Source organism: Pleurodeles waltl, chromosome 1_2 (assembly GCF_031143425.1).
Source record: "Pleurodeles waltl isolate 20211129_DDA chromosome 1_2, aPleWal1.hap1.20221129, whole genome shotgun sequence".
NCBI lineage: Eukaryota > Metazoa > Chordata > Amphibia > Caudata > Salamandridae > Pleurodeles > Pleurodeles waltl.
In genome coordinates, this window is record NC_090437.1 from 1,215,621,028 (window position 1) to 1,215,765,206 (window position 144,179).

Consider the following 144,179-nt stretch of genomic DNA (forward strand, 5'->3'; position numbering starts at 1 on the left):
TGCATGGTATTGCCCGAGGGAAAAAATACTACAGACCAGGTCTAAACCCTCACTTGACAAAGTAGTATGTGTCACAACATACTGCCCAGATTCTAACAAAATACTAAAGATCATAAAGAGACACTGGCACACCCTAAATACCATGGAAATCTTTAAGGAACTCCTTCTCGTCTCATATAAGAAAGGGAAAAGCATCAGGGACCATTTAAACATCATTATTTCCAAACCCATAGAATGCATTTCAGCCTTATGGGGCCTCACCCCTGTTAAAGGCCATTATAAATGTGGTAACTGTGTCTCATGTCAATATACACAGAATACCAAAGTTTTTGTTCATGGTAACAGTCAAATGTCATTGAAGTACAACATGAACTGTGCCTCAACGAATGTTATTTACTACACATGATGCCCAGATGAGAAGATCTGCATCGGACAGACATCACAACAGGCCAGAGCCTGAATCAGCCAAGTTAGGAGCCATATACACTGTAAGGTTGAAACAGCCCCCTCGTCCAACACTACAAGGAGGCACGTCATACGGCAGACGATCTGAGGTGGTATGCCATAGAAAAGGCTCTGCCATCCCCGAGAGGAGGGGATATAACATAAGTTCTCCAAAGACTTGAATGCAAATAGATCGATAAATGTAATTCCATTAAACAAGGACAAAACACAATGTAAGAGGGGCATGCATTCATTACTCTCATGGACTAATCACCTCTCCAGCCAAGATGTTTCTTGCTTTTTACCTACCTCTTTTTCCTTTCATTGTTGCCTGTTTACAGATGTATAATAAATATACTTTATATAAGCTTTACAGTGTGTGCCTTTTTCTACCTTCACCTACATTGCGTGTGATCCATTGTCATACCTTTCTCTTCAGTGACTGTTCAAAGACTACAGTTGTCTGACCTTTGTTTATATTACTTTGTTGTCGCATTTTCAGTATTCAAACAATGCCCCTGGTTATTGTTTTACCTACTACACTAAATAATTATTGTCCCCTTTGAGACTCCCATGTAGAAATGAGGTGAAAATACTGTGCTAATGACCACTTTCTGTTTCTGCAGATGAGGCATATTCTCACCACAATTGGTTTATTGCCTATCCTTCTCAAGGGTTCCTATTGTAACCCCAGATAGGAACTTTATCCTTCATGATCTCTTCATTTTTTATATCAGACATCTTTTTTGAAAATATATTTTTTCATTTTTTTTTGGTCATTTTGGTCAAATTTGGTCTTTGATTAATTGAAGTGCTCTGCTAGCGGCACTCCCATTTTCGTGATCACGCCTCCCCACACAAGGTCGCTACACGGGAATGCGCTGCCTTTATCTGGCACCCCTGACAATGAAGCCATGTTTATCTCAGGTCCAGAGGAGGAATCCCTGATTGAGTGTCTCTTTCACAAGCACCACCCAACTGTCCTAGCTCTCCGGTAAATGCTGCCAATTTCTCAGTCATGCCTTGCTTTTACTCTGGCTGGGTAAAAGATGGCATAGCAACTGTTTTTGTCACTTTACTCATGTCCACGGCCATCACTATTTCCGGTACTCCATTAGAGCACAGGGGAATAAAAGCACTAATTCTGTTTACAATTTTCTCTATATGCTGTTGTTTTTATTGCGATTGAGCATGGCAGAGTGGGGCACTGACGGTCCTCATCCATGAAGTGAATATCTTAAGCTATACGTATGAGGTATCCTTATTTATTCCTTTTCTTTTTACTTTTTTATGCATACTGCCATTGGCCTTAAGACTAGTGGTAAATTAATTTCCCTGATCCAGTCATCTGTCCCTCAGTGGCGGCCGGCAGCTTTAGGAGGGAGGGGGGCGGGTGGGAAGCACACACACACACACACTCAATCTTTCACACACAGACACGCACGCACATCCATTAACAACACTCATGCCATTCAAACATGCACGCACGCACCAAACATTCATTTTAAAAGTTCGCACACACTCATTCTTTCACACACACACATGCATGCATGCACATCCATTTACAACACTCATACCATTCAGACATGCACGCACGCACCAAACATTCATTTTAAAACATCACACACACACACACACATTCTTTCACACACGCACACACATCCATTAAAACTCATAACATTCAAACATGTACGCACACACCAAACATTCATTTTAAAAGATCACACACACTCATTCTTTCACACACACATGCACGCACGCACATCCATTAACAACACTCATAACATTCAAACATGCACACATGCACCAAACATTCATTTTAAAACATCACACACACACACACACTTACCTTCAGCCTCGGGGTCCCAGGAGGGTTGGGACTGCTGCCTTTTCTCCAGCCAATGAGGGAAGGCAGCAGTCCCAGCCTCGTCACAGAGTGGGATGGGGTCAGTGAGACTGCTGACCCCACCCCACTCTGTGACGAAGTGTCGCTGATTGACACTCGCCCTGGGCGCTTCAGGGCTTAAACCTGAAGCACCCAGTTCGAAGTCAATGGGTGACGCTTTCCTCGTCACCCAGGGGAGGGCCTTGAGGCACCTTTGCTGAGCCGAGGAGGTCACGCCCATAGGCGCTCTGACCTCCTCAGCCCAGCAAAGTTCAGCTCAGGCAGCCAGGAGTCTGCGCAAATCGCGCATGTTTCACTCCTGGCTGTATGAGCTGAAAATGAAGAGTGTCTGTCAGGCTGACCTTTGTTCAGCCTGACAGACACTCTTCATGAGGGGCAAAAGGTGGGGGGGCGTGGCCCCTCCGTCCTAAAGGACGGGCCGCGCCTGCTGTCCCTATGCTCTGCTGATGTTGGCATCCACGCTGTTATCCAGAGCGTTTTTCACAATTCCTGGTAGCCAGCATGATTTATAAAGGTTTCCCTTTTGAACGATTTTCCGTGGCTGCCACAGGTTATTTTTTCTTGCACTAGTGACTTTATTTTCATGTGCGCACAAGCATGTTTTAATGCGCGGAGACCCATCTACACTATCACTGGAAGATTGCTCAGCACTGTTTACTATCGCTAATATCCTCTTCCTCAGGAATTGAGAGAAGATGTCACTGGTGATCTTGTTTTTTTCGCAGGATGATTGCTCCACTGTGAGCACCTTTTCGCCTTTCTTTAGCTGTGCCCCAGTGATGGTACCAAGAAACGGAGCTTTCTACTTAAGTTTCTCTTGCATGGACCCAAACCTACGGGTAATCATCTGTGGGGTATATTCTTATAGTAACGCTTGTGTGATAGTGTTTTTAACATACAAGCGGTCCTGACATCTCCCTTAGGTTACAGTTTAAATTTGGATGGTACACCGTGGCACGCAGGAGGGAGACCTAAGTACATTGATTGTGAGAGTTTTGCTGTATTATTCTAAGAAGTACCGCCAACCAATCCAGTCTGCTTGGCCCTCTAGCAATGCTGACGAGCACGTATATGCAGACTCTACTTTTTAGGCTTTGCTTTGTTTCCAATGAATATGAATTGAGCTGTAATGGCTCCCTCATTCTTCAGTTCCCCAGGTCATCTTCAAGTCCTTATATACCAGATAGGATCAAAACATTTTTGATAATATTCAAAGACAGACCTTTAATTGTACAGACATTTCAGATAAAGTTGCTGGTGTTTTTTGGAAATTAACATATTCAAATTTGCTGTTCTTCGATTTGTACCAATATACCTTTTGTTTCACAATTTCTTACTTTTTGGTCCTTCTCACTTTGGGTTCTGTCACACAACTCTTTCACTATTCACTAGGAAGTGGATACCTACTATTTTTGAAGTTGTATAACAAATTACATTTATGAATGATTATACATATTGGTGGATTATTTGAAATATTCACGCCTAGATTTGTTCACAACATAATGATTTTGCTTTGAGCTCAAGCCCAGGGACTGGTTCGTCCTCTATTTGCACAAATTAGTTTCATGTAAACAATTGTGACAAATTTACACTGTACCCAGAGGCCATCCCTTTGAGGACCATAACTGCACCTCCAATAGCTTGGGCATTAGTGGGGATTTTCACCCGAGTGGATTTCCCCAAGAAAGCAGTGTTAGACAGGGGCACCAACTTCAAGTCTGCATACATGAAAGCCATGTGGAAGGAATATGGGGTAACAAACAAGTTCTCCACAGCCTATCACCCCCAGACTAATAAACTTACTGAGAGCTTCAACAAGAACCTCAAGGGCATGATTATGGGCCTACTGGAGCCCATGAGGCAGAGGCGGGACGACCTCTTGCTCTGTCGACTCCTTGCCTACAAAGATGTACCACAGAAATGGGTATGATTCAGCCCTTTTGGACATCAGATGCATATAGCTGCAAGACATGAGCTGGAAATCCACTATATCCAGTGGTTTTCAGCTTGCCTTGCTCGCCACCATGTGATTTAAGCTACTCACTCAGTGCTCATGTGAATGGAGCCGTAATTGTGTGACACACAGTGGCACTATGTGAGTTGGCAGGACTGGGTAAGGTGCAGCCCCTTCAGGTCCTTATAGAAAACATCAAGGCCTGGGGGCCCCCCAAAATGCACACAGAATTGAAGGCTTTCCTGGGCCTCACTGGCTACTACAGGAAGCTTGTCAAGGAAGTTCTTGCCCCTTGACTGAGCATATTTAGAAGAAGCAACCAAGGAAGTTGATTTGGTCAGAGGCCTGCCAGAAAGCCTTTGGCTCCCACAATCAGGCCATGAGTACAGCCCCTGTACCCAATGCCCAACACGTTTCCAAAGAAGTAATTATGCAAACTGATGTTTCAGAGCATGGTGCAGGGGCAGTAATGTCACAGCTAAATGAGGAGGGCCTACACAAGCCTACAGACTTAATCAGTAGGACTCCCACTGGAACAGAGCTGGAGTGCTACAGAGAGAGAAGCCTTTGCTGTGGTCTGAGCACTGAATAAGCTTAGACCATACCTGTTTGGGACTCACTTCTGAGTTCATACAAACTACAGGAGCCTCAGATGGTTGATGTATATGAGGGCTAAGAATCCCAAACTGTTGAGGTGGTCCATCACCTACAGGGAATTGACTTTGTGGTGGAACACTGTCCTGGGTCAGACCACATCAATGCTGATGGTCTCTCCAGATCTTTCTGCAACTCCCAGGAGGTTGGGTAGTTCTCCCCTCTTTCAGCTGGGTGAAACATGTTAGACCGGTTAACTTTTGGGTAGTCTTTCCCCAAACCTTTTACCTTCACTCAAATTTTTACTGAGCTTGTTTTTGCTGGCCTTAGGATTCTGTGCACTTTATCACTGTTAACCAGTACTAATGTGCATGTGCCTATTCCTTAAAGCATGGTAACATTGACTTACCCCTAAGTAGCATATTCAACTTACTTACAAGTCTGTAGTAAAGTGATACTACATGCTACTAGTCTTCAGCACTTATTGTGCCACCCATTTAAGTAGCCCTTAAACATGTCTCCCATTGCAGCCTGTGTGTGCAGTCTTAAACTTTCATTTTGACCCAGCAAAATAGACCTTTTGCCAGGCCCAAATATTTTTTTTAATATATAAGTTACCCCTAGAGGAGGCCCTGGATAGCCCAGAAGGAAGGGTACAGTGTCTTTAAAATGTTCGACATGTCCCTTTTAGTCTTACGTGTCCTGGTAGTGAAAAACACTTAAATTCATGCCTCACTAGTGCAAGACCTGCCTCTCCCATAGAATAACACTGGAGTTACCTTATTACATTTCATAAGCTGTAACTTCAAAATGGGAACACGTAACCAGTTCATTTCTGGTGTTTTGGGAATTGTAATGAAAAATCCTCTTCTGTGGTAAAGTCAGATTTTAGATTACAATTTTAAAAATGCTACTTTTAGAAAGTTGGCATTTTCCAGCCTGAACCATTTAGTACCTTTAGCATGTCTATTGGTTACAAGACTGTATTTAGCCGACAGTTGGGCTTTGTATATTCCTCCTAGACAGCCACACACAATAGAGAGCTTAGGTGTGCCAGGTTGAATGGGAGGGTGGAGCCGGGAACAGGCCTACTCACACTTGACTAGGCTGTGTCTTTCCTCCACACAAAGGGCTGCATATCCCTTGTAGTTAGTCTGGAGCCAGGGTAGGGAAGTCAGGAATCCTGTGGAATTCAAAGGGAAGCATCTAGAAAATGTTCTCCCACTTTAACCCCTTCGCTGCCAGGGCTTTTCCCCTCCCGTGGCGAGCTTTTTTTGGCTATTTAGGGCAGTTCGCGCTTAGGCCCTCATAACTTTTTCTCCACAGAAGCTACCCATACCAAATTTGCATCCTTTTTTTCCAACATCATAGGGATTCTAGAGGTACCCAGACTTTATGGGTTCCCCTGAAGGAGACCAATAAATTAGCCAAAATACAGCAAACATTTCTTTTTTTTCAAAGAAATTGGAAAAAAGGGCTGCAGAAGAAGGCTCGTGGTTTCTTCTGTGAAAATGACATCAACAAAGGGTTTACTATTTTTTGTGCTTTCAGCCTCCTTCCAGCTAGTGACAGAAATGGGTGAGAAACCAATGCTGGATCCTAGAAAACTAAACATTTCTGAAAGGTAGACAAAATTCTGAATTTAGCAAGGGGTCATTTGTGTGGATCTTACAAGTGTTTCCTACAGAAAATAACATCTGAAATAAAAGAATATTGAAATTGAGGTGAACAAAACCAGCCGTTTTACTCTGTAACATTTTCCTGTGATGTCAGATTTTTGAAAGCAATACACCAATACGTCAGCTGGACTCTTCTGGTTGTGGGGATATATAGGGCTTGCAGGTTCATCAAGAACCGGGTATACAGTAATTCATTTGCTGAAATATAAAAAGTGAAAAATAGGTATCAAGAAAACCTTTGCATTTCCTAAATGGCCACAAAATAAGGTGTTGAGAAGCAGTGGTTATTTGCACATCTCTGAATTCCGGGGTGCCCATACTAGCATGTGAATTACGGGGCATTTCTCAAATAGACGTCTTTTTACACACTGTCTTACATTTGGAAGGGAAAAATTTAGAGAAAGACAAGGGGCAATAACACTTGTTTTGCTATGCTGTGTTTCCCCAAGTCTCCTGGTACAAAATGGTACCTCACTTGCGTGGGTAGGCCTAGCGCCTGCGACAGGAAATGTCCCAAAACACAACGTGGACACATCACATTTTCCCAAAGAAAACAGAGCTGTTTTTTGCAAAGTGCCTAGCTGTGGATTTTGGCCGCTAGCTCAGCCGGCACCTAGGGAAACCTAGCAAACTGGGCAGTTTTGAAAACTAGACACCTAGGAGAATCCAAGATGGGGTGACTTGTGGGGCTCTGACCAGGTTCTGTTACACAGAATCCTTTGCAAACCTCAAAATTTGGCCAAAAAAACACTTGTTCCTCTCATTTCGGTGACATAAAGTTCCGGAATCAGAGAGGAGCCACAAATGTCCTTTCACCCAGCGTTGCCCCAAGTCTCCTGATAAAAATGGTACCTCACTTGTGGGTGTAGGCCTAGCGCCCGCAACAGAAAATGCCCCAAAACACAACGTGGACACATCAGATTTTCGCAAAGAAAACAGAGCTGTTTTTTGCAAAGTGCCTAGCTGTGGATTTTGGCCTCTAGCTCAGCTGGCACCGAGGGAAACCTAGCAAACCTGTGCATTTTTGAAAACTAGACACCTAGGGGAATCCAAGATGGGGTGACTTGTGGGGCTCTGACCAGGTTCTGTTACCCAGAATCATTTGCAAACCTCAAAATTTGGCCAAAAAAACACTTTTTCCTCTAATTTCTGTGACAGAAAGTTCTGGAATCAGAGAGGAGCCACAAATTTCCTTCCACCCAGCACCTCATTTTTGTGGGTAGGCCTACTGCCTGCGAAAGGAAATGCCCTAAAACACTATCAGAACACATTAAAATTATCAAATACAAAACTACCTGTTTTTGTGCGGTGGCACCTACGTTTTTGGTCCTGGGCTCAGCAACCATCTAGGAAAACCTACCAAACCAGACATTTCTGAAAACTAGACACCCGAGGGAGTCCAGGGAGGTATGAATTGCGTGGATCCCCCAATGTTTTCTTACCCAGAATCCTCAGCAAACCTCAAATTTAGCTAAAAAAATCACATTTTTCCCACATTTCTGTGTGGGATCAACCCACCGGGACGAATTTCATACCATCCAATGTTCCCCTCTGTCTCCTGGTAAAAATGATACCTCATTTGTGTAGGTGGGCCAAGTGCTAGTGACAGGGAAGAGCCAAAAGCATGTCAAAATTGAGGGGAACTAAAGCGGGTCCAAAAGGGCAGTTTGAAAAAAAAAACATTTAGGTTGACAAACATGGGAAAATGTGTGATTTCCAACAAAGTTGGAGGTTTGCAGGTCATTGTGGGTAAGAAAATGGTGCGGGGTGCATGTGAAACACACCACCCTGGAATCACCCAGATGTTTAGTTTTCAGATGTGTCTAGGTCTTGTGGATTTTTCTACATGGCAGCATCCCAAAGTCCATAAAGTGCAGCCCTCACCATTCCAAGTGGGACGATTTTGAGAGTTATCCAAGCTCCCATGGCCCAAATGCAAAACCAAAACCCAAAATAATCAAATGTCTTCTTGCTTGCTGTGGGATAAGATGTTTTAGAGTGCGGGGGAGAGCTGAAAGACTGTTAGCCCCTTCAGTTGGGGTGGGGGCATAACCAGGTCCATACTTGTTGGTAGCCACCACCCCACTATTTATTTTTTAATTCCCTGGCATATAGTAGACTTTCTGCCCCCCCTGGGGTGTGGATCAGGGGTAATTGCCCCCCTTTGGACCCATTTATTTGGGGTGGGGGTATGGCCATACCCCCACCCTCTTATTTTGGAAAACAAAACTTCCCTGGTCTCTGGTGGGCTTTCTGCACCCCTTGGGGGCAGATGGGCCTTCCAAAAATAGACCAATCTGCCCCCAAGGGGGTCAGATATGGCCAACAGTAATTTGCCCCCATTGGGAGCGACCCTTACCCAAGGGGCTGCCCCCCTAAAGAAAACACACACATACACACACACCAATCCCTGGTGCCTAAGTGGTTTCTGTCCCCCCTGGGGGCAGATCGGCCTAATAACAATAGGCCGATCTGCCCCCGGGGGGGCAGAAATGGCCTAAAATAAATTTGCACCCCCCCCCGGAGCGACCCTTGCCTAAGGGGTCGCTCCCCTTGCTTGAAACTGGTGCAAAGAAAAGTCCCCGGTGCCTAGTGGTTTCTGCCCCCATCGGCCTAATAACAATAGGCCAATCTGCCCCCCGGGGGGGCAGAAATGACCTAAAATAAATTTGCCCCCCGGGGAGTGACCCTTGCCTAAGGGATCGCTCCCCTTCCGTGAATTCCCCATAAAAAAAAACTCCCTGGTGTCTAGTGGTTTCTGCCCCCCTTGGGGGCAGATTGCCTCATAAAAATAGGCCGATCGGTCCCCAACTGAGGCAGAAATGGCCTAAATATAATTTGCCCCTTAGGGGAGCAACCCTTGCCTAAGGGGTTGCTCCCCTTATGCCAATTTCATTTTTAGAATAAATTCCTGGTGTCTAGTGGGCATTTCAGAAGCCTTCTGAAATGCTATGAGAGACTTCAAAGGGAAGGAAATTCCTTTCCTTCCCTTTGAAGTCTCTCAGGCCCCCATCACATGATCAGAAGAGAAATGCAAAGCATTTATCTTCCGATCGCACTGGAAGCTGAGCTTCCAGCGCGATGGGGAAGTGGCCTCTGATGAGGTCGCATGCTGACATCATCAGACGTCACTGGGGGGGGTCGCGGTAGGCATCCCTGCCTTGAGGGGGTGGGAGGAAAACCGTGCCGTGGACGTAATGGTTATGTCCTCGGCACAGGAGCACTGTGCCGGTGGACGTAACCATTACATCCCCAGCACAGAAGGGTTTAAGGGAAGACCCAGGTATAAATACTGGACCTAATACACCAACTTTTCAGTACACTTCTGGACCTGTGGAGACTGTGTCAGGAAGAAAGAGTGCTCTGTTGCTGAAAGGACTGACAGTCTTCTGGACTGCTGCTCTGAAGGACCGCTGCCCTCTTGCCTGGATGAGAAGGACTGGGCATTCTCATCCAGGCCTTCACATCTGTTGAACCCAGGACCCCAGAGTGACTCCAAGGGCTAGTTGTGGGCCTCCTGACTGGAGCCTCAACGACAGAAGGTTCCAACAACCTTGTATCCAACACCTGGACTCGTCCAACTGTGAGTCCTGCCAGGTAGTCCTGCCAGGTAGTACCACCCCAGCCTTGGCCCTTAAAAGTGGGCCCGAAGGTGCTCTGCCAGCTCATTCTGGGGACCCAGCAGAACTGACGCATCTCCTCTGCTTCACGGCGTAATTTTGAGCAGAACCTATGCATCGCTTCTGTTGCGATGATTCTCTCAGCTCAAGGACTCCCTATCAACCTTGCAGCCCCTATTGGAACCACCCCTGTGAGAAGCTTTCCCGACGCAGGTCATAGCATCACAAATCTCTTGTCAATGTCAGCTTCAATGGCGACACAATGCAGCTTCGTAGTTCCTCGGAACTAACGCATTACCTCAATTGCGTGACACATCCTCAATGCCAGGCTTCGTATAGCAAGCCCTCATCAATGGGATCCTCAACAACAATGCTAGACCTCATATTGCAGCTCCTCGGCTTTGAGATGCATCCTCGGTTCAGGGCCGTGCAATGCTCCACAATCCAGCATTTAAGGTACTCTTGTTCAGGGCCTAACTGGGTCCCTGTAGGTGGCCTATGCTCCATCATAGTCAGCCTGAACTTGCCACTTTATCCTGGTCCGGCGCGAACAGATGTCCACTGTTGGCACTTTGAGCTTTTTGGCACTATTTTTACCAAAATCTTTAAAATTACGTATCTCCGGCTCTACTGATTGGATTTTTGTCCTTTTCATCTTGTTTTTCTTTGTGTGTTGTTTTGATTACTCTATTTTTCTAATCTGGTGTGGAATTCAGTTTGTGGTGTGTTTTAATTGTATTACTGTTTGAAAGTATTATACAAACACTTTACACATTGCCTTTATGTTAAGCTTGACTGCTTTGTACCAGGCTACTGGGGGGTTGAGCACTGACTGATTTAGGGTTTGCTAGTGCCTTCACCCTGACAAGGATTATGGTTTCTTCTTGAGCAGGAGTTTACCCCACCCCCCACCCCCTTAACTAGTAACCCAATTTCTCGCAAAACTCATTAAAGATAGCTGGCCACACATTAACACGCGCACATGCATTGAAATACACTGATGTCCATTTTGGCATGTTAGTGCCAGTGAAAAACATTAGCAAAGTTAGTTGATTGGCTTTTACAGCTGAGATCTATTGGCTTTGCCAGTGCTTGTTTGCTTATACTCCTGTTGTAGTGGACACAACAAATTCAGTTTTAGGTTAAGAAGCACAGTCGACTTTTGGAACTGAACTCTACTTTCATTTCATAATTAGGAATTCATTTGACCTGCTGACAGCGCTAGCCCAGTGATAAACCTTCAAAATATCTGGAAAAAGATGATGCTAACAATATGATAGATTCGCATTTCAGTTTCACTTATGAAGCTTGAGTACAGATCTTTCATTTCAGAAAAGAGAAACGAAAACTGCAGATAAAAGTCAACATCAACTCAGTTTAGTGTATCAGACGATGCAATTTGACGTGTAAGTGTTGGAAAACAGACTACTTCAAATGCACGTTATAAAACATGTTTGGCAAAAATCCACTTACTTTTGGGCATAGAGTAAAGTTGCATCCAAAAACATTGAACTCGGTGTATGTCTTTCTATAGTAATTGAACTGTAGACCTCTTTTATTCAAGGGCAGTGTATCTGATAGGACATAGCATCTTTGTTCACCCTATCGTATGTTCCATTTAAGTCACCAACCGATGAGCACCCTACAATTCAACACCGAGGAGTTATGTCACTTACAAACTGAGTAAACGGTGAGTTAATAGTAACATTCTCCCAAGAGAATGAAAATGCCATGAGTGAACGGAACTTCATGGTACACCTCTTCAATATTTTAATAATAAGCATACACATTAAAACAATGGCCAGTGCTGATAGAAAGTATAAGGATCGAATTACTTTTCCACATTGAAGTTCTAATCTCCTTGGAGCCAGTGGGCGGGAACAATAGCAGTTATAACAAGGCAGGTGACTGCATGTAGAAGACAAGATACTTAACCTAGCATCGCCATTCTACCCAAAGGAAGTCATTTAATCCCCCGTGTTTGAAAGCACGAACATCTGCAGGAACTTTGCAGCTACAGGTGAGTGGATTGGAAAGCCACGGGGCTGAAAAGCATCGACGTAGCAGCTGCCAAATATACAGCAACTGAAAACAGATGGGAGGCCCTGAAAGAAAGTCTTAATTCATGAGATTGCAAAGGAGTAAATAATTGACGCAGATTGCCACAATATAGCCAGCAATGAACATCTTTAAAAAATGTGACTGCCAGTTAGCAAAAAGTTATTTCAGTTTAAAATGAAAACTATTTTACATCTACACAAAGTTTCTGATTTACAAATTATAAACTGTGAAAACAGACATCCTGAACGCCATAGATACTGAAGTCCTGCAAGGTAAAACTTTACTGTAATCCTAGGTCAGGCACTGGTATCAAATCAACCAACAGTGGTACAGCTAGGAGCTTGCTGAGCTGCAGTACTCCAGATGCAACCAGTGCTGTGAGTTGGTAGAGGAAGACCGGACCAGCTGGAAGACATGTTGAAGAGAGTGGCATAAAGCGAGCAAGAAAGTTTAGGGCCTGATTTAGAGTTTAGTGGGTGGGGCTACTCCATCATAAATGTGACGGATAATACTGTGGACAGGATAGCCATCAAGTTTGTGACAGAGTAATCCGTTCCCCAAACTCTAAATCAGGCCCTTAATGTGCTAAATGAATCTGTGAGGTCCCTAACTTAAAAAAGAGATCACCAGAATTTACTAGAGGCTAGTTACTGCAGATGCACTGAGTTATGTCTGTGTATCTCAAAAACACCCTCCGGGGTTCCGACTCACCTAACTACCCACCCATCACCGTGCCTCATTTACAGTATACCTTTGTCTCCTTCAGGCGCTTAAAAAAATCATACCTGCAAACTCCTCATGAATCTTGCCCAGTAACGTCCATGGAGCAATTCCTTTCACCGTCCATGATCAACACCGTCCTACTCAGTGTAACCAATCATTGTAACCTACTTCAATAGAAACATTCTGCACAACACATCCCTTTGTAACTAGAAGTCAGTCTGTAATCTATGAAGTAGACATCTCACAATGCCTGCTAAAAAAAATCAACTTTTCAATTAATATCAAGTATGCTTAAAGCCCTAGTGAGGCAGCAAATCTAATCTGGCCAGCATCAGAGAAGGGCTGTCTGGTACGCCTAAACCTTACATCACTGTTTCCCAACCTTTCAGCTGCATTGAATGATTTAATGAATGAAGTTATATTTATAAAGCGCAGCTGCTGCTTCATGGGAAGCGTCCTGGCACTGAAATACAAGAAAGAAAAGAGGAGCTAATGTTCATAGAATAGGAAAGTATTCACCTCTGCTCTAAATACACTTTCACTAGAGATATAGCGGGGATGCAATGGAAGAGAATTCCAAATAGTAGGAGTAAGAAAGGAAAATGTTCTGTCATCAGATTATCTTTATGCACTTTTGAGACAAAAAGCAGGTTTTGATTTGCAAAGCGAAGCGCCCTCGAGGGAACATATTTTTTAACTTGTTTTGAATATAGCACAGACCGTTCTGAAAGAAAGGGCCATATGCACAAACACATTTTCCCATAAGGACAGAATGGGTAAAATCCTTTGATACATCTTGTTGGGTATATGTTGGAATGTTGGGTATGTAATGTTGCTGGGCAACAAAGTGGGGAGGGAATGTTGAGGGCTTGAATCCTGGCAGTTGTCCTTTGTGTCTGCCAGGGTTGGTAGCATTTTTCTTGACTGAAATAAAGCTTTGGAAAAAGAAGAGCTGGATGGCGTCTTTTTAGTGGCGACGAGGGTGGGATATCACAGATGACCAACCCTGGTGGAGCGACACCCCTAAGTTATGAAGAGGAGGGTGTGTACGAGTTTCATGACTCCAGCATATGAGTTCCTGCGTCGGTCAAAGTTTCCTGGCCATTGAGAAGCTGCATCTTGCGTTAACCGGCGTGACTTTTATGGATATTCGGCATGAGGAAGGATAGCTACTTAAAACCAGGATATGCGTGTCGGAGTCAAGGTATGCTGTGAAATTTGGGTACTGAAGAGCTGTAAGGCGTCTTTCGCCGCAGTGTTTATTTTGTTTTTGTTTGACTATCGGGTGCTGCATGACTCTCAAGCATTAAATTGCGACATTTACTTACTTATGAAGCACTGGGCCCCGTGCAGGAACGAATCGGGGCGGATGCTTTCCCTTTGAAACCCGACCGTTGAGTACTGGTGCGCGTGCAGTGATTTGCTCGCGCCTGTCCTACCGGCGTGCTGCAACCGTGCGCCGAGACCAGTGATTATCGGAAGCCGGCTGGGACCTGCACATGCACATTGGATTCGTTTGGGAAGTCATGCGCTAGTGACTTCACGCACTGTTATTGACGCAGGAACCTGCACGCGCGCATTGAATTTAATTGGACAATCGCAATCTAAAGACTTCGCGCGTGCGCTGTCTATGGCAACCACGTAGGTGTCATGCTGTTTCTCGCTAACAAGGGCAACTGACTGGCGAAAACGGTACAAATCTTCTTTTAAGGTTAATGTTGCCGCTGTTGAAGAGTTGGATTTGTGAAGGCACATGTAAACAAGTAAAGAAAAGAAGCATTCATACGAATAACAAGGAATTGTAAAGGTACTTTTTAAACAAGTAAAGAAAGAGTATATTTGGACAACTATAAAAATAAAAAAAGGGGATACCATGCAGTCCATAGCACCGCCACCTGCATTTTTACCGCTTCCAGGTGATCCTATGCCATGGGAAGATTGGCAAGAAACTTTCGAAACGTGAAGGAGCTATATTCACTGCAAAAAGGAAATTGGCCTTATTGAAGCACAATCTAGGTGTTGAAGGCAGGAAAGTATTGAAAACCTTGCCATGTAATACTGTTGTTGAGAATGATGACGGTTCTGAGGAAGAGGGCGAGGGTGATGATGTGTATGTGAGAACCATACATGCGTTAGAAAGTCATTTTAGCAGAAAAGTGAGCATTGTAGTCGAACGCCACAAATTATTTTCTAGGGTGCAAGCGCAGAATGAATCGATAGACCAATTTGTGAGTACATTAAGAACATTGGCCAATACTTGCAAATTTAGGGACTTACATGAGGAAATTATTAGAGACCAATTAATTAATCGCACAAGGAATTTGAAAATCCAAGAAAAACTTTTGAGTCTAAAGGACCCATCGTTGGATGAAGCTATACTTATTGCACGACGTATCGAAGACACATCACGTTACATAAAAGAATTGAACAAAAACACAACAGAGAGTGTGGCTGTCCAAGAAGTAGACAGAATTAAAAATACTAGTAACGATGGTAAATTGGATGAAAAAAAGAAAAAAAATTATAGGTGTGGTAGCATGAAACATCTAGCATTTTCTGGGAATTGTCCAGCTACGAATGTAAAATTTTTAATTGTAACAAAGTGGGTCATTTTGCTAAAGTGTGTAAGCAGAAGAAAGGGGGAATGGGAGTTAAGAAGAAAAGTGTAAATTGTCTGCAGGGGGACAGCAAAGAGATAGGAAGAACATCATCGGATGATGATGAAGATCACATACAAATATTAATGTTAAATGATGCCCCTACGGAAGAAGTCATACTTCGGGACAGTGTAATGCACTTAAAGAATGAATGTTATAGACCTCCAAAATGCAGTGTAAGCTTAAATGGTGTGATAGTTGACATGTGGGCAGATTCGTGTTCTCCACATACAACTTATTGATAGGGACACATGGCTCAAGTTAGGAAAGTTGGAGTTATCCAAACCTATGATTGAACTAGTGGGATATGGTGGTACTAGAATACCGGTTGTTGGATTTTTTCAAGGGAAAATTATTTTTAAACAAAGGGAGATTATGGTTTGTGTGTATGTTGTGGAAAAGGGGAGATGCTTATTGGGATGGAGTGAGCAAAGGGCATTAGGCATAGTGTTGAACCCTAACTCAGAAGAACAGGTATTAACTGTGTTGCATGATGATCCTATGGTGGAGAAATGGAGATCGAAGTTTCCATTGTTGTTCGGGGATAAGTTGGGTTGCCTTAAGAAATTCCAACATAGGATTGTCTTAAGGGACGGTGCAGTACCCAGAGTGCACAAAGTGAGAGCTGTACCGCTGGCATTAAATGATGCTTTAAAGGATGAGCTAGCAAGGTTGTTGCAGTTGGGCGTGGTAGAAGAAGGGGAGTCTTCGGAGTGGTTGAGCCCAGTGGTTTTAGCTCGGAAATCGAATGGCAAAATCAGGATGTGCATAGACCTGAGAGATTTAAATGAGAACATATGGATAGACAGACATCCTATACCAAACATAAATGAATTGCTAGCCAGATTCACGGGGGTAAGGTGTTTTCCACTCTTGATTTATCAAATGCATATCACCAGATCTTATTACATCCTGATTCGAAACATCTCACGTCATTTATCACACCCGAGGGAGCATTTAGATTTGTGCGGATGCCATTTGGCTTAGCATCTGCTTCTGCAGTTTTTCAAAGGGTAATGCAGCATTTATTGGGAGAGGTTAAGAATGTAACGTTTTTTCAAGATGACTTGTTAGTGTGGGCAGGTGATGGTGTGGAACATGATAAGGTGTTGAGTAAGGTGTGTTAAATTTTGGAAAAAGCGGGTTTGAGTGGTAAGATGAGAAAATGTAAGTTTGAATGCCAAAGTGTGGAGTATTTGGGTCATACAGTGTCTGGAGAGGGAATAAAACCCAGGATAGGATTGTTGGATGCGATTGAGAAAGCGTCGAATCCAAAGGATAAGGATCAACTAAGATCGTTCTTGCATTTAGCGGAGTATTATGCAAAATTTGTGAAGAATTTTGCGGACATGGCTCATCCACTACGGGCATTAATGAAGAAAAACCAGAAGTTTGAGTGGTCGGAAGTATGTCAACAGGCATTTATTGAGCTTAAGAAGAACATTATGAACGCTGTGGAACTAAAACCTTTTGTGACAAGTGATCATACTATCATTTATACTGACGCTAGCATGTATGGTTTGGGGGCGGTTTTGGTACAGGTGAGAAGGGGCAAAGAAAATGTAATCGCGTTTGCCTCGAGAACACTTAGGGGGCGGAATCGACTTACTCAGCGATCGAGAAAGAGGCTCTTGCTTGTTGGTGGGGGGTGCAACATTTCAGGAACTATGTATGGGGAAGAAAATTTTACTTACGGACAGACCACAAACCATTAGTGGATATTTTTATAACCAAAGGTGCCAGCCGTGCATCACCTCGGATAGCAAAGTGGTTATATAGACTTCAGGAATATGATTTTGCTGTTGAGTATGTTCCGGGCGTGGCAAACGTCAATGCCGATTGTTTATCTCGACTACCAATGGAGGGTGTAAAATACGATGAGGATGAAGACTGGGTTGTGGCGGACATACATCCTATTGTGACAAAAGCGATAAACAAGGAAGTTTGGAAGACAGCAGTGTTGGAGGATGGAGTGATGCAAATGATATTAACTAACTTGGACAAACATTGGGGGGAATTGGATGAGAATGTTGTGGAGAGGTTATCTAATTTCAAGTTTGTGTTGTCGGAGTTGTCTGAGCAGGGGGGAGTGTTAAGAAGGGGCGACAAGATGGTTGTGCCGCTCAGGTTGAGAGAAGATATTTTGGGAATCCTGCATGAGGGTCACGGGGGTATGTCAGGAATGAAGAGGAAGGCGAGGGAGGATTTTTGGTGGCCAGGCATGGATCGAGATGTGGAGAAATTTGTCAGGAATTGTTTGAGTTGTGCGTGCAGTGACAAGACGCATATTAGCAAGGGTACTTCTGTGGTTCCCATATAATTTCCACATAAACCATGGGAAAGGGTAGGAATGGATGTGTGTGGTCCATTCAATTTGGGAGGGGAAGGAAAAACTTTTGCCATCGTGATGATGGATTATCACTCCAAATGGCCTGAGGTCAGCCTAGTCCGTGACGTCAGATCCAGTGTGATGATTGAGGTGTGTGAGGAAATTTGGAGGCGAGAGGGGTTTCCTGAGGTTCTGGTAACTGATAATGGGCCACAATTCACATCTGGAGAGTTTGAAAATTATTTGGAGTGTAGTGGGGTTAAACATATCAAGACAGCTATAGCGCATCCTAGGGAAAATGGATCGGTAGAAAGATTCAACAGAGTGTTGGGAGAAAACATCCAGTTAGCGTTGCAAAGTGGGTTGAATTGGAAAAAGGAGGTCAAGGATATGTTATGGAGCTACTGCACCACCCCACATTCTCTTACAATGGAGACCCCATTCATGTTGTTGAAGGGTAGGAAACCTTGTACCAGAGCAGTGCCGGGGTGGATGGGCAAGGCAGGTAGGGAGAGTGTGGACGAGGGAAATCTAATGAATCGCGTGACGGTTGTGGAACGTGAGTTGGCTGTTGGCGATTGGGTGCGAACAAAAGTTTGTGACAAATCTAAGAAGGGAGGATCTAAATGGTCTATTCCTAAACGAATTGTGAAGATGAGGAGATTCAGTGTGGAGCTGGAGGATGGTAAGAGGTGGGATGTGGAAAGTGTAGTGAAGTGCAATGAATTGGAGTTGAGGAGGTGGAGAAATGAAATGGTCGAAAATGGTTGGGATGAAGGTCATGCAGATTTTAGGGGAAGGGAAAAGAGAGTTGTGAGGAGCCCGGAGTATCTTAAAGATTACGTAGTTTAAATTATAATGTGGTAGTTTAGATGTAGCTAGATTTTAGTAAACTGATTTTTTTTATTCTGTTCTCCTTTGTACAATGTTTGCCAGAAACATTTTGTTAGTTTGGGAGGGAGATATGTTGGGTATATGTTGGAATGTTGGGTATGTAATGTTGCTGGGCAACAAAGTGGGGAGGGAATGTTGAGGGCTTGAATCCTGGCAGTTGTCCTTTGTGTCTGCCAGGGTTGGTAGCATTTTTCTTGACTGAAATAAAGCTTTGGAAAAAGAAGGGCTGGATGGCGTCTTTTTACATCTGGCCCAAAGTTCTGTGAGTGATGAAGAGCACTTTAAATTTAATTCTGGATTTAATTGGTAACCAATGAAAGGATTTTAGATCAGAACTGATGGAATGTCTTTTAGGAATATTTAGTCTGAGAGGAGCAGCAGCTTTCTGAATATGTTGAAGCCTTTTGAGCAGATCTTGAGAGATGCCCAGATAACAGACATTTGCATAATCCAGACTGTAGGTAATCAGGGCTTGAATAATCCCCTTCTGAGTAATTGAAGGAAGATATTTTCAGAACTTTTTCAAAGATTTCAAACAAGCCGAAACTAGTAGCAACTATAGCCCTTGCTTGAGGTTTGAAGGATAAAGTTGAATCCAGCAGAACCCCAGATTTCTGCCCACTGAGGATGGAAAGGGAACTTGGCCCAGATTGAGAGGCCAAAGTAAAGAAGAATCTTTAGGAGATGATTTCCCAAATGAAAGCATCTCAGTTTTTCCAGCATTAAACAGATGTTATACATGCAGTTGGCAACCCCTGTGAGGCAGTCCTGGAAATGAGTAGCCCTCGAATCATCAAGTTATTAAAAGGCCAGCAACAGTTGGGTGTCATCTGCATATAATACACTGTTCACAACCCAGTTTTTGCACCCCAAGGGCAAGAGGGGCCATATAGATGTCAAATAGAGTGGAACCTAAGACTGAGCCTTTTGGGACACCACATCTGGTGCTGTCTGAACTGGAACCTAAAAGGAGAAAGGAATACAGCTTGTTGTCTTTCAGAAAGGAAGGAATGCAGAATGCCAAAAGCCTTGACGGCTATTCCAATCTTCTCAAATCTTTGAAGGAGAATTTTGTGTGATACTGTGTCAAAACCAGAGGACAGATGTTAGAAATGGGGTTTCTGGTTAGCTAGGGTATGCACCTAAGCCAGGCAGAATCCACCCACTCTAGTCAGGGTAAGGGAGTTACACGTCCAAGATAACCCCTGCTCATCCCTTTGGTAGCTTGGAAGGAGCAGTCAGGCCTAACCTGGAGGCAATGTGTAAAGCGTTTGCACAATACACACTACACATATGACGCAATAAATACACCACAAAGGAGCACAGCACCAAGTTATGTAAAAATAAACTGTATTGGACAAGACATAGTTAGACCAAACATTACATGTCAGAAATACCCTGCTACCTTAGCAGCTGTCAGAATATTACACAGGTTACTAATACTCTGCAAGAATAAGCAGTAGTCACACTAGAACACATAAGTACTCAGAATTCTGCAACATAAGCAGTAGTCAAGAATCACATTAAATAAGTAAATGCGCTTGTCATAAGAGTATCACCAATGCCTAGATCACGAACATTATAGAACCTTTGGCAAGTCATATAATAAACATATCAGCAGGTCATACGAACATGTTTAGCAAAATGCCCATACCAGGAACATTAATGAACACATCACAGTAGACCTATTTTTGCCTGGAACCCCACCACCCAAAGGAAAAAGCAATACATCTGTCCGTATAATCACACTGTGACAGGAGCACTACTTAGGGCATGAAAGGAGATCTTTCCTACTGGGGGGTTATGGAGCGTCTTCACTCCTTATGGGTTTCGTGGTGGGGGGAGCAACTCCCAGAGCGACTGCCCGCGTCCTCGCAGCAGCGCTCTGACTCAGGGTGCTCACCTTTAAGCCCGTTGCAGCGGATCCGGAGTCCTTCCAGACTGGTGGCTAGAGGGACCGCCCCGCCTTCCCTCTAGGCAGGCGTCCGGCCACTTTGAGCAAAGGCTCCTCTTTTGTGGAGGCCCCTGCACTCAGGGCCCGTGGGGAGAATAGGGAGGGTTGCCTCCTTGTGGCGAGCTCCGGCGTCCGCCACACCTGACAAGGGGGCTCGTGCCGCCGCGATGATGTCTTCCAGGAGCCGACCCTGCAGGTGCCCTGGGGGTACTACTGTAAGCGCTTCAGTACCCCAGGGGTGCTGATTACAGCACACGCTTTGGGTGTGCTGAGATTCCGCCTCTGGCAAGGGAAATTAGCAAAATGGAAAGCACTCCTCCCGCGCTGCAAAGAAAAGGTGGTCCCTCATGCTCTGAGGAGTTTGGAGGCAAAGAAAACCCCTCCTTCCTGCACTTTAGGGAGAACACAGCTCATCCTTGCCCTTGCAGGGAAGCAATGGCAAGAACGCTCCGTTGTTCAGGAACCACGAGGTGCAGGGTACAGGGGCCACAGCACCCAGTCCCTGGAGACAGAAAGGGGAGCACAGGGCTGCAAGGCCCAACAATAGGCCAGCACAAGAGATGCAGATGGTGGCAGATCCTCCTAGTGACCTAGCTGGCCACAGGTCAGCACAGCAACAGGAGTCCAAGGTGGGTCCTGGTGAGTCCATTCAGCAGCGTTCTGTGTCCAGTTCCAAGGCTGGTTTCTTGTCCCAAAAATGTCTCTTCGTCTTTCAATTGTGGGTAAAAAAAATCCCCTGTACTTATACTCAGTTTTGTCAAGCATTTCCAATGTAGTGGAGCGGGGTTTCAACCAGCTACAACTGGTTCTGGGAGTGTCCCCACTCTCCTCCAGCACAGGCTCCAAACATCAATTGGGGGTAAATGACCCTTTTGTGTGAGGCCAGGGCACAGCCTTCACAAATGCATGTGTGCCCGGCCTCTCCCTTCTCTAAGCCCAGGAAGACTATTCAGTATGCAGGTGCACCTGTGACACCTCCACCCTCCCTGTGTACAGGCTGTCTGAAAAGTATGCACAAAGCCCAACTGTCACTCTGCCCATACGTTGATTGGAGTCAAGCTGCAAAGCACTAGAGTCATAAGCTCAGAGAAATTCTCACTCTCTAGAAGTGGCATTTCTGTAATAGTAATAAAAAATCCACTTACACCAGTAAGCAGCATTTCTCACCACCATTACTACCATACTAAACATGCCTACGCTACCCCTCATAAATCAGACAACACCCCCTAAACATAAGGCAGGGCATTTCCAATGCAAACCTATGAGAAGGCAGCACTAACAGCAGAGAGAAACCAAATAGGCTGTTTGTCACTGCCAGGACAGGCCACATTAGTAGGCACATGTTCTGCCTTCTACATACATAGCACCCTGCCCATAGGGCTAGCTAGGGCCTACCTTAGGGGTGTCTTACATGTAGTAAAAGGGGAGTTCTGGGCCTGGCAAGTAAATTTAGATGCCGGGTCCCTGTGGCAAAAAACTGTGCATGCTGGCCCTGCGCTAGCAGGCCTGAGACAGGTTTGAAGGGCTTTACAAGGGACTTACAGGTAAATTAAATATGCCAATTAGGTATAAGCCAATCATACCAAGTTTACAAGGGAGAGCACATGCACTTTAGCACTGATTAGCAGTGGTAAAGTGCCCACAGCCATAACGTCAACCAAAAAGGGTCAGAAAAATTAGGAGGAGAAGGCAAAATGTTTGGGGAATGACCCTGTAAAAAGGGCCAGGTCCAACAACAGATCTAATAAAACAACCACAGCCTTCTGAACCAGATTGAGATTGATTCTGATGTATTGGGAGACCTCCAAAAGAGCTGTTCCTATGCTGAACACACATGCTGGCACAGAACCCAGACTGGGAAGAGTGAAGGATATTATTGTAATTCTGTTTTTCCACATAGAGATGCGGTGAAAACCATCTGGCAGAGGGAGAAGATCTTTTCCCTGTGCCAGGTTTCAGCAGTGCCAATTTAACAAAACCTGACACTAAAGAATCGTCAAAGGCAGTATTAGAAAGTAGGTCTCTAGCTTTCAAATATGTTCTAATGACACCAAAATTAATTTCTGATTAGAAAACGAACCATGGAACCAAATAAACATCAACTCATACCTAGATCACACACTCCAAAGGATAAGACAGATTCTTCTCTGCCTGAACGGAACAAAAGTCTCTGCTGCTGCAGAGGGAAGAGGCCCACTCACTGCCGTTGTCTGTCCTCTGTGCCTGACAGTGCACTCATCTACCTCATTTGGGTTGTGTTTGTTCTCTTACGTTAATGGTTTTTGACTCCGCTCACACTCAGGAGGCATTTTGTCACTGAACCCACAGCAATGACTCTTTCCCTTGTAAATGATTCTTCTCAACAACTCTTTTACAAACACAACCATTCAGCTTCTCCTCTAGCCATCAACCTGGGGCAGCAATATTGTAACTTGTGCAAGCTCAAGCTTGCACTTGACAGCATTGGCATAGATTAAATGTAGTCAAAAACTCTTAGATTGAAGGATCTCCCATTAAATGGCACATCTTTTGTGTAAAACGCGTCTCCTTTAATTCCATCTGTATAATTATTATTAAAAATGTAGTCACAAGCGTCACTATTGCTGTACTTTGACAAATACACCTGCCTAATTTGGGTCAAACTCACCATCAGTAGTGTGAAAATGTGGAGAGGGGTGATTTTGTGTACATTTTTACTGCTCGCTCCCTATCACATGCTGAAAAATATGAATCCCAGGGAGGCTGTGTGATTCAGTCCCCTGGTATTATGCCGGCATATTGTTGCCCACATTTAAAGGCCAATTGGGTCTGGGACATTCATAGTAGCAAAAGGTTCCTCTGAGTCCATATGATAAACTCTATTAGTCCGGTATAGACTTAAGACTTCTGTGTCAGTCATGCAGGGAAAAATGACCATTCCTGCATGACTAGGTGTAGCCCAGTATAGACCTAAGACTTCTGTGTCAGTCATGCAGGGAAAAATGACCATTCCTGCATGACTTGGTGTAGCCCGGCTCAGTCCTTTGCATCCGTAATGATACAGAAACAGAGTAATAACCTAAGTCTTATTATGAAGTATACAAAAAGCGATAGATGGAATTCTTGAATTAATCTTAGCCACTAGCATTTACTTGGGCCACTTCCCAGTCCATCATTATTTTGCACAGCATGCCACTTCAGTTTGGACCCAGCCATATACAAATCATTTTTGATCCTGCCCCGATGGGAACACTACGGCCTGAACTGCCAAGACAGGTCCTCTCTGAACTGGAACACAAGCAACCAAGGATGGGTTTCACCCTTATTAGGACTCATCAGAAGGTATGGCTTGGTTCCAGTGGCAGTTCGAGCTGAACAGTTCCCACTGGAACAGGGTCAAGACATGGTCAGCTTGAAACTACACCTACATCCTGGTCAACTGTGAACAGTGACTAATGATTGGCACTTACTATTTTCTTGTGGCTTTTTGCTTTACATCTGTAATGTTATTTGTATTTGACCACCGACTCCATCTTGACCACTGACTCCATTTTATGCTCAGCTTCTGTCGCGGTTTTCAGTGGTCTTACCCCCGCAGCTGAGAGGCGTAGGGGAACGGTCCTTGTTCCGACGGGTTCTGCTCTGGCCGAGGTAGGGGCGACCCCTTCCGGTAGCCACGGTGCTGTTTGGTATGAGTGAACCACTACAGTCCGTGCCCTCCAGAAGGAGTCCCAGAGGAAAAACCCCAGTAGGGTAAAAAACCTCCACAGGAACTCCCTGAAACGAAAAGGAGGACACCAGGGTATTAGGACCGTAGATCAGGAGGGCAGGAAAACAAGGCAGATCAGGAACAGACAGGATTCGCAGAAGGATATCAAATAGGAGCGTGACTATCACCAAGGAGTGTTGCAACGCAATGAACAGGCAGTTGGAATCCCCTTATATACCCCTGGACAGGAAACAGGAAACAGGAAGTAGGAATGCCACCATCTTGGATTGGGGAAAAGAAAACCATAGTGAATCAGAAACGTGCGTCTAACAATGCATGCTGGGCAGAGACGAAGAGGTCAGCATGCTGGGAAGAAAAAAGGGAAAGTATAAAGTGCTCCTTGTGTAATGGTTCGGGTTTGTTCCCAGGATCTCGGTAGGTGGTAAGTGAACATGCAAGTAAATAAATGGTTAAGCGCATAATGCGCTGTATGTTGCCAAGTAGCGTCTGCCTTTATGGCAGAGCTTAAAATAAGGTAAGCGGCGAGTGCCGCAACCCGTAAACCGGCTTCTAGGAGCCTCCACGGTTCCTGCCTGAGCCGCGGTATTCCCCGCGACCCAGGCGTCAGCCGCGGTGTGCTCTGTGAACCGAGCGCCGGCCGCGGCGCTCCTCGCGACCGGGGCGTCGGCCGCGGCGAGATTGGCGTGCCGCGGCAAACTGAGCCCGCGGCCGCGGCGAGCGCCGCGGTGAGCGCCGCGGCATGACAGTATGCCCCCCCCGAGGCCCCGGGTTTGTGAGGGAAGAGCCGAAAAAAGCGGCGGATCAAGAGAGGAGCATGAACTGAAGAGGCATCCTCCCAGGAACACTCGCTCATAGGGTATCCCTTCCAATGAATAAGATATTGGAGGCGCCCATGGAAAAACCGAGAGTCACAGATCTCCTGAACCTCGTACTCAGGCACATTATCAACCAACAGGGGAGGGGGACAGGATAACTGCCTATGAAAAGGATCAGGACGATAAGGCTTCAGTTGTGATACATGGAATACCGGGTGGATTTTCCATGTCCGAGGTAGGCGAAGACGCACAGACACTGGGTTGATTTTCTTGAGAATCAAAAAGGGACCATAAAAGCGGGGTTTGAATTTGTTTTGAGTTAATCGGAGAGGTAGGAATCTAGAGGAGAGCCAGACCTTATCATGGACCTGATATGGAGGAGCCGCACAGCGCCTCCTATCTGCTATCTTCTTCATGCGGAACTTGGTGGCCACAAGGTTAAAATGGATAATTCGTTGGATGCCTCGGAGTTGTCGGACGTAGGAGGAGATGGCAGGTAGATTGGAGGTCTCTCTCAGGGGAGTTGGGAAAGCCCTGGGATGGAGACCGTAGGAGCCATAGAAAGGAGAGACCTTTGAGGCACTGTGTAAGGCATTATTATAGGAAAATTCTGCAAGCGGTAAGTAGGGGGCCCAATTGCTTTGTGTAGCATTGCAGAAGCTACGTAAGTACTGTTCGAGACCCTGATTGAGTCGTTCTGTTTGTCCATTAGTTTGAGGGTGGAACCCAGATGATAAGGCCACCTTAATCCCCAAAGTCTTACAGAATTGTTTCCAGAATCGGGAGATGTATTGAGGACCCCTGTCAGATATAATGACTTGGGGTAGCCCATGTAGTCTGAAGATTTCTTGAGTAAAGATCTGACCTAATTCCTTTGCCGTTGGTAACTTGCTTAAAGCTGTAAAGTGGGCCATCTTGGTGAAGGAGTCCACAGTTACCATTATGACATGATTTCCCATTGAGGAGGGCAAAGCGCACATAAAATCGGTGGATATGGTATGCCATGGGCCTGGGTGAACAGGTAATGGGCAAAGTAATCCCGCAGGTCTAGTTCGGGGTGTCTTGGCTTGAGCACATATAGGACAGGATAACACATATGCCTCAGTGTCAGCCTTGAGAGTTGGCCACCAGAAGGAGCGAAGCAAAAGATCTTGAGTGGCTTTCATTCCTCGATGACCTGCGATAGGGGAATCGTGACACATGTGTAGAGCTTCGGTTTGTACTGCTTTAGTGGGTAAAAACAGGGCCTTGTCATGATAATAATAATCATTATCTGTGTGCAGTTGTGGACGTAACCTCTTTAGTTCTGTTTCGTGAAGACGGGCATATTCGGACTTGACGTGATCAAAAAAAGTCTGTGCTACCCCTATAATCTTATTGTTGTCAAATAACTTTTGAACAGCGGAATCACTGCACTCAGGATAACGTCGGGACAAGGCATCCGCCAGTATGTTCTGAGAACCAGGGATGTAGGTAATATAGAAGTCATATTGGCTGAAGAAGAAGGCCCATCGAGCCTGCCGGCTATTTTGACACTGGAAGTTCCTTAAGCACTGGAGATTTCTGTGATCGGTCCGGGCTTCAAAGGGTTCCTTCGATCCCATCAAAAAGTGTCTCCATTCGGTGCACGCGACCTTTAAGGCGAGTAATTCGCGTTCTAACACAGAATAGTTTCGCTCACAATCAGATAGAATGTGTGATAGATAAAATACAGGGTGTTCTAGGTCATCATTGTCTTGTCTTTGTAACAAGGCAGCCCCAATGGCTCTTTCTGAGGCGTCTGTGACAACTATGAATTGTTTGCTGGTGTCTGGGTGTCGAAGAATAGGGGCTTGAATAAAGGCTTTCTTTAAGTCTTGAAAGGCTGACTCTGCGCCTGGTGTCCAACAAAAACCTTTCTTTAGATTTTCCTTTTTGAGGGTTTGAGTGATGAAGCTGGTTCTCTGGGCAAAGTCTGCTATGAACTGTCGGTAGAAGTTGGCTAGACCCAGAAAGCACTGGGTCTCCTTGATGGAAGAAGGAGATGGCCAATTCAATATAGCCTGTACCTTGTCTGAGTCCATGGCGACTCCAGTTTGGTTTATACAGTACCCCAAGTATTTTACTTCTACCTGATCAAACTCGCATTTTTCAGGCTTACAGAACAAATGATGTTGTCGGAGTCTCTGTAAGACTTGACGAACGTGCTTGGAGTGTTCCTCTGGATGAACCGAATAAATTAGGATATCGTCAAGATACACCACCACTGTTTGTTGCAAAAGATCAGAGAAGATAGAATCCATGAATCTTTGAAAGATGGATGGGGCATTAGTGAGTCCGAATGGCATTACTCTATATTCGTAGTGACCAAAAGGTGTTCTAAAGGCGGTCTTCCACTCATCACCTTCTCTGATTCTTAGTAGATGATAGGCTCCTCGGAGATCCAGCTTGGTGAATCTCTTGGCTCCTCTGACTGCTTCTAAGATGTCTTTGATGAGGGGTAACGGATACCGGTCTTTGATAGTGATCCTGTTTAACCCTCTGAAATCGATACAGGGACGCAGATCTTTGGTTTTCTTTGGTACAAAGAAAAGAGGAGCCCCGGCGGGTGAAGAGGAGGGAGTTATTAACCCACTTTGTAGATTCTCATCTAGGTACTCCTTCAAAATTCGTTTCTCTGGTTCAGTGAGGGAGTACATCCGCCCAAAAGGAACTACAGTGTCTGGCTCTAAAGAAATGGCACAGTCGTATTCTCTGTGGGGTGGCAATTCAGGTCTTTCTGGCTTCTGGAATACATCGATATAGTCCTGATACTGTCTGGGAACTCCCTGTAGGACATTAATGGATCCTCCCACCTGAGAAGGTGCTGTTGAAAGACTTTTTGGGGACCAATAATCCCCGGCCGGATAGCGGTGGTGTTGACAAAAATGGGAGGATAACGAAATGGTTTTTGTTTCCCAGTTGATGGAAGGATTGTGCCGTGTAAGCCATGGAATTCCCAGGATCATGACATGGTGAGGTGATGAGATTAAGTTAAACGAGAGAATTTCCTGATGTTTACCGAACTGTAAACAGAAGGTAGGGGTGGTGTATTGTACAGGTCCAGAGGCCAAGAGCGACCCATCAACAGTATGTACCTGTTCTGGTATTTCTTTGGGTATTTGTGTTATCTGTTGTTCTTTGGCCCAGGTTTCATCTAAATATAGGCCACTGGCTCCGCAATCCAATAAAGCCAAAGTTCTTACTTCGCGGCCATCAGTTAAATGGAGGGTAACTGGTAAGAGAAAAAGAGCAGTTCCTTCCTCCCTGGAAGAGCAAATAGAAGGTATATCACGATATCCCGTCCTCACCCTTCTTACTGGGGACGGGAGTTGGCGTTTCCCAAGGGCTTGGTTGGACGAATGGGGCAGGCGCGAATTAGGTGACCAGCTGCACCACAGTATAGGCAAAGCCCCTTCCTTCGTCTATGTTCCCTTTCACTGGCGGATAGAGGTCCGCGAGCTGTGTCAATCTGCATGGGCTCTTCCTCGGTATTACCTTTGGATTCAGGGCTGACTTCCTCGGAACGATGGGCGAAGGGACGAGATGGTACTGAGTGAGAAGGCAACCGACTCTTCCTTTTCTCCATTCTTCGTTCATTCAACCGATACTCTATTGTCAGTGCCTGGTCCATCAACCCTTTGAGGTTTTCTGTCCTGGCAGAATGTACTAGTTCATCTTTGATGTCCTCTCTTAGACCTCTACGGAAGAGTGTCACCAGGGTACGTTCCACCCAGGTTGTTTCTGCAGCTAATTGTCTGAAACGGGTGATGTATTGTAATACATCTTGACTCCCTTGTTGGACTTCGCAAAGAGCCTCTTCTGCTGACGCCTCGAGTCCAGGGCGTTCAAACATCTGTTTAAAAGTAGTGATAAAGGTGGAATAATTAGATAGACAGGGATCGTTTCTGGTTACTAGAGGTGTGGCCCAGGCCAAGGCTGGTCCTGATAAGGCACTAATCAAATATCCCACCTTGGTCTTATCTTGTACAAATTGCGAGGGGCGAAAGGCAAAGTACACCATTAAGGCATCCAGGAATTCTTTGAATGTGGAGGGATCCCCGGAAAATCGAGGTGTAGAGGCGGCTACTGCAGGGACATCTGTGGTCCTGGAGGCAAAGGCTTGTCGATAAACAGTATTCTCAGTACGTAGTTGCTGGAGTTCTTGTGCCTGTTGTTGTATCGTCGCCAGTAGGTCCTGATTAGTAGGTTCCGTGTTTGCCACTGGGTTATCCATAGTTCCGGACTGCAACTGGAATTTTTGGCGTTGCAATCTGTCGCGGTTTTCAGTGGTCTTACCCCCGCAGCTGAGAGGCGTAGGGGAACGGTCCTTTTTCCGACGGGTTCTGCTCTGGCCGAGGTAGGGGCGACCCCTTCCGGTAGCCACGGTGCTGTTTGGTATGAGTGAACCACTACAGTCCGTGCCCTCCAGAAGGAGTCCCAGAGGAAAAACCCCAGTAGGGTAAAAAACCTCCACAGGAACTCCCTGAAACGAAAAGGAGGACACCAGGGTATTAGGACCGTAGATCAGGAGGGCAGGAAAACAAGGCAGATCAGGAACAGACAGGATTCGCAGAAGGATATCAAATAGGAGCGTGACTATCACCAAGGAGTGTTGCAACGCAATGAACAGGCAGTTGGAATCCCCTTATATACCCCTGGACAGGACACAGGAAACAGGAAGTAGGAATGCCACCATCTTGGATTGGGGAAAAGAAAACCATAGTGAATAAGAAACGTGCGTCTAACAATGCATGCTGTGCAGAGAGGAAGAGGTCAGCATGCTGGGAAGAAAAAACGGAAAGTATAAAGTGCTCCTTGTGTAATGGTTCGGGTTTGTTCCCAGGATCTCGGTAGGTGGTAAGTGAACATGCAAGTAAATAAATGGTTAAGCGCATAATGCGCTGTATGTTGCCAAGTAGCGTCTGCCTTTATGGCAGAGCTTAAAATAAGGTAAGCGGCGAATGCCGCAACCCGTAAACCGGCTTCTAGGAGCCTCCACGGTTCTTGCCTGAGCCACGGTATTCCCCGCGACCCAGGCGTCAGCCGCGGTGTGCTCTGTGAACCGAGCGCCGGCCGCGGCGCTCCTCGCGACCGGGGCGTCGGCCGCAGCGAGATTGGCGTGCCGCGCCGCGGCAAACTGAGCCCGCGGCCGCGGCGAGCGCCGCGGTGAGTGCCGCGGCATGACAGCTTCAGGTACTGTCACAGTGGCGGCACAGGTATTTTTCCACAAAGCTTGTTTTCTACACTGAACATGTTTTCACTCTTCTCACCAGATCAGGTAACATAGGATAGGGGATGCTGAGGTGAGAAGAGTGTACCAGGGTGAGAATGTTTTCAGCAGAGAAAGGTACCGCTCTGTCTCAGGAATGCGCATTGGGGCCTGGTCAGTTCTTTTGAGTGTTTTTGACACAGAACAAGTTCAGCCAGCATTCGAAGTCAATAACCGAAGGGAGGGGTCGATTACTAGAATCTTCCTCTTAAGTTAATTTAAGGCATATAAAGCGGGGAAAACTTAGCACTGAGATAGTGGAGCTCGTTTTGGGAGTGAACGCACTGTCTAATAAAATCCCATTGGGGAAGTTCTCCTATCTCAGCCATTCAGGGTTCCTCGGCTTGATGTTGGCAAGGACGATGATGGATTCGACCCCCATGGTGATGCATTCTAACTTTTAATTATTTAGCTTATAAACATGTTTATGCTTTGTTGATGCACTGCACAGATCTTTCTCTGCAATTATTCTTTTATATAGACGTGTTCTATTCCATTTGAGTTGAATTCTTATTTTCATGTATTCGTTTGCTTTTATTTGTTATCTGAGAAGTGCCTTAATAACTTCATTACTCCAACTACGAGTGCTGCATTCAGTGGCATTGTTTTCTCTTAGTTTAAAGCAAAGCAGAACAACATCTTCACAAAATCATATTTGCTTCCTTTTAGTGGCTTTTCATAGTTTTGGTGTGATTTTACTCATTATATTTTCTCTATTTTTATAAATTGGGGTGGCGTTGTTACTGTGTTTTGACTTTTCAACTGATTTGGCATGTCTAAATGCTTAATCCATTTTCTCCAAGTTGAGCCTGTCTGCTCTGTTCCACAGCTACCAAGGGTATGGACATCATTTAGGGGTACACAGGGTTCGCAGCTGCGACCCCTGGCACTGTATTTGCGACTCCTGGCCTCAGAGGTGGCAAATTCAGTACCAGAAACACAGAAGTAGCTTGTCCTAATGGACATTGGTTGGGCTGCAGTCTCCTTTTTGACAATTTTGATTACACTGAGTTAATAATAACATATTGTTCACTATTAGTAAAATAAAAATGGAGTACAATCAGCTGGAATATGACAGTCCCTAGAAGCTGAGGTAAGCAGAAAATGTTTTTATATATTTTTGTGTGGATGCATGCAAGTGAGAGTGTTTATGTGAGAGTGTGTGTGTGTGTATGTGTGACTGTGTGTGTATGTGTAAGCAAATGTAAAGGTAAAATGTGAGTGATGTCACTTCCACTACCTCTGGCCTTTTGGTAAATTGACAATCATGACCAAGGGTTGATCTTGGGTTCAAAATTACTAAAATCTTTTCCGGGACCTAACAGATTAGTGGCTTTATTGCTAGTGGTGGACTACCACCCACTCCAATTAATGAATCACTTTCTTACTATACAGAAATATGGGCTTTGGTCCACAAGCACTTTGGTGTAAAGGATTTAGGGGGTGATTCTGACCCCGGCGGTCCTTGACCGCCGGGGCCAGGGTCGGCGGGAGCACCGCCAACAGGCTGGCAGTGCCCCGCAGGGCATTCTGACCGCGGCGGTTTGGCCGCGGTCAGATGCGGAAAACCGGCGGTCTCCCGCCGGTTTTCCGCTGCCCTGGGAATCCCCCATGGCGGCGCAGCTTGCTGCGCCGCCATGGGGGATTCTGACAGCCCATACCGCCATCCTGTTCCTGGCGGTTCTCCCGCCAGGAACAGGATGGCGGTATGGGTTGTCGTGGGGCCCCTGGGGGCCCCTGCAGTGCCCATGCCAATGGCATGGGCACTGCAGGGGCCCCCGTAAGAGGGCCCCACTTTGTATTTCAGTGTCTGCATTGCAGACACTGAAATACGCGACGGGTGCAACTGCACCCGTCGCACCTTCCCACTCCGCCGGCTCAATTCTGAGCCGGCGTCCTCGTGGGAAGGGTTTTTGCACTGGGCTGGCGGGCAGCCTTTTGGCGGTCGCCCGCCAGCCCAGTGCAAAAGCCAAAATACCCTCAGCGGTCTTGCGACCGCGGAGCGGTATTTTGGAGGGGGGAAGTCTGGCGGGCGGCCTCCGCCGCCCGCCAGACTTAGAATGACCCCCTTAATATGTAGAATTGTGTATATCAAGGGTTGCACATTTTTGTCTTCAGGGGTGTTTTTGCCTGATTATGGGATCAGTTGTCATAGGTCATTATTGCATCTACACTCTAAAGGCCTTATCTAGAGTTTGTTAGAACATGCACAAGCACCAGTGTGACTTAGTGGTGCTCCCATTTCGCCAAATTCACGGTCCCCACTCTACTCAGTGTCAGAGAAATCCCACCCTGGCTCCTTTCATAGCTCAGAGATCCCCTCCAGACAGGCAGCATTCTCTAGAAAAGGTGCAAGGTCCTCTGCCAAGGTGGGCCTGAGGACCAGCAGACCATATGCACGCCATGGTCTAAATGGCCCCCTAAATCCGAGCGTAAAAAGGAAACAGTTGTTTGGCTCATATTGAAGGTAAAAATTTGGTGAAGTCATATTTGAAACAATGTGTGTCTTACGAAAAAAAAACTGCTGCTATGAGCTCTGCTTGGAAAACATTAAATAAAGTTAATATCAGAGTTTTATAATTAAAAATGCTCTAGATTATTACTTTCTCTTGGACATTTTATCACAGTCTCTAAAAAAATGCTAGCACTAATGCTTTCATATGTTCCAGAAAAATATGTGTACTACTATATTACTCAAACATTATTTCTACTTACTCTCGTGAAAGTCGAGCATTAAAGAGTCCAGGTACATATCTATATGGGGTGTGCTGTGCCCAGTCTTTCCTTTCTTTCCACTCACACAATACCAGCGGATGACTCATGTCTTCAGCCTAGAATACCCTTAGTTCCTACAGCTGCTTATGTTCTCCATTCTATGTTTCATGTATAAGGCTCTGTGCATTTTCTTCATTCGTGTATGTGTTTCCGTAGTCGCCTCTCAAAATATGGAGTTCATGTTGCGTCCATACTCTTTTCCATACTCTTTTCTATTCATCCGAGAATATTGCTTCCTAAACTCTAGTGCTAGGAACTGCATGTTGACTGCTAGGTTCTATTAAGTGTCGCATCATTAACTGTTTCCACAGAAAGTTCAAGAACTTGATATTACACAGTAACTTCCACTGCCTTTTAATGTTACATTAAATTTTAAAAAATAGCAGATATTTCCAGTTTTACAGTGACCTCTTATATTGTTTTATCTCAGTATATTAGCTGACTAGAGAACAAGTGTGAGGCTCCACACCATCCCTGCCTGACAGAGTATCAGTACACAACGGACAATGCCATAGACAATGTTGGTAGAATAAATGTATATAAAGGTAGGGGATGCAAAAAAAATATTCAAATGAATTCCTATTGCAAAATTAAATAACTCATCAACAGGAAGGAAAGATAGGTCTGAGATTAAACATAACATACACTATATGGATAAGAATCATCTGAGCAAGGAGTAGTGGTAATACATGCATATGAGAAGAGGTTAAAGGATTTCAAGCAAGATACCATGAGAACTGGCCTAGAATGATATGCAAAGAACAGAGCTATCTTCATTCAAGCAATAAAGATGTCCATCACAGACAACAGAACACCGCACAGCTCCAGCAGCTTTGAAAGTACCTACCTTCATATCACCACTGCCAAAAATGCAAAGAGAAAATCCATGCATTCACTCCTGGGAGACAACACTTCTTTGTAGATTACTCATTCTGCAGCGGATTGGGATTACAATAAAAAACGTCAGACACAGGGCCTTGGACATCACACTCGCTGAGGAACAGACTTTGAATAGCCTGACAGGTCTGCTGATTCATACAGTAGATAATCTCCTAAACCCAGGAGGGACCATCATGTATAGCACTGAGAACAGAACAATCATGATGAAAACTAAAAAGAAGTGCTTGGGTGCACGGAAATACAGGCCCATGTGTGACATTCACACTCAAATGCACAGCATTATAGAACACCAACACTTCCCAACACGGTCAGCACAGCATACCTCACAACTCTTGCCAAATTATTGAAGAAACTTTGCTAAATTATCTGGATTATAGATGCATCAAACCAAATAGGAAGCTATTTATGGTTTTTAGTATCAAATTACGTGACAAGCTATCTATAGTCTTTAAATCAAACCGCATGAGAAGCTAGCTAAAGTCTTCCACAATATTTCTGAGACAGACCTTTTTAAGACTGAACACTGTACCTTAATTAGCCTTCCACGTCTCTTTTAACTTTCATCACTGCAAACATATCTAACAATACAGTGGCCAATATTGACAATCCTAAATTCTCCCCATCATTCCTTCACATCCTCCCTTAACATGGACACCCCCAAGTTTTGAGGTCTACAAGTCGAAGTAAATCTTCTCAGTATTCCCGAAGAAACACCAACACCTTTTCACCAAGTGTTGCTCACAAGCTCAGATGTTCCTTCCAATTAGGTTTAAATAATTCTTAAACCAAGATGATGCAGACTTCTTAGCTCAATCCAACCACAACCCCATTTCTAACCTGCCATATCTCACAATGCCAGTGGAAGGAGAGGTCACAGACTACTTATCTCCAGCAGTAAGCGGAGTGAGTGGAATCTAAAAGTCACTTTCATGATCACTAGTGGCCATATTATGGACAGTGCCCTTGCGAGCATGGGGTAGGGATGCAAGCATGGGGCAGGGATGGGATTTGCATCCACCTGTTTTGTACTTGTTGAGGAACTTTGGTATAAAGGTGGGTGCTGCTGATACTTGTGCAGTCCCCTCTGTAATATGGATCAGTCTGGTAAACATTCTGCACATCGCCTCATGTGATTGCTTCATCTCCATGACCACACTCTATTACAGAAGCAAATGCAGAGGCAAACAGGCTTTTGTGAAGCACACTGTGTGTGAGCCACATTAGAAGTAGTGTACAGTCAATGTGGATCTTGAGGCACACCCCGTGGCATGGAGGAAAGGGGTCCCAGGAATCCCACAGACATCCCCTCAAAAAGGTGCAATCACACACTTCACTCACCTGTGGGTGAATCCCTTTCCCTTCTTCAAAATAATACAAGCTCAAGATATCGGTTTCAAATAATCGCCTAAAATGCTGCTTTGCCCCCAGACTACGCGCAGTTTTTTGCACTGGAAACAGTTGATTCTGAATGTAACATGGTGCGCTATCCCTGTTTGTGTCAATTAAGCACGAGTCCAGTACAAACAGGAATAGTGCCATTTTACATAGTTCTGCCCCAGTTATGCCTTAGGTCTATGAAAGGAAGGAAATCACTTTTGGCTGATTTCCAAGAAGACTTATTTAGCTGTCTGGACAAGGGACTTCTTGCACAGCTCCCTTTGAACCTTTCTCTACAAAATGGAACATAGTCAATATCTACAGATGTAGATGGGGTTGTCTTGCACTGCCCTAGATCAAGTGACATCATGGCCCATATTTATACTTTTTGACGCAGTTTTGCGTCAAAAAAATTAGCGCCGGCTAACGCCATTCTGAAGCGCCATGCGGGCGCCGTATTTATAGAATGACGTTAGCCGGCGTTAGCCGACCGGCGCTGCCTGGTGTGCGTGGAAAAAAACCACGTACACCAGGCAGTGCCGGCGTAGGGGAAAATTGCGTATGGGCGTCCACAAATGGGGCAAGTCAGGTTGAGTCAAAAAAATCGCCTTAACCTGATTTGCGCCATTTTTTTTACGACGCCCATCCCCCATTAACATGACTCCTGTCTTAGCAAAGACAGGAGTCATGCCCCCTTGCCCAATGGCCATGCCCAGGGGACTTCTGTCCCCTGGGCATGGTCATTGGGCATAGTGGCATGTAGGGGGGCACAAATCAGGCCCCCCTATGCCACAAAAAAAAAAAAAAAAACTTACCTGAACTTACCTTAATGTCCCTGGGGTGGGTCCCTCCATCCTTGGGTGTCCTCCTGGGGTGGGCAAGGGTGGCAGGGGGTGTCCCTGGGGGCAGGGGAGGGCACCTCTGGGCTCATTCTGAGCCCACAGGTCCCTTAACGCCTGCCCTGACCCAGGCGTTAAATTCAGGCGCAAATGCTTGGTTTTTTGCCCTGCCCACTCCCGGGCGTGATTTTTGCCCGGGAGTATAAATACCACGCACATGCCTCGGAGTCAATTTTTTAGACGGGAACACCTCCCTTGCATATCATTAACGCAAGGAAGGTGTTCACGCCAAAAAATGACGCTAACTCCATGAACTTTGGCGCTAGACGCATCTAACGCCAAAGTATAAATATGGCGTTAGTTTTGCGTTGAATTTGCGTCGAAAAAAACGACGCAATTTCGGCGCAAACGGAGTATAAATATGCCCCCATATGTCTCTTGTGAAAGGCAGTCGATTGCAGTAGGATACTAGGTATCATTAGTGCATCAGACTCACATCATTGGAAAACGTTTAGAAAAACCCTGAGAGCTTTGAAGTGTGTGACGCAAAGACAGTTTCAGTAGCCGATCCTAACAAGGGAAACCACCCACTATTGCATGATTCCACCCCACAGCAATGAGCAGAGTACCTCCCACTCTTCGGTGCTCATCCCTGAAGCTCCAACCCTTGATCATGTGGGTGCCAAGCTTACCACAGCCAGCCAGGCCCTTCTATCCTGCTCCCAACTCCCCTTTTGAGTTTCCTCCTCCCTGCACATCTTATCTGTTTGGAGACTGGCTGCAGCAGATGTCTTCTGGATTTTCTGAAGTGGGATGTTAAACCACATGAAATTCAATGTGCAGCAGGCTGAAATGGGTTGCAGCCCCACTAAGGGTAAATTGGCACACTTTCGAAAGTTCTGTTTGCTAAAGCAAAGCAAAACATCCGGAATATGCCAATCTCATGGGCCTATCTGCAAACCTTGCCCACCACTAGCGGACCTGCCCACCATGGTTGTCCTCTGTTCCACTCCTACTCAACATCAACATGTATCCATGTAGTGAGCCTAGGGTATGTTTGTTCTGAGGAAAAGGGTGGCTTCAGACATCTACTCTGTTCTTATCATCATACCACACACTCACACCATTCCTGGCCCTCCCTGAAGAAGGGCTTTATTTTAAGAGCAATAGACATACTGTTGTGGCTGCTTAAGAATGTTGGGCACAGTCTAGAACCTCTGCCATGCAGATTCTAGGTGAGATGACTCGAGCTCGGAATCTGGAGCAGAGATACTGGACGGTTGAAGGGATGGGAGCATACGCTGCTGTCGGGTTGGTGGTTTCCGAATAAAGCTCTTCATTACAACCCTTCCGTTTTTGAGCCTAACACTGGCGACGAGGTCACCACCAACCCAGAACCCACGGATTTTCTTACTCGTGCTCTCCCTCTATTTCACCACCTGTTGCGGATGCACAGCTGCGCTTTTCCTACCTGTTTCGAGTGAAGGTACCGGCTATCCTGGTTGCGGGTGAAGACTTCTATGCATCAATGGCAGCGTGGGCAACATCAGCGGCCTCCACTGGAGTGGAAGTGAGGTGTTTGATGTCCCCAGGTGACGCGGTTTCTGAATGCGGTTTCAGGAACCATTTCTTTCCTTCAGGAACTGTTTTATTCCCTGTTTAGTTTTTTTTTATACCAGCGCGAGGTGCTAGGCCCTCAACTGCTCCTGCGCGCTGAAGGCTGCACGCGCGTTTGAGCGTAACGTCGCTACAGGAGCGCAGCAACGAGGCCCCGGCAACGAGGAAGCTGCACACGCACACTAGAGCGTGCAGGAGGCCTAGTAACGCGTCCCCAACAACGCGAGCCTGCGGTTGCATGCACAGTCATAGCAACGCTGCCTAGCAACGCGCTCACGTTTCTTCAACCGTGCCAAGCCAGACGAATCAGCAACCCGACGAGCAATAAACACGCATTTCATAGGAACATTGTTTGGCATCAATTTAATTGGTTAGTCATTTGTGGACTCTTTACATTACACAGTGTTAACTATTTCTTACGAGACTTCCTTCTACATTCTACAAATTTAACAAGACTTACAATTACAAGTTTTACAATTCCAGTTCTCCAACAAATTTGCATTACTTTATTGTATACATGTTATGGCTACCCCTACAATGTCTCAACCACCTCCCTTTCTATCAGATAAAGGTGACCCGATTCTTCCGTGGAAACGCTGGAATAATCTTTTTGACTCCTACCTAATAGCGATAGGGGGAGAAAAGTTCTCTCCAGTCAGAAAACAAGCAGTCTTATTGCACAATTTAGGAATTGAAGGCAGAAATATCTACGATAGTCTTGAGACCTTATCTATTGGAGGGGCGGAAGGTGAACCCAGGGACTGCTACGAAATGTCTGTAGCCATTTTAGGAGCGCACTTCGAATCCAAACTCAATGTTGTTCTTGAAAGACACAAGTTTTTTGCACGATCACAGGGGAAGTCTGAAAGTGTAGGTAATTACGTCGCTGTCTTGCGCACGTTAGCACGCACTTGTGATTTTGGTGATATCACAGACTCCCTGATCCGTGACCAACCCGTCCGTTGTACAAACAACAAGAGGGTTCAGGAAAAATTGTTGACGAAAAACCCCGACTTGATAGAGGCCATTGCAATTGTTGAAGGAATGGAGCGCACCAACAGTTGGATTAAGGAGATGAATGACCATGGAGAGAACAATTTATGCATGGTTCAAGCACCACATCTTTGAGAGGAAGTCTTGAGGGTTAGCGGTGACAGTGACAATAAGACCCCAGGAATTACCCAAGAGAAGAAGAAGGAACCTAGACTTCAACGTTGTTTTCGCTGTGGCAATTCGGGGCACGCGGTGAACAGTCCTAATTGTTACGCACGCAATTCTCAGTGCAGGAAGTGTGGGAAAAAGGGGCACTATGCCAGGGTCTGCAATAGTGACAAATGCAACATAGATGCTGTCACCGAGAATGTTAACAAAATGATCTTATATATTGAATCAGATACTAATAACATTGAAAACGATGCTGGAATGGTAGATGTTGGGCCTGTAGCCATGCCTGAGTGTGCTATTAAGTTTGATCGAAAAACTGTGACAGTGTTGGCTGACTCAGGTTCTCCTTATACCATGGTGGGGGACAAGAATTGGTGGGCAATTTTTGGGGAGGATTTCCATTTTTTAACAGAACCTGATATCAACCCTGTCAGTTATGGGGGATCCAAAATAGAAGTGATTGGGTATAAGATCATCCGCATTCAATTCCAGAATAAGGCCACTGTGGGTCAAGTTTATGTAGCAAAATGAGGGAACAATCTACTAGGTTGGCGTCACCAACGAGATATGGGAATTAAGTTGGACCCTAATGCCAAGTGCCAGGTTATGGTAGTGAATGATAGTAACATGGATCTCGAAGTTCTGAAGGTGTTCCCTACTGTGTTCAGAGAGGAATTAGGGTGTCTGTCCAATTTTGAGCACAGGATTATCCTGAAGAAAAAAAATGCTGTTCCTTCGGTACATAAAGTGAGGAGAGTTCCAAAATGAATGTTAGAACCCATCAAGGCGGAGCTGAACAAGCTTTTGGATGCTGGTGTGATTGAGGAGAGAGAGTCCTCTGAATGGTTGGCTCCCATTGTTCTAGCGCCAAAAGACAATGGGAGACAAATTTGCATGTGTGTGGACCTCAGAGACCTTAATAAGCATATTTGGGTTGATCGTCAACCCCTGCCCAATATTTCTGAGGAATTGTCAGGTCTGGGTGGTTCAAAAGTATTTAGTGTACTAGATTTGTCTTCAGCATCCCATCAAATTGTTTTACACCCAGATTCCAGACACCTCACGTCATTTGTGACACCGCTAGGGGCCTATCAATTTCTTAGAATATCCTTTGGATTGGCCTCCGCTGCCGCCTGTTTCCAACGCATTATGAGGAAAGTTTTGGAAGGGGTTCTGGGAGTCCTATTTTTTCAAGATGATATTTTGGTTCATGGCAGAACTTTAGAGGAGCATGACAGAATCCTTAGAGAAGTGTTGTGTAGGTTGGCTCGTTCAGGCCTTACTGTAAAGAAAGAAAAGTGCAAGTTTAGAGTTTCTTCTGTAACTTATCTAGGTCATATTATTTCGAGTGAAGGGATTAAACCCAAGTTTGAGTTGGTTGATTCCATTGTCCATGCGCCTGAACCCAAAGACAAAGAGGGTGTGAGATCCTTTTAGGGCTGGCAGAATATTATTCTAAATTTGTTGCCAACTTTTCGAGCGTGACCCAACCCCTATGATCCCTCTTAAAGAAGGGAAGTGAATTTGCCTAGACTAGTGACTGTGCAGCTGCTTTCGCCTTTGTGAAGGACTGCATTGGGAGGATGCCCACTTTAGGCCATTTTGACACTCACGCTAAAACCTTTTTGTACACTGATGCCAGTTTCAAAGGGCTGGGGGCGGTGCTAATCCAAAGGGTGGATCAAGAAGAGAATGTAATTGCCTTTGCTTCCCAATCCCTGAAGGGGCCTGAACAACAGTATTCTGTTATTGAGAGGGAGGCTCTTGCGAGCTCGTGGGCAGTCAAGCATTTCAGGTTCTATCTGTGGGGATTACCCTTTGTTGTGAGAACTGACCACAGACCCCTCATCCAAATTTTCTCTTCCAAGAAAAGTGAAGGATTGACCCCCAGGATAAGGAGATGGGTAGAAGGATTAATGGAGTATAATTTTTCTGTTGAGTATGTACCGGGACCGAAGAATACGGTAGCAGATTTCTTGTAATGATGAGAGTGAGGATTAGAGTGCCATTAACTGGGTGAGAGAGGTGGCTATAAATGAGGACGAGTGGAAGTCTGCTGCTGATCAAGATTTTGACAGGCATGAGCTTGCTGGGTTCATTGTGAAAGGGTGTCCGGAGTATAGGGACATTTCTGAATCTTTAAAGAGTTACTTGGAACATTAGGGATGAACTGTTGTTAAGTGGGTGTGAAGTGTTAAGGGGTGCCAAATGCATACCTCCCGTTGGTTTGAGAAGTAAGATCATCAATTTGGCTCATGAGGGTCATTTGGGCAGAATCTGACCGAATCAAGGTTGAGAACGACATATTGGTGGCCAGGGTTGGATCGCGAAGTCGAAGCAGTGGTTAAAGATTGTGTGACATGTGCATGTAATGATAAAAGTAAAGTAGTATCGAAACCTCCTCTTTCTCCAGTTGCGGTACCTGAGAGACCCTGGGTGAAGTTAGGACTAGATTTTATGGACCCTTTCCATCTTCTCTCTGCTAATGAACGGTACGTCATACTCATGGTAGACTATGGTTCGAAGTGGGTTGTGAACAAGGGCCAGATGTAGCAAAGGTTTTTACCCATCTGTGTCTATGGGAAAAAGTGTTCGTACATATGGCCCCAAGTGTGTTAACTCTATAGATACCAGGACTGTGATTGAGTTTTTGATGGAAGAATTCTCTCGAGAGGGTGTACCCAGCCATCTGGTTACTGATAACGGAGTGCAGTTGACATCCGTGGAGATGAAGTCTTTCCTAGACTCTCTGGCTATTGTACATTTGAGAACTGCCTTGTACTTACCCCAGGCCAATGGTCTTGCGGAGCGTATGAACAGGATGGTGAAGTATTGTGTCCAGGAGGCAACTGAGACTTGGGTTTCTCTTGGAAATATCCTGAGAGACCAATGGTGGGCATATCGTAGTACTCCCAATAGTGTTACAGGGATCGCCCCTTTTGAGTACATGGGGGGAAGGTTGGGCTGCACCAAGATGTTTCCAGCATGGTTCAGAGATAAGTTGGCATCATGTGTTCTGGTACGGGAGAAACTTGACCAGGAGAAACTTGGTAAGGCATCTATGCGTAGGAACAGTTATCAACAAAAGTACAAAATGCAGTATGATTCCAAATCTAGAGTGTCCGATGTTGCATGGAAGGTTGATGACTTGGTGTTGCTGAAAGACCCTAGTTACAAAACTAAAGGGAAGTCAAGTTTCAAGGGTCCTTTCCATATCAGAGAGGTGAAGAGGAATGTGGTTTTACTGGACAATGGTGATGTGTGGAGTATGTCTAGAATTGTGAAATGGAACAACCCCAGGAGTGATCCCTTTAATCTGGATAACCCCAGGAGTGATCCCGATAATCTGGATAACCCCAGGAGTGATCCCGATAATCTGGATAACCGTGGAGCAAATCACCCCACAAGGGGTGAGTCCAAGTTAACGCCATACAAGAAAAATCCTTCCAGGCTCCGTTCTAGACCTTTGTGGTGGAAGGACTATGTTTCTTGAAGTTTGATGCTTCCTAATTCTACATAGTTCTGTGCATTATGACTTTGTTAATTTCTGTCATGTCGCTTATTGTCACATTATTGCTTATTCGTCTCCTAAACCCCTTTATTTTTTTTTCTGTTTCCCCTGTTTCCCTTTGTATTCCTTCTTTAATGTAATAAGGGGGATGTGTTGTTGCTGCTTAAGAATGTTGGGCACAGTCTAGAACCTCTGCCATGCAGATTCTAGGTGAGATGACTCGAGCTCGGAATCTGGAGCAGAGATACTGGACGGTTGAAGGGATGGGAGCATACGCTGCTGTCGGGTTGGTGGTTTCCGAATAAAGCTCTTCATTACAACCCTTCCGTGTTTGAGCCTAACACATACCCTTAAAGATCTCTCTTGGCCTCACATTCCTTATCCATTACTGCTATAATGTTCAACTTTCCATCCATCGTGCCCTTGTGGAGCAGTTGATATCAGGTGCTTAATAGGAGGCATTGGTTACAGGTTCTCACATTCAGCCCCCTTCATTTTTCTTGACCAACAGGTATTTGTTCCTCAACAAACTTTGGTCCTGAGCAAGAGAGAGACAAACACAAAAGAAGAAGAGAGAAGGAAGAGAAAGACATAAAAATAGCGACAAAGGGAGAAAGCAGGGATGAAACAGAACCTGTAAGCGCAAGATAAAGAGGCAGGGAGTGCCGGCTGGGGCAGTGCTTAATTTGAAAATAAAAACGTGCAGGTGCCCAAAGCCCTCCTCTGAAACTCAGGGCTGCTTCCATTAAATGTGTGATCACGGAATACTGAGGCAGCTTAATCCTGAAGTCATCTCGGGGCTCTTTAATTCATTTGCTGCCAGTCCCTGCCCCGTCAGCTCACTCTTGCAGCTTTCTGTTTTCTCCCTTTGTGACGTTTTCAATTTCCCCTTTCTCCGTGTTTCCCATGTGTCTTTTGTTCGCAGGAAATGCTTGAGGCAGAAGAATAAGTGCCGGCCCTCAAAAATAAGTGCCGGTGCCCCCCACCTGAAACCACCGGCTCAAATTAAGGACTAGGCCTGTGAATAAACAAGACATGACGTGGCATAGCCGCTACCAGGCTTTGATGTTGGCACCCGGCCCCAAGCAGCGCCGTTCGGGGGCTTCTGAACAAATCTTTGGGCCCCGGGACTAATTCTTTTACAAGTTAAGCAGGGTTGATACACCTGTGCAGCTAAATGCCATATTCCTCATGTCATCAAACATATATGCATTATCCAGGCAAAAGGGGGAAAAAAACTCTGCCACATGGCGAGCAGACCCATCAGTAATCTCTGTAATACTTTAAACCTCTCTTAATTATTCCGTCAATCACATACGTTTTAGCAGGATCTGATGTCTACGAAACATACAGTTGTGCATTTAAAATCATACATCGAGCTCCGTTTGCCTTTCGGCGAAGTGCAGATTGATTTGAAGAAGTTTCTGGGCCCTTGTGCCCCAACAGGCCTGAATGCGGAGGACCGTTGTCGAACAATGCTTTATCCAGCTCCATTAAATAAATTAGCGTCCAGGGTCTTCATAATTCCTAAAATGGTTTTAGCGAGGTTTAATTGCAAAATGCAAGCTGATTAGAGCCTTAAATCGGGATTTGCTCGGCGCCGGTAAATAATGAAGCGCAGCAGCGAACTGGTTAATGAGCAGGCGCGTCAGCAGCACATTGTTACAGACAAAGGCAGCCGCAGCCTGGGCCCCTATAGCGGTTGCGTCTGGTCTCCCGTTCCGATCTGCCCCAAACATCATTCATAAAAGCAGCCATTGTGTCGTCTCTGCTTTCAGTTACAGAAGAAAGGCCTCGCTGGGGACAACAAAGAGTCGAGGGGGTGGACGCAAGAGATATGAAATGCGTGGCATCAAATTGTTCTCAGCTCACTCACAATTAACAGCTGTGGAACGGAACAGTCAGTGTCAGCCTCTGTTTGTAGCCTGCCCATGTGCAACGCACACCTGTCCTCTGTGGGAGCGCGCAGCGAGCAGCTAGTATTTTTTTTACTTCCTTTATTTCTGCAGCGTTAGGCTGATTACAATTAGTTTTCCTTTATGTATTGTTTTAGGCAAGGTAATATCAGGAATGTCTTAAAACTCATCATGAAACTCTTCAAAGTTCCTCTTCTGATTAATCGGGCCGAAGTCGCGTCAACTTAACGGCAGTTCAGGTGACTGAATGGAAAAATGCAGGGTTGCGTGAATGAATGAATTACTTGTACAGTGGAGCTTTTTTGTAAACGAAACGAACTCAAAGTGCTTGTGGTTAGCAAAGGTGTGATGACAGCCACGTGGAGGGTCAGCGTGTGTGTGCTGCGGCCCTTGGAGTGGACAGTGTTTGACTTTACAACTCCGGCCCAACCTTTGGACTTCCCGTACCATATACAGCATCACAAGAAAAATGCTCTGACTTTTGCGCAAATGGAGGAACTCCTGTACTTCGGAGAAGCATGCAGGCTATAAAGGGACCCTCACTGGCATCACATCTACACTTCACTTTGCTAAAACAATACCTCAGCAATTCACAATACGCACACCATCAGCTTATGTTGCACAGTATTAGCTTTCATCTCAGATAAACCATTACTCAAAGAAGTCTCACACCTACGTGTCCTCCAGAATCTCAACAATTTACTCCACATGGACCATTTTGGTCTCCGCCGTCCCTTTCTTCTACCCCTCGCCTCTTTACACTCTCTCATTCCACCTACTGCTCGTCTTTCCCACACACTCTTCAAGATTATTTCCATACCTAAGTAATGTATACTATTTTTACTCCTTCACACTCCTCCTGATCCCACAACATCTCTCTCATTCAGGGCTCTCATTTCTCACCTCTCTGTTCCTGAACTTCCACCTGGCATAAACCCTCAAATTCCAAAACTGCCATTGACATTTATAATCCATGGCAGACATCCTTGGCTCCCTCACCCTCCAAAGACATTTCCGCCTCTCCACAGTCTCTTTTCTCTTTCTAATGTTCAGCTGTTTTATGATTATCACTTGGGTCACAATCCTATTAATCTGATCTATTCTGAATTCCAAACCCTCTACTCAAATAAGGATGCCCTTTCTCAAGTGTCAAATTCTTCATCTCAGCACACAATGACTCCTGATCTTTGCCCCTCATTCTGCCCATCCTTTCCCTGGCATTGAAGGTTGTTGAAAGCATTGCAATACAGTTTAAATAAGTCACACTTAGTTTGTCTGGCCTAGTGCTCAGCTCCTCATATGTCTCAGACGAAGCCTTCTGAGCATTTTAGAGCCTCTTGTTACCCTCTAATAATTACCTTTCCAGTGGATACACTCAAGGACTTTTACTTAGCCCAACCCACTTTTTCTATATTTCCACTCTAAGGGGCATAATTTTCTCATTCAACTTCTATAACCTTTTTACAGTGACACTACAACTTTTCCATCCTTCTCCTCCAGTCACCATCACCACGGTGGAATATCAGCTTGACGAGGTTAACTCCACCGTTTGATGGTCTCATACAGAGCACCACATCATCTTACTCCACACTCTCACACCAACCTCCGTGCACTGGATATGGAGTATCAAAGGGCTCGATAATCTCTGCACTTCCTCAAGTGCTACCTGCCGGCTACCAGATCTCAGCGAGCCTTCAACCTTACTTGCTGCAATTATGCCTGTGAAGCAAAAAACTTCCTGAAAGCTGAACCCAACCAACTTAGACAGTTCACCACCGAGCAATGGTTCCTGAGAAAATTTGGAAACTGCTTCCGGGGACTTGGGGAAGTATTCCTGCGCACCGAGGTGCAGATTTACCAAGAGTTTGTGCCGCTGCAATCATTCCACAAAACAGTGTAATTTCTTGAAGGGTATTTACTTTGAGGCCATTGGTTCTACACTGTATTAGTGTCATTTTTTGTTGTTGAGCACTAATAGCGTTTTGCACTGCTTTGTGCTATTTGTACCAATGAGACTTCCATGGGTGCTACTTGGGGATTCCATCATAACCACCCTTGGTTTTTGATGCAAAGCCTTATCTGCTAAAGTTGTTAGTTTCGGCTTTACATCAAAAATAGGTATAAAGTTGGAGAAATCGTTTTATTTCTCCTAGGAATTCCCACGTTGTTTGTGTGCTGCACTGTACAGCACACATCCAATGGGTGAAATTGGCAATGGATAGAATATTGTAATGGATGGTACCATCCAAGAACAAACCAATGTTCGGCATCAGGCACACACCTTTGCACTATGTTGCAAAGGTGTGTGCGTGGTGCTAAGCCGGGTGTTTGTGCACCAGTGCATGGAAAGATAGCACATCACTTATATAGTGATATGGTTCTTCGCTGCTCTCTTCCACAGGTGCAACAGCATTGCACTATAATTTAGTAACTATGCCCCCAACTCTTTTGATTAAGACTTAGACCTTTGATGTTCAGGACCTGATCTACAAATGGAGCTAAAACTGAGCACCAAGTACACCACCGCAGCACTTGATCCTCAGGGGAGTGATGCAGATGGATACATCTGAATTTCACTCAGGGAGGTGGGGTGGGATTATAAACGCAGGATTCAACCTACGAAATTAGTGCAAAATAAAGAAATGTACAACTAGTGCTTTATGTTACAGAAAGAAAGCATGTTATTCTAGGCACAATGAAATACTGCACATCTAATAACCAGATTGAGGTAAATACACGAGGTTTTTGGAGCAATCTAAATATGTGGCTAACAATAGCAGTTATTTTCCACGAGAATTCTGGAATCCTTTTCCTCTGTTTTATAGGTTTCTTCTCCCCCAATCTTTTTATGCCTGTTCCATAAACTGCTGTGGTGCAACTGTGGACTCTTAGGGCCACATGTACAAAGCTTTTTTCTTGTCGCAAATGGCCCGATTCGCAGAATTGAGCCGTTTGTGCCAAGAAAAAAGCATTTGGTGATGCACAAACCCAATTTTGCGATTCGGTAATCTCTTTACCAAAACGCAAAAAGGGTTTGTGAGTCGCATTTAGAAAGGGGCGTTCTCTTCCTAATTGTGAGTCTCAGTGCGATGTATGATTGTTTTGGGACAGTGAATGCGGTCACAAATTAATCGCAGTTAGCACCGATTTCAAATTGGTGTTAACCCATTCGCAAACGGGAAGGGTTCCCCATGGGACCCCTTCTCCTTTGTGAATGCATGCAAAAATATTTTTTCAGAGCAGGCAGTGAACCCACGGACCACTGCCTGCTCTGAAAAAATTAAAAGAAAACTTTTCATTTTTGTTTTTGAAATGCATTCCATTTGAGTCGCAAATTGTGAATTGCAAAACTCGGTCGTACATCTGGCCCTTAGTCCCTGGACCGTACTCTACGCATCAGAACACCTCCCGATCTCTTTGGTAATCCTTCCTTTTGAAAGTATCCATTTGCCTTCTTGCTGTAAAGCTTCATACTCCTAGTCAGGTATTTGGATCTTAATTCAATGTCTCACTCTTCAGTACCAGGGTGAATCATGCAGTGTGAACCTGCACACTTTCAGCTGGATCCAGCAGTCAGAAGTGCATGCACACAGGCTGCTCTGCGTTTTTTGTCACAGTCCATGCTGGGAGTAGAATGGGAGCACAGCTCTCGGGGGCTCTGGACAAATGCTAGCCATGAAATTCCCACTCTTTATGACTTTGGATGGGGAATATTCATCATCTTCTACAAGGGGGATTGTGCAGGCCCAATTACCTACCACCCAAAGGATTAAAGAGTTCCACCACAAGTCTGATTCAAGTAGAACGTTATTTGAGAGACTGCGTTGGGACTATTGTTCTCACTACATGCCCACACACCAGGATCTCAGGCAGATAGGAAGAGGGTGTTCAGACCTGGCTCAGAGTCAAGATGGGAGTTCTGACACACGTACTTAGGTTTTTACTGTTGTTAGCGCGCCTGGTCCTTAGTAAGTAAACTTACAAGGGGACGCGTATAGGTTGATGAACCTTTTGAATCGCATGGGGTATCCTAATCATGGAGAGATTACTAATCTATTAACCTACATATAATGAACCAATGTCAATATTTGCATAACCAAGAACGAGTACCCTAATTGACAAAAATAACCATCACTCACTGGAAAAGGTTAATAGTTTTTATTCCATATTGATTACAATTCTAATCAAAATCTTTATTTGCCTTTTATCAATCAAAGCTTTATTAATCATCACAAAATCATTATTCACCAAAAGAATCACAAGCCATCAAAGCAAATCATAGGTCAGCAATTCTCAACATTAATGGAGTAATTCAGCAATGCAAATTAGTCAGTCAAATTGTTACAGTCAACATCTCACCCCTGTCAGCCTACCTAACCAAGATTAGCATCAGCATGTGGGCGTTCGTGCAAAAACAACTTAGACAAAACATTAATTTGGAAAAATCTATCTAAGAGAGAGTTCTCTGTACAACAGGTGAGTTGGCACCTAGAAGAAAAGGCACAATTTAATCAGTCGCATTATTATAGCTACCTATCCAGGATGGATCAGCAACAAGTCAGTCTTCGTCCCCAGGTCATCAGAAGTCAGCAAAGTATCAGGCTCACAGAGAGCAAGCCCAATTATCAGCACTTTGGACAGCGTCTCCTGACATCATCGACTTTTCCCTCTCCGCTCTGTTTTTGCTCCCCTTGTCATGACTTTTTATTAGGGTCTCTCAGTCCGTCCCACTAATTGCTAATTGGTCATCCTTATCAGAAGTTATGACTCTAACATATAGTTTTTGTTTACCGCATCTACATGTCTATTAAGGCTTCAAGTTCCATTAATTTGATTGGTCCTCCTGGTGATGAGAACATCATCCGGCTCTTCAGGTAACAAAATTGTTGCATACGAGTCTTTGGTCAGTGCTTCCATTGTTCAAGTCCTGGGAAAGTACATTGAGCCTACACTACACATAATTGTATCAAATTGTCTTCATCATCTCCTGCCCGCTGTTACATTTACAGAATGTTCTAGCAGAGCCATCTGAACTCTGCACAGTTCAAGGTCCTTTGCTCCTGTTACCAGTCCTTCGCAGGCCTCGTCGAGTCTTTGCGTTACAAGCATGCAAGGCCCAGCGAAACCAGGCCTTTGGTTCGGCTAAGTTAAGAATGCGATTTAACACAAAACATAGGTTATACATCCAACTATGATATATTAATACAGTTTACATATATTTTTCTCATATTGTAGCATCTTGTTAGTATGCATGGTGACCAGTCCCCGTGGGCACATTTTGCTTACACAAGTTATTTTCTAATATTAGTTTCTCTATGAGATTTTCTTCATTAATAAACACACACTAGTCATTAGAAATTTCTCAAATTAGCATATCTGCTCCATCATTCCCTCCTCTGATGACTAAATATGTCATCACATCTTTCCTTGTCAACATTTCATAAATTGGTCTCATTTGTATTTTGTCTATTTCTTACATTTTCCCTATAAATTCTTCTCCTAGGTAGTTCTTCCCTCCTCTGATTATTTCTACTCTTATTTAATTTTACTTTTTGCCACAATTTACATGTACCCCATAATCCTAATATAGAAACAATCACAAATAGTATCCGTTGGACAATTTTCCATAATACCCCATTCCAAATTTGAGTAAACCAATTCCCCACAGAGACAAATCCATTTCCAACCTTCTCCCAAACTCCTGGTTCCTTTAATTCCTTCAAATCTTTGCTCGCATTAGTTAAATTAGTAAGTAAGCCTTTTATCTCCTTATCATTCTCAGGCATATAGGAGCAGCAGTGCCGAGCATTAATTATTTTACAGACTCCGCCGTCTTTCGCTAAAATTATGTCTAAAACAAGCCTATTTTGAAGCATCATAGCTCTATCCGCAGCCAGTTCAGTATTTAACAGAAGTATTGCTCCTGTAAAGTTTGTCAACATATTATCCACAATAGTAGACAATATTTGTATCTTGTTTGCATTTAAAATAACTCCCACAGAAGGAATTATTGTCCCAAAAATATCCCCAACAATTGCAGAGGCGGTTTCTCTCTTTTGTCGTGTTTGATGTAATGCAGTCACTTTCGGTATTTTCTTTAAATCATCTATCTAATAAATCTTAGGGAAAACTATCCCTAAATAGCACGTTCCTTACCACCCTCTAGGAAGACGGTAATATGCATTAAGTCCACAAATATAATAAATTCCAGGAATCACAGGGTCCGCACCATTCAGCATAAAAGTCCACTTACTCTGAAACAAAAACACATGTCTACATTCACTTGTTCCCACAAACAAAGTGTCAGTACGTGATTTTGGCCTATATATACAAAGCTTCCCTACATGTAATGCATCTAGAGCTAATCTCCCTTGTGCTTTAATAGCAGTGTAAGCATAGTTGTTTTCATAAGTTCTTTTCTCCAGCCCTTTTTCTAATTTCCCCTTTAATGCTTTTCTTCTATCATCAGTATGCCCTATAAAGGTCTTCTCCAAGGGTGTTTATAAGCATGTTAAATTATTACGATGAGCATAGGCTGTTCCAAAGGTTGGGGTTGGCTCAAAGAATCCTCTAACTAATACTATATCATGCTCCTTAGCTATTCTACTCAAATATCTAATAATAGGAACAAAGGAAAACACAACATCATAATTTGAGTGGAAATACTGAATATATTCCTGGTTATAGAATCTGGTTAGTAGCAGGCTACATGTCATGCCATAGGTTAAGGGCAGACTATGGTACGTAACCCCTTCTTCCACAGATGAAGGAATTTGTGTGCATACAAGACAATTCTTCGCATCCATCGTCTCTACATACTCACTCAGCAACCGCTAGAAAACGTTAGAAGAAAGCTCTCCTCGTGAATTAGTATAATCATGCAAATATTTTTCATCGAACTTAAACCTCTCTAAAGCTGTTAGTGTAGTAGTCTCATGAATAGAAGTAATAGCAGCTTCTTTCATTTCGTGAATAGACATACCCACAATCATTATTATAAACATTATTCCACACATAATTGCCACTCAAATATCTACAATACCTAATATTTCTAATGTTATTATTTAATTCATCCATGATCTATAAAGAATCAGAAAGCGGAAAAAACTCTTAATAAGGTGCAACAGAAAAATCAAAAATATAGAAAAATCAAAAATATGCTTCTTTCTTGCAATTCTGTTTCACACATGGGACCCCTTTTTCTCCTTTGTCAAAATCGGTTAGCAGCTTGTTACATTCGGGGTTTCAATGTCATATCAGTTTATCAGTGTCTTTTCCAGGTTTTTTCAACAGCCTTTTAGATTTTTTTTCAGATTAACTCAACAACTCAGTCTATTGATCCCCTTCAGGTTGCATCAAAATACTGATTTGGAACTTCTCTGTCAAAGCAAAAGGACATAAACTCGTTTTGCCATTCACTTGTTGCTGCATATGCCCACTCAGGACCTGCGTATCTTCGACTTGCTACTCTCTTTCTTTTCAACCTTTGTTCTCCTGCTAAATCTCCTTCACTTAGTTTGTCTTTTCTTGTAGTATCTATTTCTTCCTCTATTGTCTCATTTATAACCAAGTCTTTATTTTTGCCTATTTGAGATTCAGGCCAGTTATCCCCTTTCCTTGTTCCTTCTGTCAGTAATATTTTTTAAGATTGGACTTTTCTCTTTTTTTCTTTATCTGTATTGTTTTCTCTTGATGGATCTGCCACAGGTTCAAGAGGAGTCGGATCACTTTGGCTTTGATCTGCCTCAACTCTATCCCCTCCTTGGTCTGGCACTTGGTCTGCTTGTGCTTCACCACCGCCTGCTTCTGGGAGAACCTCCCCTGTGCTCGGTTCTCCAGTCACAGTTGTTGGATTAAGCGCTTGCTCCATTTGTTGTGCTCCTCCACCTTCGTCTCTTACTAGTGTGATTGATCCATCTTCCACCAGCTCTGGATCAACTTCAGGCTCAGCCTGCTCCGGATCAGGTTCAGGAAGGGCCACTTGCTTTACTGCTGTTGGTGCTCTCAACAACACTTCTTCATGGTCTTGTGGACTCACCACTCTCTTGGTATGGCTCGCATGTATCCAGTTAGGTAAACCGGCACATTTCACAGCTGTCGTAGTTGTCAGCACCACCTGGTATGGACCCTTCCGACGTGGCTCTAGGCAAGTCTTTCGTACATGCTTTTTGATCACAACCCAATCTCCAGCTCTTAAGTTGTGACCTGGGTCATGGATGGGTGGCAAGGTAACAGCCTGTACCTGCTGAGAGAAAGATCGAACCACATCAGCCAGCCCCTTGCAGTAGTCGAACACCATATCATCTGTAATATTGACAAGAGCATTTGCTGGTAACCTCATTGCTCTACCCATGAGAATCTCATGTGGAGACAGTCCTGTCTTTCTGTCAGGTATATTTTGCATTGACATCAACATCAAAGGTAATGCATCTGGCCATTTCAGGTTTGTTGGAGCACATATTTTGGCAATCCTTGATTTCAATGTACCATTCATTTGCTCTACAAGTCCTGATGCTTCTGGACGGTAACTGCAATGAAGCTTCTATTCAATGCTGCACATAAGAGTTTGACCACTTCGTTATTGAAGTGCGTTCCCCTATCTGATTCTAAGGAGATCGGAAATCCGAACCGTGGTATTAATTCCCTAAGCAACAGCTTTGCAACTGTAAGACTATCATTCCTACGTGTGGGGTATGCTTCAATCCAATGACTAAATATGCACAAAATCACCAGCACGTACTTCAGTCCACCACATGCATGCATCTCAATGAAATCCAACTGCATTCTGCTGAATGGTCCTCCTGCTCTTCAAATGTGGCTCAAATTCACCACTGTCCCTTTTCCCACATTTAATTGCTGACAGATTACACATATGTGACATACTGCCTCTGCTGCTTGTCTAAATTTTGGATTAAACCAGTCAACTTTGAACAATCTGACCATGGCATCTCTTCCAATGTCTGCCTGACCATGGTAGTATCGGGCCATCTGAGTCACTAAACTATTTGGCAGCACCATCTGGCCCTCCTCAGAAACCCAAATTTCATCTAGTCTGGACACATTTTAACCTTAACCAGAGCTTTGTCTCTTCCTTGTCAGCATTTTCCTGCAATGTTTTTAAGTCTTCTAAAGTGTCGATTATTTTCAAGACAAAATTTGCACAATTTATTTCTTCTTCTGGCATTAGTTCCCACTTATCCTTGAACGATATACAGTTTAATGCGCAAAATCTTGTGACTTGAATCTGCATATCCATTTCCCAAAGAAATGTATTCTTTTACTACAGCAATTTCTTCAGGCAACTGAATTGTGCACAACAGCTCTTTTATCCGGTCGCCATTTCTCACTGATGTTCCAGTTGAGGTCATAAAACCTTGCTGCGACCACAATTGGCCAAAATCATGAACAATTCCAAATCCGTATTGACTATCGGTGTAGATTGTGACTCTTAACCTTGCAGAGACATAGCAAGCCCTGGTAAGAACTACTAGTTCTGCTACTTGTGCACAATACACACCTAGAAGCCATGAAGCTTCTAAGGTGCCTGTAATGGTGCACACAGCATATCCTGCTCTCAGTGCGCCGGTTCCATCTCTGAGACATGAACCCTCAACAAAGACAATTTGATCATTTTCTTCTAAACGGGTGTCTCTAATGTCAGGCCTTGGTTTTGTGCACAATTCAGTTACCTTAAGATAATCATGCTCAATATCTTCCTCTTTTTCGATTCCAACAGTATCACTTGGAAGTAATGTTGCTGGATTCAGCACTGTACATCTTTTCAATGTTACATTTGGAGCACCCAAGATGCTTGTCTCATACTTTGTCAGTCTGGCTGCCATCAAATATTGTGTTTTCGTCCTTGTCATTAAAATCTCAATAGAATGTGGTACCATTACCGTCACAGGGTATCCCATGACTACCCCTTCACATTGGGAAAGACTTTGACCAACTGCGGCTACTGCTCACAGACAACCTGGTAAAGCTGCTGCCACCGGGTCCAGGGTAGCTGAAAAATAAGCTACTGGGCGATAAGCATCTCCATGGACCTGTGTCAAAACAGACAAAGAACAAGCATCACTACTACTGCCGACCGGGACGGACATGGCTGATCCCTTATGTTATGGGTAATAATAGGTTGGACATTTAATTCCAATAATATGGAATGACAATCATTTTAAAGACCATGCAAATATAAGCCCTGAAGAAGTCCTTTTGTGTAGGACGAAACGCGTTGGCTGATTGCTTGTTTGTTCAAGAAAAAGCAATAATAAAAAATGAAGATTTTTAAAAGACAACGTTGTGTTACCAGACTTTACTGACTTTGCGCAGTGGTGCACTATCCATATCTTTTTGAAAGAACAAGCATCACGTTCATGACAGAACAGTGTGAAAGGCTTTGTATAATCAGGCATTCCCAACGCTGGAGCTCTACACAGACTCTCTCTCAACTCAGTGAATGCTTTCATCTGGTCCTCATCTAGGATAATAGGGTCTGTAACTCCTTTGTGTGTCAACTGTTGTAGTGGTTTGGCTATCTCAGCAAAATTCGGAATCCACTGTCCACAGTACCCTACCATCCCCAGAAACATTCGAACATCTCTCTGGGAAGTCGGGGGACCTCTCTGCAGAATCATAATGATCCTTTCTCTGGAGATTCTTCTCAACCCTTTCTCGATCTGATGTCCCAGATATTTGACTGACTTTTGACAATACTGTAACTTCACAGGTGAAACTTTATGTCCAAATTCTCCCAAATGGTTCAATAGGGCAATCGAGTCATGCTTACACTTGTCTCTTGTTTTGGACGCAATCAACAAATCATCAATATACTGTATAAGAGTCGATTGGCATGGTAAATCCAATGACTCCAGATTATTTTTCAAGATCTGATTGAACAGGGATGGTGACTCCGTATACCCTTGTGGAAGCCTGCACCAGCTGTAGACTCTATCTAAGAATTTGAAACTGAAAAGAAACTGACTATCCTCGTGAAGTGGCACAGAAAAGAAAGCTTGTGACAGATCAACTACTGTGAACCGCTCTGCATCGCAAGGAATCTGAAACAGTATCACTGCCGGATTGGGCACAATTGGACAGCATTTAATCACCATGTCATTCACTCTCCGCAAGTCCTGTACAACTCGTACTTTCCCACATGGCTTTTTCAAACCCATTATCGGTGAATTACATGGGCTGCTCAACACTTCCTTTAAGACTCCTTGTTTTAGAAAATCTCCGATTATTTGTGCCACTTTCATCAAAACACCCTGTTGCATGCTATACTGGGGAAGCTGCGGGAATTCAACATTCGGTTTCAAAGTGATTTTGATCGGTTCCACTCCCTTAATCAGACCCACTTCTTTCCCTGACAAGTCCCAGACTTCCTCCCTCACAGTTCCCTGTAAATCTGCATGCAACTCTTTCAGAGTGAACATTGGGAAAAATTCAATCAATGGGTATTCTTCATAAGCATTACTGAGTACCATTGCAGACGCCTGTTCTTCTTCATCATCACTGTCTGTTTGGACTTCTATCCCTGCATCTGTACAATTTATTTAACATTTGGTTTTGCACAACAAGTCTCTACCCAATAAGGATACGGGACTTGAGTCACACACCACAAATCTATGCATACCCAAGTAATTTCCAATTTCAACCTGCACTGGTTCCGTGATTGGGTTTGTCAACTGTCTATTCTCCAATCCCACAACTTGAACTGCCCTGCCTGAAAGAGGTAAGTTTGGTACTTCTATGCTCCTCACTATAGAGCGCGTAGCTCCTGTATCAACCAAGAATGATACCTTATGACCCATTACCTTTCCTTTAACAAAAGGTCCTCTCTGGTCTACTTCTAGGGAAGCGGCAAGCATACAGGCTCCTTCATCTGAACTGTCACTCATCCATTCATCGTTTATTTCATCCTCACTGTGAAACGGGAACTGGTGTACTGTGTTATTACTATTGTCTTGTCTTTGACCCGTGACCTGTTGAGTAAGTATCACCTGTTGCTGTTCCATCGGTGCTTGAGGTATTTGCATTTGCTGTCTAGGTACCATAGGAACCTGTTGCTGTACTGGTGATAATGGAGCAAATTGTGCACGAGGCACCTGCATTTGCTGCACTGGTAAAAAATTCTGTCCTCGATTCTGAGCATTAGGAACTAGGCCCTTCATTCCCAGGACTTTCACAGTTTGGAATGTACTGACATCACCTTGCTGAACCACGCCATCCTGCACCATCAATGGACACTTCCGCTTCCAGTGTCCCACGTTTCCGCACAAATGCCACAGTAACATCCTTTTCCTACCTTGCACATCATTCTGAACAACCACAGTTCCCAAGTCCGGACCACGCATCATATCCATTCCGCGCCCTCTACCCCTCACTTGAGGATGGAACATGACGGCTTTCTGTTGCGGCAGCATCGGCAGCACTAAAGCTCCTTGCGCTCCTGTTTGAGCTGCCTTGATTTGCATCACCATTGCCTTCTCTTTCAATTTCTTTTGTTTTAACTCAATCTCATCACTACAATATTTAGCATATTGCAACACCTCATCAATCGGCTTTGCCTGCCAGCAAATTAAATGATTCCTAATCATCTGTCCCACTTCTGGTCTCAAACCTTCAACAAATCTGAATGCAAAATGCAACATGTCTTTCGGTTCAATTGCTTCCTTACCACTGTACTCCTTGAAAGCATTCAACAGTCTCTCATAATAAGTGTGTATTGACTTTTTAGACTCTTGGGGCCATATTTATACTTTTTGACGCAAAACTGCGCCGGAGCAGTTTTGAATAAAAAATATTACCGCTGGCTAATGCTATTTTGGTGCGCCGTGCGGGCGTCAAATTTATACTTTGACGCACAGCAGCGCAAACCACTGGTGGGGTCATTATTTTTGACGCACACCGCAGCGTCAAGTCGTAAAGCAAAACAACGTTAATGTGGCGGAAATGCCTGTGGGTCGATTTATGACCCCGCAAACCGGATATGCACCGTTTTTTGACGCAATAGCATAAAAAAAACCCGCGAACACTGCCATTTCACCAGAGGAGAGCCAAAATGGATCCAAGATGCCACTACAGACCCCAGGAAGATGACAACAGACCAGGAACCAGCCAGGAGGACCCACACAAGAACCAGGACACTTATAAGAAGAAAATAAAGTGTCGCTTCAGTGCAGAGGAGCAGGAAATTCTGATTAAAGAGGTGACGGAACACTAGCACCAACTGTTTGTCACCTCAAAGTTGCCAATCAGTAGGAGAGAGGCTATATGGCAACAAATTGTCGACAAGATCAACAGTGTGGCAGAAGTACGCAGAACTGTCATCGAATGCAAGAAACGCTGGCATGACTGCAAGCGCAGGACCAAGGAAAAGATGGCCCGGAACAGGAAGGCAGCACTGCAGACTGGAGGGGGGAGTCCAGCACATCAGGAGGCCCTGGACCACATGGAGGAGATGGTCGCAGCCGTCATCCCTGAGGAGATCGTCACAGGGATTCAAGGACAGGACAGCGCAGACTACCAGGAGACAACGCACATGCAGGGTAAGTCGCATGGGGAATTAAAATGCAATAATGTCATCTACAACCGGGGGGGATACCGACTACAAAATGCATGGAAGTCATCATATACATGGAGTGGCATGGGTAAAGGGGGATGGCATGGGGGCATGGCCTGCACAAACAGAAGCTGGAGCACACCATTACACTACACCAAAAACAGTCCCATGGGGGCATGCTGCCATGCTAACGATGGAGCAAATAGAAAGCCACGCCAGGAGGGAAGGCGACAACATCAAACTGACATCCCGGCACACGCCAGCCACCCTACCCCATACAGTAACTAGGGCCCTATTAACAACCTCTAGCCATACTGACAACTGGAATGTAACTGTGACAACAGTTGCCACTACCACTTCCGCTCTGTGTGCAGCTCAAGTAGCCAATGGCAGTAACCTCCCCATGGATCATACACACCTAAATTAGGGGGTTGAGGATGACAACTTCAACAATCCCCAGAAACAAGACAAAGGCCCCAGTACTGTCATATGTCAATGCCCATAGTTGTTGCAAACATCAGCCAATGTGAACAACAATAGGAGCTACACAGCACAAAATCACATACCCATGCTGCATATGTCAGGGTCCATCCTGTGCCTGGGTCACAATGTCACATCCCAAATGTCATACTGCTCAGACAACAGCATTGAGGGGGGGGGGCACATGTAACTGGTCACTGAAATACACCTGCACAGTCAGAGGAGGAAATAGGACACTGATACGACAATCAGGGCAATCCAATGTACCACACATTCCCCAACATCAGCAGTACACATTACCAATGCCAACATCCATATTGTGTCATAACATTGCTATGCATAGGATATGCCACACGTCAAATACATTTAAGTGGATGTGAAAGATCAGAGATTGGGGCAGGTCCAGATTGTTAAGTGTACTGCCAGTGCCATCAGAGCACCCACAGCCAGTGAAAGGTCTCACCATGAGAATGGATGTAGACTGAGGCTTGAGTAGGACAAGAAGGTGGCAATTCTCTATTTGGCCAAAACCAACACCTAGAAGAGATGATGCCGACAAGTCTAATAACTCAATAACATACATGTGACATGCAGATGGGCCATAGGCCTGGGAGAATGCCCATCTGAAGGACTGTAGCAATGAATATGAAACAAGATCACAATGTGAATTCATCACAAGGCAGGCATGTCACATCACTCATACCACAACACAGACACACTAATTGTACCCTGTTTCATTGCAGAGGAAGATGGATCTCCTGCGGATATGCCTGTCCCAGATTACCCTGATGACATGGATGACGAGCCGATAAACATTCCCCAGGAGACTATCCAAAAGGTCCTTGAAACCCTCCAGACCCCACCTTCAGTCACAAGGAGGAGCACAGAACAAGCAGCCATCGCAGAGGATCCACCCACCACCCCAATTGTAAGACCTGCCAGCTCCAATACAGCTGAGGACTCAGACGACACAGGCACCAGCTTTGAGAGAACTGTAGTTGGAGTACAGCGGGAGCTGGCCAAGGAGGTGCAGGTGGGGATGCAAACTATGGCAGCCAGCCTTGAGGGGGTGCGTTCGTGCATGATGTCATCTGCAGATCAGGCAGCAGCTATGCAAGCCCTAACATCTATCTTGCAGGAACAGCAAAAAAAACAGAAGGAAATCAGCACAGCTGTAATACAGTTGACCCAACACCTACAACAGCAATCCTGTCAACACGTGCACGAATGCAACATTGAACCCCTCAGGGCCGACCTGGCTGCCTACCATCGTGATGTGGCTGCCATTCTCAAAAACCAGCAGATCCTCCTTGCAGCAGTACTGCCCTTAAGACCTTCACAGGTAGCAGCGACCGGGATGTCTGACTCCACGTCTTCTAACACTGAGGTGTGTGTTGCCCCTTCACAACCACCACCACCAAGAACAGAGGAGTCAACACACACATCAGAAGAAGAAGACATGGAACAGATCACATTCACAAGGAAAAGTACCCGGAAGCACTAGTCCCTGCCACATGGTCAACTATTACCAAGGTCCTGCGCTTTGTAACATGCCAGTCTTGCAACAACTCTACTTAATGACTGTTCTGCTTACCACTGTATATCTTGTCAGCCTGCCCAGTGATTGTCTCTCTCCTACTCATTGGCAAATCCTGTCCCTCTGCACTGTCTGAAACATCAACCCCAGCATGTCAAAAACATTTCCGTAACCCCTTGTGTACGATCACAATGTAAGATGTCACTATAATGGACTCACAATCATGGACAATGTACAGATAGCACTACAGCACTTTTCAATAAATAGCACTTACACAACAAATCTGTCTCTGGGTAATGTGACATATCAACTGTGCACTAGATAACTGAAATGTGCCTACTGTCAAATTACGTAGCTTATCAATACAACTGTCCTGATATAATGTAGTCAGATAAATCTGCACAGTGCCCATGATTGCATCATACTCTGCCCATCCTGAGGGACATATCTGATGAAGTGAGAAACCATACACCATCATGCTGTGTTGGACAGAAGAATGCTTCCTCAGGGATATCAAAGTCATCAAATAGTGGCCGCAAAATGTTGTCACCATGCAATACTAACACATATAACAGTGCACACTAATCTAAGCAAACAGTACAAAAACTGCATAACTGAAGGTGTCTGAGTTTACATCCAAATAGGTAATCATGCTGAACTGTGTCACAAATGACGTATGAGAGTCATGAAGACAAGAATGCAAGAGTGCCTACGAGAACTCAACTTATAAGGGTGTCCTTGATCATCACACTGCAGTCAGACCTAAAACTGTTCCCCCAATACCAAGTCTGGAAGCACTGTTTGTGACGTAGAAAACACACTTATCAACAGAAACACATTGTCATCCATATTAACTGTGATTGGTGGTTGCAACGAAGGGTGGACACTTTGCAAGGAAGCTCTGGGCTAGCTGCCAATCGTACAGCTCAGTTGGGATTTGTTTGTAGCATAGGACACAAATGTAATAGTACAAAATTCATGCACTCTGATTCCAAACCCAGGATCAAGTACCATTTAACACATACTGTTAAGGGTTAACCAAATATTTATTAAATGCTAATCACAGAAGAGGAAACTGAGGGAAAAATCTTACCTGACTACTCATTACCCACAACTGTCCCTAACTAACCTAAGCTACACTTACTTATCAGATGTAACGAAACGTCTTAAACATCCGCCCCCCCACCCCCCTTATGAGACGGGACACATGGAGGACAACACATACTAACCTAAACACATACTATACTATCACAAACAAATATATATTTTTTTGTATTTTTTAAAAAATATATTTTATTTTTTGTATTAAACACACAAGAACCCCAACATAGCCCCACACCCACCCACCCACACACTTAATAAGTAAAAATAGAAAGACTGAGGACCCCCATCCCCCACCCACTAACACTAACTAAACTAACAGCCTATACTAACCTAACACTAAGCCCCCTAAGCCCACTAACTATAAGAAAGAGGAAAGAGGAGAGAGGAGAGAGGGGAGGGAATCATGTCCATATAAAAAACAGTCTAGAGGTTGGCCCTGCGGAGGGTCCTCTTGATTGACTTCACACGCCGGTTAATGTGGCGCACATCCCGGCTCAGGTGGCTTAACTTGCGCAGTACACAGTCCATCTTCCGTTCCATGTTGTGGAAGGCTGCAGGGTCAACAGAGGGAGCTGGGGCAGTCTGGGTACCGGTGGAGGAGGTCTGTGTGTGTGTGGAGCCAAGGCCAGTGGGCTGTCCTTCACGTGTACCAATGCTGGGGCCTGGAAGTCCAGCAGATGTAGGGATAACAGTCCCAGCTGTGGGTGGGGCCACCTGGCTGGAAGTGGTGGTTGTGCTGGTGGTGGCTGTGGTGGGCAAAGTAGGGCCACCCTGTGGGAAGGCCCTCCATGCCCCGGAGGCCCGTTCATGGCGATATCGACGGGCCATCCTCCTGAACCCCGACTCCACCAGCAGGATGTGCTGGTATCTCATGGCCCGGCGCTGGAATTCACTGACCTGGTCTGGAGTCATGTTCGCAGCTGTGAAGACAAATGCAAATATTCTAAATTAGTAACTGCATTGTGTGAAATGGCACAAGAAGTAAATCAGACAATACATCTACTGTACTTGTAACAGCTCATATCACAATACAGATCATTGAATGTCCCTGAGGAAGTACATGGCAGGCCAGCCTACAAAGGTCACATCACACATAGCACATCCATAACCTACAAGATGGGTAACAACTGGCTTTGACTTGCCATCTGAGTGCTGCCAGTTATCAGCTAACAATCATGCTGCATATCCTCCGCCAAGACCTGGGCTACAAATGTCAGTGTACGGAATGCAAAACTAAAGCCACATGGTCTGCAAGTTGTAACTGGACTTGCCAGTATAGTACCAAGTGCCAAACCTGAGTGTGTATACTAGGTTCCTACCAAACAGTCACTTATTCGCATGTATGTGTAACATACTGGTAGCATCAGTACTATGTACCCCATTCACAAACCCATGCCTGTGTTTGAGGGTGGGGGGGTGGATAAACAACTATCAATTTCCAACAACATGTACACCGAGGAGTGTATAGAAAACTCCACACATGTTTGGCTCTACACACACTCCACAGGTAAGGTCTATCAACAATGAGGAGTCAGCAAACCCTAGACCAATCATAGGGCCACACATGTCAGGAAATGCAGAACTTGGTACACAACATATACTTCCAGTAAGGCCTGCCTTACATCAGACACAGAGTTGCAAGAACACCCATGATCATGATTAGCATGCACACCTAGGCCATTGCACTCAAGTTCCACATACTTGTAGCACTACATGTGGAAGTGCATGCTGCTAGGAGGTTCTACCTACAGTTTCATAAGTACCTTGGTAAATAGCGAAGCAGAAGTCTATTGGAAAGCAATTTGCTGTACCAATCTTGGAGAATGTCGGTCTGACAGGCTGACTAAATCGGAGCTGACTTCCAGTGCGACTCTTGTTGATACAAGTGTCATCCACATGACTCACCCCAGTACTCACTGTGCGGCCTACAGGAATGGCCTACAATCCCTAGATAATACCATTGGATACGTATTGGCCAACTCAAAACAGAAACTGAAATCCCACTCATGGAACAAGAGAAATGATTGCCCAACGTATCACACCTTGCTATGCGTTCAACACACACAAGTCCATAACCAGCAAACACAACACATAACAGACATACAACACTTACTGGAGTGGTCGGGGTCCTCAAATGTCACCACCTCTCCCACATTGTAGGGTGGCGGTCCACCTGTAAGGCATGGAAGGAAGAAATGTGCTCAAAATCTGTGCACAGAACAACAATTTCATAAACATATACAATGTGTAGGCTGAATAAGGAAATGGCAGCCATTCAGACATGATGATACTGCATCTGATATATCACGGCCAACTTGTACATAGCATGGGTCTCCTGTGACAGTTACACACATATCTGCACACATACATTGGCCCTAACTATCATGTGGTGGCAAACATGCCCCGTCATTGGTGACCAGAAAAAAATATGGAGTGTAATCATCTCATCATGTGCATCCAAGAGAGACATCCAAAGCCTGGTTACTTGAGGAATGCATTACCAGTCAAACATGCTATGTGGCCATGACACATTTATGACACATAGGTACAATGTACAGAGGGAGAGGCAGGGACTTTTGTAAGCCCTCCTGTTGTTACATTTTATTCAATTGATGTGGCCCAGCTATGGTGATTTGCACCAACCATGGAGATGTGAACCCATGTGCATACCTTTGGACTGCCATCCATATTTGGAATGTGGCACAACTAACTCCAACAAACATTCTAAGATGTTAGCTGAGGGCACCTTACACCTTTTCACGATGTTTTCAAATCCAGATCTGACATGTATCCAAAAAGATAAAGGACCACAATAATCCCAAACATTCATAGTACTTCCGTGAATGCTTTCCTTCCACACTCACCAGACTCACATGAGACATATGTCTGAGCAACTTTGCTATAATCAATTGACGTGAATCCAGCACTCATTTTCTGCATCATGTAGTGATTCTAAAGTCAGTCTAGCTATAGCGTCAACAAAGTTAGCCAATATGTTGGTACATCTTTACGTCTCTGGCAAAAGTGCCCTATATAGACATGATTGCCTCCTATTTTGTTTGGTTGTCTGACACAAAGGCCGCACCAATTTACTTCATGGTAAAGTATCCTGTACGTTTGCTGAGCACGTGCTACCTGACAGCTAGCAATTGTGATCCTTACCATAGTGCATCAATTATCCCTGTATGTTTCCCCAGCATTACACACAGTCAGCAAGTTAGCTGGCAGACATAGTACAAATCATCTGATGTCACTACAGAGCATTTAATCGTGCACATTTACATGATTAGTACTCACCAACAGGGCCACCAATGACGATTCCCAGGTGGTCCAAGAAATCCTGCTCCCTGGTGATGAGGTCAGCCCACCGGTGCTTCAGCTGGTGGTCACTCCCCTGGCTGGCATACACACGCTGCAGGTGATGCAGCACCTTTCCCCACCGGATTCTGCGTGCCTCTGTGTGATACCCCTGTATCACTGTGCCCCCTGCCTCGATCATCAGTGGCAAGAAATGGCACACAAGCCAGATGAAGCCCCCCAACTCCTCTTCACCCATCCTGCCAAGACGTGGCCTACCAGACATATTAGAAATGTGAAAGGGAATAGGGGTAAAGAAATAGAAAAGGGAGAAGGGGGAAAGTAGGGGTACAAATACAGAAGAAAAGTAAACTTAACCACTAAAAGAGCCCAACTATCCCCAAACTACCACTACCCACAATAGACTCCCACAAACAACAAAAACACTAGGTAAATGGACAAATGTACACAAAACACAGTAGGATAGTATACACCAACAATATTCATTTCACAAATTGACAATAGAGACAGCACACAGGACAAAAAAACACAAAATCTTAGGACACCACTCTCTACACAGCCACACAGTCTAGAAGAATCATAGACTGCAAAGTGAAAGTGAAAGTACACCCACTGTACATGATCTGTAAACAAGATATCCTATTACATCACTTCCTGTATGAAATGTCCGCCCTTTTTCGCGTTATGTGTCATTTTTTGTCCACCAATACTGTATTTGCGTCCTTTTTTTTTACGCACAGGAGTGAAAATTAGCCCGCATCCAAATAATAGTACATGGCCTGTACAAATATCTGGATGCGGCCTAATGTTCACTCCTGTGCGTCAAAAAAAATGACGCAAATACAGTATTGGTGGGCAAAAAATGACGCATAACGCTAGGAACGTCAAAATTTCAGTGCATGAACTGGTTTTGGGCATTTTTTCTGTTTTAATGTTATGTTACATTTGGGACACATCAGAGATAGGCTGATTGCACCCACTATGGTGTTGATGGTGTATGTTCACATGTGTGACATCATATTGCAGCGGACCATGATCAACTACTCCCTTCAAAGTATTTTTACGGTTGGCTGACGCAATAGATGGTCATAAGTGTGGCCTACATATATGTGTTGCACAAATTGAGCATGTTTGGCATAAGGAGAGGATAGCAATGTGACGCACATATGTACAATACCTAAATGCCTTTGGCTCAAAGTGTGTGCTTTGGCAACTAATGTATTTGTTGACCAAGTGTGTGTGTATCATGATGAAGCAGAAAATGAAGGTTTTTGATTTATTAACGCTTAAACGTAGTGCTGAAATAATCATGTGTGATATTAACCGAATTAATAAAGATTGTACGGGGACAAAATGTGCCCTCAGAGTAGTTTGCCATCATTTATATGCGTGCTTTATATAACGTGGTGTATTAGAATTGCACTAATCCGACATAATCATAAACGTGTGCTACGATTTGCTTGTTTGAAACGTTTTAGCTTAGCATTACTTTAGCAGAGGCTTTGGCCTAGTTGCCTGGTCTCACGGTTTAGATGCTCGTATTTTTCCACTGTGCTATTAAACGTGTATTCTTGCTTGAAGCTGTACTTTTCCACAGAAACTGTTCACATGCTTATCTTAAAGTTAGTGCCAGCCTGGCATGTTTTCTCTTTAATTCAAGGTCGACTTGCAGGTGCGGACAATGGAGGCTCTGAGAGTAAGCTAATTAGGAGACAATGTTGCGATTTGCGTACCCATCTCCAAGGATAATGTATGCTTAAGTAAAAGCTTGAGAACTGTCGTTTTGATTGGTCAATTTGAAGCTAACCTATGAACCCTCCAATGGAGACCCTACTGGATTCGAACTGTTGTCTATAAAAACCAGGTGCACAAGAGGAATCGCTCTCTCTGTCATCGGACATCCTGCCGTTTTGACTTCGTAGCTATTATGGCCCATTTTGCTGCGACGCCATTTTGAGAGACTTTGATGCTTTCTCTAATCGAGAGAAAGAGACTTTAAATGATTCTGGCCCTAGAGACTGTAACTTTGATTTGATCCCTTTGCATGAAGTAATAGTTTTACCTTGCCACCGTGAGGCCTTTGCCCCTTCCACCCCTGCCCCTTTGTCCCGTCCCATGCTGATCGAGAAATGGTACCCATGCTGACCGAAGAACGGTACCTGTGAGACGAAGACTTCCTTGATTGCTGATCGTAATTGGTAAATATGAAAGGAAATTGTAAAATTGCATTGTGTTTCTTTTAGGTGACCAACTGCTGATTTTGGTAAGAGCCCTAGTTAGGAGTTTTCTAAATGAATGTTGCTAAATTGTTTTTGCATGAAGTCCCACATGCCGATGCTAATTTGAGGTTAGATGAGGATTCCATCTGTCGCACGATGCAATTTGAGATCTTGTTATGCTGACTAAATGTATGCCATTAGTTCATTACAGATTATCGTATTAGTGATTTGCATTGCCATTATCGAATGCCTCGTGATTCAAATGCTTCATAGATTACACTTGTTTCGACGTTATGGACAGCTATTAATCTTCATATATGTTTATCATTTGGTGCTGAGACACATTTATATTGTGCTAGCTTTGTTAATATAGGGAAATAAATTCACTAACTTTGCAATAAACTGGTGTGGTTCTTCCTGACTGAAAGGTCAGGGGTCGCCGAAATGTGTTCTGGATTAATTGTTAAGTGTTATGTTGTTCAAGGTGTTGCTTATGTTCGTTATTGATTATTGATTTGATGCGACTGATCGATATAAGAGTACAGAGGGTTCCCACTAAGTCAAAAGATTCATCGGCCTAAAGAGCGTCCGAACGTAGGTAAAATTATTACTACGGACCGCTCTACCAGTAGATGGTAGCAGAGGACGGTTTCGTCTTTTGGGACCCTGTACTCCTAAAGTACATGGTGTTGAATTAACGGTTACGCATTTTGAGACCCCATTCGAGAGGTTGAATTAGATTTTCTTGGATAAAACTGATTGACAAGATGATGATGGGCTAGGTCCACCGCGACTTTCCCGGGATCTCGGAGCTTGCGAATGGAGAGAACGGAGGTGTGGAATCAGCGCTGGCGGTACTAGTGATGGTATGAGTGAAGTTAGGGTTTTGCGCTTGCACAGCTTATTGCCGCAGGGTGTGTGAAAAGGTTGCGAGGATTTTCTTTTAAGGATAGCGGAGGTGCGACTCCGAGTGTAGAAGTAGAGAAGTCGTCGAACTTCATAGAAATAACGGAGGTGCGGCTCCGAGTGTGAGAGTAGGGAAGTCGTCGAACTTCATGTGCGTGTGGCGCTTTGTGCATAAAAAGGTCCACGTGGTTGTTGTTGTTGAGACGGGCCCTGCGAGGTCAAGAGACTCCGGAGTATGTTGATCCATGTTGTGGTCTGGGCGGTTTAGTAGGTTGATCGGGCGTGGTCAACAAGTCGGGTACGTGTGTTAGGGAGTGAAAGAAACTTCGACTTCAGGCTTTGACGAAGATTCTAAAGTGCACTAGAACAGATCATTGACAAGTTGAGAGTAGGTCTGCGGGTCAGATTTGCTTGCGAATGTGGGGACTGAGAAAGACCGAATAGCGGCCGAGGCTGGTGAAAGAGATCGAATAGTGGTCGAGGCTGGTGAAAAGTCCCTAAGGTCCTGAAGCGACTGTGTTACCCTTCCTGTAGTAAACCGACAGATCTGTTTTATTTTTGGTAGCTCGCAATATATGCAAGAAGTTGTTACGAAAAGAGGTGAGTGAAGGAGGACTAGCCGCGAGGCTTTGTCAGCCGCAGAGTGTGTGAGTGTGACGTCACTAAGAGCCGCGCTGAGATAGGTTGGTGGGTGAGACGGGTCGCGCACGGATTGGACGCAGTCCGTGGGACTCGATTGGAAAGGGAAAGGCAGGTGAAGAGTATTCCGGGAATTAAAGTCACCTATTGATTACAGTTTTTTGTGAAATTAAAGTCACCTATTGATTATAAGCTTGGTTAAATAAAAGACGAGAAAATGAAATTCTTTAAAGCATTCAGGAGTGCGATGAAGGGGGAGTCTTACATTAAAGCGAGCGTAGGAGAGGAGACGCCGCCCGAGGGTACACCAGCTTACATTGTAATGGAAGAGAAGGGGGTAGCTCCGTGCCTTTGGCTAAAGCAATGGCATAAGTTGACAGAAAAACATGGGAGCGTAGCGTTCCCGATATATGGGACATTCAATATAAAGATTTTAGAGAATTTGAGATTCACGATGTACGACATGAAGGTGCCTCCAAGGCCAGCACAGTTTGAGGCTCTAGCAATTTGGGAACTGATGGCCAGACAGCAACAGCAAAAGAAGTTCGAGACCAGAATGAGGAAGGTAGAAAAGACACTAGCGGACGCTAGGTGGGATAATGCACAGAAGGTGTGGAGGTCAGATGTATTACAGGGGATAAAATTGTTCCCCGCAATTACTAAGGAAGGAGAAGAGACAGGGAAGAAAGCCACCTGTAAGACAGACAGAAAGTGTTCCAAGGATAGAGAGGACGAGGAAAAGTTGAGAAGAGAAGAGGAGTTAGAGGATGAGGAGTTGATAATGCAATTGCTGAACGACCGTCCACCGCCTTATGCAGAGAATGGACAAGGTCCAAGTACCAGTTCTGCCCCTCCAGCACCGGTACAGAACAGTGAAACACAGAGTCCAGGAGCGTCATCAGGATAAAAGGACCCGAGTCTATTGCTCACCCCGCAGATACCGCAGGTTAGGAGAATATATCCAGATGTTCCCGTGTTGAAACCAGCAGAAAATTATCAGCCGCAGATGCCAGGGTACTACAGTAGTGATAACGGTGCAGGAATGATTCTAGATCCAACCGTGAGGGGAGTACAGAATGGTTACAACCAAGCAACGACACAAGCTGAATCAACTCAGTTTATGAGGCCTCAAAAGCAGATGCAGGGAGGAAACGCACATGTTCAAATGACGGGGAGCCAGATGGGCATGCCGGCAATGATGACCCATGGTGTGGGAATGAACATGCCTCAGAACATGGGGAATGGACAGAACCCAGACGCGATATCCTTACCCATTACCGTAGGTCCAGCGGTACCTCTGTATAGTCAGCCTAATTCGGGTCTGAACAGTCAGGGATCAATGCTGCAGAGTGGGACAGAAAGAAGGTGCATAGAAAACACTCCAGGGATAACTCCGATAGCGGCTCAGCCAACTGGGTCTGGGTCCTTGATGGAGTTTAGTCCCATATGTGCTCAGTCAACACTGGTGAGGTCGAGCCCCCCACTGATAATACCTCTCACATCGAACACTGAAAAGCTGCCACAGCCATCGATGGCAGTCGATGTAAACGCTACCCTGATGGGGGTGAATGCGCAACAGTTGACACAGTGGTTCAACAGTCTGAATTCCACACAAAGTCCAGCTAGTGGGAAAGGAGAAGACTATATGAATAGGGTCAGGTTGAACATGGAAGCACAAGAATTGGTGGAAGGGACTATGGGTGTGAACAGGTTAGAGTCCTACACGGAAGAAGAGCTGAGGTATCTATGTCCCAGGATTATGAAGGAAGTGAACAAGATACATAAGAGCTTGCAGGAAGCAGCTGACAGGAACGGGGTTGACATAGACAAGACGAAACATTTGAGCAGGAGCTACAGGCTAGATTTTGGGACCACAGATTTTGAGCACATGAGGTCAGCAGGCATGAAGACACACCTCAGAGAATTGCTGCAGAGTGCACAAGTGTGGAGGTGCTTAGATAAGTGGGAAAGCAGATGGGTAAAGAGGAAGGACAAGAGGAGGGACAGTGCTACAGAACAGAATGAGAAAAGACCGCAGAGTAGTGATACAGTAACAATGTTACCAATGAGGGAGACAGCAGGGGGAAAATTAGTACATGTACCATGGCATAGAAGCGACATTCAGTCCTTTACGGACGATTTTCCCAAACTACGAGAGAAACCAATTGAATGGTACCAGCAGACTGATAGGTTTGTGAAGCTTGCAAAATGTCTCTGGGAAGACCTGAACACTCTGTTTGAGATTGTGGTTCCGGCAGATTTGTGGGAGGATTGCAAAAGAGCTGTAGGTTGGCCGACAAGTGAACCGGAGAGACACAGGGAAACGGGCGCACCATCACCTATGGTGATGAGCTTGTACTATAAGGTGATTGAACATTTGAAAACGAAGGTACCCGCGAAGAACGTGGATTGGCAGAAGATTGATCGAACTGCCCAAGAGACTAAAGAATCGATTCATAGTTACTATGAGAGGTTGTTGAAGGCGTTCAAGAATTACAGTGGCACGGAAACAATAGAGGCGAAGGACATGCTCCATTTTGTCTTCAGATTTGTGGAAGGGCTGAGGCCAGAGATAAGTCAGATGATAAAGTCACATTTGATTTGTTGGCAGTCTAAACCGATTGATGAGGTCTTGACTTATGCGAAATACTGTAGCGACGAAATTGAGGTAAAACAGAAAAAGCTGAAAGAGAAGGTGATGATGATGCAGCTTAAGGCAGCTCAAACAGGTTTGCAAGGTCTGCAAGGTCTGCAAGGCTTGCAAGGGATACAAGGGTTCCAACAGCAGGTACCGCAACCGCAGTTGCAGTTGCAGGGAAACATGGCGTTTCAGCCACAGGCCAGAGGCAGAGGCAGAGGAGGTTTTGTGAATAATGGTCCGGATTTGAACACTGTTGTGACGGGTGTGCAGGCAATGAAGAAGGTGATGCCGTGTCACGTGTGCGGAATAGTAGGTCATTGGAAACGCGAGTGCCCGATGGTGGTGCAGGAAGGTGCAGGTGCAGGTGCAGGTGCAGGTGTTGGTCAGCAAAACAATGATGTCAATGCATTTCAGACAATGAGGGGACCGAAACTGAGAGGTCCAAGCCCAAATTTTCAGACCGTAAATCAATTGCAGGGATTACAACCTATGCAGCCGCAGCAGATGCAGATGCCTCGTATGCAGATGACGCAAATGCAGCCGATGCAACAGCAGTTACCTATGGTACCTAATCAGCAAATGCAAATACCATTGGCACCAATGAGTCAGCAGCAAGTGATGGTTCCTCCGCAGGTAACGGGTCAGGTAATGAGTACAAATGGCACCGTACAACAGTTCCCATTACACAGTGAGAGTGGAATAAACAACATATGGGAGAGTGAAAGTTCAGGAGAAGAAGGAGATTGTGTGCTTGCGGCATCCTTGGAAGTTGATCAAAGGGGTCCGTACGTAGAGGGAAGAGTAATGGGTCATCGTGTCTCATTCTTGGTTGACACGGGAGCCACACGTTCAACAGTTAAGAGCAGTGAAGTACCCAATTTGCCACTCTCAGGGAGGACAGTTCAAGTGGTGGGAGTAGCAAACAGACACCTGACGAACCCAATTACAGATCCGGTTCCAGTCAGCATCGGTAACTATCAAGGGGTACATCAGTTTGTGGTGTGTGACTCAAGCCCGATAGCACTGTTAGGAAGGGACCTATTGTGTAAATTGGGTTGTTCGATCATGTGTTCGAACGAAGGAATAACAATCCAGACGAGCAGTGATGGGGAAGAAGAGGACAGTGTAGAGGGGGATGAGATGGAAACTGTAGATGAAGAGTATCCTCTGATTTGTCTTTTCCCGATGATAACTGAAGAAGATATCCCAGCAGAATTACGGGAAACAGTCGGAAAGGAAGTGTGGGACATGACAGGGAAAGAGGTGGGATTGATGAAAGGAGTGGAACCAGTAAAAGTAATGGTAAAGCCCAATGCGATCTTTCCCCAGACCCCACAATACCACATGCCACAAGACACCCTCATGAAAGTTGCCCAACTCATTGACGAATTTGTAAAGCAGGGGGTACTGAAAGAAGTGCTAAGCAGTCCATGTAATTCACCAATAATGGGACTAATAAAGCCAAGTGGAAAGGTCCGACTCGTGCAGGATTTGAGGAAAATAAATGACATCATAATAAAGTGCTGCCCTGTCGTACCGAATCCAGCTGTGATAATGTTTCAAGTTCCTTGCGATGCTGAATGGTTCTCAGTCATCGATTTGTCACAGGCATTCTTTTCTGTGCCTCTTCATGAGGACAGCCAATTCCTCTTTTGTTTCAAATTCCTAGACAGAGTGTATAGTTGGTGTCGATTTCCTCAAGGGTTTTCTGAGTCACCGTCAATATTCAATCAGGTTCTAAAGAAAGATTTGGAAGAGTTAGAGTTGCCCTTCGAGTCAATTCTAGTACAGTATATTGATGATCTACTGGTTGCATCAAAGACAGAAAATGGCTGCACAGCCGATACCATTGCTCTGTTGAACCATTTGGGAAGGAATGGTCATAAGGTGTCTCCTTCCAAATTACAGTTCTGTCAGAAGAAAGTGAAATACTTGGGTCACCAAATAGAAAAAGGGTCACGGAGAATAATGAAGGAAAGAGTCACAAGTATACTCCAAATGAGTCCACCAAAGACAAGGAAGGAGGTGAGGAAGTTTTTGGGAATGGTGGGATATTGTCGCCAGTGGATCCCCAACTTTTCGTCTCTAGCGAAGCCCCTACTGAAATTGACCCAGAAGGATGCCTTGGATGAAATTGAGCTGAAAGGAGACGAGATGGATGCTTTTGTTGAACTGAAGGAATGCATGTGCAGGGCTCCAGCTTTAGGTATGCCTGACTACACGAAGCCTTTCACATTGTTTTGCCATGAACGTGATGCATGTTCTTTGTCTGTCTTGACCCAAGCCCATGGTGGCGTGAACAGACCAGTAGCGTATTTTTCAGCTACTTTGGATCCGGTTGCAGCAGCACTCCCAGGGTGTTTGCGCGCCGTAGCAGCAGTTGGTATCAGCCTCGCTCAGAGTGAAGGAATAGTGATGGGACACCCAGTAACAGTCATGGTCCCTCACTCAGTTGAAATACTTTTGACCCGCTCCCGAACACAGCACATGACTGGAGCTAGACTCACAAGGTATGAAACGATAATTCTGGGCTCACCGAATGTGCAGCTGAAAAGGTGCACTACGTTGAATCCAGCTACCTTGCTTCCTGGAGAAAATGCTGAAATTGAGAACGCTGAAGACGTCGAGCATGACTGCCTTCAGGTGACTGAATTTTGCACAAAACCTCGACCGGACATCAAGGATACCAAGCTTGATGTAAATGATCAGATTCTTTTTGTTGATGGTTCATGTCTAAGAGATGGGATGGGGATTTTGAAAGCAGGATATGCTGTATGTACTGTAACAGGTGTCTTGGAAGCGGGATGGCTTCAGGGAGTCTATTCTGCACAAGTAGCAGAACTTGTTGCCCTTACCAGAGCATGTCAACCGTCTGCATTGATGAAAGTTACCATTTACACTGATAGTCAATACGGGTTTGGGATTGTGCATGACTTTGGACAACTATGGTCACAGAGAGGTTTCCTGACTTCTTCAGGATCCCCAGTGAAGAACGGGGAGAGAATAAGGGAATTGTTACACACCATTCAAGTACCAGCTGAAGTTGCAGTGGTAAAGTGCAGTGCTCACACGAAAGGACAGGACTATGTGTCTCTAGGAAATGCATATGCGGATCAAGTCGCAAGATTTTGTGCCTTGAACTGTATATTACTGAGAGATGATTGGAATACGATAAATGAGCCAGAACTCGAACCAGCTGAAGCATTTGCCTTGAAGGTCGTAGATACAATAGATGAATTAAAAGCATTACAAAACAATGTCAGGGATGATGAAAGAGATTCCTGGATTAAATCACAATGTATAAAGAGACAGGACGAGTTATGGGTTTCACATGAGGGAAAATTTGTTTTGCCAAATAGTCTCTTATCACAGCTTGCGCGGTTCTATCATGGGCAAGCTCACCTAGGGAGAGATGCCATGATAAGATTGTTCAAAACTGATTGGTTTAACCCCAGATTTCGCCAAGCTGCAGAAGCAGTTTGCCATCGATGTGTCACTTGCCAGCAGATGAACCCAGGAAAGGGAACAGTTGTGAGTGCGAGCCACATTGGTAGGGCAAGCGGTCCTTTTAGCCGCATGCAGATGGACTTCATTGAGATGCCTGTGCATGGGGGTCTGAAATATGTGTTGGTGATTGTGTGCATTTTTAGTCACTGGATTGAGGCATACCCCACACGTAGAAATGACAGTCTTACAGTTGCCAAACTATTGTTGAGGGAGTTGATACCACGTTTCGGATTCCCGATCTCTTTAGAATCAGATAGGGGAAGTCACTTCAATAATGAGGTGATAAAGTTACTTTGCGAAGCGCTGAACATTGAGCAAAAGCTGCACTGTAGCTATCGCCCTGAAGCCTCAGGACTGGTGGAGCAGATGAATGGTACGCTGAAATCGAGAATGGCAAAAATATGTGCATCGACAAATTTGAAATGGCCTGACGCATTGCCCTTAGTGCTAATGTCAATGAGAAACACTCCTGATAGAAAGACTGGATTGTCTCCGCATGAAATTCTCATGGGCAGGGCTATGAGACTTCCTGCAGTTCCCGCAAACATGCTTTTGAATATTACAGATGATATGGTGTTAGACTACTGCAAAGGACTGGCTGACGTGGTTCTCTCTTTCTCTCACCAGGTGGAAGCGACCACCTTGCCACCGATCCAAGGTCCAGGACACGCACTGAAAGCAGGTGATTGGGTCGTGGTAAAGAAGCACATGAGAAAATCGTGTCTGGAACCCCGTTGGAAAGGCCCTTTCCAAGTGATCCTGACGACAACTACCGCTGTGAAGTGTGCGGGGGTTCCCAACTGGATTCACGCCAGTCACACAAAGAAGGTGTTGTGTCCCACAGATGAGGAAGTTGAAGCGCTGAAAGTACCAGTGCCTGATAAAGCAGTGCCGAGTGCTGAGACAGAACAAAAGCGAACTGAAAGCGAACAGGCAGAAGCAGGAGAAAAGGAGATATTCTCCGACAACGAAGACACCAACTCACTTGGGGGAGACCAAGGAGAAAGTTCAGACAGCGACGAAGAAGCTGCAGGTGACAAAGAGCCTGAAGCAGCTGAGGGTAGCAAAAAGCCTGAAGCAGCTGAAGGTGACAAGGAGCCTGAAGCAGCTGAAAGTGATAGAGAGCCTGACGAAAGTAACGGTGACGAAGGGCTCGAGAAAGTTGAAAAGGCAGGAGAGCCTGATCAGAGAAGGGCTTTCCCAGAAGCAGACGATACAGAAAAAGGAAAAGAGAACGTGATTGATTCCCCAGAAGGAGAGAACGAGGCAGAACAGAACGAAAGAGTTCAAGCCTCTATAGAAAAGATCGCAGGTCCATCAAATGGACATGGTGCAAAGAGAAGACTAAGTATCTCACCAATAAAAGAAAAGGGTAAAGAAAGTTTGAACGAAGGAGGAAGGCCGAAAGTGAAAGAGAAAAGAAAAGAAGTGACTGTTGTGGATCAATCGTCAAGTGAAGAAAAAGACTTGACAAAAGAGGAAAGTACCAGCGAAGCAGAATCGAAAAGGGAAGCTAAATTGAAAAGGAAAAGGATACCGAACAGGAGGTATTCCGGTCCTGAATGGGCATATGCAGTCAATGATGATTGGACTGATGAGTTTGTATCTCTAAGCATCGAGAACGAAGAAGAAGAAGAGATACCAATAGAAAAGAAAAGTTTCATAGACTCTGTCGATTGAAAGAGTAAATAATATTGCTTGCTACAATATAACGTGAAAGAAACAACCAGCTGAGACATTGTTAAACCGGATGAGACATTTGCTAAACTGATAAAGACTGAGTTATTGCCGAATTGAGACAAATGCTGCTAACCGATAAGTGACTGGCCTTTTGAAGAAGACGGTGTGAACATTGTGCTCGTTCAGCTTTGCAACTGAATTGCTAAATAGTTTCATTTATAAGTGCTTCTAGCTCTCTGATTCTATACAGATCATGACGCAAAACAATAGAAAGAAATTTTGTAAATATGTGTGTATAGGCTTGGTAATTACATGTGTAATAATAATAATGGCAATTGTGTTTGGAATGCATGGAAAGGGTGAGAATGAGACTATTACTGCTTCTACTATCGCTCCTGTTACTGTCACTGAACTAACACCATTGAAAAGACTGGCATTGGATGAGAGACTCTTGCATGATAAGAAAGAGCTTTCGTATAACGTTTTCTATCGCTTGCTAACAGAGTATGTTGAGACTATGGATGCGAAGGATTGTTATGTGTGTACCCAGATACCGACATCGGTCAAAGAAGGGGTAACTTATCACCACATGCCTCTTACATATGGGATTACGTGTAGTATAGTAATGTCTAGGTTTTATGGTCAAACTAACATACAGTATTTTTACTCGAATTATGATGTTACCTTTGCTTATGTTCCTATAATAGCGCAGCTAAGCGAAACTGCAAGATATTGGGATTACAAAATTATGAGGGACTTTTTCGAGCCAATGCAACCTTTTGAAACGGCTCATGCTCATAGGGAAAACCTTACCTGCTCAGTCTCTGCTGTAGAAATAAGCTTTTTAGATCGCACAGATGATAGAAGGGCTCAAATGAAAGCGAAATTAGAAAAAGAGTTACATAAGAGGACTTCAGTAGATAATTACGATTTTGCTGCTATAAAGACACAAGGGAAAATAGCTTTAGATGCTTGGCATGTAGGGAAATTTTGTATATATCGAGGAGAATCTTATTACGACAATATTTTTGTAGGAGCGAGTGAGTGCAAGCATACGTTTATTTTTAAGGCTAAATGGACATTCATGATGGACGGACTTGACCCTGTCATTCCAGGGGTGTATTACATTTGTGGGCATAATGCTTATTATCGTCTTCCCAAGGGATGGTGGGGGAGATGTTATTTGGGTATAGTGTTCCCAAAGGTTTATCAACTGGATGACGTATCGATGATTCAAAAGACATCTGGATCTCATAGTATCCAGAAAAGAGAGACCGCAGCTGCTGTGGTAGGTGATATATTTGGAGCCATGATTCCTTCATTGGGAGTTGTGCTGAATTCCATCAAGATACGAAAATTGTCTACTATAGTGGATAACATGTTGACAAAGTTTTCAGGTGCTATAATCCTGATAGATGCTGAGCTTGCAGCGGAAAGAGCTATGACTCTTCAAAATAGGCTTGCTTTAGACATTCTTTTAGCAAAGGATGGAGGCGTTTGCAAAATGATTGGTGCACGTCACTGCTGTACCTATATACCGGATAATAGTGTGAAGATTAAAACTATGCTTGCTAATCTAACAAAAGAGAGTGCAGATTTGAAAGAACTGAAAGAACCAGGAGTGTGGGAGAAGGTTGGAAAGGGAATAGCTTCAGTGGGACATTGGATTGGGGGAATTTGGAATGGAATATTATTGAAAATAATAGAAGGAATATTAATAGTAATAATTTGTGTATTTGGAATTTGGGGAATAAAAAGGGGAATAATAATGATAATGGAAAGAATTAAAAGAAGAAAAGAAGAGAAAACTATGAAAAGAATGGCAGAAGAATACAAAGCGCAAACTAGGGGAATTAAAAGGAAAAGGGAACTGACAGAATTTTAATGGAATAAAATTTGTGGGCGTGGTTTGGTGTGATGACTAGTAGTCATCAGAGGAGGGATTGATGAAGCAGAAAATGAAGGTTTTTGATTTATTAACGCTTAAACGTAGTGCTGAAATAATCATGTGTGATATTAACCGAATTAATAAAGATTGTACGGGGACAAAATGTGCCCTCAGAGTAGTTTGCCATCATTTATATGCGTGCTTTATATAACGTGGTGTATTAGAATTGCACTAATCCGACATAATCATAAACGTGTGCTACGATTTGCTTGTTTGAAACGTTTTAGCTTAGCATTACTTTAGCAGAGGCTTTGGCCTAGTTGTCTGGTCTCACGGTTTAGATGCTCGTACTTTTCCACTGTGCTATTAAACGTGTATTCTTGCTTGAAGCTGTACTTTTCCACAGAAACTGTTCACATGCTTATCTTAAAGTTAGTGCCAGCCTGGCATGTTTTCTCTTTAATTCAAGGTCGACTTGCAGGTGCGGACAATGGAGGCTCTGAGAGTAAGCTAATTAGGAGACAATGTTGCGATTTGCGTACCCATCTCCAAGGATAATGTATGCTTAAGTAAAAGCTTGAGAACTGTCGTTTTGATTGGTCAATTTGAAGCTAACCTATGAACCCTCCAATGGAGACCCTACTGGATTCGAACTGTTGTCTATAAAAACCAGGTGCACGAGAGGAATCGCTCTCTCTGTCATCGGACATCCTGCCGTTTTGACTTCGTAGCTATTATGGCCCATTTTTCTGCGACGCCATTTTGAGAGACTTTGATGCTTTCTCTAATCGAGAGAAAGAGACTTTAAATGATTCTTGCCCTAGAGACTGTAACTTTGATTTGATCCCTTTGCATGAAGTAATAGTTTTACCTTGCCACCGTGAGGCATTTGCCCCGTCCACCCCTGCCCCTTTGTCCCGTCCCATGCTGATCGAGAAATGGTACCCATGCTGACCGAAGAACGGTACCTGTGAGACGAAGACTTCCTTGATTGCTGATCGTAATTGGTAAATATGAAAGGAAATTGTAAAATTGCATTGTGTTTCTTTTAGGTGACCAACTGCTGATTTTGGTAAGAGCCCTAGTTAGGAGTTTTCTAAATTAATGTTGCTAAATTGTTTTTGCATGAAGTCCCACATGCCGATGCTAATTTGAGGTTAGATGAGGATTCCATCTGTCGCACGATGCAATTTGAGATCTTGTTATGCTGACTAAATGTATGCCATTAGTTCATTACAGATTATCGTATTAGTGATTTGCATTGCCATTATCGAATGCCTCGTGATTCAAATGCTTCATAGATTACACTTGTTTCGACGTTATGGACAGCTATTAATCTTCATATATGTTTATCATTTGGTGCTGAGACACATTTATATTGTGCTAGCTTTGTTAATATAGGGAAATAAATTCACTAACTTTGCAATAAACTGGTGTGGTTCTTCCTGACTGAAAGGTCAGGGGTCGCCGAAATGTGTTCTGGATTAATTGTTAAGTGTTATGTTGTTCAAGGTGTTGCTTATGTTCGTTATTGATTATTGATTTGATGCGACTGATCGATATAAGAGTACAGAGGGTTCCCACTAAGTCAAAAGATTCATCGGCCTAAAGAGCGTCCGAACGTAGGTAAAATTATTACTACGGACCGCTCTATCAATCACATGAAGCATTATTGCACATATGCTTGTATGAATGTGACGTCCATGTGTCCAATCCTTAGATGCAAGTCATTGAGGAACTGAGAGAGGGCATGTGTTAGTCATACATGTAGCAACATCCGTAATGTGGACTTCCAAGATTTAGAGTAACGTAGACACCACATGTGACAAAGCATGCACCAGATAGATGGCAGACGCTTGTTCATGTCAATGGTCCACATTTTCAAAATCCTATGTCCTAGATTTTTGGTAACAGCTTCCTAGGCACTAGTTGGTGAATCCCACAGTAAGTCATACACATGCATTGAGGAAGTGGGTACCGTGTTGTTTGCCCAGACAGACAAAGGTGAATAACAAATGTATGATGATACTACAGTTGAGGTCATAGAAGTGGGCCACAACTCTCAAGTGGCTGTGGTGGACCAGCAGACGAGGCAGCACGTGTCCACATATTTCCAGTGATCAATTGCACATAGGTGTCTTGTTCATGTGTGTGGTCCAATGATGATACTGTATATTGTTTGGGGTGTAATTTGTCACAGTTCGGTCCAGGACTCATCATGAGTCAGTGGCAGCTATTCCTGTATCTACTGAGTATCCTTGGTTGATCAATGTGAGTAAAGTGGATGAGGACATGAGAAACTACATGGGGATGGTCCCACCCTGTCACTAAAGATGTGTAATGAGACAGTCAACAGGGCAACCTTGGTGTGCTGAGTGAGATAATGTCTCAGGTGTTATGTTCCGGCAGGTGTCATTACAACATTTGTACACAGGTTAGCCTCTGCAATTCCCACTGCATCTGGGATCATCATAGCCTCTGTGCTGATTATTCTCACAGCTATTAATCACACACGGCCCATCAATATGTTGTGAACACTGTGAATCTGTGTGTGAACTGTCAGGGTCCTGACATGTGTGGATTTTTCATGGACATTATCAGAGGTTGCTGGTTCTGCTGAAGGCCCCGTACCCAATCCCTGCATACGGCCCTGGGACACTGTTACACTTTGTCATTCATGCATAAATGAGACCCAGACAAGGGATAGGCCATGAATTCTGCTTTTCACAGAGGATTTAACTCAAATGGTACAGTTAAAAGGCAGATGATGCCATACAATGTATTTGGGTATGCATTGAAGAAGCCCATGCCCAATACCCCCTGATGAATGAGAGGTTTGCTAATGCAAGTGTGATACATATGTAGACACAGGGATACTTTAGTGTGACGCACAGACAGATGCCAGTCAGGCTGACAGAATGCAGGGTGATTCAGGATCCAGCAATTTGACAAGTTACATAATCAGTGGTCTGACTCAGACTGTTTGGAGGACGAACTAGACAGTTGACATGTCAAACTGTGTATGTCATGTGTTTTTGAAGGTGACAAATGAACCCAAGGGCTGTGTTACACGGCTTATTTAGTATCAATGCTTAACGGTGTATTTGACATAATGGCAACTCCTATGCTGTTCCAGGCATCAGTAGGGGCAGTGCTTGTTGAAATGGGTGGTGTGCTTGGAGGTGATCACAGGTGTGGGCTGCATCTGTTTCTCACAAGTCCTGTAGGTGAGATTTTCATTCTAAGGGCCAACATACTTTTTCACACGAGAAGCAATCCACAGGTGCTAACAGGGCTTAGAAACTAGAAGACAGTGTATAAATTGACCTGACGTCCATGCAGTCAGATGTTCTATGACAATGGCATACCATAGGAAAGGGTGTAGCACACTGGATTGCTATTGTTAGTCTGTGTGTGTAGAGGAGGGAATATCAGGGTACACATCTTAGTATTCCAGGGACCTCTTCAGACAGGTGAGTTGTGATCAGGTGCATCGGTGTGTCAGGAGTTAGGAAATGGGCTGACATGTACATGGAATGTCATGTGCGCAATGCTGCTCATATGAGTGGCACTTGTGCTGTCTATGTTCTGCTTCTATGGAACTCTAGTCACAGATAGTCCTTGCAAATATTGGATGCAGTTGGACTTACTGCTGTCAAGGGTCTGGTCAGACATTCCTGTTACTGATGCAAAAGCACATTGACTGCCTCATGTATGAGGCTTGTTTTCCCCTTATTGAGTGATGGTGTCTTAGTTGTGTGCCATATGCTGCGTTGGACCTTGATTTCAACATGTATGTGTGAAATAGGTGTGGTCCTCTGCTATTGGCCTTCAAAGGAGAAATATACATGATATATGTCATTTACAGTGTGTGTGTATGTGACCATTGTATGTTACGCATCACATTAGCTCTGGGATTTTCAGTGTCCTAATCAGTATATCAGCAATGCTCTATGAGGCAACACTCTTATTCTGATAAGTAGAGATGAAGGTGTGCAAAAATGATTAGCCAGACCATGATCTGGTGATTATTATAGGTGTTTATTTAAATTAGTTCATTAAAGTGGTGATGGTGATTATATTTAAAATAAATTGTTGACGATATGTTGCCGCCTGCGTATATCAGTGGCCGTGTTCTGTAGTTCCCCCTCATGTTGCAGGCCAGCATCCTCCTCTTCCTCCTCTTCAGGCATGTGTGGCTCTGGTTCCAGGAGGGGAATGTTCCCTTTGATGCAAATGTTGTGCAATATTGCACATGTTAGGATGATCTTACAGACCATCTCCGTGGAATATAGGAGGCTACCACCAGTGATGTCGAGGCACCGGAACCTTGACTTGAGGATGCGTCATTGTAGGCACGCTCTGCTGCAGTACTCGGGTTGGCAATTGGTGTCATTATCCATGGCTGGATGCCATACCCCTGATCAGCTGCAAGAGAAAATTAATGGGATCATGTTGATGTAGCTAGCCCCATTGAAATCACCTTTCATGGCAGTAGTTGTCTTTTGTTGTCTGTGACTCTTTTGTGTTATTATGTCGCATCGTAGGCTTGTAGGATGTACCATCTGCATTGTGTTGTTTCCTTGGCTGGACGAGTGTTTGTCTGCTGACCGTTTGTCAGCAGTATGTTTTGGGATTTGCAGTACAGTGTGCCCTCCCTAGCATTGTGACTTGTGATGCAGGTGTCCCTGTGTCTTCACTGGGGGTGAGATGATAGTTCCATACACAGGTTAAAATTGACAGTGTTGTTCACACGTTCATATAAATGTACCCTGGACATCCCATACCTTTAGACTAATGCAATGGATTAATGTAAACGTCATTGGGACACTTACATTGTGCAAGGTGACATTTAGGCAACCCACTCCACACGTAGTGATCATTGACCTCTTAACATTAGATACACAGGTTAGCCTCTGCAATTCCCACTGCATCTGGGATCATCATAGCCTCTGTGCTGATTATTCTCACAGCTATTAATCACACACGGCCCATCAATATGTTGTGAACACTGTGAATCTGTGTGTGAACTGTCAGGGTCCTGACATGTGTGGATTTTTCATGGACATTATCAGAGGTTGCTGGTTCTGCTGAAGGCCCCGTACCCAATCCCTGCATACGGCCCTGGGACACTGTTACACTTTGTCATTCATGCATAAATGAGACCCAGACAAGGGATAGGCCATGAATTCTGCTTTTCACAGAGGATTTAACTCAAATGGTACAGTTAAAAGGCCTGGACATCCCATACCTTTAGACTAATGCAATGGATTAATGTAAACGTCATTGGGACACTTACATTGTGCAAGGTGACATTTAGGCAACCCACTCCACACGTAGTGATCATTGACCTCTTAACATTAGACTGTACACTCATTTCAGATGTGTGACAGGTTCACTGCAGACCTAAGAAACATGGCTAGCGATGCCACGACCTCAGTGTGTTCCTGTTCACATGTTGCTGTTGTGGTGTGGTGTATGTGTTGTGTGTCCTAGAGGGTTGCTGTGCAGTGTGTATATAAGTTGGTTTTTGTACTTACCAACAAGTAGTCCATTGCCATACCGTCCATCCTGGAAGTGTTGATTGATGGTGCAGTGACGGAAGACGAATGAGTCATGGACACTCCCAGGATATTTAGCCACGATGTCGGTGATCAATCCCTGGTGATCGACAATGGCCTGCACATTGATGGAATGTGTGTGCTTCCTGTTGCGGTAGAGGTGTTCAGTTGCAGCATGTGGCACAAGGCGTACATGTGTGCAGTCGATTGCACCAAGGACATGTGGGAAGCCACTAATGAGGTACAACCCCTGTTTTATTTCCTGCTGCTTCTGCAGTGTGTTAGGGAAGCAGATGTGGCGGGGTGTAAGTCCAATGATGGCATCCAGTACTTTGGGCAAAAAGGCAGAGAATGATGGTTGTGAAATTCCGGCAACCAAAAGAGCCACTTGCCAGCATGTGAATGTAGGAGGCTGGACTGGCTTGTAGTGAGTACCAAGGGGTACTTGCACCTTGCACCAGGCCCAGTTATCCCTTATTAGTGTATAGGGTGTCTAGCAGCTTAGGCTGATAGATAATGGTAGCTTAGTAGAGCAGCTTAGGCTGAACTAGGAGACGTGTGAAGCTACTACAGTACCACTTAGTGTCATATACACAATATCATAAGAAAACACAATACACGGTTATACTAAAAATAAAGGTACTTTATTTTTATGACAATATGCCAAAGTATCTTAGAGTGTACCCTCAGTGAGAGGATAGGAAATATACACAAGATATATGTACACAATACCAAAAATATGCAGTATAGTCTTAGAAAACAGTGCAAACAATGTATAGTTACAATAGGATGCAATGGGGAAACATAGGGATAGGGGCAACACAAACGATATACTCCAAAAGTGGAATGTGAACCACGAATGGACCCCAAACCTATGTGACCTTGTAGAGGGTCGCTGGGACTATTAGAAAATAGTGAGAGTTAGAAAAATAACCCTCCCCAAGACCCTGAAAAGTGAGTGCAAAGTGCACTAAAGTTCCCCCAAAGACAAAGAAGTCGTGATAGAGGAATAATGCAGGAAAGACACAAACCAACAATGCAACAACGGTGGATTTCCAATCTAGGGTACCTGTGGAACAAGGGGACCAAGTCCAAAAGTCACAAGCAAGTCGGAGATGGGCATATGCCCAGGAAATGCCAGCTGTGGATGCAAAGAAGCTTCTACTGGACAGAAGAAGCTGAGGTTTCTGCAGGAACAAAAAGGGCTAGAGACTTCCCCTTTGGTGGACGGATCCCTCTCGCCGTGGAGAGTCGTGCAGAAGTATTTTCCCGCCGAAAGAACGCCAACAAGCCTTGCTAGCTGCAAATCGTGTGGTTAGCGTTTTTGGATGCTACTGTGGCCCAGGAGGGACCAGGAGGTCGCAAATTGGACCAGGAGGTAGAGGGGACGTCGAGCAAGACAAGGAGCCCTCTCAGCAGCAGGTAGCACCCAGAGAAGTGCCAGAAACAGGCACTACGAGGATGCGTGAAACAGTGCTCACCTGAAGTCGCACAAAGAAGTCCCACGTCGCCGGAGAACAACTTAGGAGGTCGTGCAATGCAGGTTGGAGTGCCGTGGACCCAGGCTGGACTGTGCACAAAGGATTTCCGCCGGAAGTGCACGGAGGCCGGAGTAGCTGCAAAAGTCGCGGTTCCCAGCAATGCAGTCTAGCGAGGTGAGGCAAGGACTTACCTCCACCAAACTTGGACTGAAGAGTCATTGGACTGTGGGGGTCACTTGGACAGAGTTGCTGGATTCGAGGGACCTCGCTCATTGTGCTGAGAGGAGACCCAAGGGACCGGTAATGCAGCTTTTTGGTGCCTGCGGTTGCAGGGGGAAGATTCCGTCGACCCACGGGAGATTTCTTTGGAGCTTCTGGTGCAGAGAGAAGGCAGACTACCCCCACAGCATGCACCACCAGGAAAACAGTCGAGAAGGCGGCAGGATCAGCGTTACAGTGTTGCAGTAGTCGTCTTAGCTACTTTGTTGCAGTTTTGCAGGCTTCCAGCGCGGTCAGCAGTCGATTCCTTGGCAGAAGGTGAAGAGAGAGATGCAGAGGAACTCGAATGAGCTCTTGCATTCGTTATCTAAAGTTTCCCCAGAGACAGAGACCCTAAATAGCCAGAAAAGAGGGTTTGGCTACCTAGGAGAGAGGATAGGCTACTAACACCTGAAGGAGCCTATCAGAAGGAGTCTCCGACGTCACCTGGTGGCACTGGCCACTCAGAGCAGTCCAGTGTGCCAGCAGCACCTCTGTTTCCAAGATGGCAGAGGTCTGGAGCACACTGGAGGAGCTCTGGACACCTCCCAGGGGAGGTGCAGGTCAGGGGAGTGGTCACTCCCTTTTCCTTTGTCCAGTTTCGCGCCAGAGCAGGGCTAAGGGGTCCCCTGAACCGGTGTAGACTGGCTTATGCAGAATTGGGCACATCTGTGCCCAAGAAAGCATTTCCAGAGGCTGGGGAGGCTACTCCTCCCCTGCCTTCACACCATTTTCCAAAGGGAGAGGGTGTAACACCCTCTCTCAGAGGAAGTCCTTTGTTCTGCCATCCTGGGCCAGGCCTGGCTGGACCCCAGGAGGGCAGATGCCTGTCTGAGGGGTTGGCAGCAGCTGCAGTGAAACCCCAGGAAGGGCAGTTTGGCAGTACCAGGGTCTGTGCTATATATATGTAGTGACCTATATGTAGTGCACGCGTGTAATGATGTCCCCGCACTCACAAAGTCCGGGGAATTGGCCCTGAACAATGTGGGGGCACCTTGGCTAGTGCCAGGGTGCCCTCACACTAAGTAACTTTGCACCTAACCTTTACCAGGTAAAGGTTAGACATATAGGTGACTTATAAGTTACTTAAGTGCAGTGTAAAATGGCTGTGAAATAACGTGGACGTTATTTCACTCAGGCTGCAGTGGCAGGCCTGTGTAAGAATTGTCAGAGCTCCCTATGGGTGGCAAAAGAAATGCTGCAGCCCATAGGGATCTCCTGGAACCCCAATACCCTGGGTACCTCAGTACCATATACTAGGGAATTATAAGGGTGTTCCAGTAAGCCAATGTAAATTGGTAAAATTGGTCCCTAGCCTGTTAGTGACAATTTGAAAGAAATGAGAGAGCATAACCACTGAGGTTCTGGTTAGCAGAGCCTCAGTGAGACAGTTAGGCACCACACAGGGAACACATACATATAGGCCACAAACTTATGAGCACTGGGGTCCTGACTAGCAGGGTCCCAGTGACACATAACAAACATACTGAAAACATAGGGTTTTCACTATGAGCACTGGGCCCTGGCTAGCAGGATACCAGTGAGACAGTGAAAACACCCTGACATACACTCACAAACTGGCCAAAAGTGGGGGTAACAAGGCTAGAAAGAGGCTACTTTCTCACAGTGAAGTACGGCAAGCAGCTTGGTTTCTGTTGGGATGGTGCGGGGTGTCAGCAAAGTGGGTGCCAACTGCGGTTCAATGTTTCACAGCAGCTGCTGAATGGCCTGCCAGTTCAACCTGTACCTCTGGATGATGTTGTGTTCCCTGAGCCCATGAAGGGTTGTTCTGGGGCGGAATATTCTCTCCTGCCTTCTGCGCAGCCTTTGGGGTCCCTGCTGGTGTTGTTGTTTCTGCTGTTGTTGCTGCTGGGCTCTGCGTCTGCGTGCACGGTGGATAAGAATCACCTCCATGTCTCCCTTTTGCTGCTCTGCTGCTCTGCTGTTGCTTCTGTGTGTTCTGATTAAATACAGGTGTGTTTGCCCCATTTTAACGCCTGCCCTGACCCAGGCGTTAATTTTTGATGCAAATCGGGCTGTGCGTCATTTTCTGGCTCCGCCTCCCGGCCATGCGTCATTTTTGCCCGAAAGCATAAATACGACGCACGGCCGTTTCAGTCATTTTTGGGACGGGAACGCCTACCTTGCATATCATTAACACAAGGCGGGGGTGCCGCATCCAATAAATGACTCACACGGCGGAATTTTGTCATCCGCGGGCTCGCAACGTTTGCACTGAATGTGCGTCAACATTTTTGACGCACATTCGGCGCAGACGGAGTATAAATATGCCCCCTTGACTGTTCTATCAATCTGTTGCCAATCAATGTTTTTGGGAGAGATTCTAGTCTTCAGGAACTCAATCACCTTATAATAATTTTTCATTACTTCAGGTGAAGGTGCACCTGTGATCTTATCCCTTTCTGGTTCACTTGTCGGCCAGTCTACTGCCCCCTTACTCTCGACCCACAAGTCAGCTGGAACGACTATCTCCAAAAATGTGTTCAAGTCATCCCACAAACATTTGGAAAGCTTCACAAATCTCTCAGTCTGTTGATACCATTCAACTGGCTTCTCCCTCAACTTGGGATAATCATTTGCGAAAGATAGTATGTCACTCCTGTGCCACGGGACATGAACAAATTGGCCCCCTGGGATTTCCCTCAGTGGAAGCATTTTAACTGATTCCCCTTTGTCAACACTTTCCACCCCTTCTTGAGAATCTCGTTTCCATTTCTCTTTTTTCTTCGTCCATCTACCTTCCCACTTTTCTAATGCTCCCCAAATCTGTGCACTCTGCATGCAGTTCTCTCAAGTGTGCTTTCATCCCAGCTGATCTCATGTGTTCAAAATCTTTTGCCTCAAAATCTAGTCTTTAGCTTTGTCTCAGATGCTTTGTCATCTTAAGGTCAATGTCATGTTTCTCTGGTAATTTCGCTAGCTTCTGATGTATTTTTCCCACCTCTTTTGTGATTCTTGGGCATAAATATCTCAGCTCTTCCTCTGTATAAGACTCTAATCGGTTCAGCCCCATTGTTCCTTCAACTAATTCATTTGCTTCTATATTCAACCCTACTCGATTAATCTGCTCTTCACCCTTGGATACGTTCTGAGGAGTGTTTAGATTTTCTAGCCAATTATTCAATTGTTGAGCCGTTAACCCTTGCAATGAGATATTACTTGCATTCGGGACTGGTAACTGTTGCACTACTCTACCTGAAGCTTGCGGTGTCAGAAGTCTCAGACTCTGACTTGCATTCGAGACATTTACAGCATCTGGAAATGCTACAAGTGGACTAAGATCCATTGAAGGTCTAAGGGGCATATTTATACTCCGTTTGCGCCGAAATTGCGTCGTTTTTTTCGACGCAAATTCGACGCAAAACTAACTCCATATTTATACTTTGGCGTTAGACGCGTCTAGCGCCAAAGTTCATGGAGTTAGCGTCATTTTTTGGCGTGAACACCTTCCTTGCGTTAATGAGATGCAAGGTAGGCGTTCCCGTCTAAAAAAATGACTCCCAGGCATGTGCGTGGTATTTATACTCCCGGGCAAAAATGACGCCCGGGAGTGGGCGGGGCAAAAAACCCCGCATTTGCGCCTGAATTTAACGCCTGGGTCAGGGCAGGCGTTAAGGGACCTGTGGGCTCAGAATGAGCCCAGAGGTGCCCTCCCCTGCCCCCAGGGACACCCCCTGCCACTCTTGCCCACCCCAGGAGGACACCCAAGGATGGAGGGACCCACCCCAGGGACATTAAGGTAAGTTCAGGTAAGTATTTTTTTTATTTTTTTTTGTGGCATAGGGGGGCCTGATTTGTGCCCCCCTACATGCCACTATGCCCAATGACCATGCCCAGGGGACAGAAGTCCCCTGGGCATGGCCATTGGGCAAGGGGGCATGACTCCTGTCTTTGCTAAGACAGGAGTCATGTTAATGGGGGATGGGCGTCGTAAAAAAATGGCGCAAATCAGGTTAAGGCGATTTTTTGGACTCAACCTGACTTGCCCCATTTTGAGACGCCCATACACCATTTTCCCCTATGCCGGCGCTGCCTGGTGTACGTGTTTTTTTTTCACGCACACCAGGCAGCGCCGGTTGGCTAACGCCGGCTTCTATAAATACGGCGCCCGCATGGCGCTTCAGAATGGCGTTAGACGGCGCTAATTTTTTTGACGCTAAACTGCGTTAGCGCAGTTTAGCGTCAAAAAGTATAAATATGGCCCTAAGTTCATTGAAAACCTGTCCTGCAGACGATATCAACTGTGCAGAATCTCCCACTCCCCTTCTCACAAGACTCTGTGACATGTCATTCTGTTCTCCTGTTTCTGATTTCTTCTGTGCATATAAGGGTACCGCTGGACCAACAGTAATCTGTAGTGATATTGCATCCTGAGCTGCTCTAGCACCTGCACCTTGCGAGAGTGCTAACCCCATTGCCTGGTTCATAGCTGGTGTAAGATCTGTCTGCGTTCCTGTTATTGGTGTGCGTGTTGGTAAACCCTGTGCTTGGGCTGAAGGTAACAACATTGGTGTTGGGTCTGTCTGAATCAACATTGGCTTCGGAAGCACCTGCTCCCTTGGCACCATGATATTTGAAACTGTCTCAAGAACTCGTACATCTGGATAAATTCTCTGTACTGGAGGTGGATGTATCTGCGCCTGAACAACAGTATTAGTTCCTGCATTATGTGTACTCTGTATTACCCCTGGCAAATGCCCACCTTCTATCTGTACCCCTCCGTCAGCTCCTTGCGCTTGTGCCGAAGCAACGGTAGGGGCGGTAGCATTGGTACCTGGACCCCCTACATAAGTTGTTGAAGGTGGGGGTCTTTCTCATAACAACTGCGTAATGAGATCCTCAACATCGGAATCGTCATCATCTACATAGGACTTTCTCCTTTTCTTCTTTCCTCCACTCTCGCCTTCCTTAGCACTATCTTCCTTCTCTGCCTCATCTCCCTCTGTAATGGCAGGGAACATTTTAATCTCCTGCATTGTTGCCATCCTCCATCTCTTTTGCTCCCAATCCCATCTAGCTTCCGCTAATGATTTTTCCACTTTACTCACTCTTCTATTAAACTTCAACTCTTGTTGCCGTCTGGCCACTAGCTCCTAGATTGCTAAAGCCTCAAACTGTGCTGGTCTCGGTAATGCCATCATATCATATAATGACCTTCGCAATTGATCTAAAATTCTCAAATTAAATGTTCTGTGTTCCAGAAACGCTAAAGACTCTTGATTTTTTGTCAATTTGCTCCATTGTTTTATCCAAAGACACGGTGCTACACCTCGCTCTGCCATCACAAAATAAGCCGGAGAATCCTCTGGTGAGGTTGGCTCCCCCACTGATGCCTTATCGCCCCTCATTGCACTGTTAAATGCCTTGAAAAACTTCATTTTGCTTGTTCTCGTTTACGTTTGATTCAATAATGAAATTACTTTTACTCCCAAGATTCCCTTCACCCGCTTACTAAACCAATTGCTTCCTATGGACGGCTGCCAATCCGCTTGAGGCTCTGTTTACTAACCAACCTATCTCAGCGTGCACACTCTGACGTCACACTCTCACACAGCAGCTGACAAAGTCTTCCGGCTCGTCCTCCTTAACTCGATTCACTCAACTAATGCAATTTATTGCGAGCACCTTAACCAAAGAATAACGAAAACAATTCTACTGGTTTTCTACAGGAAGGGACACAATCGCTTCAGAGACCTTACAGAGTTTCACTAATGGCCCTTTCGCTCATGTAGCTATTCCTCTTTCTCAGTCTCCCACGTTCGCAAGCAAAATTCGACCGCAAATTTTACTCTCAACTGATCAATGGGTCTGTCCTGGTGCACATAGGACTTACCAAATCTCAGTCTAAATTTATTTTGCTCAATTATCACACACACTGACTTGTTGACCATGGCCCATCAACCTACTAAACCAGACATATTACAACATATAACCAAGTGTCTCCTACACTTGTCAATATACTCCGGAGTCTTAGACCACGGAGGGTCCGTACATCACCAACAACCATGTGGATCATTTTTTAGCACAAAGCGCCACACACATATGAAGTTCGATGTCTTCCCTACTCTCTCACTGCGGAGTATGCAAACACCTACTAACCTGAGCTGGAGTACGCAGACTCCCTACTTTCCCTCATATACATCACAATTTACCTGCAATTTGCTTAAGCCTGTGCAAGTGCAATCCTACCACTTTCACACTACCTCAAAATACGCCGAGAAAATACCCAACCTTACTAACAGGATCCAGGATCTGGGAAAGTCATTTCTGGGTTTAAGGGGACATCATCTTTGCTACAATTGCCATTTCCAAAAAATAAAACTCAAACCTCATAAAATACAACAACCAATCCTAACTCAAACTAATACCATAACCTAAATCTCTACCACGTAACAAGTTCCCCAAGGAAACTAACCATCAAACTGCTACCAAAAACTGTTAGCGCGCCTGGTCCTTAGTAAGTAAACATATAGGTCGACGAACCTTTTGAATCGCATGGGGTATCCTAGTCATGGAGAGATTACTAATCTATTAACCAACATATAATGAATCAATGTCAATATTCGCATAACCAAAAATGAGTACCCTAATTGACAAAAATAACCATCACTCACTGGAAAAGGTTAATAGTTTTTATTCCCTATTAATTACAATTCTAATCAAAATCTTTATTTGCCTTTTATTAATCAAAGCTTTATTAATCATCACGAAAACATTATTCACCAAAAGAATCACAAGCGATCAAAGCAAATCATAGGTCAGCAATTCTTAACATTAATGGAGTAATTCAGCAATGCAAATTAGTCAGTCAAATTGTCACAGTCAACGTCTCCCCCGTCAGCCTACCTAACAAAGATTAGCATCAGCATGTGGGCCTTTATGCAAAAACTATTTAGACAAAACATTAATTTGGAAAAATCTATCTAAGAGAGAGTTCTCTGTATAACAGCGCAGTTGGCACCTAGAAGAAAAGGCACAATTTAATCAGTCGCATTATTATAGCTACCTATACAGGATGGATCAGCAACGATTCAGTCTTCGTCCCCAGGTCATCAGAAGTCAGCAAAGTATCAGGCTCGCAGAGAGCAAGCCCAATTATCAGCACTTTGGACAGCGTCTCCTGACATCATCGACTTTTCCCTCTCTGCTCTGATTTTGCTCCCCTTGTCATGAATTTTTATTAGGGTTTCTCAGTCCGTCCCACTAATTGCTAATTGGTCAACCTTATCAGAAGTTATGACTCTAACCTATAGTTTTTGTTTACCGCATCTACATGTCTATTTAGGCTTCAAGTTCCATTAATTTGATTGGTCCTCCTGGTGATGAGAACATCATCCGGCTCTTCAGGTAACAAAATTGTTGCATGCGAGTCTTTGGTCAGTGCTTCCATTGTTCAAGTCCTGGGAAAGTACATTTAGCCTACACTACACATAATTGTATCAAATTGTCTTCATCATCTCCTGTCCGCTGGTACTTTTACAGAATGTTCTAGCAGAGCCATCTGAACTCTGCACAGTTCAAGGTCCTTTGCTTCGGTTACCAGTCCTTCGCAGGCCTCGTCGAGTCTTCGCGTTACAAGCAGGCAAGGCCCAGCGAAACCAGGCCTTTGGTTCGGCTAAGTTAAGAATGCGATTTAACACAACACATAGGTTATACGTCCAATTATGATATATTAATACAGTTAACATATATTTTTCTCATATTTTAGCATCTTGTTAATACGCATGGTGATCACTCCCCATGGGCACATTTTGCTTACACAAGTTATTTTCTAATATTAGTTTCTCTATGAGATTTTCTTCATTAATAAACACACATTAGTCATTAGAAATTTCTCAAATTAGCATATCTGCTCCATCACTGTTCTGCAGCAGCTGGGATAATGTAGTCACAGGATTTACAATCCATTCTTTGTTGACCTGTTGTAATGATTTTTCTACACTCACAACTGAGGCAGGTTTTGTGTCTACAGGAGATTCGGGTAATGGCAAACAACTGGAACAGGAGAGCAGTCAGCTCAGCACTGCTCTCAGCAGGCCACTAAGTCCCTGATGTCCTGCTCAGTGCTTGTTTGGTGTTTTTCAGTCCTTCCTGCTTCGCTCTTTGTCTTCTGTAGGGGCTTTTCTAGGCAGCTCCCTGCTGTAGGTATACCTCCAAATGCCACTTTATCTTAGTGATAGCTCCTTTCATCAAGATTCTTCTCAAGTACTTCTAGCAGAATTGTTGCAGGACATGTTGGACTGTTCCAGGATCTGTGAAGGGTTGTATGTCGGAACAACGCATTCTGTTGCAACGCAAGCCGTTACAACATGTGAGTTACAACGAGAATGCCATTACCACGCATAACCTTTACCATGCATGCCTTGACAGTGAATTGTGTTGTAAAATGATGTATGTTAAAGGAATATGCATGGTAATGCTTGCCTGCAACCCCTGCTCTGACTCCTAAACGAGGTTCCAAATGCAAACCACCCCAGCCCCAACCCTTCTAGAAACTACCCTACCCCAGACCCAACACCCTAAAATCAGAACCCAGCATGACCCCCCCGGCTCCCACCTTTCTACAACTACCCAACCCCTGCCCTAAAACTAGACCCCAGCATGACCGCCCGGCACCCGCCCTTCTAGAAACTACCCTACCCCTGCCTTAAAACCGGACTCCAGTGCGATCTCCCCCTTCTAAAAACTACCCAACCCCTGCCCTAAAACTGAACACTAGCGCAACCCTCACTCTTCTAAACACTACCTGCCCCTTGGCCTAAACCCAGACCCCACTGTGACCCCCCCACTGGTCCCCAGCCCTTCTAAAAAATACCCACCCATGCCCTGAACCCTAAACCAGTACCCCTCACCCCTTGCCCTGAGCCCTAAAAGCATCCCCAGCACCAAGCCCGAAAACCGCCACACCCCAAAACAGTATTTCCCCCACTCCAAGCCCAAGACCTGTCCCCACCCAGATCCCTAAACCATTACCCCCTAACCCTAGCTTTGAGCCCTAAAATCATCCCCTCGCCCCCTGCACCAAACCCAAGACCCACCCCATTGTCCCAAAACAGTATTCCTCACCCCACAAACCTTAAAAAATCCCAGCCGGCCCAATCCCCTTTACCTCACTCATGAAACGAAGAGTCAGCTCCTCTGAGGTGTGGTGCAGATCGTTTTGAGGAAACAGAAGGATATCTTCTTTTCCTCTAACGACGCCAATAGCTTTTACCATCATTACCAGGCAAGCTCTTACCATACATACCATTACAAGATAATTTGTTATAATGGTATTCATGGTAAAGGCTATTTGTGGTAGTGACGCATGTGTTGTAACGCATGCGTGGTAAAGGCTAGTCAGGGAAACAGCCTCATTGTAATGGCTGTTTCCCTCTGAGAAGGGGGTTATCTGACAAAGAAACCAGAACCAGAGCTGCTAAAGACCATCTGCTACCAGGCTATGAGAAATGCCTGGAATACTGATCTGAGGATGCTATTCAGTAATGGGTGGACTAAATTTGTGGGTTATGTCTAGTTTCAGGGAAGTGGGTTTCACTTCACATTAGCTTCTCAAACACTTGCCTTTGTTTGTTAGGCCAGCAGACAGAGCCAGGTGCTCGTCAACAGGGGCTCATGAGACAATAGCAGTAAAAGAACACAGCTTTACTCACCTCTCTAATAAGGTTGTATGTGTTTCTGAAAAAAACCGATTCAATGGAATACTATTACCGAGGGACAATTTCATCTAAACAGTTTAAAAGACATTTTCAAAATAAAAGGCATTTACCATGTCCCAGAAACCAATTCATCGAATGTTTTTTTTTTTTAATTGGCTGCTGAATACTTATTTTTTAAAGGTGTATATGAAATGGCTTTATGTCAGGGGACATTGTTTTGGATTTATGTCTTTTGCATTGTCAAACAATTCCTTTAGATGTTTTTAACTCGTGAAACCCTTGCCACCCGTAAACACTATCCATCTCTGCACCCTAAAAATGCCTCACCATGAAGAAACGACATTTATCCCTGACCCCTAAACTGCACAGATCCTGAAACCCTAAAAACCCCTCACCTCGCCTAAACTGCACCCATCTCTGACCCTGAAACTCCACCCATCCACAAACCCTTAAAGCTTTTCTGCTCCTAAACTCTACCTATCTCTTAACCTAAAATCCCTCACTACTCCTGAAGAGCACCACATTCCCGAACCCCAAAAACATAAACCCCTCTCATCCATGATCACTTAAAATCCTGCACCACCTTGAAACTCCATTCATCCCTAAAACCTAAAAAAAAACTAAAAACCACCCAGTCATGACCCCTAACACCCCCACACTTCTAACTCCCCCATCCCTGAACCCTAAAACCCTTTCTATCGATAAACTCTTATCACTGAACACTTAAAACCCCACAACACCATAAATGTCTCCCGTTTCCAAACACTAAAGCCCCTTCACTACCCCAACACTACCCATGACTGAACCTTAAAAATACTGACCGGCCCTAAACTCCACCCATCTGTAAAACCTAAAAAACTCAACACCCAAACACACCACCCATCCCTGAACCCTAAAAATTCCTCACCACCCTCAGCTCAACTCATCCTCAAACCCTCCCCTTATTGCTCATAAACATTACACCCAAAAACCCCACAGTATCTCTAATCTTCACCTGTGTGTGATGTTGGATGTGTTTTTTAAATGATCAACTTTAAAATATTTCCTTTCATTTCCGATTTATATGTATTTCCTTAAAATTGTCTTTCATTAAAATTGTTTCCCCATGATTTGATTTCCTCCCATGTGGTTTCTCCATTTTCACTTTTCCATTATTTACCATACATCACTCTAATACACACAGATTAGCTGTGAACACGTCTGCGAAAAAAGTGGAGCAGGAAGTGTATATACACTTTTGTTAAATATCAGTGGGGCTTCTGTCCCCCTTCTTCCTTTCACAAGAGGTGGATACACGTTTAAGTGGTCTTCTTTTTGTACGTCACTCATACAGACGCTTCTCAAAATGGATTAATGTATTCTCACTCAGGCCATGCTCACTCTGCTACACAGTCACAGATCCACACAATCACATATCCAACATACTCGAGAAGCACAGCTGGAGCTCTTTGCTGCAGGACTGCAGGCCCTGTGCATTTTATACACACATGCTCATGCATTAAAAAAGCAGAACATGAGGCCTGACTGGTTCTTTGATGATGCAGCAAACATGACCACACCATTAGATGGCACCAAATACTATAATTTCCATCCCCATCAAATGTTTGTACTAATTACTAGGGGGAATTACAAACCAGAGCAGGCCCTGCAACAACTTCTGACTAAGCCTGGGTGATTTTTTTTTTAAACCGGCATAATTCCTAGCATAACTCATTATGGATGCCATAATGTCATGCATTATTGATGTCATGCATAATGCCAAAGATTACAACATTGTGCCAAGTCGCTTAAACAAGATCTCGTTTAGGTAAAAGTACAATCTTGGGAGCACGGGAGCATCGCAAATTAGCTGCATGTCAGTGGCTGTATTAACACCAGACTCTCATAACTCAATTAAAAAAATTGATTTTATGTTGAATTTTTTTACCCATGAGGACCATTCAAATAAAATCTCTAGTGCAAAGTTCATCTTTTTTTTTTAAACAAATACATATCTTTTTTATTGGGGAAATGCTGTACCACTGTACATACAGGATCAACTTTCTTTTCCTGTCCTGTAGACTTCTCCCTGTTCTCCATTGAGCTCTTGGTCATTTTGGATTTGGAAAGGCTTCACTCATCTGCTGTCTGCAATCTTTGCTGCAGAAACCATCGTTGTAATGCTTGCATTTTGGTATAAAAAAAATCAAGGTCCAGGTTTACTAAAAGATAATTCAGTGCAGCATTGCATGGAAGACAGAACAGTTCATATCTACTAAGATGTGGTGCCGTATTCCTCAGTCAGTGTGCTGGGTTATTTTTGACTGCCATGTGCCAAGCACACACTCTTGCTCAGTATTGCAAGGGTGTGTGAATTTTTTAATGAATAGTTTTTATACGTGAAAGAGAGCCTTCCAGTACAAAAAAACTATCCTTTAACAATTTTCCTGCTTCAAATGTGTGTGGTAAAATGGCGCACACATGAAAAGTAGGAAAACGAGGAGAAATTAAAACATTTCTACTCATTCCTGCCTCAAGGAGGTGTAGGATTTTGGTGCCAATCCTTGTCTACGATCGTTATTCAATATGGATTTACATCAAAACCCTTGGGCATTTTCATGGGAACGCCCATGCACCACCCATGGGATGCCCTCTTGACAGAATGTAAGGCAAAGCAGTGCATTTCACAACTTTGAATTACTTTGGGAAACTGATTTACGTTGGTTAGTAAATCCCAACATAACACTTTGAGTAGGGAGTGACACAAACTGGGCACAAGGTATTAATAAATCTGGGCCTAAGTATGTTCAATGTAGTATTTTTCTAAATGTTTTATGTTTGAGGGATGGCAAATGTAAGACAGTATTTGAGGGACAATGGAGCAAGCAGGGGCTACTGGATCTCAACCATGGAGATCAAGGTTGCTTGCCTTTGATGTTTTAGCGTCCGTCCCACTAATGCTCTGCAAACTGGGCCCTTCAGCACTTGATTCTCTATAGCAGTGATGGAGGACTGTCACAGGCTTCTCAGACAGTGGGGGTGAGGGTGCTCGAGCTTAGAGTTGCACAGTCACACATAAATTACCATCCAACCCAATGCTTGACTCTCAAGAAATAAAAATACTTTAATATACACTACAGTTGAATATGACACACAAATATAGTCTCTGCACAATGTAGTGCCTTGGGAGCAGTTAGATAGTGTTGTGCCTTCATAGGCTACCTCCTCTTCGACCCTCCTTCTGTCGTAGGCAGTTCTGCCACACTTCAGGACAGGGTAATAGTATAATTATGGCTCTAGTTCAGATCTCCCTACTAACATGCATATGCTCAGTCTCTCACTGTTCAGTTTTTACAGTTTGTTTCCAAGTGCAGTGAATCAGTCCTTCAGGCAACTATCAGCCTTCCTTCTCAGTGCACTCACACATCACCCGCTTCTAGGAAGTGGTATGCTACCAGCAACTCTGTCTGGGATCTCTGCTCTGGCTGTTAATGTGTCTGTCCATCAACCCCTAGAAGTCTTGTTGGTTGCCGAGAAGAAAGGAGCAATGGTCTAGGTGAAAGCTTGACCGCATTCTGAACAGCGGAACCCTGTATGAGCTAATTCTCAAGTCTTCAAGCAGCCACACCCGGGTTCCTTGGTTTCAGTGCGGCCACACATAGGCTTATCTTCTGCTTGAGTGCCATCATGCACAGGCTGATCTGTTAGTCATATGACTATGCACAGGGCGATCTTCTCTATGGCAAGGTGACTATACACAGACTGATCTTCTGCTGGGGATGCAGCCATGCACAGACTGATTTTCTGTTGGCCGCCCAGAACATACTCCTACCCCCCAATTCTTTTTTATTACAACAAATATTGGAAAGAGTGTGTATTACTTATGGTTGACTTTAGGACAAGGCTTGTGATAGGTTTGGGTTTATAAAAATGTACAGACAAATCTACTTCTTCTGTAACCAATACTGTTCCCTTTTTAAGGTTTGTTGTAATAAGGGTTGCCTGTCCCACAAAATAAGTTATAACTGAAAATCGTATTGCTCTTGTATGTAACATCAACACAGTATGCATCAACTATGGTCAGAGTAGACAAGGCTTCGTCACAGGGGTCACTCAGGTAGATGCACATAGGCATTAGGTACACATAGTTTCTCATATTGTAGCTGTTCAGCACATTATGGGGGTCATTACAACCCTGGCGGACGGTGTTAAAGGTGCGGTAATACCGCAAACAGGCCGGCGGACAAATAAAGGGAATCATGACCATGGCGGAAACCGCCAACATAGACAGCCACTTTAACACTCCGACCGCCACGGCTGTACAGACAAGCAGCGCGGCGGTCACCGCCAACAGAAAGACGGGAGACAATGTACCGCCCACAGTATCACAACCCGCCAATCCGCCACCTTTTCCGGGGCGGATTCACCGTGGATAAAAACACGGCGGAAACAGCTTTTGCAATGGGAAAACGCTCACCTTCTACACATCCCATGAGGAAGGAGGACACCATGGAGCCGGAATTACAAATCCTACCTGCCCTTGTCTTCCTGCTCATTTACGAACACCAGCAACGGCGGCGCCGAAGACAACGGTGAGTACTGCACCTACGACATGGGGGGGGGAGGCAAAAGTCACGGACACACACGCAACACCCCCACCCTCACCCTCGCACATTACAACACACACACCAATGCATTTCCAAAATCACAGGAACAACCCACAACCCCCCCGGAAGAATGCAAAGACCAAAGGAAATCAGTTCAAAAATGTTAATGTATCAAAATACAGTTACCAAATATATACAGATATATATACACATTCCAGCTCTTATACATTACGAGAAGTAGTGCAGGTATGCACATATCAATGTCCGTGCACCACTGGGCCAAAAATGCATGGGTGAGGCCCACATTAGATATCTGTCCACAAACGGAGAGAACACTGCTGGGGCATCAGATAGAAATACAACAGGCACCTCAGGGGGAAGGGAAGGGGGGGCACCTCAGCCGAATGACAGTACCACGCCAGATCCACGACAGGGCACCATGCCCACTGTTCCATCCTGGGGAGTGCAAAGTCACAGTCTCTCAAGTCTCTACAGTGGGTGGGTTGCCCACTGTTCCATCCTGGGGAGTGCAAAGCCACAGTCTCTCAAGTCTCTACAGTGGGTGGGTTGCCCACTGTTCCATCCTGGGGAGTGCAAAGCCACAGTCTCTCAAGTCTCACAAGTGGGTGGTTTGCCCACTGTTACATCCTGGGGAGTGCAAACCCACAGTCTCTCAAGTCTCTACAGTGGGTGGGTTGCCCACTGTTCCATCCTGGGGAGTGCAAAGCCACAGTCTCTCAAGTCTCTACAGTGGGTGGTTTGCCCACTGTTACATCATGGGGAGTGCAAAGCCACAGTCTCTCAAGTCTCTACAGTGGGTGGCTTGCCCACTGCCATATCCTGGGGAGTGCAAAGCCACAGTCTTTCAAGTGGATAACAGTCTCCACTGGTTCTGGAGGTGGACTGGTGCCCAGAGTGCTTCATCCTGTTAAGGACAGACGGAGTGGATGCATGTCTCCACTGATTCTGGAGGGGGAATGGTGACCACACTGCATCAGGCTCCCCGTGACGCTTCCTGTTCCATCACTGTCCCAGCTGTACATGGGATAACGATGCTTGATGTGGCGGTGTTTTCATTCTTCAGCGGTGCTCTGCCCTGTTCAGCGGTCTTCACCATGGCAGTGAGTTCCTTGTTCAGCGGTGCTTTGCCATGGCGGTCTCGGACCTGTTCAGCTGTTCTCTGCCCTGTTCAGCGGTGCTTTGCCATGTTCAGCGGTCTTCACCATGGCGGTGAGTTCCTTGTTCAGCTGTGCTTTGCCATGGCGGTTCTCTGCCCTGTTCAGCGGTCTTCACAATGGCGGTGAGTTCCTTGTTCAGCGGTGCTTTGCCATGGCGGTCTCTGACCTGTTCAGCGGTTCTCTGCCCTGTTGAGCGGTGCTTTGCCATGTTCAGCGGTCTTCACCATGGTGGTGAGTTCCTTGTTCAGCGGTGCTTTGCCATGGCGGTGCTCTGCCCTGTTCAGCGGTCTTCACCATGGCGGTGAGTTCCTTGTTCAGCGGTGCTTTGCCATGGCGGTCTCTGACCTGTGCATTGGTGTGTGCCATGACGGTCCCTCATTGCCCAGCGCGGCTGTGGCTGCCGGGGCCCTCCTGGGCACTGACTCCGGCGGTGGTCTCCTGACCAGTGACAATACTCCTGCCCTCCTGGGCAATGACTCCGGCGGTGGTCTCCTGACCAGTGACGACACTTCTGCCCTCCTGGGCACTGACTCTGGCGGTGGTCTCCTGAACAGTGACGATACTCCTGCACTCCTGGGCAATGACTCCGGCGGTGGTCTCCTGACCAGTGACGATACTCCTGCCCTCCTGGGCACTGACTCCGGCGGTGGTCTCCTGACCAATGACGACGGTGCTGGTGGTGGCGTCCCGGCCGCCGGGGAGGATGGCGCCCTTCTCCGCCGTGCTGCTCTTACCAGACTGCGCAGACTTCTGGCACTTCACCACCTTTGGAGGAGTCACAGCTGACTCTGCAATCCCCCTGGGACCCTTGTGAGCAGTTTACCGCCAGGAGTCTTCACCCTGTCCCGTCGGCCACCTTCCAACTTGAGATGCTGTACAGGGGGTGGACTGGCAGTGCTTTGGCTCCGTGTCACACTGCCTGCCCTGGTGGCCGGTGCACTCCACACACCTTAAACACGCACCACTGGTACTGGAGTCTTTTTGGCTGAGGCACTACTACGTGACTTATGAATTGGAGGGGTGGGGGTGGGGGCAAAGAGGTCAAGGTTGCTGAGGGAGAGTTTCTGACGAACACTGGGATGGGTAGCTGGAGGGGGTCTGGGAGTGGAGGAAGAGGAGGTGGTTGTAGGAGGTGTCACTTTAGGTGTTTTGGCTGCAGGTGCAGGTACTGGAGGCTGTCATGAGGTGGATGGATGTTGGGTGTGTGGGTGCCCGCGTTTGTGTACTTTGGGAGGGGGCGGCACAGACACACTGGGAGAAGACACAGGGGACGTGTAAATGGTAGTGGGGGTGGTGAGTGCAGGTGAGCGGGGTGTGGTGCTGGGTGTTCTGGTGCGAGTCCTAGTGCCTGTAGATGTACTGCATGCAGGTGAGAGTGTAGACGAGAATAGGAGGGAGGAGGGAGAGAACGAGGAGGGGGATACAGTGGAGGCAGTGGATGTTGCTGTGTCTGTATGTATGTGATGCTTGTGTGAGTGCCTGTGGGATGTGGTGCCTATGTTTGCCTGAGCTACTTTTGTGTGTTGAGTTGTATGCATGCTTGTCTGATGGTGTGCTTGGGATAGGCTGCGGTACAGGGGATTGGGTCTGGGTGGAGGAAGTTGGAGGGGGGAAGCTAGACACAGAGACAATGGCTGCCATCAGTGCTGAGGCCAGAGATTGCAGGGTTCGATGAAGGCAGTTCATCGTCCTGGCTAGTGTCAGGGGCCCCTTGGAGTGCCACGGTGTTCCTCATGGTCTTTTGTATGTCCTTCAGCACCCGTACGATGGTGCCCAGGGCGGAGCTGATGGTTCTGAGCTCCTCTCTGAACCCCAAATACTGCTACTCCTGCAGGCGCTGGGTCTCCTGAAACTTCTCCAGGACCGTCGCCATCGTCTCCTGGGAGTGGTGGTATGCTCCCATGATGGAGGAGAGGGCCTCGTGGAGAGTGGGTTCCCTTGGCCTGTCCGCCCCCTGTCGCACAGCAGCCATCCCAGTTCCCCTGTGTTCCTGTGCCTCCGTCCCATGGACCGCGTGCCCACTACCACTGCCCCCAGGTCCCTGTTGTTGTTGGGGTGGTGGGTTATCCTGGGTTCCCTGTAGTGGTGGACACACCGCTGATTGACGTGTCCTGGGTACGGAGGTATGGTCCCGCTGGGTGGGTGCTGTGCTAGTGTTACCAGAGGGTGGAAAGTCAGTGTTGGGCTGTGCCTGTGCAAGGGGAACCGACTGTCCCGAGGCCCACGATGGTCCGGGCTGGTCATCAGGATCCAATAGGGCAGAGCTGCTGTCGTCACTGTGTGCCTCTTCTGTGGGTGGAGTGGAGTTGTCTGGACCCTCCGGTGTGGTGACGTTCCTTAGTGGTCCTACAGGGATATAAGAGCATGATTATTGCATGTGTGTGTGTAATGGTGTGCAATGGGTGGGTGTTTGTGTACCCCAGTGCAAGCAATCCTGTGTGTTGGTTTGTGTGATGATGGTTAGGGGATTGTTCTGGGTATGTGCAGTGAGCATGCTTTGGTGAGGGGTGACCATGCTTAGTTGTGTCATGCAGGGCTTGGTGTTGGGATGAGTGGATTGTGTTATTAGGACATTAGTGAGGAGTGTGAGTGTTAGGGGAGGGGGTGAGGGTGGGGGGTGTGATAGCATGCAGGTAGGGTGGGGGATACGATAGTTGAGATTTGACTTACCAGTGTCCATTCCTCCACCGACTCCTCCGAGGCCCTCTGGATGCATGATGGTCAAGACTTGCTCCTCCCATGTTGTTAGTTGTGGGGGAGGAGGTGGGGGTCCGCCGCCTGTCCGCTGTACCGCGATGTTGTACCTGAAGACCACTGAACGCACCTTCCCCCGTAGGTTGTTCCATCTCTTCCTGATGTCCTCCCGATTTCTTGGATGCTGTCCCACAGCGTTGACCCTGTCCACAATTCTTTGCCATAGCTCCATCTTCCTGGCTATGGATGTGTGCTGCACCTGTGAGCCAAAGAGCTGTGGCTCTACCCGTAGGATTTCCTCCACCATGACCCGGAGCTCCTCCTCGGTAAACCGGGGATGTCTTTGGCGTGACATGGGGTGGTGTGGGTGATGTGTGGGGTGGTGTAAGTGTTGATGTGTGTGTTGATGTGTAGTGGTGTGTGATGTTTTGTGCGTGTAATGTTGTATGGGTGATGGTGTTGTGTGCCTCTGTGTGGTGGGGTTCTCAGTTGCTGTGCTCTCTGTCTATCTGGTCTTCGTCCGTGAATTGTGGTCGTAGGGGTTTGTGGGTGATGTGGGTGTGTGTTATATATAGTGCTGGGTGTGTGGGAGTGGTGTTTGTATGTGTATCAGGTGTGTGTATTTCGAATTGTCCAATGTGGCGGGGTTTTGGAGATGTATGTGTATTTTGAGCGCGGCGGTGTGTACCGCCAATGGAATACCGCGGTTGAAAGACCGCTGCGTGGATTCGTGTGTTGTGATAGTGTGGGCGTATTTCTGTTGGCGTGATGGTGGAGGTTTTGTTTTCGCCAGTTTAACACTGACCTTTGGTGTGGCGGAATTGTGTGGGTGTCCGAATTTCGGCAGATTCCGAGATGTGGGTCATAATAGCTGTAGCGGAATTCTGCTGCCGCGGCGGTGTTTTGGCGGTCTTCTGCACGGCGGTAACCGCCTTTTACCGCCAGGGTTGTAATGAGGGACTATGGGGGTCATGGAACCGCCAGAAGACCGTACCGCGGTCAAAAGACCGCAGCGGTCATTCTGAGTTTCCCGCTGGGCTGGCGGGCGACCGCCAGAAGGCCGCCCGCCCGCGGGAAACCCCCTTCCACGAGGATGCCGGCTCCGAATGGAGCCGGCGGAGTGGAAGGGGTGCGACGGGTGCAGTTGCACCCGTCGCGATTTTCAGTGTCTGCCACGCAGACACTGAAAATCTATGTGGGGCCCCCAGGGGCCCCACGACACCCGTTCCCGCCAGCCAGGTTCTGGCGGTGAAAACTGCCAGAACCAGGCTGGCGGGAAGGGGGTCGGAATCCCCATGGCGGCGCTGCTTGCAGCGCCGCTGTGGAGGATTCCCTGGGGCAGCGGGAAGTCGGCGGGAAACCGCCGGCTTCCCTTTTCTGACCGCGGCTTTTCCGCCGCGGTCAGAATGCCCCCGGAAGCACCGCCAGCCTGTTGGCGGTGCTTCCGCGGTCGTTGGCCCTGGCGGTCCATGACCGCCAGGGTCAGAATGACCCCCTATATCTTGAATTATGATTTTATGCAGTAAATATTGAATGCAGATTAAAGTCACCTTCAATGCCTTAAGATGGAAGATGAGATGGTGTCTGATCTATTTTCTCAAACCAAGATGGTACTCAAATATTACCTCATGCAGAATGAGAACAAACAAGATACAAAATGCGGTGGACATCTTTGAGCTCTGGTATATCAGAGCGTTTACCTGGAAGAACATCACTTTTGAATAGCAGCTTCATTGTCTCCTTGCATCTCACTCAGTTCGAAGACTGATTTATGTTTTGCCTATCCTGTGGTATTGTCTTATTGTTGGAGTACCTCCATCAAATTTAGTATGGACTTGAAATAGTAGCGTAATGTGATACCCCTGAAATTACGTGAATCACATTGGCGTAACTTAAATTTCACCTAGTCATAGTAGAAATGTTGTTTGTCTACTCTCTTCAGACAAATCCATGACAGGTTCAAGTAAGGGTGCTATGCAGTGACAAGTATATTTCCCGTTTCTCCTTTCTCCCTGCCTACTCAGAATTGGGTTTTAGCCTCTTTGGAGTATAGGGTGGTTGAGACAAAACAGCATTGAAGTCCAGACATCCCCACAGTGGAACCATGAGTCTGACAGGTCCTCCCTCACCTTTGTACATTTTTGCTACTGTCATGCCAAGCTATCTGCAAAATCACAAAGCTTGAACCTCACAGAGACGGAGACTGTTGAGGAGTAATGGAGGAGTCCCTGCACACTGAGATCTTTTCTCTTCCTTCCTCACTTTCTGCCCATCATCCTAAGCCTACGCATACTTGCCTCCCATGCTGTTTGCTGCCAAACTCACCATGGAAAGATTTTACTTGAAACTATAACCAGGTACATCCACTCCTATACCGTCCCTGACATAACCCACTAGTCTGTGTAGACCAGAAGCTCTGTCCACTCCCCATTGACACAGTCTATTGAGTCCTTATTTCATTCTTAAATAAATGTAAAAAAGAATTTTGTTTTTATGTTGAACAACTTACAAAACAGCTGTGATCTCTCCCAATTCTGCACACCCTAAGTTCTCTGAATGAAAAGAAGGGAGCTCCTCCTGTGCTCAACTGCACAGAGCACCTCTAGTAACCACATAATAGTATACGTCATATAATGGGAATGCACTCTTTAATGTTCTAATTCAAAGAAGTGTCTACATCAAACTAGACTTCATAGTCAATGATGGTCAGTTTAAGAAGTCATATTGAGTCTTTATTAATGTTCAACATTCAAAAAAGAACAACCCCATGACATTTAATTATATTTCTGGGAACTTCTTCTGGCCTTGAAATAATACATATATGTTGAACTTGGCCCTCTCTGCAGGGTCACCTCTAAACATTTTGCCTTCACCCCTCCTGTTTTCTGAATTTTGTTTTTGTTGGCATTAGTGACCTGTACACTTTACCACTGCTAGCTAGTGCTAAAGTGTATGTGCTCTTTCCCTAAAAGAAGATACAGTTGGGTTATGCATGATTGGCATATCTAATTTACTTATAAGTCCCTATTATATGAGGGCGTGGCAGGTGTTGGATAGGGTGGGAGACTGGGTCAAATTTTGCAGAGAGGTCCAGTAGGATGAGGGTTGCTGTGTCTCCTCTGTCAAGAGGCATGCAGGTGTTATCCATGGCAGTGATGAGGGCAGTTTCCAAGCTGTATTTGGGTCTGAAACTAGACTGAGAGGTGTCAAGAAGGTGGCGGTTGTTGAAGTGTTCAGTGATGTGTCTATTGATGATCTACTCTAAGGTCTTGGCCAGGAATGGTAGTAGGGAAATCGATAAGTAATTGGCTAGGTTGGAGGGTCTGCAGATGGTTTCTTCAGCAATGGGAGGACGGCTGCATATTTCTGAGCATCTGAGGAGGTTGCAGAGAAGGTGAAGGCTTTCACAATGGATGTGAGCATAACAGTGATGGTTGCAGTACCCTGTAGTAGGCGTGGTGGGGACAAGGGTCGGATGTGGGCCAGAGTGAATGGATTTCATGGTGGTGGAGATTTCTTGTGGGGTGATGATGGGCCATGTGGTTAGCATTGGTTCTTTGGATAAGATTGGGCGGTGTTTGAAGAGATCTGTTCGGTTTGGTAGTGGGTTGAAGTTGAGGTAAATGGTAGTGATTTTGTTGCTGAATAATGAAGATAACAATTTCCGGCAGTCCTTTTTTTATGTAAATGCATATTTTTATTAATCATGCATGTTTACCTTGAACTTACTTACAAATTCAAGAGTACATTTCAATATGTTAATCATGGCAGCAACAACAATTTAAAACTATAATATTTGATCCTGTTTATCGATCTACATAGATGGGAAAATCTCTGAGACTGAAAATTATCATTTACTGGGACTAGGAGATCATAAATTTATCAACATAAGAAATCAATTGACCATAGAATGGATATCCAGGATATGGGGATATGTATCTTGAAAAATAATAAATATTAGTGTGTCCTGAAGAGTATACCTTTACAATAAATGCAAATTCAAACAATATGTGTATTGCTTGTAATGAAATTGGCTAGGCATGTTTTTCAAACGCTTTTACCATTTTGATATGAATTTTCTAATGTATCTCCATGAAATTATTTAACAAACAATGTAGAAATCAGTATGATTTTTCATAAATAATTTGGGTATATTGTAAGAAATTGGGTTATTGGTTGAGGAAGTAGAAACCCTTCTCAAGCAACAACCCCAATCACAAAAGTCACTGAAGCAGGCTTTGCTTAACTCTCTGGTAGCTTGACGCAAAAGTAATCAGGCTTACCTTAGGGGCTATGTTTAAAGTATTTATGCAGCACACAAACATTAATAAAGTGTGTGAGAAATTGGGTTGTTAGTTGACTGGGGTTTGAGCTCGGGTCAAGCAGCAACCACAATCCTCATCAGGGTGAGACACAAGTCAAGCCTAAATTAGCCTGTGCTCAACCCTCTGGTAGTTTGGCACAGCTCAGTCAGGTGTAACTTAGCAGCAATGCGTAAAGTGTTTGAGCAACACTCCAGGCAGCAATAAAGTGAGAACATCACACAAAAAGGATCCAAAATCAGGTTAGAAACACAGAGCAGAATTGAATAAATAAAACAAAAAAGCTACAAAACTCCTGTCAGTGGAATGGAAGTTATACATTTTCAAAGATTTTAGTGAAAATACTGCCAAAAAGCACAAAGAACCAACTAAGGGCATCTGGTCCGCTGGACCAGGTCAAAGTCACACCTTCAAGCTAACCACGATGGAGCACAGGTAGGCTACTCAGGAGGCTCCAGCGCCCTTACCCAGGTAAGAGGGCAGCAGGTCAGCACAGCAGGGCAGCAGTTCCATCGGAGCAGCAGTCCAGCAGAGAGTCAGTCCTTCCAGTAGCGCAGAAGTCCTTCTTCCTGGGAGCGTATCTACAGGTCCAGAAGTGTACTGAAGTGTGGGTGTCTGATATCCAGTATTTATACCCATTTGTGCCTCTGAAGTAGGGAAAGGTTTCTAGAAGCATTCCACTGAGGTTGACAGGTGCCCTGCTTTCGTGGCCCTTGCTTCAAACAAAGTACAAGGAGTATGCATCCCTTTGTGTGGTAACAGGACACACCCTATTCAGGAGTAAATAGGGCTGGACCCAGCTCTACCCTCCCATCCTGCCAGTGATGGGGCAGCCTGTCACTCCTAAGCACCCTATTGTGTGTGGCTGCCTAGGAGGAATACACAAAGCCCAACTGGCAACTACACCCAGTCATGTGACCCAGAGACAGGCTGCAGGAACCAAAAAGGTAAGGAAAGAAAATGCCAACTTTCTTAAAGTTTAAAATCTGAGTTCACCATAAGATAACTGCAGTTCTAGAGGTACTAAACATGAACTGGATTCCTGTTTCCATTTGAAAATTACACTTATAAAATGTAATAAGGTCAATCCGATGTTATCCTTTATATTTGTATATTAGGCCCTGCGGTAGCGTAAAACAAATTTCAAATTTCAAAGATTCCCTTTAACGTCCCCCATAGGACATGGTTGCCCAGCACCACTAGCCCTGGAGAAACACATACTAGTCCTTGGCTGCTAGCCATGGAATTTATCTCTGCAGGAGTCTCTTCAGCAGTAAGGAGTCTACTCCCTTCCAACTAGACATTTCCCTGCTGTTGCACCCCAAATTGCAGACTTTTCTCAAAAGTCTATCCTTGGTGTAGGGGTTTTTAAGTGAAGGTGAAACATTCCGGTAGATAGACACCTCTTTCCAATCCTAGTGTGACACATTACCACTCCACCCCTGCTTCAACCTTTTTGCACAGCATTTTGGGATTTCTCTGAGAACCTAAGCCCTCCCCCTAACTGCTACATCTGCTTGGTCCCTTCCTTCCAAACCCTCAAAGGGCAGACTGTGACTGGCTCCAGAGGTCTGCCTACCACTTGTGATTGTGTGGGGTTGAGCTTTCCCAGGCCAGGTGCAGTGTGAAAAGTAATTAGCACATGCAAATCCTATCCTCACCCTCTCCTCTCCTAGTAGAAGTCCTCATTTCTGGCTAACGGCTAGCAAAGTAATTATTTGGCCCAACAGGGTGATTCAGAACCTTGACCTCATTAGAAGTTAAGTCAGAGAAAAATCATAAATCGTGTAGTGCCACAAGGAGTACAGATATATAGAAATTAATGTCAGATCTGCATTTAATATCCTAATTTACCATAATATTGGTGTGTCAATCAAAACTCCAGGTCTAACTGCACAGATTTAGGCCACAGTGTATAATACAGTGAAACACACACTTTCAGTACTCACCACAGCTGAACATATTTACATTGTTAATGCTGTCCTTTAAGGCCTGCCAAGGTCATCATTAATCTCTGACGGGTTCCTTCTCCAAAAGCCTACCTGTGTACAGCTCCCGGGCTGAGTTAGATGGTAGTTTTACATGCTTAGCCTATGTATATGTGTACACGGGTGTGTGTGCATGTGCAACCTTGGCATGGCCTCTTGCCCTAGCTGCACAACAGTGAACTGTGTCTTAAAAAGAGGACACTGGTGAATATCACTCTCATTGCATTATAACAGAGCTTACAATGAGCGATACTCAGGTAGGCATAATGAAATATATCTAATTTAGACATAAGATCAACCACAGATTCAGCAATGAGTAACAACCTTTGCAATTTATATTGCCATTGGTGCAGAACTATGTGCCATATACTATATAACTAGTTGCCACCCATGCCTACCTTTAATTGCTCGGTTGTCTTTGTATATTGAGAGGACTGTTCTGCTTGTGCATGTGGCATAGATAGAAAGAGATACCAAACTGGAAACAGGTGTGGTGGAAAAACTAAAGAATGCTAACTTATTAATGTGAGAAGAGGCTTAGCTAAACTTGGTCCTCATAATGTTTGGGTAATGATTCTGGGAACACACTTCTACAAGTCTCTGTGAATGGTAATTGACTGTCATTTAGTTAACTGAATAACCGCAGACATCCCTCAGTCTGCCATCTTGGGCTGCTTCTGAGGTGTATGAGTTTACTTTGACACTAAGGCCCTCATTATGACATTGACGGTAAATTCCGCCTACTGCCGCCAACATACCGCCGCGGTGGGGAATATCCGTTCGCCATATTATGATACACACACACCAATCCGACAGAATACAGCCACATACACAAATCCGTCAGTGCTAAAGTGGCAGACCCAAAACCCATACCATTATGCCAACAAAACAACGCCTGCCACACTATGACCCATGAATCACTACGGCGGACATTCAATGGCGGTAAACCATTGGCGGTACATACCGCCGTTCTCAGAATGGACACCCACATACAAAACAACACCACATTAGACAATATCAAAAACACACACCTGACACTCATACACACACCACACCCACACCACTATAAAACACACACCCACATTACCCACAACCCTTTAAGATTACAAATCATAGCCACCAGACTGACACCAAGACCACTTAGACAACTACACACACACCACTTACACCCATACATCCCTCATGCACCCCACATTACACACCCCACCACATTACTTAACATACACTCACCAACACACACCACACAACACCCAGGGCACCACAAAAGCACCCCCGTTTCACTGATAAGGAGTTAAAGGTCATGGTGGAGGAAATTGTCAGGGTAGAGCCACAGCTGTTTGGAGCACAGGCACAGGAGATATCCATTGCAAGGAAGATGGAGCTATGGAGGAGGATCGTGGACAGGGTGAATGCCATGGGACAGCATCCAAGACCAAGGGACGACATCAGGAAGAGGTCGAACGACCTACGGGGGAAGGTATGTTGCAGCAAGGCACCAGCTCGCCATACAGAGGAATGATGGTGGACCCCCACCTCCTCCCCCACAACTCACAGCTTGGGAGAAGCAAGTACTGGCAATACTGCATCCTGAGGGACTGACTGGAGCAGCTGGAGGACTGGACACTGGTAAGTCAATATTTACTACTTATCACCCCCCATACCTGCATGCCGTCTCACACCCTTACCCTCACCCCATCATTCCACTACATCCCACACACTGCACCTACACATATGACTAACCCCAATGCCAAGCCCTGCATGCTATACCAATGCATGAACACCCCTCCCAGCCCTGTATGGACACACATCACTAAAGCATACACACAAGCAATAGGTGGCAGGGCAACACCAACGATAGAGGGGAAGCTAGGGATGGATGTGCAAATGTCATACACACAAAGCATAATACATCACTTACGTCCCCACAGGTACCCCAGACAATTTCAGTGGAGAGGAGGTGCCACGACTATCCAGTCCCCCAACAGAAGATGGCCCCAGTGATGACAGTAACTCTGGACTTCTGGATCTGGATGACCTACTTGGCCCATCAGGGACCACTGGACAGCCCGTCACTCAAACCCACTCACAGACTACCACAGAGTCTCCCCCATCAGGATCCAACACCACAGCACCCACCCAGCGTACCCAGGACATGTCAATCAAAAGTGTGCCCACCTGTACATGGACCTCATACCCAAGACAATCAGGGACCTGGGGTCAGTGGCAGTGGGCACACCGTTCAGGGGACAGAGGCACAGGCCAACAGGGACACTGGGAGGACTGCTGTGCGCCAGGGGGAGGACAGGACCAGGGAACCGACTCTCCAGGGGGCACTCACCGAGATCCTGGGAGCCTACCAACATTCCCAGGACACAATGGGCCAGATCCCTGACAATGTGCAAGAGAACAGGCGGCTGCAGGAGGGACAGTATCAGGGGATCAGTGAGGACTTGCAGTCCATTAACACCAAACTGATCTCTATAGCAGGGGTGCTGGCAGACATGGCCAACATCATGAGGGAGGCAACAGCACACCAGCGGGCCACTACAACTAGCCAGTCCATTGACCAGCTCTCCACTTACTCTGCTGCTAGTGGGAAGGAGGCCCCGCCACAGGACCCACAGCCACCAGCATCCCTCCCCCTGCAGAAGGTGAACCACCCTGCAAACGTTCCCTGATACCCCCCAGACAGAAGCCAGAGACACTTGCCAAGACCACCACCAGGAAATGAGACTCTCCTGATTGTCCCCCTTGTGTCCCACTCAGTCACCTTGTCCACCTTGAACTGCCATTGCTCCCCTTCCCATCTCCACTTGGGCACTGCACCTGCACTACAAACAGACTGGAACAATACCCTGGACTTTCCTCCATCATCACCACATTCCATCGCACTTTCCCCTCAATTTGTTAGGACTACAATAAACACCCTTGAACACAACTATACTACTTGTATGTTGTGTTGAAAAAGTGTATTTATGGAGCATTTACATCCATTGCAAATGAACTGTACATTGTGAGAGCATGGAAATAATGACCTGTAGCTGGCTGTAGTCAGCAAATCAGTACACAGTTGTCAAAGCACCAACATCTGTAAATTATAAACCATAGGTGACAGTAAGTAGAGGTAAAAGGTAGTTAATGCCATCATGCCACAGCCACACAGAAAATACCAATAGTCATAGTAATGTGAAGTTGCACTGTCTCACCTGTGTATCATTGGAAGTACTGACGGATAACTGATGTTCTGTTGTCCTCATCCTCATCTTCAGCCTCTTCATCCTCACTGTCATTAGGGTCTACTGCAGCCACAGGGGCATATCCTGTCTCCTCCTCCTGCAGAAAAGGTACATGGCGCAGGTTGTGCAACATGCAGCATGCCATGACTATTTGGCATACCTTCTCAGGTGAGTAGCACAGGGATCCACCTGTCAGATGGAGGCACCTGAACCTGGCCTTCAGGAGGCCAAAGGTCCTTTCGATGATCCGCATGGTTCACCCATGTGCCTCATTATAACGTTCTTCAGCCCATGTCCTGGCATTCCTCACAGGGGTCAGCAGCCATGATAGGTTTGGGTAGCCAGAGTCACCTGCAGGTATAGAGGGACAACATTAAGCCACACACAATCCTATGAGGTTAACACCAGAAGCATACACTAACAAACACTGGGTGGGGACCAAGGCTCACCTATTAGCCACACCCTGTGCCTCTGTAGTTAGGCCATCACATTTGGGATGCTGCTATTCCTCAGGACAAAGGCATCATGCACCGACCCAGGATACTTAGCATTGACGAGGGAGATGTACTGGTCCATCAGGAACACCATCTGCACATTCATGGAGTCGAAACTCTTACAATTACTATACACCTGTTCATTCTGGCAGGGGGAACAAATGCAATATGTATACCGTCAATCGCCCCAATAATATTGGGGATATGTCCCATTGCATAGAATCCGGCCTTTACAGTGGCCAAATCTTCCAACTAGGGTAAAGAAATGTAGCTGCTCATGTGTTTTATCAGGGAAGACAACACTCTTGCCAGCACGATTGAGATCATTGGCTGTGACATTCCTGCTGTCAAGCCTACTGTCACTTGGAAAGAACCTGTCACCAGGAAATGGAGCACTGATAGCACTTGCACAAGAGGGGGGATCCCAGTCGTATACGGATGGATGAGATCAGGTCTGGGTCCAACTAGGCGCACAGCTCTGTGATTCTGGCCCTGTCCAGTCTATAGGTTAGTATATTGTGCCTGTCCTCCAGTGTAGCTAAGTCCACAAGGGGCCTGTACACGGGGGTATGTCTCCACCTCCTGTTCATCCGCAGCGGTAGGTATCTAAGAGACACAGGAGTGAGTAGGCTGTCACAATTTGAACAACAAAACCACAACAGCAATCCACATGGTGCACCTATGTATTGGGACAGTGTGAATGGCAAAGTATTTGCCAATCTAATCTGTGACGCACCAGTTGTCTATACGCCTGCCCCCCCCCCGAAATGCCAACCGCCTGTCCTGTATGAAGGGACAGGTGGAAGTGAGGTAACCTCGCTGACATTGGGCGTCATGGCGGAAGGCGGTCTTCCACCGCCGTGCAATTCCTCAATGGATAATATGGGGATCTATGGAGTACAGTGGCCAATGAGGATCTACGCCGGTGGTGACGGTGTACACCGCCGCGGACATGACCGCCATTTTCTGTCTCAATCCTCACTTGTTTCCTGACCTTCAACAGGAGAAGACCTACACTGCATGTGCTGCTGTGACCTGTGCCTGGAACCTACCATGGCCCGTGTTACCGGGGAAAGGGCTCCTGCCTTCACTTCGGAGGAGTTGGAGCGACTGGTGGATGGGGTCCTACCCCACTACGGACAGCTCTATGGGCCTCCAGACCAACAGGTGAGTACACTTTAGCCACGATGCATGTGGCAAGGATGCATGGAGATGTGTGTGAAAGCATTGTGTAAGGGTGGGTGGGCGGTGGGGGGATTGTCTGTTGGCGGTGTACATGTTGTGCGCTGGCCTATGTGTGTGCCAATGATGATGGAAACGGGTATGGTGGGCCATTTGTGTGACAGGCTGGACTGTTTGCTTAATAGGGGTCTCCTGTCTGTATTCCCTCTGCAGGTCAGCGCCCATCAAAAGAAGGGATAATAGCGTTCCATCGCCAAGGACGTGCGGACCCTGGGGGTCTATGGCAGGCGGAGCACCAAGTGTTGGAAACGGCAGGAAGACCTGAGATGCTGGGCACGGAAGACTACAGAGGCCCAGCTGGGGAAGGCCTCCCAAAGAGGAAGCGGTGCCCATTTGACCCTGACCCCCCTGGTGGCCCTCATACTGGCGGTGGCCTACTCTGAGCTGGATGGGCACATGAGGGTATTACAGCAGCCACAAAGGGGTGAGTACAGTGGGTATCAATACATATTTTGGCTGGTGTGGTGGTATCCGGGTGGTGGATGTGTGTTAGTAGGTGCCCCTAAGGTCAGGCCAGACATTGCAGCGTGGGTCACCTGAAGGGTAATGGGTGTATGGCTAATACAGGTGACCTAGCTTGTTAGCAGTCCATTTCAGCCAGGGCATCGTGGGTCACAGGAGTGCTGCAGTTGGCGGTGTGTGGTCCTCATCTTGCCTTAGTGACTAGCCATATCACTGGTAGTGCAATGCATAGTGCTTAAGCCTGTTCCCTGTGTGTGACAGTGATGTGTATGCCAACTGTGGTGTTGGTGCAGTCATTGTCCCAGTGTATCCTTTGTCTCTCTCTCCCCTTTCTTGTTTTGTCATCCCGTCCTTGTGTGCATTAGCATCATCTGGCGGAGGACCAGGGGCACCGGCGACAGAGGGAGCTGCATCCCACAGGAACCTGAAGGCAGAGTCCACCGATGCCGAGGAAACCAGTGGGACGGAGGGTGAGGAGAGCACCATAGCGGAGACTGGAGGAGACAACACAGACTCAGATACCTCCTTCTATGGGAGCTCTCTGGTGGATACCTCTGTGACCACCCCAGCTGCAGGTACATCCTCCACCCCCGTACCAGCACCACCCTCCCAGCAGTCCCTCAGCGAGTTGACCCTGCCCGCTCACCCAGGAGGGTGGGCATCTCCTTTGCCCGAGCCACCTTAGGCCCTGTCCCAGTTAGCCCTGCTGCCCTGAGTGAGGAGGCTATTGACCTCCTGAGATCAATCTCTGTAGGGCAGTTAACCATTGTGAATGCCATCCTTGGGCTGCCATCCCAGATGCAGCAATGTAATGCATTCCTGGAGAGCATTCCCAGTGGATTGGCAGCCCAACTGAGATCGATTAATGCTCTGGCCTCCTCTCTGACCGTCCCTCCTCCAACTTCCATTTCCCAGTCCCATTCTCCTCAACCCCAACCCATCCCAGGCACACATACAGACGAGCATGCACACAAGACAACACCCAAGAGTGGCACAGGCAAACAGAGGCACCACACTTCATCCCACAAGCACTCACGCAAACACCATACAGTTGCAGATACAACAACATCCACTGCCTCCCTCTCCTCCTCCTCCACCACCTCCCTCCAAGTCACGTTCACACTCACACCTCTATACACTACATCAACATCCACTACCAGCATCACCGTACCAAGCAGAACACACACCTCACTGGCAGACAGATCCACAACAACCATGCACGCGTCCCCTCTGTCCTCTCCCACCCTATCTGTCCTCCCCCATCCTAAAGGACACAAACGCAAGCACTCACACACCCAACAGCCATCCACCTCACATAAGCATACAACCCATGCACCTGCACCCAAATCCAGCAGACATACACCTCCAACAACCACTCCCTCAACCTCCACTACCATTACTCCTCCCTCCTCCCACCCCAATGTAACTAAAAAGCTTTTCCTTTCCCAACTTGACCTCTCCCTCTCCCTCCCCCCCGTCCTGCACGTATGAGCAGGGTACCATGGACACAGCCCAGCACCTAAGCCAAACAGTCCACGGGGACAGTGGTAGCACCGCCTACTCATGGTGGTAAGGATACCACACTTCCATCGAGGAAGGGAAAGGAGCCAGCACCACCAGGCAAGAAGGGGAAGGAGCCTGCACCACCAGGCAGGAAGAGGAAGGAGCCTGTGCCAACAGGCAAGAAGGAGAATGAGCCTGCACCACCAGGCAGGAAGGGTAAGAGCCCATCCACCCCTGCCAGGAAGGGTAAGGGATCCACGCCCCATGTACAGGAGGAGACGAAGCCCTCTACCTCAGCAGAGGCTGTCAGGGTGACACATACACCACCACCAGCTGTCATCGGGCCCCCACCGCCAGCTGATGAACTGCAACCATCAGACAGTGCAGAGACTGCCCAGGAGGCTCCTCCATCCACCACCACCCAGCAGCCATCAGAAAGTGCGGAGGCGGCCCAGGAGGCTCCTCCATCCACCACCACACTGCAGCCATCACTGCCAGCGGACGCCATGTAGGCCACACTCCAAGGGCTGCTGTACGAGTTGCCCCCTCCAGAAGCAGTGGGAAAGACACCCACCTGAGAGACTGTGGCCTTGAACTCCCCAGGACAGAGCAATGGGCAAGATGTCCCCTCCAAAACCAGTGGGAAAGACACCCACCTGAGGGTCTGTGGCCTTGCACTCTATAGGACAGAGCAATGGGCAAGTTGCCCCCTCCAGAAGCAGTGGGGAAGTCACCCACTCCAGAGCCTGTTGCCTTGCACTCCCCAGGACAGAGATGTAGGCATGGAGCCCCCTCTAGAACCAGTGGGCTTGTTCCCGTATCCGGCTGAGGTCCCCCCCCCTCCCCCTGAGGTGCCTGCCTATTTGCAAACAGATGCCCCTGCAGTGTACTATCAGGATGTGGTCAGGATTCGAGTTGGGCCAGACTGGGCAGTGTCCCTTTGTGTACATGTGTACATATCTGATTCATTAACTAATCAAATTAGTTATTTTGATGTTGATCTGATTACAATCACTTTAGTCCATTCCTGTTGTCCTTGCATTATTCTGCCATTTTTTGGGGACAAATTGTTTTTCGTGTGCAGCAGACTGTGTGTGTGGTGTGTGTGTGTATGTCAGGTGTGTGTTGTGCGTGTGTGTGTCACTCTCATTTTCCTCCCTCCCTCCCTTGTGTGCTAGGCGGCTGTACTCACCATTGTTGCCTTCATTGGCATTGGTGTTCCAGGTGGAGCATTACGTAGCAGATCATCGGGAAGACTTGCAGTTCGGGTTCCATGGCGGCGTTGTTCTTCCCTGTGTCTCTGATGGTGAGTCCTTTCTCGTTAGTGATGCGTTTCCGCCAGGGTTTTGATGGTGTTGGTACTGCCCCAGAAAAGGTGTCGGAGTGATGTTTCTTAATATGGTGGGCGGTACATTGTCTTTTTGATGGCACAGAAGACCACCATCAGAGACACAGAGAAGAACAACGCCGCCATGGAACCAGAACTGCAAGTCTTCACGATGCTTTTCTATGCCATGCTTCACCTGGAACACCAACGCCGACGAAGACGAAGACAGTGAGTACAGCCACCTAGCACACAAGGGAGGGAGGGAGGAAAAGAAGAGTGACACACACACACAACACACACCAGACACACACATACCATACACACAACCAGCTGCAGATGTTAACCAATGGCACAAGACACACACCATAATAAAAGAAGGACTAGACTTCAGATGTACCGAAAATGTACTATCAAGGGACAAGCCACCAAATGAACCAGATATGTAGAATTGTCCACAAAGGGCCAATGCCCAGTCCAAAGTACTAAGGGTTCACATGGCCACAGGGCTCAGTCCAAGGCCCAACTCGTTTCCTGAAGACATCATCACAGAACTGTGCAGGGGCATCATGATTGAAGTGGGCAGGCACCTCAGAGGGAAGCGGGGTGGGGGGTACCTCAGCTGAAGTTGTGAACTCGCCCACTGCTTCTGGAGGGGGCTCCATGCCCATTTTCCTTTGCTGGGGAGTGCAAGGTCACAGTCTCTCAGGTGGGGAACTCACCCACTGCTTCTGGAGGGGGCTCCATGCCCATTTTCCTTTGCTGGGGAGTGCAAGGTCACAGTCCCTCAGGTGGGGAACTCACCCACTTCTTCTGGAGGGGGCTCCATGCCCATTTTCCTTTGCTGGGGAGTGCAAGGTCACAGTCCCTCAGGTGGGGAACTTGCCCACTGCTTCTGGAGGGGGCTGCTTGCATGGCAGTCCTTGGAGGGTGGCCTACATGTCTGCTGCTGGAGGAGAGGGCTGCACCATCTCAGTTGGAGGCGAGGACTCCATGACCACTGGTGGTGGTGGTGGTGATACCCTGCCAGCCTCTGCTAAAGATGAGGGCTGCTGTGTCTCAGCTGGGGAAGGTGCCTCCTGGGCAGCCTCTGCAGGAGGTGAGGGCTGCTGTGTCTCAGCTGTGGAAGGTGCCTCTTAGGCAGCCTTTGCTGGAGGTGAGGACTGCTGTGTCTCAGCTGTGGAAGGTGCCTCCTGGGCAGCCTCCATTGGAGGCCAGGGCTGCTGTGTGGCAGCTGGAGGTGAGGGCTTCTTCTTTTTCATGGCAGGAGGTGAGGGCTTCTTCCCTGTTCTGGCTGTTGGAGTGGGATCCTTACCCTTCCTAGCTGTTGATGTGGGATCCTTACCCTTCCTGGCTGTTGGAGTGGGATCCTTCCCCTTCCTGGCTGTTGGGGTGGGATCCTTCCCCTTCCTGGCTGTTGGTGTGGGATCCTTCCACTTCCTGGCTCTTGGTGTGGGATTCTTCCCCTTCCTGGATGTTGGAGTGGGATCCTTACCCTTCCTGGCTGTTGGAGTTGGATCCTTACCCTTCATGGCTGGTGGAGTGGGATCCTTCACTGTCTTGCCTCCACGACTAGGAGGTGCCTCCACTGTCCCCGTGGACTGTTTGGCTGAAGTGCTGGGCTGATCATTGGGACCCTGCTCTTATGGGTAGGACGGGGGGAGGGACGGGTAGGGAAGAGGTCAAGCTGGGCAAGGAAAAGCTTCTTAGGGACGGTGGGGTGGGGTGGGATGAGGGATGGCAGTGGAGGTTGAGGGAGTGGTTGTTGGAGGAGTATGTCTGCTGGACTTGGATGGAGGTGCATGGGCAGTGTGCTGATGTGAGGTGGATGGCTGTTGGGTATCTGAGTGCCTGCGTCTGTGTCCTTTAGGATGGGGGGGCAGACAGTGTGGGAGAGGACACAGGGAAAGCATGCATGGATGTTGTGGAGGTGACTGCAATTGAGGTGTGTGTGCTGCTTGGTGTGATGATGCTGGTGGTGGATGTTAAAGCAGTGCATGCAGGTGTGAGTGTGGACGTGACTGTGAGAGAGGTGGTGGAGGAGGAGGAGGAGGGTGAGACAGTGGAGGCAGTGGATGTGGTTGTGTGTGCAACTGTCTGTTGTTTGTGTGAGTGCTTGTGGGCTGAAGTGCGGTGCCTGTGTTTGACTGTGCCACTCTTGTGTGATGTCTTGTGTGCATGCTTGTCTATATGTGTGCATGGGATGGGTTGGGGTTGAGGAGACTGGGACTGGGAAGTGGTAGTTGGAGGGGGGAAGGTAGGAACAGGGAAAATGGCTGCCATCAGAGAGGTGGCCAGAGCCTGACTCGATCTCTGTTGGGCCACAAATCCACTGTGGATGCCCTCCAGGAATGCATTGCATTATTGCATCTGGGATGCCAGCCCCTGGATGGCATTCGCAATGGTTGACTGCCCTATGGAGATGGGTGAGTGGGCACGGGCAACTCGCTGAGGGGCTACTGGGAGGGTGGTGCTGGTACCGGGGTGGCGGCTGTACCTGCAGCTGGGGTGGTCACAGAGGTGTCTGCCACCACCAGGGAGCTTCCATTGGAGGAGGTATCTGAGTCTGTGTTGTCACCTCCTGTCACTGCCGTGGTGCTCCCCTCATCTTCCGTCCCACTGGTACCCTTAGTGTTGGTGGACTCTGCCTCCTGGGTCCTGTGGGATGCAGCTCCCTCTGTCGCCGGTGCCCCTGCTCCTCGGCCAGATGATGCTAATAGACACATGGGCAGGATGAGAGATGGAAATAGAGAGAGAAAGGGAACACTTGGTCAATTTCCACACCAACACCACAGTTGGCATACACAGCACTGTCACACACAGGAATCAGGATTGAGCACTATGCATTGCACTACCAGTGATATGGCTAGTCACTAAGGCAAGATGAGGACCACACACCGCCAACTGCACCCCTCCTGGGACCCACTAAGCCCTGACTGACATGGAATACAAACAAGTTAGGTTACCTGCATTTACCATACACCCATTACCCTTGAGCTGGATCACGCTGCAATGTCTGGTCTGGCATTAAGGGGCACCCACTAACTCACAACCACCACCCGGATCCCATGCCACCTACCAATTATTGTAGTAATGCCCACTGTACTCACCCCCTTGTGGCTGCTATGATGCCCTCAAGCGCCCATCCAGCTCTGGGTAGGCTACCGCCAGTATGCGGGCCATCAGAGGAGTCAGGATCCGACGGGCACCCCTTCCTCTTTGGGAGGCCATCCCAAGCTGGGTCTCCGCAGTCTTCCATGCCCAGCTTCTCAGGTCCTCCCACCGTTTTCTGCAGTGGGTGCTCTGCCTGCTGTAGACCACCAGGGTCCGCACGTCCTTGGCGATGGCACGCCGCAATCCCTTCTTCTGATGGGCGCTGACCTGCAGAGAAAACAAAGACAGGAGTACACCATTAACCATACCATCCAGCCTGTCACACATATGGCCCAATAATCCAGTTTCCATCACCATTGGCACACACATCGTCCGGCACCCACCATGTACACTACCACCAGACATCCCCACCAATGACACAATGCTTGCACACACATCCTCATGCATCCTTGCCACATGCATCGTGCCCATGGTGCACTCACCTGTTGGTCTGGAAGCCCATACAGCAGTCCATACTGGGGTAGGACCCCATCCACCAGTCACTCCAAATCCTCCGAAGTGAAGGCAGGGGCCCTTTCCCCGGTCACACGGGCCATGGTAGGTTCCAGACACAGGTCACAGCAGCACACGCAGTGTAGGTGTCGTGCTTTGGAAAGTCAGGAACCAAGTGAGGATTTGGATAGAAAATGGCACTCACGTCAGCTGCAGTGTAGATCTCATTGGCCACTGTACTCCATAGAACCCCATATTATCCAATGAGGAATTGCACGGCGATGCAAGACCGCCTTCCGCCACGACACATAACTTCCACAGAGTTCCCTCACTTCCACCTGTCCCAAGATACAGGACAGGGGGCAACATTTCATGCTGATGGACAGCGATCAGATAAACCATAACTACGTCATTGCCAAAAATATACATTGCCATTCCCACTATCCCATCACATTGATGCTGTATGTCCACTGAGGTGGTGGTTCTATTGTTCAAATTGTGACAGACTACTCACTCTTGTGTCCCTTAGATACCTACCAGTGCAGACGAATAGGAGGAGGAGATAAACCCCCGTGTACAGACCCCTTGTGGACTTGGCTATGCTGGAGGACAGGCACATTATACTCACCTATAGACTGGACAGGGCCACAATCACAGAGCTGTGTTGGCAATTGGAACCTGACCTCATATCAGTTATCCATCATCCCACTGGGATGCTCCCTCTGTGCAAGTGCTATCAGTGCTCCATTTCCTGGCAACTGGTTCTTTCCAAGTGACAGTGGGCTTGGCAGCAGGAATGTCACAACCAATGTTCTCAATTGTGCTTTTAAGGGTTCTGTCTGCCCTGGTGAAACACATGTGCAGCTACATTGTTTTCCCACACATGGAAGATTTGGCCACTGTTAAGGCAGGATTCTTTGCAATGGGCCATATCCCCAATATTATTGGGGTGATTGACTGTACACTTATTGCGTTAGTCCCCCACGCCAGAATGAACAGGTGTTCAGGAATCTGAAGAGTTTCCACTCACTGAATGTGCAAATGGTGTGCCTGGCTGACCAGTGCATCTCCCACGTCACTGCCAAGTATCCTGGGTTGGTGCATGACGCCTTTGTCCTGAGGGATAGCAGCATCCCAGATTTGATGGGCCAACTACAGAGGCACAGGGTGTGACTAATAAGTGTGCCAGAGTCCCCACCCACTGTATGTCAGTGTATGCCTTGAGGTGTTATCCTCAAAGGATTGTATAAGGCTACATTTTGACCCTCACTATTTGCAGGTGACTCTGGCTACCCAAATCTTTTGTGGCTCCTGACACCTGTGAGGAATGCCAGGACAGGGGCTGAGAACTGTTATAATTAGGCGAACCAGAAAAATAATTGAAAGGACCTTTGGCCTCCTGAAGGCCAGGTTCAGGTGCCTCTATCTGACAGGTGGATCCCTGTAGTACTCACCCGGGAAAGTCTTCCACATGGTAGTGGCATGCAACATGTTGCACAACTTAGCCCTCAGACGGCATGTGCCTTTTCTGCAGGAGGAGGACACTGGAGATGCCCCTGTGTCAGCAGTGGACCCTGAGGACAGTGAGGATGAGGAGGCAGAGAATGAGGATGTGGGCAACAGAACATCAGTTCTACGTCAATACATCCAATGATACACAGGTGAGACAGTGGAACTGATCATTGCTCTGAATATTGATTTCATCTGTGTGACTGTGGCATGATGGCATTCGCTTCCTTTGCATCGAAACTTACTGTCACCTATGGCTCGTAATCTTACAGATATTGGTGATATGACAACAGTGTCCTGATGTGATTACTACAGACAAATGCACATTTTCAACACATAAAATACTATCAGTCAAGGTGTTTATTGTGGTGATATAAACTCGAGAGTAAAGTACAATGGAATGGGGTGATGGTAGAGGAAAGTCCAGGGTATTGTTCCAGTCTGTTTGTAGCACAGGTGCAGTGTCCAAGGGGGCATAGGAAGGGGAGCAAAGGCAGTTCAAAGTGGACAAGGTGACAGGGTGGGACACAAGGTGGACAATCAGGAGAGCCTAATTTCCTGGCGGTGGTCTTGGTCTTGGCAAGTGTCTCTGGCTTCTGTCTGGGTTGCAGGGAACGTTTGCAGGGTGGTTCACCTTCTGCAGGGGGAGGGGTGCTAGTGGCCTGTGGGTCCTGTGGCGGGGCCTCCAGCCCACTAGTTGCAGAGGAGGTGGTGGGCTGGTCAATAGACTGGCTAGTGGTAGGGGCCCGCTGGTGTGCTGTTGATTCCCTCATGATGTTGGCCATGTCTGCCAGCACCTCTGCTACGGAGATCATGGTGGTGTTAAGAGCCTGCAAGTCCTCCCTGATCTCCTGATGGTGTTCCTCCTGCAGCTGCTTGGTTCTCCTGCATGTTGTCACGGATCTGGCCCATCATGTCCTGGGATTGTTGGTAGGCACCCAGGATCTTGGAGAGTGCCTCCTGGAGAGTCGGTTCCATGGGCCTGTCTTCCCTCTGGTGCATAGTGGCCCTCCCAGTGTCCCTGTTGCCCTGTGCCCCTGTCCCCTGAACGATGTGACCACTGCCACTGACCCCAGGTCCCTGATTGTCTTGGGTGTGAGGTGTGGACTGGGGTCCCTGTACAGGTACAGGTGGGCACACTTAAGATTGGCGTGTCCTGGGGACAGAGGTGTGGGGACGCTGGGTGGGTGCTGTGGTGTTGGATACTGATGGGGAGGTTCTGTGGTGGACTGTGAGTGGGCTGGGGCGACCAAATGTCCAGTGGTCCCTGATGGACCAGGTTGTTGATCCAGATCCTGAAGTCTAGAGTTACTGTCATCACTGGGGACATCTTTTGTTGGGGGACTGGTTTTTCGTGGCACCTCCTCTACGATGACATTGGCTGGGGCACCTGCGGGATGTAAGTGCTGTATTATGCTTCATGCCTGTGACATATTATACATCCCTAGCTTCTCCTCTATTGTTGCTGTTTCCCTGCCATCTTTGTTTGTGTATGGTGATGTATTGTGGGATTGTTAGTTCCCCTATGCTGTGCATGCTTTAGTGATGGGTGCCCATGCAGGGCTAGGACGGCTGTCCATGCATTGGTATAGCATGCAGGGCTGGGCATTGTGGTTAGTCATATGTGTTGGTGCAGTGTGTGAAATATAGTGGGGTGATGGGAGTGAGGGAAAGGGGGTGTAAGAGCATGCAGGTATAAGGGTTATAAGTAGAAAATGTTGACTCACCAGTTTCCAGTCCTCGGGCAACTCTAGTGAGTCCCTCATGATGCATGATTGCCAAGACTTGCTCCCCTCATACTTTGTGCTGTGGGGGAGGAGGTAGGGGTCCACCGCCACTCCTCTGTATGGCGAGCTGGTGCCTTGCTGCAATGGAACATACCTTTCCCCGTAGGTCGTTCCACCTCTTCCTGATGTCATCCCTTGTCCTTGGATGCTGTCCCATGGCATTCACCCTGTCCACGATTCTCCGCCATAGCTCCATCTTCCTGGCAATGGATATCTGCTGTACCTGTGCTCCAAACAGCTGTCGCTCTACCCTGACTATTTCCTCCACCATGACCCTCAACTCCTCTTCTATGAAACAGGGGTGCCTTTGTGGGGACATGGGTGTTGTGTGGTGTGTGTAAGTGTGTGGGTGTTGTGTAGTGTGGTTGAGTGTGCGCATTGTTGTGAGTGAGGGATTTATGGGTGTATGTGGTGTGTGTGTGTCTAGTTGTTACAGTGGTCTTGGTTTCCCCTGACCTGATTTAAGGTCAGGTTTCAGGCCCTTCACCACCCACAGGCACCCACCTGCGCCTCATTCCTGGTGTCTAGTGGTTGCCATAAGTATTGTGTGTCTGTCCTGTAACTGTCTTTTCTCTTGTGCCTTTTTTATTGTTTTGTCTCCGTTTTTTTCAGCCTCTTTTTCCTTTTCTGTTTGCCTTTTTTCACCCCCCTCGTGCCCCCATTCGCTCACTGCTCCCGCCTCCCAGCTTCTCCTCCCTCCCACCTCCCCTTCTTAATGGCGGCCACTGCGCAGTGCAAAGAGTGACCCCTGACCTGATTTAAGGTCAGGTTTCACTCCCCACGCCGCGTAGCTCCTCCTGACTGTGTCCGTGCCCTCTACCCCTGCCTCCCTGCGAGTTCGAGGACCTCCACCACCCGCAGGCACCCGCCTGCACCTCATCCCTGGTGTCTTGTGGTTGCCGTAAGTATTGTGTGTCTGTCCTGTAACTGTCTTTTTTCTTGTGCCTTTTTTTTTGTTTTGTCTTCGTTGTTTCCAGCCTCTTTTTCTTTTTTCTGTTTGTCTTTTTTTACTTTTTTCTCCTCTTTTTGCTAGTTTTTCGGCTACTCTGAAGCCATTATCCCTGCTCGCCCTTTCCCGCTGCTGCATCCCCTGCTGCCCGCCCCCTCGTGACCCCATTTTCCCACCGCTCCCACCTCCCAGCTGCTCCTCCCTCCCACATCCCTTTCTTAATGGTGGCCGCTGTGCGGGTGCGCGCCACTGGCCCGCCAGAGGTAAGCCCATCTGCACACGTCTGCACCTCACAGTTCAGTGACTCCATCGCACGTCACAGTTCAGTGACTCCATCGCCAACTTAATCAGCACCCACACCCTCGCCTCTACAGACTACATCCTCCTTGGCGACCTGAATTTTCACCTCGAGAACGCCAACGACAGCAACTCCACTGCCCTGATCTACAACCTCGACAACCTTGGCCTCAAACAATTTGCACGACACCCACCCACTCCGCCGGCCACATGCTCGACCCTGTCTTCTCCGCCAGCAGCCACGTCACCTTCAGCTATACCACCGAACTCCATTGGACCGACCACTGCTGCGTCCACTTCACCTTCCAGAATCCCGCTACACACCACCACCCACCACAGATCCCCCACAGCAGCTGGAACAAGATCACGGAAGACCATCTGTTCTCCACCCTCGCCCGTGCCCTGCCACCCATCACCACTGACCCCAACACAGGCGCCCTCAGAGATCCTTCCACAAGGACTGCATCGACAACAATGCACACAACAGCAAAGAGCTCTTCAACATCGTCAAGGAACTCACCAACCCCAGGTCCTGCTCTATCGTCCCCCTTCCTTCGCAAGACCTCTGCGACTCCCTCTCCACCTTCTTCCATCGCAAGATCATGGACATCCATGTCAGCTTCAACACCTCGACCCCCACGACCACTGCGGACACCACAAACCCCAATGCACCCAGCCACACCAACCTCCTGCTCTCCTGGACCCACATCAACGACTTGGACATCATCAAAACCATGAGCATCATCCAGTCCGGATCACCCTCCGACCCCTGCAACCACCATGTCTTCAACAAAGCTCCATCATCGCCCCCCAACTCCGCATTATCATTAACAGCTCCTTCGAGACCGCCACCTTCCTGGAGAGCTGGAAGCACGCCGAAGTCAACGCCCTGCTAAAGAAACCCTAAGCAGACCCCGGAGATCTCAAGAACTACCGGCTCATCTCCCTCCTCCCCTTCCCGGCGAAGGTCATCAAGAAGATCGTCAACGGCCAACTGACCCGCTTCCTGGAAGACAACAACACGCTTGACACCTATCAATCAGGATTCCGTAGGAACCACATCACCAAGACCGCCCTCATCGCCGCAACCGATGACATCAGGACCATGCTCGACAAAGGCGAAACTGCAGCCCTCATCCTACTAGACCTCTCTGCTGCCTTCAACACCGTCTGTCACCACACCCTCCGCACACACCTCCACGACGCAGGGGGGATCCACCATAAAGCCCTGGACTGGATCACATCCTTCCTCTCCGGCAGAACCCAGAGAGTCCGCCTCCCTCCCTTCCTTTCTGAAGCCACCAAGACCATCTGCGGCGTCTCCAGGAATCCTCACTCAGCCCAACCCTTTTTAATGTATACATGGCACAGCTCGCCAACACCGTCCGATCCCACAACCTCAACATCATCTCCCACGCTGATGACACCCAGCCGATCCTCTCACTCACCCAGGACCCCGCCACCGCCAAAACCAACCTCCATGACGGAATAAAGGCCTTTGCCAACTGGATGGAGAGGAACCACCTAAAACTGAACTCAGACAAGACGGAGATCCTCATCCTCGGCTCCAACCGCTCAGCATGGGACGACTCCTGGTGGCTAGCCACCCTGGGAACCGCACCAACGCTCACCAACCACGCACGCAACTTAGGTTTCATCCTAGACTCAGCGCTCACCATGGCCCAGCAAGTCAACGCAGTCTCATCTTCCTGCTTCAACACCATCTGCATGCTCCGCAAGATCTTCAGATGGATGCCCATCGAAACCAGAAGAACGGTCACTCATACCCTCGTCAGCAGCAGACTGGACTACAGCAACACTCTCTACGCGGGAACCACAGCCAAGCTCCAGAAAAAACTATAACGTATACAGAACGCCTCAGCACACCTCATCCTCGACAACCCATGCCGCAACCACATCTCAGCCCATCTAAAAGAGCTCCACTGGCTCCCTGTCAACAAGAGGATCACCTTTAAACTCCTCATCCACGCTCACAAAGCACTCCACAACGCTGGCCCTGCCTACCTCAATGAGCGACTCACCTTCCACACTCCCAACTGTCAACTCTGCTCCGCCAACCTCGCCCTCCCCACCATCCCTCGCATCCACCGAACTACAGCCTGAGACAGATCTTTCTCCCACCTCGCCGCCAAGACCTGGAACTCCCTCCCCGTCCACCTACGACAAAACCAGGACCTGGTGACCTTCAGGAAACGCCTCCAGACCTGGCTGTTCGAGCAGTAGCACTTCCCCCTCACCAGCACCCCACCCTTTCAATGCCTTGACACCCTAGCGGGTGAGTAGCGCGCTCAACAAATGATTGATTGATTGATTGATTGGTGTCAGTCTGGTGGCAATAATTTGTATTCGGAAAGGGTTGTGGGTAATGTGGGTGTGTGTTTTATAGTGCTGTGTTATGAGTGTTAGGTGTGCGTTTTTGGAATTGGCCAATGTTGTGTAGTTTAGTATTTGGGTGTCCATTCTAAGCTCACCAGTGTGCACCCCCAATGGTTTACCGCCGTTGAATGTCTGCCATGGTGATTCATGGGTCATGATGTAGTGGGCGTTGTTTTGTTGGCGTAATGGTATGGGTGTTGGTACCGACACTTTAGCACTGACCTTTGGACTGGCGGATTTGTGAATATAGCAGTATTCTGTCAGCTTGGTGTGTGTGTGTCATAATATGAAGAACGGATATTCGCCACTGTGGCGGTATGTTGGTGGCCGTCACCGAGGCAGTAAGCGGGATTTACCGCCAATGTCATAATGAGGGCCTATGTTACTTCACATAGTTACGTGGCATTTGCGATAAACATTTACAGCAAACAGACAGGAAGAACACAGCTCAAGCAGCTGTTGTTCATAGTGCTTTTGCTTCTTTGCACTATTTTTCAGTGAGAAATGCATCCTCAAAGCAAGAATTTGCTTGACGATCAATTTGCATTAAAATACACAAAGAAATTATGGATTTGCATCTCACATAATTTGGCCAAAATCTTGCATGATTATGCAAAAGCATACTGGGTCTAACCACCTTTCCTTCTGTGAACAATTTAAGACATGGTTATTCTAACTTGCATCTGTAATAATTTAATATTTGATAAATCTGATGACTCCCATTCTTTCCTTCATGTTTCTTTTTTTTAAGCTCCAGGACACTTTTGTTGGAAAGCTAATGTACTTTACAAATGGTATCATTCATTCATTCTTTCAGTTATTCATGGTCAGATTTTCAACACTAATTGCAAGGTGAGGGATGTCTGCAGGATGGATGGCCTAGCAAGGTATGTTCATCGAGAGACTTGGGGCCTGATTTAAGAAAAGTGGTGCTGTATCCAATGCAGCACCACTTTTCTTGCAGCCCTTAGCCCCTCCCTAGCACCACCATGTATGTGCTGTATACAGTGCGCACCATGGCGCAGGGTATGGGCAATAGCATTGAAATTTGTGATGCTATTGATGTACTGTGTAGGATTAGAGCCAAAATGTTGGCACTAATCCTGCACAGTACAGAGGGGCCCATTGAAAGCAATGATGTGCCCCCTTTTAACTCCCGCTCCTAGATTCCACTGTGTCATTTTAGCAGTTGCCCTAACGGGGCAAAGCCCCCTTGCATAAATTATGCCTGGTGCAGGCATAATGTGGCGCAAGGGGTTACAAAGTGGTGCAATAAATATGGTGCAGTGATTTTGGCCTCATTGGGCCACAAAGTATAAAAAAAAAAAAATGCTAATGTGGTGCATGGGTGACGCTAGGCCCTCTTAAATCTGGGCCTTAGTGAGGATGATGAAGCATCCTTTCTTCGTCAGTCACCACCACATGCATAACTAAAAAAAAGTTTTTGACTCAAATGGTTGAACGTAAGTTACAAAGAAAGTCATACGTAAGTGGTGTAGTTGCCAAGGCAGACTATTTGCAAGGATTAAATAAGTGTCCTCCTTTTAGTCATTGCTATATTGCTATTGCTATATTAAAAGGTTGTTATTCGGCTGTTGATGACTTGATGAAACGTTTGCCAAGACAGCATTTAAAACCAGTGTGCTAAAACTGCACAGACGTACTTAAAGATGTTGCACATTCATGTTTGTTACACAATTTATTTGACTTTTCATACTCCGTAACTTATAGCTAACCCTACTGCATGATTTTGGACAACTATTTTAGCAAAATAATATAATTTTTGTGCCACACCAATGCCATGAGTTTCAGGAAAAGGATTACAAACTGTCTTTCCTTAGATGGTGGTCTGTGTGGAGAGTTTTTTCTGAGGTTCGCAATCCAAGATAAAGTAGTGTAATTTCAAGTGATGTCACTTCTTGTTTGAATCAAATAAAACTGAGCCCCTCTTTAGAAGAGGCTTCACAGTTTTCATATTTACTATACAGCACAAGATGGCACAACGGCTACTAGAAGGAGTTGCCAAGTCTCTAGGTAAAAAAGAGAATCAGCAGACCTTTTCAGTGTCCAGACCTTCACATGGCCCTGTCTTTTCCTTGTACAAATCCCAGAGTAGGAGGTGGCGCAGCACAGAAAAAGTTAGTGGTACCACCTCCTCCAATGAAAAAATATTGGAGGCATTGCTCCTGCCCTGTGCTTGGGAGACTGGAGCCCCTCTTCTTCATCTATTATGATTCAGTGGTTGAGGACAAAGCAATAAAAACTAAAATATTAAAAATGAAGACATGTAAACACAGATGCAGGGAACACGGCAGTGTACCAGGACAGAGAAAGGAAAAAAGGCAAATGGCAGAGCAAAAATGGTTAAAACTGGAGAAGGATGAGATAGGATTATAGCAGTCCAGGCAGGCTGAAGACAATAGGGAATGTGACTCACCTTATTTCCAACATGGCTGCCTAACACACATCGCTAACCACAAGGACCATGCCAGATTTGTTGAGTGCAAAGTGGATCTTCCTGTCTATTTTCTGACTTGCGGTACCAGCAGTCGAGTGTGGCATCTCGCTTATTTTACACATAATCTTGCATAATTTTGGGGTAATTTTACAGACTTTCCTGAAAAAAATACATGACTTACACACAAGCCTAATTAGTGTACTTGGAGGTAACTGGGAGTAGAGTGATGGGACTTGTTTTTTTAACAATGTTCTGGATCAAAAAAGATGCTTTGTGATGGCATCATTGCTGTAGCGTTGCTGTTGAGCAGCACATTGCATTGTGTGACTGCGTGGATACATATCTGCACTCCCGTTGTTCGTTTTTTTTATTTTTTTGCAACAAAATAGAAGAATTAAAGCCCACTATCCACACTAGAAAGCCTGTTGGTGGTCATTTATTTCATACTAGATGGGCGGATTAAGCCAGAACAGTGACCTGGTAATGTCAACTTTGATCCAATGGCAGGACAGCACTTAACTAGGTCCTATAACGGGGAAGTTCTAGGGCCTCAATCCAGATTAGAGCATGACTCTTGGTTAACAAAACTCTCACAGATATGGCCTATGGACGCTCACCACGTCACATCAAGAGCATTTTGACAACATACAAAGTGGCCTTCACGTCATTATGCTCTCCTTTCATGTCACCATCATTGCTGACCTTCAAGCTTCAATAGCAAAACTAGGCAGCACCTAATTGGTTAACATTATTCTTTGAAATCTTTCAAAATAATTTAACCATAAAGTCTAACTGTGGCCTATGTTACCTCTAAACTCATTATGGAATCTTTACCAATACTACATCAAGTGCATTGTTATTTATGTTTTACTTGTGTGGATGTACATGTAGAAAAAGAGACCAAGAACACATGACCCTCTCCCCCCACCAACACCACAGCCAATTTATTGTTATGCAAATCCCACAACTTTTCCTGCAACCAGTTGTGAAAAGCAAACTGTTTACAAGAGGGTGCTGGTTATTGCTCATCCAGCTCTGTGGCCTTGGCAGCATGCTTAATGTGATATAAATAAATACATATGTACAAAATATGAACCATGTGAAACTATGTGAACATTACATAGTGACCAGGAACACCAACTTTTAAAATATTTTGCTAGTAACTCTCTCAGTCAAAGGATTTTGTAGCTAACTCCCCTAAACTAACGACCCAGCATAATGTGACTGATAAGTAGCACTAAAAGCCTGACGTGCTCAGTTTTGTGCAGCAGTTGTGTATGTTGAGCTTGCTTGTGCACTACACTGTGCTTCAAATAGTCCTACTGTTTCCTAAAAATGTTGCTGTGACTAGGTGTGACTTATATTTGCAGTACTCCTGAGTTTTGCCAGGAGTAAGTCTGGAGTACTTCAAGTAAGCCACATAAGATCTTTATGAATCCAGTGGCCTATTTACAAGTATCTTGTGCTGCCAATGCATCAAAATTTTTGATGCATTAGTGGCGCAGCCAGTACTCCACATTTACAATGTGACACATCTAGGCTGATGCGTCACTTTTAGTAGTCCTGTGTCAAAATGAACCTGCGTCTGAACCGGCTGTGTCACTTCAATATTAATATATTCAAGGTAGGTGTTCCAGCATAATTCCCACTGCAAAACCAATGCATGGATATTTACCATTTAATGGAAAAGTGAGGCATCACAACAAGTGTCACGCTGAGGCACAAATATGCCAAAATGTCTGTGCTTAAGAAACTCATGCATAGGAAATGATGCATTGGCTTTGTCATATAAAGAGAAGTTACACAGAAGAGTCTGGCAAGCTCAACTAGAACATGGATCTCCTGATTTTGCAGCTAGGAGTCGCAAGGAGAAGACGAGAAACATCACCACTCCAACCACCCACACCCCCTGCCCTCTCTGCACAAAGGCAGCGTAGGAGAAGGCAGCATGTTTATCGGCAGCGGATTTCCCTCACTGAACTCAGGGAGGATGAGGTCATCACCCACTACTGGCTCAGGAGAGAATCTATTGGCCAACTGCTACACCAGATAGCACCAAGGCTCCAACCACCAACTGAGAGGCCCATCAACATCCCTCTGCATGTCAAGCTCATGGCTGTCCTCCACATGCTGTCCTCTGGGTCATTCCAGATTACAACAATCAGAGTGGCAAGTATCTCCCAGCTGTCTTTCTTGGCTTTCCTACCCTCTGTCCTGGATACCATCATCTGCCTAACACCGCAGAGCATCCTCTTCCCCAACACACAACAACTGCAGATGGAGATCAATCAAGGCTTCTATTCCAATGCTGGGCTTCCACATGTTCTGGGTGCCATGGACTGCACATATGTATAAATGGTTCCCCCTGCAACCACATCCCATCTATACAGGAACCGGAAGTACATGCATTCCATGAATGTCCAGGCCATCGTAGACCATCGGGTCATGATCACCAACTTGCTGGCCAAATAACCTGAGAGTGTGCATGACGCATACATCTTCCAGCACTCCATCATTAATGAGCGGTTCCAGAATGGGCAATATGGGAATGGTCTACTGGTTGGTAAGTACATCTGAAGTACATGAGATACCTGATAACAGCTAATGATGAATGACCCAATGGACATATCCATTTGTGCTATCTAAGACAGTGCATATTTAGGAGGAGTGTACCACATACTTGATCCATTCATAAGGGCACATCTACAATACAAACCTGCAAGTCACATGTGTTGTGAGACAAGCTAAGCCACTGTGTCTGTTTAACAATAGTGTCAGGAACCTGAACAATGCAACTCTTTGAAGAATTCCGTATTGCAGCACTGTGCGCACGGAAGGGCTGCCATGGCTGTTGTCTGTATGTCCAAATGTAACTCCCATGGTACATGAAGTATATCATGTATTCCAAACCAGGGAACCTGTGTAGGATGCACCACATGTACTCAGCAGATTACACTTCCTAAAGGAAGTAAACAATTCAAAGGCTCCGCCATTGGTAGGTAGTGCAGCTGCAACATCAGTGGTTCCACAGGGACACATGTACTTGTGCAAGTGAAACAGGTTCATACTGGTAAAGACTACCTATGGAACAACAAACCCCAATTTGTGATCAATATGCTGTCACTGTGGCAATGGAGCTACAAAACACAAATCATACTAAGCTACAGCCCAAATGTGTTTGTCCCATTGTGGAACTGTCAAAAGTAGCAGGCCATGCACATGTTTCAACCTGACACAGAGAACAGGATTAGACATGTGGAGTTAAATCTCCCAATCTTAATGTTAGCAATTGCGTACAATAGTGGTAGGACTGTGTAAGAGTCATTCAGTACACATAACCAGAATATACTTGAATGTGGGTTGATCAATCACCATGAGCATTGAGTGACTCTTCTTGCTTTGTCTTTTCAACTGACCAAGGATATGGTCTGCAGGTCTGGGTCCTAATCGTGTTCGAGCATCCCCAGACAGAAGCACAACGCACCTGCAACAAAGCACTGTGCAACACAAGGGGTATTGTTGAACGGAGTTTCAGCATACTGAAGTCTCCTTTCCACTGCATGGATATGTCTGGTGGTCGATTGCTATACTGTCCCCCTACGGTTTGTAAAATCATCCCGGTTTGTTGTATTTTGCACAATATCTGTTTGTGGACAAACGGCCCATGGGAGCAGTGCCATGAGGAGGAGGAAGCAGTGGATGAGGATGATGATGAAGATGAGGATAGATGGGAAAATGTAGGCACAATTGCTGGTATTCTCAAAGGAACACCATTGGGCAGAACAATATAGTTGAATCCTGAATCTGTTGGATTGCAATAAGTCCACGATCTTGATCTTTTCAAGAAGTGTTTACAAATGTAAATAAATGAAAGAACACTTCCTTTGTGCAAGGACACTCATTTTACATTCACTGTAAACATCTAAACCCTGACATCTCACCTATTTGAATTTAGTCCATCACAAAGTTCTGTAGCTAGGAGTTATTCCCACCCCAGGACACCATCATGTGGTCGAAAGCATGTGTGCATATTAACATGTGCCAAATGCATGTGTGTGGAATACTCACACCAAACAAAGGTAGCGATGTTGGACATTGTGCACATGTTGTGAGTATGTGTGGTGCAACTGTGTACTGACTGCCAGACATCCTACCACAACCCAAAGGGAGAGTAAGGCCCATATTTATACTTTCCTTAGCGTCACATTTGCGCCGCTTTTTGACGCAAAAACGGCGCAGACTTACAAAATACAATTGTATTTTGTAAGTTTGCGCCATTTTTGCATCAAAAAGCGGCGCAAACGCGGCGCTAAAAAAGTATAAATAAGGGCCTAAATGTGAAAAGTTTGCATTGACTGAGTGTGTGTGTGTTGTATGTCTTTACAACTTTTTACTGTCTCACACTCGTTGAGGCCAGTATAGTGACCTTCTGGTCAGCATCTGTTCACCCCCCTCTGTGTAGCTCCATCTGTTGCTGCTGGTCCGAGTGAGAGCATGTCTGACTCTCAGTTCAAGGCCCACCTCCACCTGCAGGCACCCGTCTGCACCTCATCCCTGGTGACCATGTGGCCATCTGTACCTGTCTATGTGTCTCTCTTTGCCTTATTATCATCTTTGTTCTCTTGTCTTTTGTTTCTCCTTTTTCCATTTTCCCCTGTGCGCCGTCTCTGCTGCTGCTGCCGTCCCTGCGGCTCCACCCCCTCCCAGCGAAGTGCGTCCACAAAGACAGAGTCAACCGTCCAGAAGGAGGCATCGCCATAGTCTACAGGAACACCCTCTGCCTCTCAACCATTATAGAAACACAGAAACTGGGAACCACCACTGAACATCTACACTTCCAAATTCAGACCAACCCGAACTCCTCCTTTCATGGCACGCTCATCTACAGATCACCCGAACCCTGGCCCCAGTTCAGTGAAATCTTTGCAGGCCTCATAGCCCCCCATGCACTCACCTCCACTGACTACATTCTACTCGGCAACCTCAACTTTCACCTCAAAAACCACAATGACCCTAACAACACATCCCTACTGGACAACCTCACCACCTTCGGCCTCAAGCAACTCGTCAACCTCTCCACCCACTCAGCAGGCCACACCCTTGACCCCGTCTTCTTGGCTGGAATAAACAGCACCATCTCGCACACCTCCGAACACAATTGGACCGACCACTGATGCGTCCACTTCACCTTTACGAAGACCATCGCACACCACCACGCCTCATGTCTCCCAGGAAGAAACCGGATCAAAGTCACCGAAGCCCAGCTCACAGATGCCCTCAGCCAGACCCCCCCACTGGATGCCACAAAGGTGAACAACTCAGCACTCAACCTTCGCTGCTGGATCACAGAACGCGCCAACACCATAGCCCCCTTCAGAAAACCCGATGGAAACCACCACCGGAGGAAACCAAACTGGTTCAAGACAGAACTCCAAGAATCCAAACGCAACTGCAGAGGACTGGAATGAAAATGGATGAACAGCAAAACAACTGCAGACTGCACAGAAAGATGCAAAGACGCAGTCACCACGCACCACCAGTGCATCAGAGCTTCCAAGAAAGCTACCATTCAAGGAGGCATAGTCAAGGAATTCACGAACCCCGGATCAGACACCTTGGACACCCTCCCCTCTCAAGACCTCTGTGTCAACCACCCACCAGCATCACCACAACCCTACATCACAGACCCTGAACCTCTGGGCCCCTATCTCTACAGAAGACACTTGGAAACTCATGAACTCCATCCATTCAGGGATACCCTTGGACCCGTGCCCACATCACATCTTCAACCTGGCCAGTGCCACCATCCCTCCAGAGCTTTGCCGGACTCTCAACCGTTCCATCTTGACCACCACCTTCCCATCCAACTGGATACACACAGAGATCAACCCGCTCCTAAAGAAACCCTCCGCTGACCCAAAGGAAATGAAAAACTACAGTGTCATCTCTGTGCTCCCCTTCCCAGCCAAGGTAACAGAAAAGGCAATCAACATCGATTGATGGAGTTCCTCGAGTCAAACCACATCCTAGACCCCTCACAGTCCGGTTTCAGGAGCAACCACAGCTGTGCCATACTGGACCACGGTTACATGGCCATCCTCATCCTCATTGACCTCTCCATCCTGTTTGACACAGCCTCCCACTCCACCCTCTGCACTGGACTCCACAACCCTGGCATCTGTAGCAAACACTGGAATGGAAGTGTTCCTTCCTGACCGGAAGAAGCCAGAGAGTCAGACTCCCATGTACACTTCAGCACCCAAAGAAACCTGCTGCCGAGTACCCCAGGGATCCTCTCTTAGCCCGTACTTCTTCAACATCTACATGCCCTCGCTCTCCAAAATCATCAGGCAGCACGGACTAAACATTGTCTCCTATGCCGACAACACCTAACTCATCCTCTCCCTGACCAACGGCCCATCAACAGCCAAGAGAAACTTCCACAACGGTATGAGGGCAGTCGCCACCTGGATGGAAGGCAGCTGCCTCAGGCTCAACTCGGACAAGACAGAGGTCCTCAAACTGAGCTCCACCCCCTCTACCTGGGACAACTCCTGGTGGCCAGCCACCCTAGGAAAAGCCCCTATTGACCATGCATGCAACCTGAGCATCATCCTGTGCTACACGCTTTCTATGACCCGTCAGGTCAACACATTCTCATCAGCTTGCTTCCACACCCTACATCTCCTTCGGAAGATCTTCAAGTGGATCCCTACCGAGACTAGAAGGATGGTCACTCGCACTCTGGTCAGCAGCAAATTGCACTACAACAACACACTCTACGCCGGCATCACAAAGAAGCTACAAGCAAGGCTACAGAGCATCTAGAACGCAGCAGCCAGACTCATCCTAGACATCCCCCGCCACAGCCACATCTCCGCCCACCTCAGAGACCTCCACTGGCTCCCGGTCTACAAAAGCATCACCTTCAAACTACCGACTGACACCTAAAATGCACTTCACAACATCGAACCAGGCTACCTCAACCAATGCCTGACCTTCTACCCCCCCGCCAGGCAACTCCACTCCTCCCACCTCGCTCTCACCTCCATCCCCAGAATTGGGAAAAGCACAAATCCTTCTCCTACCTCGCAGCCTGGACATGGAATACTCTCCCACTCAACCTCAGACAGGCCAAATCACTGAAGCAATTCAGGAAGGATCTCAAGACCTGGCTCTTCGAGTGATCGGCATGCCCACAACAGTTTCTTGAGACCCCAGGGGTGATAAGCAGCGCTCTACAAGTATTATTTGATTGATTGATTGACCTGATTGTCCTACAACTGTGAACAGAGGCCCATATGAAGTGCATGGGCACACAGTGCAACCCAGTCAGTCTACATATTGTACACAAACTTTAGCAGGCACATAGCTATATCAGTGTCACATCCCACATAACACATTAACATGTGAAGTCCTAACCTGTGCTCCTGCTGGATTGGCTACCTAGTCACAATGCAGCCACACTTGACCCAATAAGCAAGGATGCAACTATTACAAGCAGGAATGGATGTGACTATGATGCTCTGTCTTACTCTGAAACAAACAATGCTGTGACTCCTACAGCTCCATACATGTATGCTAATTTGTTCCGGACACAAAGCAAATCTAATAGACAAATAGATGTTAAGGCAGAACTACATGTGATGTAACACCTGGCAAGGTAGCAAGCACTGATGAATCCCAGGTCAGAGTGGCCTGACATGTCAATAACTGCACATGTGGCCATCTGGTGTGAATGCGTACCCACATTCTAAGTTCACCTAAGCTCTCTCTGTTGCAGAATACTGTGATGGATTGAGATGCTAAACATATTCCTAATTGGAAGACATCACACTTGTTAGGCCTACTCAAGAAGGCCTTGTGAAGAACAAAATAATGCCTACAGTTTTGGTTGACCCTTTTCTGCAGGTGTAATGTGCATGTGCCACACATATAGTGCCAGACACCAAGCCCAGACAGCAGATGTGTGTGTACCAGTACATTATATGGAGGTCGTTGGCCATTATAGTCTGCTATATGATGTCATGCACATATGAGCAGATGACCTATTGGCCTAGCAAAGGAAATACGTATATAGACTGTTAATCTGTGTACTGGATGCCACATACACTGTAGACAGGCTGCAGTAGCCAGTGTATGTCATTTCCTGAGTATTTTTTGTGCCTGTAACACATCTTTTGTCAGAAATGCAGACAGATAGTACATTCTTAAGTATGGCCACAATCATGTATGACAATGTGGATATTATTTGCATAGGGGTGCAACATTTGTGAACAACAAATGCCTACTACACAGATACCTACGTCAAGGCAAGAATAGTACAAACTGTAATTCATGTTGAAAACGTAAAAAAATGCACAATTGACAATACGTCTGTATGTCACAGCAATATATTGTCTGTCCTAGAGGGTCATTACAACATTGGCGGTAAAAGCCACTTACCGCCCTGAAGAAGACCCCCAACACACTGCTGTGGCCGTGGAATTCCGCCACGGTCATTATGACCCACAGCTCGGAATCCGCCAAAATTTAGACACCCACACAAGTCAGCCACACCAAAAGTCAGTGATAAACTGGCAAAAACAAAACCTCCACCATCACGCCAACAGGAATACGCCCACACTATCACGACCCACGAATCCACGCAGCGGTCTTTCAATCGCGGTATTCCATTGGCGGTACACACTGCCGCGCTCAAAATACACACACTCTTACAAAACACATCCACATTGGACAATTCGAAATACACACACCTGATACACATACACACACCACTCCCACACACCCAAAGCAATATAAAACACACACCCACATCACCCACAAACCCCTACGACAACAACTGCGACTCAAGGCCACAGAGAGACATCACCATCTACAAACGAGCATCCACACACACTCAACACCATCACCCACATAACATCCACGCACCTCACACAACACACCACTAAATATCACCCCACACATCACCACACACACCAACCCACACATCACCCACACCACCCCATGGCACAGCAAAGACACCCCAGGTTCTCTGAGGACAAGCTCAGGGTCATGGTGGAGGAAATCATCCGGGTAGAGCCACAGCTATTCAGATCCCAGGTGCAGCACACCTCCAGGCTAGGAAGATGGAGCTATGGCGAAGAATCGTGGACAGGGTCAACGCAGTGGGACAGCACCCAAGAAATAGGGATGACATCAGGAAGAGGTGGAACGACCTACGGGGGAAGGTGCGTTCCGTGGTCTCAAGACACCACATTGCGGTGGACCCCACCTCCTCCCCCACAACTAACAACATGGGAGGAGCAGGTTTTGGCTATTCTGCATCCTGAGGGCCTCGCAGGAGTAGCTGGAGGAATGGACTCTGGTAAGTCAAATCTTCACTACTATATCCCCCCCTACCTGCATGCCATCACATGCCCCCACCCTCCCCCTCACCCCCATCACTCCTACTCCTCACAAATGTCCCAATATCACAAACCACCCATCCCAACACCAAGCCCTACATGCAACACCAAAGCATGGACATCCATCACCAAAGCATGTCCACTACAGATACCCATACACCCCCCTAAACCATCATCACACAAGGTCCCACACAGGAATGCAAGCACTGGGGTACACGGACAACCACCCATTGCACACCATGGCACACACAGATGCAATAATCATGCTTTTACACCCCTGCTGGACCCCTACCCAACGTCACCGGACAGGAGGGTCCAGACATGTCCACACCACCCACAGAAGAGGCCCACAGTGATGACAGCAGCTCTGTCCATCTGGATCTAGACGACCAGCCCGGCCCATCTGGGACCTCGGGACAGTCGGTTCCCCTCACTCAGTCATAGGCCACCACAGAGCTTCCCCACCAGTGCAGCACCCACCCAGCGGGCCCATACCTCTGTCCCCAGGACACGTCAATCAGCAGTGTGTCCACCACTACAGGGAACCCAGGCTACCCCACCACACCAACAACAACAGGGACCTGGGGGCAGTGGCAGTGGGCACACCGTTCAGGGGACAGAGGCCCAGGGAAACAGGGGAACGGGGAGGGCTGCTGTGCGACAGGGGGAGGACAGGCCCAGGGAACCCACTCTCCACGGGGCCCTCTCCAACATCATGGGAGCCTACCATCATTCCCAGGAGACAATGGCAACGGTACTGGCCAAGTTTCAGGAGACCCAGTGGCTGCAGGGGGAACAGTATTTGGGCTTCTGGGAGGAACTCAAATCCATCAATTCCACCCTGGGCACCATTGTAGGGGTGCTGAAGGAAGTCCTCAACACCAGGAGGGACACTGTGGCACAACAAGGGGCCCCTGACACTAGCCTGGACGATGAACTGCCCACCACCTCCACCGGCGCTAGTGGACAGGAGGCACCGCCACAGGACCACCACACCAGCACCCCACCCCCTGCAGAGGGAGAACCACCGCGCAAATGGTCCCTGAGATCCAGGACAAAGACAGAGAACGATGCCAAGACCCCCGCCAAGAAATGAGACCACCCTGATTGTCATCCTTTTGTCCCACTTTGTCACCCTGTCCATCCTCAAACTGCCCCAGCTCCACTTCCTATGCCCCTTTGGACAATGCACCTGTGAGACTAATAGACTGGACTCTGCCGTGGACATTCCCCCACCATCACCCCTCACCATTTTACAACCCCCTCCAATATTGAGCACTTAAATAAACACCCTTAAAGCACAAAACAATCTGGAGTCTGTCTGTGATTTCGAATTAGTGTATTAGCAATTACAGTGACAAAATGCTCTTTCAAATGTAATGTCAACATACCTATGTCACACAGCTCTAGTCCATGAGGAAACAAAGCAGATGTCACACAGTGGAACCCACATCTGTGAAATCAAAAGGGAAAGTGACAACTCAGTGGCTATACACTGGGTGAAAAAGACAGACAGTAGAGAGTACATGTAGCAGGCAGGTTTGTCTTCTTATCTGTGTCTCCCTGGAAGTATTGCAGGATCACCGAGTTCCTGTTGTCGATGTCCACTTCTTCTGCTTCCTCGTCTTCACTGTCCACAGGCTCCACAGCTGCCACAACACCTCCATCTGGACCATCCTCCTGCAGAAAAGGCACCTTTCTTCACAAACTCAAGTTGTGAAGCATACAGCAGGCCACGATGATCTGGCACACCTTCTTTGGTGAGTAGAATAGGGATCCACCTGTCATATGTAGGCACCGGAACCTGGCCTTCAGGAGGCCGAAGGTCCGCTCTATAATCCTCCTAGTTCGCCCATGGGCCTCATTGTAGCGTTCCTCTGCCCTTGTCCTGGGATTCCTCACTGGGGTCAGTAGCCATGACAGGTTGGGGTAACCAGAGTCACCTGCAAATGGCGAGGGACAACTGTTAGACACACACTAACTCTTAGGGACATCCCCAGAACCAGACAACTTTTCACACTGATTTGGGTCCAGGTGCTCACCTACTAGCCACACCCGGCGCCTCTGTAGTTGCCCTATCACATAAGGGATGCTGCTATTCCGCAGGATGTAAGCGTTATGCACTTAGTCAGGAAACTTGGCATTTACATGAGAGATGTACTGGTCTGCCAAACACACCATCTGCACATTCATTGAATGGTAACTCTTCTGGTTTCTGTACACCTGTTCACTCCTGCGGGGGGGACCAAGGCCACATGTGTCCCATCAATGGCACCTATGATGTTAGGGATATGTCCCAGGGCATAGAAGTCACCTTTCACTGTAGGCAAATCCTCCACCTTAGGGAAATCGATGTAGCTCCGCATGTGTTTCAACAGGGCAGACAACACTCTGGACAACACTTTGGAAAACATATGCTGGGACATCCCTGATGCTGTGGCCACTGTTGTTTGAAAAGACCCACTTGCTAGGAAATGGAGTACTGACAGCACCTGCACTTGAGGGGGGATTGCTGTGGGATGGCGGATAGCTGACATCAGGTCTGGCTCCAACTGGGCACACAGTTCCTGGATTATGGCACGATCAAGCCTTTAGGTGATGATCACATGTCTTTCCTCCATTGTCGACAGGTCCACCAGCGGTCTGTACACCAGAGGATGCAGCCATCTCCTCACATGCCCCAGCGGACGATGCCTATGGAGGAGAACAGCGAGCACAGAGTCAACCAACTCTGAGGTACGTAAACACAGCTTACTCAGAAAACTATTCATAAACCGAATTTTGCCTGTATGAGTGTTTAGCCAAGGCCTAGGTATGTGTGACGCAGTCAAAAATAAAGCCATGTGGGCCCCTGAAATGGCGGCTGCCTGACCTGTGAAGTGGGACAATGGGATATGAGGTAACTGCGCTGGCGTTGTACACCGTCGCGGTAGGCGGTCGAAGACCGCAGTGCAATTCTGCATTGGTTAACATTGAACCCTATGGTTCCCAGGAGCCAATGACGATGTACGCCGGCGGTGACGGTACACACCGCCGCGGACGTGACTGCCATTTTCTCACTGTTCAATCACTCGATATCTGATCATTGACACGAGAGGACCTACACTGCAAGTGCTGCTGTGACCTCGGTCTGGAAGAGACAATGGCTCGTGCGTCTGGGGAAAGGGCCCCTGCCTTCACATCGGAGGAGTTGGAGAACCTCGTGGATGGGGTCCTCCCCCAGTACACGTTACTCTACGGTCCTCCAGATAAACAGGTAAGTACACCGTTACCATGCTGTATGGGCAATGCCTGTGTGGAGTGGGGTGGATAAAAGATAGGGGGGGGAGAATGAGGCGTGCATGAAACGACGGTGAGAGCATGTGCCACATGGCAAGGGTAGGGATGCGGGCCAATGACTGTGACGGTGCAGTTGGTAATTACTTCTATTTCCCCTGTACAATTCCTGTAGGTCAGCGACCACCAGAAGAAGGATATTTGGCGTGCCATCGCCAAGGAAGTCTGGACCCTGGGGGTCTACCACAGACGGAGCACCCACTGCAGTAA